The 144179-nt window shown below is 41.4% G+C and overlaps 1 protein-coding gene across 2 annotated transcripts; it reads right to left on the reverse strand.

Moving 5' to 3' along the window:
- Positions 1-301: 301 nt before the first annotated feature.
- On the reverse strand, positions 302-52124 carry LRP12 (LDL receptor related protein 12). 2 transcript variants are annotated; one of them, XM_054708413.1, is made up of 8 exons: positions 51871-52124; positions 26720-26776; positions 12476-12611; positions 8226-8428; positions 5645-6749; positions 4172-4304; positions 1721-2587; positions 302-1000 (listed from the first exon to the last, which is right to left on the reverse strand). In XM_054708413.1, exons 1-7 carry the CDS (start codon positions 51947-51949, stop codon positions 1721-1723), a joined length of 2580 nt encoding a protein of 859 aa, XP_054564388.1. In that variant the 5' UTR covers positions 51950-52124; the 3' UTR covers positions 302-1000. The 2 variants fall into 2 exon arrangements, with proteins under 2 accessions (XP_054564388.1, XP_008146689.2); XM_008148467.3 differs by lacking the exon at positions 26720-26776 and having other exon boundaries at positions 302-2587.
- Positions 52125-144179: the final 92055 nt, after the last annotated feature.

Raw genomic sequence — 144179 nt, forward strand, 5'->3', positions numbered from 1 at the left:
CTGAAATGCATCCAAACGTAATATAAAAAGAGAACTGATTGGGTTACTGCAACTTTGAAGATACATCAACCAGAGGTAGTTTTTCAAAGGCAAATAACATTCAGGTCCGTAGGGAGTCTTATCCTCCAGTGTTGGTATAAGCAACTACTTTACTGTGAAGTAGTTAAGGAAGAACTCCCCAACCCCCTATGTTGTTTCTTCTTGATAGACATGCTACATATTTTAAGGCCTGAGTTTGTATATGCATCAAAGTGAAACAAAAATGAAGAGCAAATTTGATTTAAAAAGTACCCCAAAGCAATACAAAAAAAAGTCATTTTAATTTTGATACATATTAAAACATTTCAGTCAGTTTCTCCTGACAGCATAACACGACAAATACACAAGACCTCAAACATGCTTTAAAATGACATTCAGCAAAGTATTTAAAACTTAATAAATAGCAATAATCACACACAAATACATATTTCATAATCATTAAGCTACAAAAACAGACAACTAAAGAATAAATAAACAGGAATTGACAATAAAAATAATATGTGAGGTTTGCAAATCACTCTACTTAAAATAGGGGCTGATCTAAATGATTTCTTAATTTGTTTTTCAACATGTAGCATGATCCCCCTCAAGAATAAAATATATTGAAAAAGTCACTTTCTTATAATAATGCAGTCTTTAAATACAACAAATAAATATAAAACCAGCAAAGAAATTTCAAGTTGTAATAAAAATGCCCCCTTCACCCCACCCAAAGCTATGGAAATATATAGTTATTGTGGTAGCAAATAATAGAATTTAAAGTGATAGTGCTTATGCACTAAACTCATCTGAGATTTTTTATATGATTTTAGTGCAAATCCCTAGGGTCCAATACAAGCATAACCCTATACCAGGGAAAGACATTACCAGCTGGAACTTATCTTGTACAATTTTTGTACATATTTTATAAAGTTCAAGATTTACTGCATAGTAGAGTATCTTCATCTGCTCAATCCTGTCCCTAAATAGAGATGAAAAAGAAATGACTTGTAATTTTACCATTTGGTTTAATACCATATTAAGAGTATTAAAGTCAAGATTAGAAAACCTATAAAAGAGTTTCGTTTTTGCCATTAGTTTACCTAACTCTATCTAAATTTCACATCACTGCATGTTCAACATAAAAGAAAAAAATTTTAGGTTAAGTTTTTTTCCTTTAAACAAGTTCTTATTATGATGAAATCCAATAATACTTAGACAAATGATATATAAATAAAAACACATGTGAGTATAAGAATCCCCACCCTGCCTTGGGAGTACATTAACAACCTTGACTTCTAGTATATTAAGTTACAAGATGTATTGGCAAAAGCTGAAAGGGTTCAATTAAAATAATATATTTTGTACAAATAATAGTTTTAACATAGGATAAACTGACATCAAATGAGTTTCAGCAGCCATATTTCTAACATGAACTACAGTACCAGGATAAAAACAATGAGAAACAAATGGAAGAACATCCATGAACAATATGAATACATAATGCATGTTTCGCTGCTAAAATAGCAAACTCTAAAGTTACAAATCGTTTCATTTAACCATGCAGGCTAACAGACAATAATAAGAAATCACCCTGCATCTTTTTTTCTTTTTAAATTAATACTAGTTTAATTGTAAAGTTACAAAACAATGACTGGATATTGCTCCAACTTGTACGTAATTTCCTTTACGCGATTCGTACCTAACAAAGTAACAAAGCCTCATCATCACTCGTTTCGCCTTTCAGTGTTGCTTCTAAGCACGTGTCCGGTATCTGGGCCGTGTGCACAATTCCACAGCGCTCACAGGGGCCGTCTCGGCTGCCTGGCCTCACGCCAGGGTTTGGTGCAGTATATGGTTGCCTGAAGCCTGGGCCTTGATCTGAGGCAAGATCAAGAAGAGGCCTAGAGCAGTCGTTCACATCCAAGTCTGAAGCTCCATCAGAAACGGGAATTAGCATTTCAACATCATCATCTTCTTCTCTCCCACTGACCCCGTTGTCAAGTTGTCTTAAAGGACTCTGGTTCTGATTTACGGGGCTGGATCGACCTAATGTAAACCGTACCCAACGTAGCCCCTGAGTCATCCGACTTAGTGCGCTTGTGAGCTGCTGACGAGCTGGACTCACACTTGGGGGTTCCACACTGGTCACATCCCTTCCGTTATCCGAGTGCCCACCTCGGGTACTCTGAGCGGAGGAACTTCCACCTGCTCCCACGGTGGCCTCTACTGCTGTGGTGGGAGGGACTTTCTGGGGCAAAGGAGCTGCAACCCCACCAGACGCTCCAGCTGTCTCTCTCCTCTCACTTTCTGTGTCTGTGTCGTCTGACTCCACGGAAAACAAACTTCTGTGAGTATGATTCCTTTCAGGTTCTCTGCTGGTACCCTGACTAGGGACCACCTCGTCACCATCTGCTGAGACCAAAGCCAATGACCCTGAATGACGCGATCTTGCAAAATTGAAGATGCGGTTCCAGATGTTGCTGGATCTGCCTGCCATAGGAAGCCTGATGGAAGTAAATCCAAGCTGGGATCGGACGGCGAGCCTCAGGTTTTCCAGAACAGAAGCCTACAAAAAGAAGAGATCTTTAAGATAGCAAACACGGAAGTACAAAGGTTGAAAACACCCTTCTATTAAGAATGTGCTGTGGCTGGAAATTCTATTACTCACTGCTAGGGTCAATGAAGGAAGAATAAAGTTTTCTTGACTACACAGGCTCAACTCACTATGGAATCTAATTTACAACTTGAACCATTGCTCACTGTGTAAGATTCTCTTAACACTTCATGTTTTATATGTAACTTTAAGGTGATATTTAATATCAACCATAACAGCTACTTATTTAAGAACTTCACATAGTAATCCAATCCTAAAAGTATACCAAAGTCAAAAGATAAAATTTGATACTTCTTTAGCTGGGAAGATGGAAGAATCCCCACCATAATTCACTAAATGAATTATGTAAAGCAGTGTGGAAACTAGGCTCATATCTGTTCTTCGTTTTGTTGTTGTTTGATTTTTAACACAGGACAATTGAGTCTTGCTTTACAAGGTTGAGACTTTCCAAAACGTGAAAATTGTATTTCACAGTTAGTTCTCAAGGATTTGTTGTGTGACTGGACACTGAGGACTTGTAAATAAAGGAACTAATATATTTATTATACAGCACAGGAATAAATAAATAAATAAATAAATAAATAAATAAATAAATATTTGTAATATGGCACAGGAAACAAAAAGCTAAAGAAATTAATTTGTTAATAGCACTACACAAAGGTATGAGACATCTGAATTCCTTCTTTATCTTTAAAGATGAAGTTTTATTTCCCAGTTTAGTATTCAGTATTAAATTATGACCTTATTCTTTGCAATTGGTGATTTTTAATTAGTACATATGGGAGTGATTTAATTAGTACATATTGTCCAACTGAAAAGGAAACTCTACTTTTTTTCTAGATGAAGAGTTTACAGATTATGGAAAAAAAAAACAAAACAAAAAACAAGCCTACCGCGTTATATAAGACAGTCTTTAAGCTCCATCTAGTGGTTATTAAAAAGGAATATTCCAATGTGGGACAAACATGGCTTTATCAATCTGGCATTTAGTACTGGAATTTCGGCATTTCCAGGAAACAACGGTGAACTGGCACACTCCTTCCAAATGATGATCGGTTTTCCTCTGCCCGTCCCCTCGCAGGGGACACCAGGAAGAAGTGACAGCACACGTCCTCTGTCACCCTTTGTGATGGATTAACATGCTAGTAATATATTAGTAACATGCTGGAATAGCTTAATATATTTAGTATTCCAGCATGTTACTAATATATTACTAGCATGTTAATTTTAGTATTCATTCTTAAGTTGAAGTAGAAAACGATTTGAGAAATTTTACTTTGGGTTTTAATGTATTAAATTAACCAAAAGAGTAACATGCCTAAGAACCACAGATCCAAGTCAGAAGAATGGAAAGTATACTTTCGTATGTTGTGGTATTTGTTATGATACAATGAAACAATTATGCTTTCAAATTCTCCATATACAATCCTTGCCTTCACTGCAAAAATGTTGAGAGTCACGGGTCCGTCATCACACATACAAGTAGAGGTTTCATTGTCAGAGGCACGGAAACAGAAATCATGAGTTGCCATATACCTGGTTAGGTGAACACACAGGAAAATCTTCGACCGGTGGGATTAAGCCCTGAGCAATCAACTGCCCATATGAGGGAGGAGCTTCTCTTCTTAGCAATTCCGCTTCCACTCTTGACAGCTGTGTTTCAAATGATCTTTGAGAAGAATCAAGGGAATTACGAGGGTTAAAGAAAAAGGCAAGGCAAATTTTTTTTAATCGTCACTAATTAAACTATGAATCTTAATATATTTGATAATCTTAAAAGCTTAGTCAGCCAACATTTACTGATACCTATGCTACTCCTACGCTGAGAACAGAGATGAAGCAGAGCGTCCTCAGGGCTTTATGCTGGCAGCCTGGATCATTTTTTTTTTTTTTTTTTTTAATCCTCACCCAAGGATATTTTTCCATTGATTTTCAGAGAGAGTAGAAGAGAGAGGGAAAGACAGAGAGAAATACCGATGTGAGAGAAACACATCCATTGGTTGTCTCCTACACAAGCCTGACCAGGGTCCAGGCTGGGGAGGAGCCTGCAACTGAGGTACGTGCCCTTGGTCGGAATGGAACCTGGTACCCTTCAGTCCACAGGCCGATGCTCTATCCACTGAGCCAAACCGGCTAGGGCCATTGAGTTTTCATACATTAAAAATCCCTGTAAAAGGAAAAGGTACTAGATGCCTGCTGCGATACTCAGCCACTGAGCCACGCCGGCAGACTCCTCTTAGTTCTTATATGTAGCTTAGCTCCGGACAAATGGAACTATGCGTATTCTCTGAGCACTGCTGGCATTCCTATTTCTGTGTGTTTTCCCAGGCTGTTTTTTCAACCACACCTTTCCCTATCTACATTCTAGTCATAGATTTCAAATGGCACTTGTTCAATGAAGGCCTCCCCCATCCTTCTTATCAGACCAGGCATCTTTGCACTTTTGTACCAGTTTGTTTTATAGCTCTTTACAACACTTAACATCTTATTCTATCCACTTATTCCTTCCTCCTAATTGTAAACTACCTGTGAGATTGTCTTATTCATTTTTCTATTCTTCTGTATAGTGCTTTGAACATAGTAGGTTCTCAAATATCTGAAATTGTTGAATATTTATAAAAATACAGGTTATAAAACACAACTCTGTATTGCAGCTTTTAAAATTCCTACAAAACAGACTACCGTATTTTCTGGCATATAAGACGACTGGGCATATAAGATTTTCCTGGGTTAAAAAGTCATCTTAGACGCCGGAAAATACGGTACCTGACATAATATGAAAAAAAGGAACCAGTAAATACAGATCAACTATTTTCACTTTTTTAAATGTTTAGCCTTCTGAGTCTTCAGCTTTTCACACTAATTTCTTAAATCATTAACAATATTTATTTCTAAAATAATATGAAACAAAGCCATATTGCTAACCACAGTAAGGTACTGGTTATAAATATTTGGGCCACATTTTTATTGTAGAGGGCTTTACCACTCTAGCTTTGTCTTGATACTGACCTCCGCTCAAACATCCTCAGAGAATAGAGCTTACAGGTGCATCCCAACGCAATGACGAGCAGCAGGCCACAGATGAGGCTCCCGATGACGGCCGCGGTTATGACTCTGGTGGGCACAATCACCGGGCAGTTCTCCTCATCGCTGCCGTCGCCGCAGTCGTCCTGAGAATCACACACCCAGCTTTCAAACACACAACGGTTGTTTTTACAATGAAAATTCCCAGGCTGGCAGAAAAAGCAGTTCTTCTCGTCCGAGCCATTGGGGCAATGATTCTGGTAGTTGCAGCGGTCCGAACGCGGGTAACAGACGCCGTTCCGGGAGCACGGGAACTCCTCCTTCTGGCACACGGTACAGTTGACCTCATCCCTCCCGTTTGGGCAATGCCAATACCCGTCACAGCGCTGCTGCTCAGTGTAGCACCCCCAGTTACCCCCGCAGGGGATCTCCCAGGGCAAACAGAAGCCGTCTACCTGGTAAGTGGCATTAAATCCCCTGGCAGCGTTCACTTTATCCGCACAGAAATGGACCCGTATCTGCCCAGAGGAAGAAACCACTGTCAGGGGCGCGTGAGAATCAAAGGCAGTCAGCACCCGCAAGAGCTTGTGTGGGTTCTCCTCCAGCCCGTCGTATATTTTGACGTAATCACCATAGCCGGTACCGTCGAGTTTGAAGTCTGTGAAGCGTAAAATGACTTTGCGATGATCACCCGTGTCTATTAACCAGGTGCAATTGCTGCCCGGAGGATAAAAGTCTGGGTAATTGGGAGAATTGAAAGTACCATAAAAGTATTTTAGCCACTGCCCACAAGTGGGCACGTCACAGTCTATCTCATCTCCGAGGTCGAGGCAGTCAATGTTGCCGTCGCATTTTAAAGACTCGGGGAGGCAGGTGTAAACTTTGGTGAACCGAGACAGACACTGGAACTGGTTGTAAGCACAGGGCTGAAAAGCAGCGGGCGTGGGAGCATTAGCTTCCTTAGCGCAGATCTCCTCATCGGAGCCATCTCCACATTCATCCATGCTGTTGCATTTCCAGGCTTCTGGAATACACTTCCCACTTCCGCAGCGGAACTGATCACAAGCGCAGTTTGGTTCCTCAGATTTCCCTGGGAGAACATGGGGAGGGACGGAGGGAGCGGAGAGGTAAGGAGAAAAGAACATCCTCTTTAAAATAAAAAATATGTAACAGCGAGTGATATATTTATAATAAATGTTGATTAAGCCCAAGTGAAAGGGTTTCAAAAATCTTGTTTTAAAAAGTAGGTTAAGCTCTAATGGCAAATTAATATTAGCTCTCTAATTATTCAACAATTTATTAAAAACTTAGGATTTGTTCCATGAAGATCTTTGCAGTTTGATCTTAAAGAGAAGAAACCAATTCTGTTTTTATAGAAAGCTATTTTACTGCAGAACATCCAGTAAAATGATGTAAGACACATACGCCAACAGGATATACTGCCTGAAAAATTTTAAATAACCTACTGCATAAACATCAAAATGATAGACATTTTGAAATAAAGAGAAACTCATTCACAGGAATCACCTTTTCAAATCCATGTTCCCATATCCTTTTTTAGTTGTTTATATAGATAACACAATGTTTTACTATGTGTATTATGTTTTGTAGGCCCATTATTAACTTAAATTTTTGCTAAGATTATACGATCAACTTGATGATGTTTATAGCATTTCATGTAATCATCACACAGCACTTGCATTATGTAATTTCTATTGTTTTAACCTAACTGCGAAATACTGCATGACTCTGCGCTAAAGGTATACATTTAATCATCACAATGCGGGGAGGAGACAGAAAAAAATGGGAATTGCTCATTTAATTCTAACCACCTTAGCGTACCGCCCTGAACGTAACACAGCGAGGTAGAGAGAGAAAACCAAACGCCAGGTCCCTGCATCCCCAGACCGACAAAGCTGGGCCAGTGCCACCATCTCCACTAACAACTTGGCTATCGGTGAACAGGTGACAGAAAATGTGCTTCAGAACTGAACGGTACAAAGACAACGTTTTTAAGAAAAAAAAAAAAAAATGAACATATGTTTGCTAAAAAAGGCCATGTGCTTTCAGAAGATGTAAAATTATTTTCAGCAAAACATAGACATTGCTCCAATGCTGAGTTATTCACATTTGTATGATCTGGTCACTCTTTCTGGATACAGTTTAAAAACCGCCAATACACTAGAAACCATGAGGGTGAACCTGAGCGTGTCTTTATTTGTAAAGACAATGGTAATTCACAAACAAAACTGTATTCTGAAGCAACTTTCAGGGTATGGGGAAGTACCGGAAGGAGAAAAAGTCCTTTTAAACGAAATGTATTTAAAATAGTTAAAAGAAAATTGGCCTTTGTTGATAAAATTATCATTTAATTAGGATGATACGAAGCACCTCTTACAGACCCAGTTCTGGGGCACCTGGACCGTTAGCTGCCAACTCCTCACCCGCAGCCGCCTGGAGAACGGTCTCAAGGACGCGAACACTGCCGAGGGACTGGCTCCCGAGTGACTGAGCAGTGACTGCTGTCGAATTGTGTGCAGCAGCTTTCTCCTTATTAAAAACACACCTGAAAAGTACGCCAGTCTGAAACCCTTCCGAGAGACACTGTCATCGGAGTGGAACCGGATCCAGACGTGGTCTTGAGAAGAAATGTAGGGAGGTGGGATTGTGGAGCCACAGGCTCGGTAGCTCTCAATATTCTTATATGTTTCTATTGTCAACCAGTCCAAACTGCATCTTCTGGACCCCTGAATGTCAAAATCCTGGAAACTACAAAACACACAAAAACGTCAGAAAAGGCTATTAGACAGGGTAATTATAATACAATGTATAATCGCCTTGGTTTTCCAGACATAGAACCATATCATCAGCAAATAATAATGCTGTCCACTGTTCCTATATTCACCTCTCTCTCAGATTCCAGAGTAAGACCTCTTTATAAGTAATGTCAGATTCCAAAAACAAGTGACAGCTGGTACCTTTTCCATCTTCTTCTCTCTGTGTGTATGTGTTTAGGAAAGACTACTGCTAATCCAGAATATCCTAAATTGTTCTGTGTTTGAACCCAAAACACCACTCTGTAATCTAACGCACACAGAGAAAGCCAGCTGTCTCTTAGATTAGACTGGTTCATCTGCTTGCTTAGTGAAAAGTTTATAGTTTACTTTTCAGGAGAGCAAATAGCACACATCTGAGCAAAGTATAAAGAATTAAAAAAAAAAAAGTTTCAGTGAAAAGTCCCAGAGTTTGAAAATACCTTTTTTTTTTACGTAAGTTACTGTATAGTTAAATATTATCCTGTAGTTCACAAAATGTGGGCATGAGTAAAGAGCAAAAAGTCAAGTAAATAAAAGCACGTACATAATTAGCCACTGCTATGAAAAAAAAACCCAAATATCATTTTCTAATAACATATCTCACCAAAAGGTGAAGATCTGACTTTATCTCCTTGCCTCTGCCTTCAACTAAGTTATAATAAAGTTAATTATCCAAGATTATCATACCAGGATATTTTCTCTCTACATATTCTGAATAACTATAACGAAGGCTGGCAGACAATTCGATTATTTCCACTTTTCACTATTATGAACAATGTTTTAAAGAATCCTTATATATGCACCTCTCTCTACACACATGAACAAGTATTTCTCTAGAACATACTTTTCTGGAAGTAGAACTACTAAGTCAAAAGCCAAAATTCCACTTTCAATGACATAGACACTGAGAGAAATGTTTATACCAACTCACAATCCCATGGAGTGTGTAGGAAAGTACCTTATACCCCTTAACTCTGGCAAAAGGAGATGTTCTGTTTTTTAAAAACATGTGTTGCCAATTAGGTGGACAAAAGATTATCACTGCTCTATTTTGCATTTCCTTATTTACTGAGATTGAAACTCTTCTTCTTATGTTCACTGGCTATTTATCTCCCCGTGATTTGCCTTCTTATAGCCATTAAATTTTGCTTATTTTTTAAAGAGCTCTTTATACATGTCCTATTTAGGGTATGCCTGTAATGGAAGATATATGTACATCCACACACACATTCTCTCTTAACAGTTGGTATTGTCAGTCTTCTTAATTTCCGTCATCAGTGGGTCAGAAAGTGGCGTCTCTCCCTGTAGTTTTATATACACTTCCCTAAAGACTAAATGACGTTGAACATCGTTTCATCTGCTTACTGGCAATTCTCATTCTTCTGCAAAGTGTTCAAGACTTTTGCCCATTTTAGAAAATTGGGTCTTCTTCTTCAATTATAAAAATTGCTTCTTATATTCAGGCATTAAGTCCTTTGATAGATGTGTGCATTGCTAATGTTTTCTTCTAGCCTGTATGGGTTGCCTTTCCATTTTCTTAATGGTATCTTTTAATGAGTTTTTAATTTCAGTTTTGATCAAGCCTAATTTATTATTTTTCCCCTTTATGTTTAGTGCTTTTACTGTCCCCTTTAAGATACCTTTGCCTACCCCAAGGGCCCAAAGATATTCAACAATGTCCTCTTGTAACATTTTAGAGTTTTAGCTTTCACATTCATACTGAGGACAGACGTTAAATTAATTTTTTGTGAGTTCTCAGGGATGGGCTGAGATTCTTATACTATTTTTGTTCAATCATGCAATTAAACCACTGTCTGGTCACCCTGAGCTTGTGGAGGTTTGGTTTTGCATTTTGTTAACTGAGTTTATTCAACTTTGTCCTTAGTCTTAGGTAAGTGGCCGGCAAACTGTGGCTCGCGAGCCACATGCGGCTCTTTGGCCCCTTGAGTTTTTAGCAAAGGCCAGCTTAGGAGTACCCTAATTAAGTTAATAACAATGTACCTACCTATATAGTTTAAGTTTAAAAAATCTGGCTCTCAAAAGAAATTTCCATCGTTGTACTGTTGATATTTGGCTCTGTTGACTAATGAGTTTGCCGACCACTGTCTTAGGTGAAGTCTTAATTTTAGGACACTTTTTTTTACTTATAAAGTATTTACCAAGCCCCTTGAACTCAGCAGGTTTCAAACTCTAATCTTTTGAACAATTTAAGATTTTACTTCACTATTCACAAGTGACACTTGATTATATATATATATGTGCATGGGAAGTTTGGTATTACCATGATAATAATTTCAGTAAGAACTAGGATGAAAATCACTGTCTGATTCATTAGGCTGTGTAAATCCATTCAATAACTCCTTCCAGAATTTAGGAAATCTCCCTTTAGATATGGAGTTCACCTCTAATTTTATTCTGCATTTCAGTATTATGCTTGTTTTTAGGGTAGCTTACTTGTGAAATCTCAAGGATCCAACACATGATCACAACCAGATGGCAGTATTCCATGCAGCCTCCTCCGTGCTGGCAAGAACTTCCAGATTTTACATAACCAATCTGGGAGGCTGCGAATTTCATTTTGGGGCTGGGTTTTTTAGGTTAAAAGATAAAAATCTCTAAAAATTCTACTTTTATGTTGAAAAAGATCCAACACTTGGAACCCCCATGGTAAAAATGCTCTTTTATACACACATTTATACTTGGTCATATTACAAGTAACAGAAAAATAGGCCTATTGCTCAGATTCCAACCTGGGTACGTTTGCAGAAAGATAACCTCCGTGGCACATCCCACCAAAGCATGGAGCGAATCACACTGCTCCCAGGCGTGGAAGATGTGGCCTGGGGCTGAGGGGACCAAAGGAAACAAACCATATGGTCCCTGTTGTATGGCTTCCACAGAAGAAAGGGAACAGACCGCAGTTGTGTGTCTCCAAGAGAGAATGGATCTCTCACTAATAAAAGGACATAGAAAAGAGGGGGAAAGATACGAAAGGCTACATTTACAATCTCCTTTTAATCAACGTTAAGTGAAGGGGTTTAAGTCTATGATCTGCCAAGTTTCTTCTAATTCTAAAATTCCGTGCTTCTTACCTACAGAAATGAGATAATGGAGGAATGTCAAGGCCCTGGGTGCTGCTGCAGACGCTGTCTCTGCTCTGTGGCAGGAATGGCATCCTTATCTGTGTGTCAGTGCCAGCTGCGGTTCTTTGTTGAGGCACACTATTTTTTTTTCCTTCTCCTTCAGGCAAGCCCCCCCACCCCCACCCCCACCAGAGAGCCTTGATATAATTTCCATAAGCAAGCAATATCTAGTTCCACTAAATATTTTCTCCTGAATATCTTATCCCCACAGTGTTTCTCTGCAATTTTAAATGTTTTTAAAACGAACCTTAATTTTTCCTTACTTATATTTATTCTCAGAATCTTAAACTGCTAGCTATTTTCCCTAGGAATATCTTTTCAACCTTGTCCTCTTAACCACTGTTCTTTCGTTTCAAAGTGAAAACAGGTTTGTTTTTCTAAACACGACATTTATCCATTATCAGCTTGTTTCAAGTTTCGTACGTGTGTATATATACACACACAGACATCCCTATTATTGTTTTAACTCATTAAGGTAGAGGACTCTACTAATGAGGCTGACGTTATGGGCTAGATCTCCAAGTGGATGAGTGAGTTTTGTGTATTTGTCCCAGGGCCAAAAATTACACTCTTGAACCTAATAAGCTATTTTGCAAATGTGTACCTTTTGTTAAAAAGTGGCCTAGAAAAATATGAATGACTCAGTGCAAATCCACTCCCACCAGCAGGAGTTCACAACACATGTCCTAAAAGCAGGGAAAGGAGGGGCTATTATTCTGACCCTTAAGATGATACTGATAACGATCATTGATTACATTTCCTGAAAATCATCTTTTTGTATGTTGAGTGTTGATACTTGGAAACGGAATTATTTTGTAATAAAAGTGTGCAATAATACAGCAAGATGCCAGAACTACCTTATCGTAATAATTTCCCCTGGGTTTGCCCTGATGAGCCAGCTGCAGTTGATCTTGGCGGGATACTCGGAAGGCCAGCCTGGACTGGTGATTATACCGCTCGGGGCTCGAATCTGTTCGGGAGTTTCTCCACAAGCTGGAAGACAGCCAAAGCAATCTTAGCTAATTATCATACTTTAAGACAAAACATTAAGGAAATCAGTGCTCATTTTTAAAACACAAACAACACTTCAGACATAAAATCATATACAGTAAAATATGGTATTAACTTTAAAAAGCTTTTATTATTCTAATGAGATACTTTCCTTCCTTTTAGTCAAAGCATCTTATCCTAATTAAGTACACATTTTGAGGGGGCATGGAGGTTTTCAAAGTGGGCCTTTGAATAACAGTTTAATAGTCAGAATTGTTAGCTTTAGTCATGGAGATCAATCAATTGGGTCCTCCACCCACCACCCACCCATCCATCTTTTTTCAAAACTCACCTTTTACATTTATTTTCTTTATTATTAACTACCTAAAATTCAATGTTTACTAAACTACTGTGCGTAGATCCTTAGGAGTACTATTTTACTTTTTGGGCACGTTAAATAAAAGACTCTGATATAAGTGGTCTTAGGAGTAAAATAATTAAGGGAAAGCATATATAAACATAATAATAAGCTGGATTGTTAAAAAGTTAGTGAATGATTGGATAAAGACAGCCAACATCATTTCAAAATTACTGCAAAGTAGTGAACTTATTCATAATACTTCCAATTGTATTACAGGGTCAAGAATAATTCCTAAATTATTTTTAAAATAAAGGCTTGAAATAGTGATTAAAATATCATTATGTGATTAGATATCTGAATATCATAGAAAAATATAGAATAAGTTCAAACTACTACTAACACTTTCCTGGATCATTCTCCTTGACTATCTTGAGCTCCCACAGTAATACACTTAACATTTTACCTATTCATAACTCAGCTCATAATCTGACAACTTATTCTCTTTCAATTTAAAAAAGTCACTGGGCTACAAATATATATAATAAATGTTTAAGCCTTCAGTAAAATTTAATATGCTAGAACCTCTTAGTTGATATAACTTAGACAAATTGCATTATCTGATTTTTAAAGTAACAGATTAGAAGCAGCAAATTAGAAGAGTAGCGGCCAGGGGTACACAGAGTCATCGGAAGTGATGGGTGCAATGCTCAGAAAAATAGAAAGTATGTGCTGAACTCAAAAACCATGAGTGCTCAGAGCCTGTTCAATACCGCCTGTCTTCCCAAAGGTAAGAGAACACTCTCCTTATATCATAACTAGAGGCCCGATGCATGAAATTCATCGGGCCTCTAGTTATGATATAAGGAGAGTGTTCTCTTGGCCTGGCCGGTGATCAGGACTGATCTGTGGGGCGACCGGTGGGGCGATCAGGGGGCCCCTGCTGGCACCCGCCTTGGCTGGCCTGGCGCCACCTGCTTGCTGGCCCTGCCCCCTGCCGCTGCTGCCAGAGGGAGGTGACACTCGGGGTGATCAGGGGGCCCCCGCTGGCACCTGCCTTGACTGGCCTGGGGCCTGTGGGCTGGGGATAGCTCCTGTGTTGAGCATCTGCCCCTTGGTGGTCAGTGCGCATAATAGCAACCGGTTGTTCCTCCGGTGGTTCCACTGTTCGGTCGATTTGCATATGAGGCTTTTATTATATAGGATTAGTCATACTTAGCTAAAGGAGTTGAGTGAATAAATGAATCACTGCAAGTAAAGGGCCTGATACAATATGTGGGTTGAAATGTCATGCTTTTTGGGTTCTGCTGCTAGTTTAAAATTTAGGTAACCCAATTTGTAGAAAGGCAAGTATCCCTATACAATAATAATTTGAAATAATGACTCTCTCTCTCTCTCTCCTCTCTCTCTCTCTCTCTCTCTCTCTCTCTCTCTCTCTCTCTCTCTCTCTCTCTCTCTCTCTCTCGTAATAGAGGTTATAATCTGTTCCATTTAGGCTAGAATGCTAGGAAGTATACTATGAAGTTTTTATCCACAATGATCAAAATAAAGAAAGCTATACTGCTCAATTTAGTAATCCTTATTTCTATAGAATAACCCATTCCCTGAAAAACTCTCACACACACACACACACACACACACACACACACATGCAATTAAGGTTTTAAAAGGTCATTTTGCTGCAGAAAAAATGTTCATGCCTAAAATGAAATGGGTCTATTCCTGGAGTTAGGGTACCTTGCCAAAGGGATCTTGTTTTCAATCACTTTCAGAACAGAGAGTGTCCTGGCACAGAACAAAAGGACATATCAAGAACCTAGCACAATCTGATTGCCTACCCACAGTCAAAGCTTAGAATGATTTTGTGGTAGTTAGATTTCATTGATGAAAATTTCCCTTATAAAAATTTAATTTTAATATGACCCTTTAGAAAAAGACTAATTTTAAACAAATGTGATTCTATTTTAAGAGCTTAACCACAATGGAATGCTAGAGTTTTGCTTCTAACTATGCTCTAATGCAGCGATTTTCAACTTTTTTCATCTCATGGCACATATTAACTACTTATTAAAATTCTGCGGCACACCAAAAGTACAAAATTTTTCTGACAAAAGAAATAGGTATAATTTTGATTCATTCACACCAGACAGCGATTGTGTTGGCTGTTGTCATTTTTTAATTTGACAATCTAAGGGAAGAGAGGTCAATCTAAGGGATTAAATAGTCAGCTAGTGCATGTTTTAAAAATTCTTGCAGCACCCCGGTTGAAAATTGCTGCTCTAATGAGTTACCATTACAATAATTAATGAAAAGATATCCTAAGTCATTTCAGAAGACTTTTTTCTTTATATCTCTTGCCAAAGCATTCTGGAATTATATATTAAAGAATTCTTAAGTTCATGAAGATACAAACAAGCATACAAATAAACAAGAAAAAATAATCATCACTCCTCCCCAAGAATGTAGAAAATTGCTCATATTCATTAAAAGATTCATCTACGTTAAAGATAATAATTCTGGATTCAATTATATTTAACTTAAAATCATAATACGGCACTGAGATATAAGTACATAAATACTTATTTGCTGATTTAACAGCAATGAGATAGATACATCTAAAAACTAGGAGAATAATTTATGACAAAGCAGACAATTGTTAACTTTTAAATAAATGAATAGACTAGTTATAGGGAAAATGAGAAAAAGTTTTATTAGCTTTTTATTTTATTAGGTTTTGTTTAAAAAACTTCCCCCCCAAATACCTGAGAAACCCATAGGTGGTGCTCTTATACCAAAAACTAAAGAATTTATGTTCTGATATGAATGCTCAAAAATACTGTTATGAATATTTTCACACAATTGCCCAAGGATAGTAGTAAGAACCATCTCCCATAAATAAGAATGGTTATCTTAAAATGTAGTATTTTACATTTCTAATTCAAAAAGTACTTTAAAAACAAAACTATAATATCATAATGTTTCTCCCATACCTGGTTATTCATATAGATTTTGATATGTTAATTTTGCATATTTGCAACATGACTGAATTTGGCATTTGGTTTCAGATCCAGCCAGTGGCTTTTTATCAACACATTTCTGCACGTACAATACATTGGGGGCACGTAGATATTCTCTAGTACAATCACAACTTACTCCCTTTTCTACCCAAGAAAGAATAAATTCAAATGTGAAAACAGTAAGATTAACATTAGAAACCATTAAAAATACTTTTTCCTCCTTTTTGGGTTAATAGTTTGCACCAATATACAGGTAGATTTGGAATCAGAAAACCTAAATTTAGTGGCTTTGTCATAATGTAAACTACTAAATCTTTTTGGGTCTTGGTTTCCTCATGTATCAAATTAAGGAATTGCTACTTGCATATCTCCAAGGTCTATTTCAGCCCTAAATCTTGCCCTCATTCCCGATCATATTGATATATTTCTACTATATTTCTGCTAGTTCATCAGGAGGCATTGATACATTTTTCCTTATTTCCTTGCTTTGCATTTTCCCTTTGACCCAATGAAACTGAACTCCAATGATTAACTCCATAAAAGTCTTGCTAGCAGGCAAAGACCATTGCTGACCTCACTGCCAAATCCATTGGACCCTCAGTCCTCATGGTACTTGATCTCGCTGGAGCACTTGACAGTGATAATTTTTTCTTTGATACTTTGCTACCTTGACTTTGCTGACATCACCTCTGTTGGTTCTTCTCCTAACTCTTGACCGTGTTAGTTCTCTAGCACTAGATCTGCCTTCCTTAGTCAGCTCCTCATACGCTGGTGTTCATGGCTCATTCCCGACTCCTGCTCTTCTTCTTTTCTATGGAAGATCTCATTCACTCCTATACTTACTGCTATACTTAAGGTTCATGGGTTTAAAATCTCTAGCCCAGAGATTTTGCATAGTCAAATGCCCGCTGGATATTCCAACCTCAATTCAACATGACCAGAACTGGGTGTTTCTCTAATCCTTCTCTTTATATCCTATATACAGCAGTTCCTCTCTTAACTGAGGCTTCGCTTTCCATTGTTCAGCTATTCATGGTCAACCAGGATCCATAGTTATTAATTGGGAAAATACAGAAATAAACAATTTATAAGTTTTAAATGTTGCGCCATTCTGAATAGCGTGATGAAATCTCATGCCACTCTGCTCTGTCCCATGTGGAATATGAATCATCCCTTTGTCCCTGTTTATGCTATCCTCTTGTTAGACATTCAGTAGTTGTTTCTGTTATCAGATAGATTATTAGAGAGAGAGAGAGAGAGAGAGCGAGCAAGTCTCATAACTTTTATGACAGTATCCTATATAATAAAAGCCTAATATGCTACGTGTCCGTTCGGCCATTCAGCCGTTCAACCAATCAAAGCATAACATGCTAATGATATGCTAAGGCCACTTAACCGCTCGCTTTGATGTGCACTGACCACCAGGGGGCAGATAGTCAACTGGTTGACCAGTTGCCATCACATGCACTCACCACCAGGGGGCAGACACTCTAACCGGTAGGTTGGCTTGCTGCTGGGGTCTGGCCGATCAGGACTGAGTGAGACGGGCTGGACATGCCCTGGAGCCCTCCTGTGGTCCCTCCCCGGATGGCCAACCTCCCCCGTCCCTCCCTGACCCCAATCGTGCACTGGTGTGGTCCCTCGGCCTGGCCTGCGCCCTCTCACAATCCGGGACCCCTTGGGGGATGTCAGAGAGCCAGTTTCAGCCCGATGGCAGAACGACTAGTTGCTATGATGTGCACTGACCACCAGGGGCAGATGCTCAATGCAGGAGCTGCCCCTTGGTGGTCAGTGCACTCCCACAGGGGGAGCGCCGCTCAGCCAGAAGACCGGCTCACTACTGGCGAGCATAGCGGTGGTGGCAGGAGCCTCTCCTGCCTCCGCCGCAGTGCTAAGGATGTCAGACTGATGGCGTGGGGAGCGGGCCTAAGCTGTCAGTCAGACATCCCCCAAGGGCTCCCGGATTGCAAGAGAGCACAGGCCGGGCTGAGCGCCCCCTCCTGAGAGCACAAATTTCATGCACCGGGCCTCTACTATTGTTATAATTGTCCTATTTTATTATTAGTCATTGTTGTTAATCTCTTACATGCCTAACTTATAAATTAAACTTTATCACAGTTGTGTATGTATAGATAAAACAGTATATATAGTGTTTAGTACCATCTACTGTTTCAGGCATTCACTGGGGGTCTTGGAATGTACCACCCACAAATAAGGGGATTCTTAATCCTTACTGTCTTAGGCATCATTTAGTTAAATAGTCACTTCATCTAATTCAAATAAAAAGGAAGTCTACTTTAAGAATACCACAGGCAATCTCAAAGATTTTTAAGCACAGGAAATAAAGTAAAGCCAGGCCCTACAATGACTAAAACTCAAAATTTCAAAGTCGGAAATTGAGACTGCCTTCACCACTCCTTAGGCCTGTTTTATCTTTTACACATTTGCCCCAATCTTCCAATTGGCTTCCTCTTGAGTCCTCTATTTTTTCATTATTTCAGTTTCTTATAAGAATTTTCCATTCCCAATTCATCATAACACTTTAGCTCCAGCACCTACCATCAACTGTAATTTCATTTTTCTTAGTGTATTACATTTAACGTTATTAATTTATATTACACCTTTTCACATAAAAGATTTTTGGTTACGTGTTGTAGTCAATTTGCTAATACTTAAGACTCCACTGTCTCACTTGTAAATGGGGATTAAGACACTACCTACTGCATAGAGTGCTACAAGGATTAACTAGGGTTATTTTGGTAAAGGACTTAGCACACGGCTTGAATTACGGTAAACTGTCAATGAGTAACACCATCTAATATGCCAAGTCAGACTGGTCGGTTGGCAGTAACAGCAGGAGTGCGGTACTGAGACGGCTACGAAGGCTGTGTGGGAAAGAACGCAGTGCCTCTTCATCCAGCATGTAACTGGGCACCACTCTGCTCTGGGGAGAATGAGAAAGGATGCCATGATTAACTGGTTATCTGACATGGGGAGAAGCCAGGGGAAGAATGGGGTTGAGACACATACAAAACCTTGCTTTAGAAAAGGAATCTCTTCTGTTCTAAACCACAGTGTTGATCTGGTTCTGCTAGTTTTGTGAGAGTTTCACTATGGAATAAATCTCACCCTGTTCATAAATAAAGGGTAGCATTTATAGTCAATGGTGGCCCCTATCATTTGGCCATCTTATTTTTCACAATAATGAGTGTCTTAGAAATATTAACTCAATTTTGCTTGATAAATACAAAAACAATTAAAAATGCTGAGAATACGAATAAGGGCTTGATCTGATCCCAATAGAAATAAAGGTACTTTAAAATATCTCCAAAATAAAAAACAGTAAGCAAATGGTAACTGTTGAATAGCCATATGAGATGAGAACAAGAATGATCCTGAAGGTTAACAAGTAAATCATAAAGCAGAATACTGAAAGATGAGTGGGCAAAAGTAGGTTTACATAATACAAATAAATAAAAATAACACAAAAATAAATTTACATACTCACAACTGTAAGTTTACTTTTGCCCACAATGTACTGTGCCTATGCAAGCAATAAAAGGCACTTTGACTGAGAAAAACCAGAATATGTAGTTAGGTGATCAGTATCAAAACCAGATACCTACTGTCTGACTGTTAATTTAGGAGAAGGGTAGCAGTTTGAAAACTGGAAGGCCAAGAATGGTGCACAGTATTAAAAATGAGATTTCTGCTGCAGGTCAGAAATTTATGGCTCAGAGGTTCAAGGCCTGTGACTTAATGTGAGGCAATGTGTGGTCAGATCTGTGGATCCCAAGCTGCTGCTGCTGTTACAAAGTGTTAGGTACTTCCTTTTCTCATTTAATTCTTAGTATTATTATCCCTATTTAACAGACGAGGAAAAAAGTGGAGGCACCAAAAATTAAGTAATTTTCCCAAGATCACAAAAAGGTAGTAAGTGTCACAACTGGGACTGGGACCCAGGCAACAGGCTGCAGAGGCTGTGTGTGCTCTTAACCCCGAGGACACACAACTGCCTCGTAGGGAGCTCCCTCTGACAGCTGGAACAATACCGGGGGCGGGAGTACCTTGACTGAAATTCAGGAAAGATAAAAGTGGCCTATTTTAGAAAAAAGATCTACTGTTCCTATACTAACATGGAGAGAAAAGACATAAGCTAAATAAGCCGGTCAGAGAAAGCTAAGTATCACATGATGTCACTCATATGTGGCATCTAATGAACCACATAAACTGATGATCAAAAACAGACCCAGAGACATAGACGCATGAACAGACTGTTGAACCTCAGAGGGAAGGCAGGGGAGGGTGGGGGGGAAGAGATCAACCAATGAACTTGTATGCATATATGCATGACCTGTGGACACAGACAATGGGTGGTGAGGGTCTGGAGGCAGGAGTGGACTAGAAGACGTTAATGGGGGGAAAAGGAGGGCCTATGTAATACTTTCAACAATAAAGATTAAAAAAATAACATAGAGAAAGAGGGTATACTTAGATTTAAAACTTCTACAGAATGATTCCTATAGCTACAAATATATGCAGGAATTGTAGGCAGGACTGAAATGCTTCTTAGTCTCTCTGGAATAAAAAACAATCTTTATAAACATCATTCTAGAGCCTACCTTTAATAAAACATGTAAATATCCACATTAATTATATGCAAGATCATCAGAGCATTGGGTAGAAGAGTAGCAATAGGGAATATAGTGAAGGCTGAGGGAGATATTTCAAAGGAAAAAGCGAAAAGGGAAAAGAGAAGGCTGAGTGACTGAAAGATGGTTAACGTACAGAAAGAGTTTAGAAAGCAAGCATGTTGGTATGAAGTCTCTGGGCCACTGAGAACACTGGGCAAGTGATCAGTGAGTGTCAGGATCTGCAAGATGAAGATGAAATACAAGAATATTTGTCAGACTGTCACATACGACATAGCTCAGCCCTGCAACCTCAACAGCAAACACAAGAGGCTCATGCTAGGAAGAAGCCACTTCTGTCTGAAAGTCCTCTTCCTGCGGCTTGGCTGGGTTTGCTGTCCACACCTAGGGTCTTGATTTCTTTGACCCTTTGCTGTCCAGATTCCTCGAATAGGTTTTCTGATCACCTGGTACCTGAGCTGAGCTTGTCACTGAGGATGGACAGAGTTGGGAGGAGACAGAGATTGAACATGCCTACTTCCCTTAGAATTCCTCCAAATTTCATTCTCATTTTCTCAAGAATTGATAAAACGAACTTCTCCAGGAAATAATTACGAGCACTCTAACAGCAATATTTACTACTCTAAGATGGGAAAGATTTAAATGATCATTTAAAAGGTATAATTCAGCCTGACCGATGTGGCTCAGTGGTTGAGCGTCAACCTACAAACCAGGAGGTCACGGTTGGATTCCCAACCTGTCAGGGCATAAGCCTGGGTTGCGGGCTTGATCCCCAGGAGGGGGCATGCAGGAGGCAGCTGATCAATGATTCTCTCTCATCATTGATGCTTCTGTCTCTCCCTCTCCCTTCCTCTCTGAGATCAATAAAATATATATAAAGAATAAAAAATAAAAGGTATGAATCAGTGCAAGTATATAAACTTACATGAATCTATCACTCATACTTAGGATTCTCTCTCATTACTCTCAGACCTGTTAGCAAAAACCACACATTTGTACTGCAAGCAGGAAATCCTATATCCCGCTGCTTATAATTAAATGCAGATTTAATTATAATAAATTCTACATTAGCACAGTTACTTAAGAATAAATGCAGTAATATTTATTCCTACTTTTATTTCTATTATTCTAAGCAATGTTTTTTTAAGGACCAAAATATTGCACTTGATCATTAGCTCTAATCAAGGCAGATATTTCCTTGGTTTCTTGAAGGTCACTAAAGAAATAACAATCAAGGACTATATGGTAGTAAAATATTTTAAAAAGTCAAAAGAGGCAAAAGTATGGAAAAATATAGAAGGGAAAATAGAAAAAAAAACCAACACCTAGTTTTTCTAGTTCCAACAGGGTCACAGCATAATATGAATAAGATAGAAGAATAGTCTTAATGGAACTATCTAACCAGCTTTATTCTAAATTTCCAAGGAGTAAGAATAAATTTGAATTTTGCTAGCAAAGCATATGATAAGAATAATATGAAGATTCAACCTTTTATACCTTTTTTTCAGGGCATAAAAGGACAATGTTTTTCACTGAAAGGGCATAAAAACTATTAATATGATACCTACATTTTCCAATTTTAAGCACTACAAAAGACTAAAATGCTAAACAAGCTACTATTCCTATTTCTGAAATGGTAAAGATTATTAATTTTTGAAGTTTACTGTGATTCTTGCTGGAAACATAGAAGAGGTAAGGCAGAAATCGGCCCCTGAACAGACAGATGGCCTCAGGGCGCACAATGTTTTAAGCCACCTCTATCAGCTTTGACATAATTTTTAGTGTATTTACATCTTCTTCCGAAAGTGTTCCAACCTTAGTGTCTGCCGTCAGGAATAAACACTACTCAGAAATAAACACTACTCAGAATATGTTTAAGGGAGGAGTAAAGAAGAGCTATCATCTACTTTTCTGAATACTATATTTCTATCACTGCAGTGTAAGATCAAATCACCCCTAACTTCTATGGGGCTATTAGGCAACTAAAATCCAAAGTCCAGTTTGCTCACCTGCTAAATGACTGTTTTTTGCACAACAGTTTCACAGTACATCCAATCCAAATTCATGCCTTAACCAAATTACCAGTAATTAAAATGCTACCACACTCAATAAATATTCTTAAAGTGAGAAAGGATTATTCTCAGAGTTACTGAGTGGAAAAGAAAATGTCAAATGTTTAAATAGAACTCGTTTTTTATACCTCCACTGGATCTGGCCCATTCACTCCAGCAGATGGACTTCACTTTGCCAGCTAAGCATCGTATACTCCATCACATTATGACCTGCTCTGTCTATGGTCCCAGGACTCACATTTACTGTTCTAATGTTGAGTTCATTTACTGTTTATTATAATAATCTATACTAATAAAAGCCTAGGTGGCCCTTGCGCGAGGCCCTAACATCATCACAAGATGGCTGCCCCCACGTTGTCACAAGATGTCCACCACAAGATGGCCACCACAAGATTGCTGGCAGGGGAGGGCAGTTGAGGGCAATCAGGCCAGCAGGAGAGGGCATTTGGGGGCGAACAGGCCAGCAGGAGAGGGCATTTGGGGGTGATTGGGCCAGCAGGGGAGGGCAGTTGCGGGTGATTGGGCTGGCAGGGGAGGGTAGTTGGGGGCGACCAGGCCTGCAGGGGAGGGCAATTGGGGGTGACCAGGTCAGCAGGGGAGGGCAGTTAGGGGCGAACAGGCCTGCAGTGGAGGGCAGTTGGGGGCAACCAGGCCGGCAGGGGAGGGCAGTTGGGGGCGACCAGGCTGGCAGGGGAGGGCAGTTGGGGACCATCGGGCCAGCAGGGGAAGGCAGTTGGGGGCCATCGGGCCAGCAGGGGAGGGCAGTTGGGGGCCATCAGGCTGGCAAGGAAGGGAAGTTGGGGGCGATCTGGCTGGCAGGAGAGGGTAGTTGGGGGCCATTGGGCTGGCAGGGGAGGGTAGCTGGAGGCCATTGGGCTGGCAGGGGAGGGTAGTTGGGGGCCATCGGGCTGGCAGGGGAGGGCAGTTGGGGGCCATCGGGCCGGCAAGGAAGGGGAGTTGGGGGCGATCTGGCTGGCAGGAGAGGGCAGTTTGGGGCCATTGGGCTGGCAGGGGAGGGCAGTTGGGGACCATCGGGCTGGCAGGGGAGGGCAGTTGGGGACCATCGGGCCAGCAGGGGAGGGCAGTTGGGGGCCATCAGGCCGGCAGGGGAGCAGTTAGGTGTCAATCAGGCCAGCAGGGGAGTGGTTAGGGGGCAATCAGGCTGGCAGGCAGAAGCGGTCAGGGGCCAATCAGGCAGGCAGGCAGGCGAGTGGTTAAGGGCCAGGAGTCTCAGATTGTGAGAGGGATGTCTGACTGCTGGTCATTGGACATCCCCCAAGGGGGTCCCAGATTGGAGAGGGTAGAGGCTGGGCTGAGGGACACCCCCCTTCCCATGCACGAATTTCGTGCACTGGGCCTCTAGTACAATATAAAATTATAATGCATAATAACTATGCTATAAATATATAATTGTTCAATAAATATTTGATAATACATTAAATATTATCTATAATAATAAAACCGTAATATGCTAATTAGACTGGACAGCCTAATGACCTTCTGGACGTCCTTTCGGACGAAGCCGGGGCTGTGAGGGCTGGGACAGAGACCTCAGCTGTTAGGGCCGAGCTCCATGCACGAATTTCGTGCATTGGGCCTCTAGTAATTATATAATACAGAAATATACTACACAAAACATACTGAATAAAACATAAATAAGATGTAATAACATAGCATATAATATTAAAGTATAATATGTAAAACTTACAATACAACCATTACTTTTCTTTCTGAAACTTAAAGGGAGCACTCTACTTTAAAAGCTTAAGTGTCTCATAAACTTTCTGGAGACAGATAATGCCTTTAAAATCAGTAATATCCTAAACTAATGTGTGTGATCTTTTAAAAAATGTACTGTTTATATTCTCTACTCACTTTCTTCATTTAAAGGATAGTTTCTTGAGTTCATATGTTCTACTTCTATATTCTGATATCCTAAAAACCTTCACGGATTCATTATCACTCAAAATGCAATAAGCTTTCTTTCCCGTCTTCATTGAAACATGGACAAAAGGCATTCTGTATGATATTGGTCCAAAGACCCGATGAGGAAGATGGCACCAAAAGCTGAGAAGGAAGCCCCTGCCCCTTCCAAAGCCGAAGCCAAAGCAAAAGCTTTGAAGGCAAAGAAAGCGGTGCTGAAAGGCGTCCACAGCCACACCAAAAACGAGATCCGCACGTCACCCACCTTCCGACGGTCAAAGACACTGAGGCTCCGAAGGCCGCCTAAAATTCCTCGGAAGAGCGCACCAGGAGAAACAAGCTTGACCACTATGCCATCATCAAATGGCCCCTGACTATGGAGTCAGCCATGGAGAAGATAGAAGACAACAACACACTTGTGTTCTTTGTGGACGTCAAGGCCAACAAGCACCAGATCAAACAGGCGGTGAAGAAGCTCTATGACACTGATGGAGAGAAGGCGGCACATGTTCGACTGGCTCCTGACTATGATGCTTTGTTTTTCTTTTTCTTTTTTAATATATTTTTATTGATTTCAGAGAGGAAGGGAGAGGGAGAGAGAGAGAGAGATAGAAACATCAATGATGAGAGAGAGTCACTGATCAGGGTGTTGACCTTGGCCACATCATTGATTGGCTGCCTCATGCACATCCCCGACTGGGGATCAAGCCCACAACCTGGGCATGTGCCCCTGACCGGAATCAAACTGTGACATCCTGGTTCATAGGTTGATACTCAACCACTGAGCCATGCCGGCTGGGCCAGTCTATGGTATTTTGTAATGGAAGCCCAAATGGACTAATATAGTTCTCAAGATTTTTAAAAGCATAAAAGGGATCCTGAAGCCAAAAATTTTGAAAATCACTGAATTAGACAATAACCATTTAATTGTGTGAATTAAAATGTTGGTAAACAAACTTCTTACTTCACAGGTACAACTTGAAAAAGTAATCACAATTCTCATTAGCTATTTGAAATAGAAAAATTAAAGTCATCTTTAAAATAACCTTATTTTTACTTGACGTATATAATTATATACCATTTGATAGCATATGAAAATGGTGAAACAAACTAAAAGAATTAATACAGGCTACTAAGGCACTTGCTTTGCTTTTCATTACCAGAAAACCAAGCTTGTTGATGTGTTTAGCTAGTGCATACTAACTCTTAGAGTATTTGTTAAATCTATTAACTTTCTGAATAAAAAATCAGACATAAGAAACTTTTAGCTTTGCTTCATACGAGAAAAAACAACCAAACAAGTAACAAGATGACAGGAAGAAATCAGATTGATAAATACACTAAGTGCAATTTTTTAAACTACAAAATTTATTAAAAATATAGGGAAATAATAAAGTAACAGTGAGAAACTATTTTAATATATGCAAAAATAAAAGATTTTGCTCTTCTAGTAATTGCAGTTGATAGCAAAAATGGTAACAAAACTGTGCAAGTCACTAAGAATGAACATTTTAATAGTTATGGGCCTTTAAGAATTATTAAGTTATAAAAGCTTAGATGAGTGGGAAGATGTATTTACTCAATGAATTTCTGAATTTCATGGACACAAATATATTGTAGTTGCTTTTTAATGGCATATAAATTGTGCCTTTTTAATGGCATATAAATTGTGCACTCAAATACAACAGCTTTATGTATAGTAGTCTAATCTAAAAATCAAGCCAAGTGCTTAATTTCTAAGGCCTAATGCTACATTCAAAATTACATTTTAATAAATTTCATTTCATATAACTTTGTATGTAAAGAAAATACTAATTCATTTTGAGCTAACTTCTCTTGGCTCAATGTTTTTATGAAAAATAATTATGCAGTCCATTTGGAAAAATATAATCAACCCATGGGCATGCAGATATCAATTTTTATCTTATGAGAATTTCTCCATGTTCCAGTTACTTCATTCCTTATTACATGCTGCAAAAAGCAGTAATAATTTTTATAGCCAAATATCACTTCATAAGATACCAGGTGGCTTTCAATATTTACCATATAAGTCATGCATGAAATTTAAACATTACAAAAAATGACTTACCAGTTGACACTCCTGAAATATGCACATTTTCAGAATGTTCTGCAAGAGCACCATTTCCTAAAATTAAACATAATGGATAAACTAATTTCCAAGATAAAATTTATAACAATTTTCAGATTCTCCCTTTAAAAGAAACTAACCACATAGAGCTACGTGTAATATTCAGAAACTAAATTAAAGTGTCCTATGTATTCTTCAAAACAACACAAACCCCAACATTTTAATGGTAGTAGGGAAAACACAATATTTTTGAATTCACAAAAACACAGTGTAATATATAAAGGTCAAATATACACTTCTGAGTAAAACCAGAAAGAATTTCCTATCAAGTTAATAGTCAAAAGAGAACCTCATATCACTACTAGGAAAGGGAGAATCATGTACTTTAAAAAACATATATTTTTTATAGAGAGAACAGGAGAGGGAGAGAGATAGAAACATCGATGATGAGAGAGAATCATTGATTGGCTGCCTCCTGCACACCTGATTGAGCCAGCAATCCAGCATGTGCCCTGACCTGGAATTGAACCTTGACCTTCTGGTTCATAGGTTGACATTCAACCACTGAGCCACGCAGGCTGGGCGAGAATCATGTACTTTTAAAAATCATATTCCTCTAAGAGCACGCTCAATCCGTCAACAGTGTGGCTATTGCTAGGGTCACACATGTTGGCACATTTAAAAAAATGCCTACATTGTCTCTTTCAACCTTAAGACCATTAGGGACAAAATTATATCTTATTTTTGGTATCCCCTGATTTTCTATACATCCTATCACAAAGTTTGGGACATGGAACCATTCAAATACACTTCTAGTAATATATGTGACCAGAGAACAGGAAATTTTGAAGGGTAACTATTCCATTGCTAGGAAGATTGTTCAAGTTTATTAGAGGTTCTATTATGGGAGCCAAGGACACAGTAGGCCTACAATCACTCTGGATCCTGGAGTCCTTTTATTAGCCCCTCTCTCTGTTCCCTTCAGACCTTCCCTTTCTTCTGGTTCCTTTGTCTCCTCCTGATGACATATTCAGGTCTTTCCCTTCCATAAAAGAAAACTTCTTTCTAGCCCAGTACACCTACCTGTTTCTGCTTTCCTATCTTGGTCTTTCTCTTCTTAGTTAAACTTTCTGAAAGAATCTATGCTCACTAATGGAGCTTCCTTACATGCCATTTGCTCCTGAACCTGCCTCAGATTTTGAACATCACCTTTTCTCAGCCTGGTACAGGCCAGTGCACTGCTACCAGTTACCTGCTTAACTCCTTCAACTCAGCTCAGGGAATAGATCTCCATCCATCTCAGGATGCATTAGGAGTCATCCTTAATGTTCGCACCATACATCAAATTACCGTATTTTCCAGCGTATAAAACGACTGGGCATATAAGATTTTCCTGGGTTAAAAAGTCGTCTTATATGCTGGAAAATACAGTAGTCCAATATATCTAATCCATTATATCTAATCCCATCAATATAGTCCAATATACCGTATTTTCCAGCGTATAAAATGACTTTTTAACCCAGGAAAATCTTATACATCCAGTCGTCTTATATGCCAGAAAGTACGGTAATACTGAATCATGAGCATACTACCACCATAACTCTATCATCCTGTTTTGGGTTATTAATGTACCCATCGTCTACACCAAATTTTGAGTGTCTTAAGAGCAAAAAAGTCTCCCTCCCTTTGTTTCTTTTCTCTTCTTTTTCACTCTCTATTTCCCAGTTTCTGACTCAGAGTGAGATCTCAGTGAATGTTTGTTGATTTAATGAGTCAAAATGACCAGATCTTGAAATTAAGCACAAAACATCCTTTGTGTAATTAACAATTCGATTTCAGGTTACAGTTTGCTTAGAGGATTAAAAATAAAAAAAGGAAATAAAAGGGTAAAGAAATACAAAGAGGAAGACGGGCATTCTTTCATTAGTGAATTAAGTTAGAAAACTACAAAGGAAAGAGATTTCAGATCCAGTTGTTCGCTTAGATTACAGGTTTAGAGAGCTGCTTCTCTGCACTATCCTTTAAATATAAAATGTTTGCTAAATGACTATTCAGACCTCTGGAGCAACTTCAATTTTTAGACTGAAAGGGACTCAACTCTGCATTAGCTTCAGCTACTTGTTGCGGGGGGGGGGGGGTGAGGGGGGGGGGAGAAGGGAGCGCGCGGGGCGGGGGTGAGGGGAGGGGGAGAAGGGAGCGCGCGGGGGGGGGGGGGGGGGGAGAACCAAGCCAAAGGCATGATACTTTTATGCATCATTTTTGATCTTCAATGACTCCTAGGTTCTTAATGGCTTTAATAAATATATTTAAAGAATTCTTTTTTTTCTATTAGCACCTTTTCTCAGCCTGGTACAGGCCAGTGCACTGCCACTAGCTACCTGCTTAACTCCTTCAACTCAGCTCAGGGAATAGATCTCCATCCACCTCAGGATGAATTAGGAGTCCTTAATGCATCATTTTTTATCTTAACCTCTAATGAAGTTCATCTCATAATTTTTCACTTTCACAGACTCTTTAAAATAGTACCCTGCAGTTTATCCCATCAACTTGACATTTTCCTATTAAAATATCATATATGAGGTTGAGAATTATCCTTTTTCATATAACTTAAAAAAGTACCAATCTATAATAATAAAAGCATAACACGCTAATTAGACCAGACAGCCGAACGATCTTCTGGACGTCATTCCGGATGTCCTTCCAGACAAAGCCAAAGTGGTGGGGGCCGAGGCAGTGCCGGTTAGGGGCAATCAGGCAGGCAGGCAGGCAGGCAGAGTGGTTGAGGGGCGATCAGTCAGGCAGGCAGAGGCGGTTAGGGGTGATCAGGCAGGCAGACGAGTGGTTAGGGGCGATCAGGCAGGTAGTCAGACATCCCTCGTGGAGTCCCGGATTGCAAAAGGGTGCAGGCCAGGCCGAGGGACCCCCCTCCCTCGTGCACGAATTTTGTGCACCAGACCTCTAGTGTAAATATATTTAGCCCTACTATATAGGTGTGCTTCCCCAAGTGAATGAAGAGAAATATAGATAGACATTCTCTTACCTAACTACAATGATATTACTTCAGTGAAATTAATTATAATTTAGCCAAGTCATAGTCAGATTTCCCTGGGTATCTCATAAATGTCTTTTTACAGTTGGTTTATTTGAAGCAGGACCCATAGGAAATCTTAGTATTTCATTTGGTTAGTGTGTTTAAGTCTCTCAACCTATAGTAATACTCCCTTATTTTCCATACTGCAGACTTGTTACAGAAATCAGATCCGTTGTCCTGTAAGAGGCCCATATTTAGTGGTGTCACTAAACTTTGTTCATCTAGCTCTAGAGCAGTGGTTCTCAACCTTCCTAATGCCGCGACCCTTTCATACAGTTCCTCATGTTGTGGTGACCCCCAACCATACAATTATTTTCGTTGCTACTTCATAACTGTAATTTTGCTACTGTTATGAATTGTAATGTAAATATCTGTGTTTTTCGATGGTCTTAAGTGACCCTGCTAGCAATTCTCAACCTGTGGGTCGCGACCCACAGGTTGAGAACCGCTGCTATAGAGCCTAAGACCTATTTTATCTAGGATTTTTACATCTGTATTCACCGGAGATATTGTCTATAGTTTAATTTATTGTGTGTCATCCTTGCCAGGTTTTGGTATCAAGGTTATGTTGGCCTTGTAGAATGTGTTAGGAAGTATTGCCTCTTCTTCAATTTTTTGGAAGAGTTTGAGAAGGATGGGTATCAAGTCTTTTTTGAATGTTTGGTAGAATTCACTAATGAAGCCATCTGGTCCTGGACTTTTATTTTTTGGGAGGTGTTTTCAATTTCCTCACTGTTGATTAGTCTATTGAGATTTTCCAATTCTTCATGATTCAGTCTATAAATGTTAAATATATCTGTAAACTTACCTATTTCTTCTAGGTTATTGAATTTGGTGGCATCTAGTCTTTCAAAGTATTCTAGTGTGATCCTTTCTAAATCTGTGATGCCTTTGGTAACTTTTCGTCTTTCATTATTGATTTTGTTTATATGAGTCTTTTCTCCTTTTCCTTAGTGAGTCTAGCCAAGGGTCTGTCAATTTTATTCATCTTTTCAAAGAACCAGCTCTGTATACTCTTTTTACTCTCTACTTAAATATGCTCTAATTTTTATTATTCCCTTTCTTCTGCTGACTTTGGGTTGCTTTTGTTCTTCTTTTTCTAGTTCTTTTGGTAAGATGTGAAGTTAGTTTGTTTACTTGGAGTTAGCTTATTTTTTGAGATAGGCATGCAATGATATAAACTTCCCTATTACTGCTTCTGCTGCATCCCAGAAGTTTTGATATGTCATATTATTGTTCTCATTTGCCTTTCTATATCTTTTGATCTCACCTTTTATTTCTTATTTGACCCAGTTATTTTTTAGTAGTATGTTGTTTAATCTCCATGTGTTTGTGGGTTTCTTTACTTTCTTTTTGCATTTCATTTCTCATTTCAAAGCATTGTGGTCAGAGAATATGCTTGGTATGATTTCAATCTTCTTGAATTTATTGAGGCTAGTTTCGTAATCAAACATATGGTGTATCCTTGAGAATGTATACTCTGATGTTCTGTGATGAAAGGCTCTGTAAATATAAATTATATCCATTTGGTCTAATGTGTCATTTCAGGCTGATATTTATTTTCTTTTTGGATGATCTATCTAGAGCTGCCAATGGAGTATTAAGGTTCCCAACTATGACTGTTGTTTTTGTCTGTTTCTCCCTTTAGTTCTGTTAGTAGTTGCTCTATGTATTTTGGTGCTCTCTGACTGAGTGCATATATATATTAAGAAGTGTTATGTCCATCTTTGTCTCTCGTTATCTTTGTTACCTTGCAATCTATTTTGTCACATGTAAGTATGGCTACACCTGGTTTTCTGTGGGTGCCATTTGCTTGGAAAATAATTTTCCACCCTTTCACTTTGAGTCCAACTTCGTCTTTGCAGTTTAGATGTGTCTCCTGAAGGTAGACTATGGTTAGGTTTTGTTTTTTGATCCAATCTGCTACCCTGTGCCTCTTAATTGGCGAATTCAGTCCATATTCATTTAGGGCAGTGGCCGGCAAACTCATTAGTCAACAGCGCCAAATATCAACAGTACAATGATTGAAATTTCTTTTGAGAGCCAAATTTTTTAAACTTAAACTTCTTGTAACGCCATTTCTTCAAAATAGACTCGCCCAGGCCGTGGTATTTTGTGGAAGAGCCACACTCAAGGGGCCAAAGAGCCGCATGTGGCTCGCGAGCTGCAGTTTGCCGACCACGGATTTAGGGTAATTATTGATGTATGAGGATTTCCTATAGCCATTTGATCTTTTGTTTTCTGGTAGTTCTGTGCCTCCATTGGTTATTTTCCTTTGTGTTTTTGTCTGTTGTTTTTGTTTGGTGGTATTCCATACTCGCTTCCTGTTTAGTCTTCTTTTAAACCATGTGTCTGTTTTGGTTTATCTATCTATCTATCTATTTATTTATTTTGTGTGTGTGGTTACCATTAGGTTTATGAAAAATCAAGTTCCATATGTACTAGTACAGTAATCCTTTTTCTTTTTAATGTATCTGATCCCATCCTCCTTTGCAAATTCAGACCTTTATCTCCTCCCCTTTCATGCTTTAAAAAATCTATATCTATATCTATATCTATATATTTTATTGATTTTTTACAGAAAGGAAGGCAGAGGGATAGAGAGTTAGAAATATCGATGAGAAAGAAACATCGATCAGCTGCCTCCTGCACACCCACTATTGGGGATGTGCCCGCAACCAAGGTACATGCCATTGACTGGAATCGAACCTAGAACCCTTCAGTCCACAGGCTGATGCTCTATCGACTGAGCCAAACCGGTCAGGGCCCCTTTCATGCTTTTATTGTCACAAATTATCCCTGTTTATTTGTAAGGTTATTGTGGATCTTGTTCATAATTTTGTGACCTTTTGTTTTAGGTAAATAACTCCCTTGAGTATTTCCTGCAGTGGAGACCTTCTGGTGATAAATATCCTTAGCTTCTGTATGTCAGGAAAAATCTTGATTAATCCGTCATATCTAAAGGACAACTTTGCTGGATATATTATTCCTGGCTGGTAATTTCTCTTTCATTAATTTGAATATTTGGTTCCATTCTCTTCTTGCTTGTAGCATTTCTGCTAGGAAATCCGATGATAACTTAATGGACTTCCCTTTATAAGTTACTTTCTTCTGTTTTTTTTTTTTTTTTTGCTGCCTTGAGAATTTTTTTGTCATTAATTTTTGACAGTTTTAATACAATTTGTCTTGGAAAAGGCCCTTTTGGATTGACGTGATTAGGTGTTTGGTTTCTTGGATCTAATTCTTTCCATAGGTTTGGAAAGATTTCATCAATTATTTGTTTGAATAGCCTCTCCATTCCCTCTCCCTCTTTTCTTCTTCTGGTATGCCTATTATATTTATATTGCTCTTTTTGATGGAATCAGATAGTTCTAGTAGAATTCTTTTTTTTTTTTTTAATGCTCAAATCTCTCTTCTTCCCTCTGTATCATTTCTATCTTTGATATCACTAATTCTGTCCTCCATCTGGTTGGCTCTATTTCCTATACTTTTATTCATCCTTAATTATTTTTATTGAATTCTATATCTCTGGAATTTGTTTGGTTCTTTTTAAAAGTTTCAATCTCTTTGGTAAAGTACTTGTTTTATTTGTTGATGTGTTTTCTGAGATCATTAAATTGCCTGGCTGTATTCTCTTGCATCTTGTTAATTTTTTTCATAACTGTAATCTTGAATTCTCTGTCATTTATGTCACATAATTCCATATCTTTAAGTTTGATCTCTGGAGAGTTTTCATTTTCTATTTGAGCTGCCTCACTATCTTGGTTATTCATGGTTATTTGATGGATTCCTTCTCTGTCTAGGCATCTATGAGTGGTACCTCTCTAGCAGATTACTATGCAGAAGCCTTTCTATTATTTTCCAGTAGGTGGCACTAAATCTTAAGTTTTTAGCTGTCTTGCACTTCTCTGGCTTTTCAGAACTCTGTGGGGTAGTACTGCCTGGGTAGATGGTTTCCTCTACTGTGCTCTGGTCCCCCCTGCTGTCTCGGGGAGCCATCTCACAGGGGAATTAGGTGTGCATTGGACTCCAAATTGTGGAATCCCAGTGCTGTCCTCCACAGCCAGGCACTGCTGTCATTACAACAATGCGTGTGTGTGTGGGGAGCCCGGCCAGCTTCTTTGCTGTTTTGCCCGTCAAGTTATGGTGACCTTGGACTTCTGCGGGGTCTTCCCAGTGCTCAGAAATAGCCGCAGAGTGCACCCTTTGCTCAGGGAAAAAATGATTCTGTGGTACTAGTTCTCGAGCTTGCAGATCATGTGCTACACAACAGGACACCAAAGGCAAAGCACGCCTCCACGACTTAGCTTCTGAGTCAGGAATGCTGACTGCCAGGCAACTACAGCAGCATCTCTGACCTGTGTCCCTGCCCAGGTCACCAGGCTCACCCACAGCTCATACTGCTCACTCCTGCGGGAATGCCCACTGAATCTCTCTCCTGGCGGAAGTGAGTGCCAGCCACAACCTGATTCCTCCCCTCTCTGGGGTGAGCCCTCCTGTGAACGCCCAGCTGTAGGGCTGCATCTCTGGCTCATCTCAGCTTTTCTCCCTTCTTACCTCCCCAGTTCGCTCCTACTTGCCCGCCTTAAGATGTTTCAATGTGCAGATCTTCCAGGAATATTGTGCATTGAGCAGGGAATTCTTTGCTGAGTTATAAGTGTTCAAAATGTTGAAACTTCAAGGGGGGAGACCAAAGGAATCTCTCATGCCACCATTCCTCTGACGCCTCTACTTTTATTACTTAATCAAAAGGAAAATGATAAAAATTAAGATAAAAATTAATAAAACATGTTAATTACAGTATTTATAAATGTGAACATAATTAAAAAATCTAATGTTCAATATTAAAGAAACAGTTTATGAAGAGAAAGTGATAGGAAAAAGTGCCAGATATATGTCAAGTAATATCAATAAACCTACCAAAAATTACCATTTCTAGTAGTCAAGTATGAATGCTCACATCATTACCTTCTAAACACATTTTTACTATGTCTTTATTGAAAATTATGAACACTTAATAGAACAGTTTGATTTTTACATATTTACTAAATTAGTATATGGTTTTTATTTGCATTTCTTTAAGTTAATTTTTGTTTCCAATTTTATTAGTCATCCAATTACTGACCCTATAATTACCTTTTGTCCATCTACTAAGGAAGAAAATTAACATTTTATATAGAAAGTATTTGCATAAGTTATTTAATAGCCTCACAAAAAAACCCTGAAGGTAGGTAGCGGAAAACCCAATAATCTAGCATCTTGCTATTTAGAAATCTGATATAGAAAACCAAAATTAATTAAAAAACATCAATGAGCTGGCATCTATGGCTCATCTATCAGTACCACAAGCAGATGTGCTCTAGTTATGAATTTAAAAGAGCAAATGTGCCCTAGCCGGTTGGCTCAGTGGATAGAGTGTCAGCCTGAAGACTGAGGGGTCCCAGGTTTGATTCTGGTCAAGGGCACATGTTTGGGTTGTGGGCTCGATCCCCAGTGGGGGGCATGCAGGAGGCAGCCAATCAATGATTCTCTCTCACCACTGATGTTTCAATCTCTCCCTCTCCCTTCCTCTCTGAAATCAATAAAAAAATATATTTTTTAAAAAAGAGCATATGTATCAGGAATTAGTTTGCATGTAAACTACACTGAATTTAGGGAGATCTGAAAATAAAACTACAAAAAAGCAATATACTGTTACGGTTAAGAGAAGAGGCCAGAACCATCCTTTCTGGGTTCAAATCCTAGCTCTTCTGCTTACTAATTATATAGCCTTAGCTAAGCCACTTAACTTCTCTGGTTTCTTATCTGTAAAGTGAACATACTAACAGTATCTATGCTGCCAGGATTGTTATGAGTGTACATAAGCATACAGTGATTAGAACACTGTCTAGCACACAGAAACTACTGCTGTGTTTACTATTGTTACAAATACGTGTTTATAGAAGTCCCTCCTTGCCTCTGCTACTTCATATACACAGCTTGCCATTCAAATACAGTTAAACCTAGTTTCTCGAACATCTCCCATCTTGAACAATTTGATTCTTGACCAAGCTGTTCATAGAAAAAAAAAAATGTTTTGGTTGTTGTTGAAGCCAACTTCGGTTTAAAGGACAACTCTTTCAAGCTGATACCTCAGCAGGACAAAAATTGTCTCTCAGACCACAAACAAAGGAGAGAATGTTTTCCTTGTTGGGGACGTCACCAATTAGCACAATTTTAACGCATAAAGAGGCCATCAAGAGTGCTAATGTTGCTAAGGGTGTGAGAGAAACAATGATCACAGCAACTGAAAAGGTAGCAAAACTGCTGCTGATTGGTATAAAGGAAAAGCAGTTAGCCCACGCAGTAATATGTGAAAAATCAAAGATGCTGCATGCTGACCTGAGAGACACCCCTGGAAGGAGTGCTGAAAGTGATTCCTTTAAGGCCAGTAGGGGGTGGTTAGATAAACTTAAGAAGTGTTTATTTACAGATTAAACAGTCCATTAGACATGTACTGTATATAAGAAGTTTAACTAGGGAATCATTGCTGGGGGTCTGGAATGAATTAACTCAATTTACATTATTTCTAATGGGGAAAAATGACTCAATTTTCGAACAAATTGCTTCTTGAACAGCTTTCCGGAACGAATTAAGTTCGAGAACTGAAGTTCCACTGTACTGTACTGTACTGTACTGTGACTATTTCAAAATATTTGTATTTTAGCCCTAGCCAGGTGGTTCAGTTGGTTGGAGCATCATCCCATATATTAAAAAAAATAATAATAAAAAAATGTATTCCTATACTCTAGCAGTGAAAAATACAAAAAAATTAAGAAAATAATTACATTTACAATAGCACACACAAAAAAGTAAATTTAACAAAGGAAATACTCTGAAACTACAAAACACTGTTGAAAGAAATTAAAGAAGGCCAACATAACTGGAAAGACATCTCATGTTCATGGATCAGAAGGATCTAAATTGGCAAGATAGCAATACTCCTCAAACTGATCAACAGACTCAATTTAATACCTAACAAAATCCAAGCTGCCCCCACCCATCACCCCAAATTGAGAAACTAATCCTAAAATTCACACAGAAATTCAAGGAATCCAGAATAGTAAAACAATCTTCATAAGAAATAATAAATTTGGATTCACATTCCTGATTTCAAAACTTACTATAAAGCTATAGTAACGAAGGCAGTGTGATAACTGGCATAAGGACAGACAGAGAGGCATATAGAACTGTCAATCAAGAAATAAGTTACGGCCTACTGATTTTCAACAAGACTGCCAGGATAATTCAATGGGGAAAGAAAAATATTTTCATCAAATTGGGATGAGGCAACTGGTTACCCACATGCAAAAAAATGATTTTTGATCTCCTACCTCACACTTTATATAACAACTAGAGGCCCAGTGCACGAATTCGTGCACAGGTGGGGTCCAGCTGGCCGACCCCAGTCGGGGTGGATCAGGGCTGGGCCAGTTGGGAAGAGGAGACAGCGGAAGATTGGCTGGCCGGCCTCACCCCCTGATCGGGCTGGTTCGCTGGTCACAGTGGGCATCACAACAACCGGTCGTTCTGGTTGTTATGGCATTCTGGTTGCTGGCTTTTTATATATATAGATTACTCAAAATGGACCAGGCATCTAAATATAAATGCTTAAACTATAAAACTCTTAGAAGAAAACATAAGAATTAATCTTCATGACCTTGGATTAGGAAATGGATATTTAGATATAACACCAAAGCACAAGCAACAAAAGTAAAAACAGGTAAATTGAACTGTCTCAAATCAAGGAAACACTTGTGCTTCAAAGGTCACCAGCAAGAAAGTGAAAAGTCAAACCACAGAATGGGAGAAAATATTTGTGAATCACATATCTGACAAGGGGTTAATATCCACAATACACAAAGAACTCTTACAGCTCAACAACACAAAGACAAATAATCCAACAACTTAGAAATGAGCAAAGACTTTAAATAGACATTTCCAAAAACATAGACAAATGGCCAAAAACACATGAAAAGAAGAGCATATCATAACTCATTAGGGAAATGAAAATCAAAACTGCAATGTGATACCACTTCACCTGTGCTACATGCATGAACCATGATAACACTGTGTTAGGTTAAGGAAGCCAGACACAATAGATCACATATAGTATGATTTCCATTTATATAAAATGTCCAAAATAGAAAAATCCATAATGATATAAAGTTCCTCAGTGGTTGCCAGGGAGTAGGGGAAAGGGAAAAGGGACAGTGATTGTTAATAGGTACAGGGTTTCCTTTGGGATTGAAAGAGTCTGTAATTAGATAGTGGTGATATTTGGAAGGCCCTCTGAGCATATTAAAACAACTGAAATGTATACTTAAAAAGATGGAACTTCATTGTATGAAAGTGTTATTTTTTTAAAAAGCATAATAAATACACTATGACCAAGTGGTTTATCCTCCAAATAAAAGGCTAAATATTAAAAAAATCAATGTAATTCACTATACTAACAATAAAAAGAAAAATCACATAATGACAAAGATAGATGAAGAAAAGCATTTTTCAGAATACATAATCCATTCATGATAAAAACTCTCAGCACATTAGGAATAGAGTGGAAATGTGTTTTAGCCTTATTCACTGACATTAACCCTAGGTAGTGATCCCATTCCAGCAGTGCTAATAGTAGGTTTCCCCTTAATCTCCCACCCTTTTTACCACAGTGAATATTCTTATGTATAAGTAATAATGTTAGTGACAACTCTAAGTCATTATTTAGATAATACTGGGGCTATATTTTGGTTAATTCTGTGGCTACTACCTTTCCAGCAAATAAGTTTGGTCTTAAAGTGTCATCCCTATCAGACTAAAAATACCCAATTGATAGAATACAAGAGTCCTACCCTTGGACTTGAGCCTTGAGTTCCAATCAATGCTCACTTAGCATCTCCATTTCAAACCCCCCCCCCCCCGCCGCCCCCAACACACACACACACACACACACACACACACACACACACACACACACTCCACCTCAGATCCTTCAGATTCCACTTCTCATGGGACCAATCCATCTCCACTAGTTATCTTATTGGCTCATTTTGTTCTAAGGCCCATTCATGAGAAGGGATCTCTTTCTTATAAGCTCATCTCTATTATCTTCCTTAGTGAAAGAGAGTTTAACCACACTAGAACAAAGCTACAGCTGTTAACTTTTGCTTTCCTAACATAGTACCTACACAGTTCATAAACACTCTCCTTCCCTAATCTTAACAGGCAAAATAATCACAACTGGAACACTAAAATCTTTTACACTGTTCCTGACCATTGAAATCAATAACAACAACAAAAAGGTTACAAGGGTATCTAAAAGAATGGATTAACAGATAAAGAAAATAGCAGCAGTAGGGGAGGGGAGGTTAGCTGCCATGAGAGGGAGAGAAAGAAAAGGAATAGAGGGAGGAAGAAATCTAGGACTGAGTAACTGATCTTGTAAATATGAACACAAAGTCTAAGAAGTAATTAGTAAATGTATTCCAGCATATTAAAAGATAACATATCATTACCAGTTTGTTATGGCCTATTCCATAAATGTAAAAGTAGTTCAACATTAGGAGTCACATGACTGTAATTTACTCCTTTCATGGATAAATGGATTCATTTATTCAACTGGTACTGTCTGGCATTATGTTAGGTATGTTTCCCTTATATAACTCTGGCCCTCATAATGACCTTATGCTTGTCTTGGCAATGAAGAAACGTAATGTGACAATTTAAATACCTATTCTCAAAAACCTATTAATACAGGAATTTAAAAAATATCTCCGATTTGATTAATAATACCATAAAGCCAGAGCAAATGTCACTTAAAACTTTAAAAAAAGAGAGAGGAGGGAGGGGCGGTTAGGAAACCATTAAATTAAAACTTAGATATCAACAATTGCAAAGTATGGACCTTATTTGGATCTTAATAGAAACAATTCTAAAATGTCATGTTTTTATGACAACTAGGCTAATATGTATATGGCTGGATATTTGATGATAATTAGGTATTGTTAATTTTTTAAGTGTGATAATGGTACTGGGGTTAAATTTTTTTTAAAGCCCTCACATTTTAGAGATACATACTGAAATATAAATATATTAGATGTCTGGGATTTGCTTCAAAATCATTTGTGATTAGAGAGGGGACAGAAGTGTAGATAAAAAGGCTGGCATATAATAATCATTTTTTGAAGCTGGATGTTGGGTATATAAGGTTAATTACACTAGTTTAATCTACTTTTGAATGTTTGAAAATTTCCAAAGCACGACGTTTTAAAAATGTTTTTAATTATAAATACAAAGAAAAAAAATCAAAGGACAAAAAACAAAAAGCGAAACACTAAAGTCTAAATTATTAGAAAGCCTTCTAAGGATATTATTATTGAACACTGCTCTCACTTAAAAATTTTTTTTTATTACTTAACTTTTAATTGAAATATAAAAATGCACAAATTGCAAGTTTAAAGTTCTATAAGTTATCCTCAAAAAACCTCTGTATCTGTGTAAACTATCACTTAGATCAAGAAATAGAATATAGCCTTAACCAGTTTGGCTCAGTGGATAGAGCATCAGCCTGTGGACTGAAGGGTCTCAGGTTTGATTCTGGACAAGGGCACATGCCTAGGTTATAGTCTAGATCCCTGGCTCTGGTGGGGGTGTGCGGAAGGCAACCAATCAACGTGTCTCTTTCATATAGATGTTTCTCTCTCCTGCTCCATTCCACTCTCTCTAAAAATCAATGGAAAAGTATCCTCAGGTGAGGATTAACAACAACAAAAAGAAATAGAATGTAACCTGCACCCCAAAAGCTACCCTGTACCCCTCTCAATTACTACCCCCCATAGACAATGATTCTTCTGTATTCTAACTTCTTAGATTGTAATCATACATCACCTATAATTTAGTGACTGACTTCATTTGACCAACATGTGAAATTCACCCACACTACATCAGTGTTTTTTGTTGTTGTTTTTTTTCCCCTTCCCATTATTGTGTAGCAAGTTATTCTCAAAGCCTGGTCAGTGGACTCCTGGGAATCCACAAAACCCTTTCAGAGTTGAACAGAATACATTGATACAGTTACAGATTCCATGTTGTAACTAAACTTTTTAAAAAAAGTATTACCAAAAATATATATATATATATTACTTGTCAAGTTCTGGTATAGCATCAAAGAATACTCATTTATCTGAAAAGGCTACTGGAATACTTTTCCCTTTACAATTACATATCTATTTGAAGCCAGACTTTCTTCCAAAACTTCAACCAAAACATGTCACAACAGACTGACTGCAGAAGCAGGGATGAGAAATAGCTGTTCTCTGTTAAGCCAGACATTACAGTAATTTACAAAAACATATAGCAATGCCACTCTTCTTGGTAAATTTTTGTTTTGAAAAATTTATCATCATTTGCCATTTTACATAACTTTATTTAATGTATGTTATTTATGGTCACATGTAATGGGTTTCTTATGTCATTTTAAATGAGTTAAATATTTTCACAATTTTTCAATTTTAATTTCTATTATTTAAAAACATATACATCTCCCATATAAAAAGAGCATTCTTCGGATTCCTCATAATTGTTGAGTCCTGAGACCCAAAAGTTTGAGAACTACTGCTATACACTTATCCTAGTTAATTCATCTATTCTATTGCTGATGGACATATGGGATGTTTCTAGTCTGGAACTGTAACAAGTCAGGATGTTCTGAATCTTCTTGTGGATGTCTTTTGGTGTACATTATGTTCCCACTTCTAGGAGTAGAATTGCTATATCACAGGGCCTGTTTATATTCAGCTGAACTAGACACTGTTGCCCAAAGTGGTTATTAAGCATTTGAAATGTGGTTAGTCTAATTAAGATGGGCTATAAGTACATAGAATTCACACTGGATTTTGAAGACTTGGTATGAAACATTATTTTCTACTGATTACATGTCAAAATGATATATTTTAGATATACCGGGTTAAATATATTATTAACATTAATGTCACCTGTTTCTTTTTCTTTTTAATGTGGCTACTAGAAAATGTATATACATAATTTACATTTGAGGCTCACATTACAGTATTCTTTCCAAGACCCCCAGTGGATGCCTAAAACCGCAAATAGTACCGAAACCTCTATATACTATGTTTTTCCCTATACATGCATACCTTTTCACTTAGAGGAAGAACAGTACAGCTTCTCATTAGCATATTCAAATCGCCAGCACCACTACTCTTGTGCTTGGGGCCATTATTAAGTAAAATAAGGATTACTTGAACAGTTACTCTGATAATCGAGATAGCTACTAAGTGACTAATGGGCGACTAGCATACACAGTGTAGATACGCTGGAGTAAGGGATGACTCTCATGTCCTGGGCAGGATGGAGTGGGACAGCACGAGATTTCATTATGCTACTTAGACTGGCGCACAATTTAAAACTCATGAATTGTTTATTTCTGGAATATTTTACTTAATATTTTCACACCATGGCTAACCATGGGTAACTGAAGCTGCAGAAGCAAAAAACTGTGGAAAAGGAGAGGGGGGGCTACTGTCTATATCTATTGGACAGCACTGCTCCAGGGGGGAGCAGAGAAGTAAAACAGGCCAATGCCAATCCTACCTAATAAAAGAGTAATATGCAAATTAACCATCACTCCACTACACCCACAAGCCACGCCCACCAGCCAATCAGAACAAGTATACAAATAAACCCAACCAAGATGGCTACAGCCACAGAGAGCAGGAGGAAGGCTTGGGTTTCCCAGGCAATGGAGGAAGCCAAGCTTTCCGCCTGCCCTTGCCGGCCTAAGCCTCCACTCAAGGCTACAAAGTTTCAATTATAGAAGGTAAACAAATCCAAACAGAAATGGCAGCAGCCACGGAGCTGGAAAGAGCGGGAGGCTAGAGTTTCCCCCAGCAATGGAAGAAGCAAAGCTTTCCGCACACCCTGGCCAAGCCCAGGCCTCCGCTTAAGGCTACAAAGTTTCAATTATAGAAGGATAATAAACTCCAACAGAAATGGCTGCCGGCCACAGAGCGAGCAGGAGGCTTGGCTCCGCTCCAGGCTACAAAGTTTCAATTGTAGAAGGTAAAAAAATTCCAGATACCAGGGCCTCCGCTTGCGTCGCCAGGGGGCGTGGCTGGCCTGCAAAACACCACAGGCCCCTGGCCCCAGCCACCCCACTCCCCAAGGGAACCCCCACCCTGATCCGGGACACCCTTCAGGGCAAACCAGCTGGCCCCCACCTGTGCACCAGGCCTCTATCCTATCTAATAAAAGAGTAATATGCAGATTGATCATCACTCCAACACACAATATGGCTGCCCCCATGTGGTCAAAGATCCTGCCCCCATGTGGACACAAGATGGCCACCACAAGCTGGCAAGCAGGGGAGGGCAGTTGGGAGGCACCAGGCCTGCAAGGGAGGGCAATTGGAGGCGATCAACCCTGCAGGGGAGGGCAGTTAGGGGTGACCAGGCAAGCAGAGGAGGGAAGTTGGGGGCAAACAGGCTGGCAGGGGAGCAGTTAGGCATCAATCAGGCTGGCAGGCAGAAGCGGTTAGGGGCAATCAGGAAGGCAGGCAGGCGAGCAGTTGGGAGCCAGCAGTCCTGGATTGTGAGAGGGATGTCCGACTGCCCGTTTAGACATCTCTAATGTCTAAACGGGCAGTCGGACATCCCTCGAGGGGTCCCAGATTGGAGAGGGTGCAGGCTGGGCTGAGGGACACACCCCCCTCCGTGCACGAATTTCGTGCACCAGGCCTCTAGTCCTGTATAGAAGCACAGTCTCACATGTTTATGAGAAGGGCACCTCGTTTGGACGAACCAGGAAGACTTCCCAAAGGAGGTGACATCCAGAGAAAAGCCAAAGGACCGGCAGGACTTAGCCTGGTTTAAGGAAGTGTTGGAGGAAGGAAGATAGGGCCTAGTGAGTTATGCTTGTATTTTAAAAATAGGGAACTACTGTTGGGTTTTAAGCAAGAAAATTACATCATATCTGTACTCAGAAAAGTCACTCTGGCTGCTACTATATGTGGTATGATTGAATCAGGATAAAACTAGAGTCAAAAGTAGGTAGGGGCTGTAACAACAATGCAGACAAAAAAATAACAGACCTTTACAAGAAATAAACAGCAGTGGAGGGATGTGAACCTTGGGCAAAATCACGACTCTCAGCTTCCGCTTCCGATAATAATAGCTACCTCACAGAGTTCCGTCAACGGATGGTCATGGACATTGGCATCAAGTCAACACCAATAGGAATCCCCAATGTGGGTGCAATGAAGAAGGGCACTTTATTCAGTTCAACAGCTCAACTGTGATACAGCAGGGTGCAGAGAGGGTCCCGGGCCAGGCCCCTCTCTGGGTAGATGGCTCTGCTCTGCTCTGTGCTGGTCTGCTTTGCCCTGCACTGGTCTGCTCCCCTCTGCTCCGCTCCAGGGAGACATCTTCCGTGTTTCTGCTCCAGCTGGGAAAATACAGTCCTTGGTGGCTCTCAGAGCCAGAGGGGAGCTGGCTTATAGATAGACAGAAGTCCCTGCCTCTGGTCCCGGACTGGTCTGTCTTCATACAAATGAGGACTCCCCATCCTCACAGTTTGATTGATCCAAAAGGGACTGTCATCCTGATCGGTCGGAATGGAGCAGTTCTGACTGGTCGGTGGAGGGGGGATGTAGCTGTGCAGTTCCAACTGGATGGGGAAAGCCTCAGTGCTCTTGGCTGAAACAGGATTCCAGGAACTCCTCTGGAAGGAATGGCTCCGATGGCAGAACCACACTGCACGTGGTGCAGGCTTCTCCCTGAAGGCAGTTAGCAGGAGAGGCCCCTGTGTAGAAGGGCCGCTAGGCTCTGGTTTGTTGCTGTTTTAACTTGAGCCCAGTCAGCCACCAGGAACCCTTTTTAGTAGGTATATTCTTTCTCAGAACCGCAGTTATTTTGAGGATTTAAGTCAGGCATTTCTGTTTGTTTGTTTTGTTAATCCTCACCTGAGGATTCCACCCCCCCGCCCCCCCACCAATTATTTTAGAGAGTGGAAGGTGGGGGGAGAGAAACATCGATGTGAGAGAGACACATCGATTGGTTGCCTCCCACACAGTGTGGGGCTGGGGATTGAACCTGTAACCCAGGTAAGTGCCCTTGACCTGGAATTGAACCCCTGACCCTTCGGTGCTCAGAGCCGACGCTCCAACCACTGAGACACACCAGCCAGGGTAGCCAGGCATTTTTGGTAAAGGAGTTCTGTCTTCTAACTCTTGGTAAAGGTTTTAGTGTTACTAGAACAAGCAATTATAATTTCAAGAAATTGAATTCTATTTCATAATATACCAGATACAAAGATACCAGATACAAAGATTCATCTTTTCTCCAATTCACTAATTTAAACCCTAAATGATGCTTTAACAATCAATGAAATTAAGTCAAATAAGAACTTACCTTTTATTTGAAAGGTAAATTCCAACTACTGAATATATTACTATGCTACATTTAACTTCAATATTGAAAGATTAGCACCACTTTCCCTTTTTCTAAAAACTGAAATGTAAGTGAATTAAAGGTAGGTATCAAGTTACTCTCATTCAATGGTCAGAAACTGAGTGTAAAACAATTTCATTTCTTCACCAAACGAATAGGGCAGTGAATCATCAAATACTTTAGAAAACTGTTCTGTCAACTTCATTTATTTTAAAGTTCCAGGACTTTCTAAAGTTATATATTCTATAAATAAACTATACAATTCAAGAGGAAAAGGGAAAAGGTCACTTTTATTTTTCCAAAATTTCTGAAACTCTCCAATCTACCAATGCATTCTTGACTCTTCTAAGACATAAAGCAATCTTTAATTGATCACTTAGAACCAGGCATTTAACTTGGACAAAACGTCCTTACAATCTCTTTTGTCCCACCCTTTATTCCCTGCCTGAAGCACTCTTGAAATACAGTAGAAGTTATGTTCTGTACTTATTTCACTGACAAAAATGACAGTCCTTAGAACTGAGTTCTCCATGGAAAACTTAAGTCTCTCCCTTTGTAACGTAATCCTCACCCTTCTTGTCACATGCTGTACAACTACGCATCACAGTGCCCTTCTCGCACTGAGTGTTCTTATGCTTCTCCTTGTTAGATTAAACAGAAGCTTAACTCCCGAAGGGTCTGAGCTGTTCTCCCGAAATGTGGCAACAGAAATCACCCTCGATCTCTCATGCCTCCTCTTCACTCTTTCCTGATGATCTCATGTCATGTTACTCAGATCTCATGTCATGCCATCTTCCCACTCCAAAATCTACAGACCTAAATTCACCAATATGAACTCTTTCCCTTTTGTGACAAGAAAGTATCCCTTTCTTCCCTACCAAAGGGGCATTCCATACTCTTCTATCTCTGCTATTACTACCTTGGTCCAAGCTCCTGTGTCTCTCACCTGGATTACAGCCAAAACCGAATCATCCTCTCTCTACTCTTGCCTACTTCAGAATAACCCCCCACACACTGGTGAAAGGGACTGTTTTCAAAACATAAGTCACATTGTGTCACTTAAACGTCTTTAATAATTAATTGCACTTAAACCCAAACTCTTTACCATGGTTTTTCAAGACCCTACTTCCTGCCTAGGACCCCAACGTTACATGTCCCTCTCCCTATGACCACTGTGCCCCCGCTACAATGACTTTATTCATTTACCTGCAACGCGCCAGCTGTTACACATCAACTCTTTCGTGATTCTGGGTCTTTCCCGTGTGCAAAGCTCTCTTATTCCAATCCTAACAGGGTTAGCTATCCTTTAGGTCGTATGTCTCCTTGGCAAATAAGCCTTCCTCTAATTATCCTGTGTCTGTTATTCACTATTGCTGCCCCTTGTTTCTGTTACAGAGCTTATTACAACTTACTCACCAGACTGTGAGTGTATAAGGGCAGAAACCATGCCAATTAGATTGTGCCTTATGCAGTGCCAGACGTAATATGTGCTCAACGAGTATTTGCTAAATGAATGAAGTGAGGGAAGAGACAGACAGGATTAGGTTGCAATTTTGGCTCCACTACTTCCTAGTGATTTGATCTTAGTTAAGTCACAACTTCTCTGAGCCTCAATTTTCTCTTCTATTGAAAAAAAAAAAAATACAACCCCTCCCCCCAAATATCTTATATAGGATTGCTAAGTGAGACCTAATGAAGAATAACTGACAGTGAATGAAGACAAAGCACCGTATCTGAACTTAATGTTATAAACTTAACACACACACACATCTATTTTTGGCATCCACATAAAAAGACTGATGACATGCATCTGAACAGTTTGTATTTGTAACTTGTATTTGCAGGATCTAATCCTATACCTTAGAAAACAGGAATAAGTAGTGTACATCTTATTACTCACCCCTCCCAAAAAGAGGCATGGGGCAGGTGGTAAGGAGAAAGAGGAGGTACAGGAGGAAAAGGTGACCTTAGAAACTGGAGATGATTAACTCAACTTCAATTCGTAAGTTTCGAACAACCTTCATTTACCTATAAAGATCTGCAGCAAGAACAGAATTAATACTCATTCTAAAATTCTGAAATAAAACATTTTCTAATTGTTTAAATTTATATAAATCTCATCTATATTAAATGTTTACCTCCTTTTTTATCTTTTATTCTTTAAACTGTAATAGCATTGATAAAATGTAAGAAAAAACAAAAAAACCCCAACCACAAAAACACCTCAGATCAAAAACACACAGAGGTCTCAGTGTTCCCTTATTTTCTTGATAAGTTTTAAATATTCTAACCACAAAAGTCAATCTTTTCTTTCCAAACATTTTTTTTTAACTGATGTTCACTTTTCAGCCTGACATCACTTTTATGGTTTCTTCTGAGATTTTACTTTCTAGGTACCTTCTAAATCATTTACCATACATCACTCAAATCTCCTCTATACTCTTCCTGGAACATAGTTATCTCTCTGAAAGTGGCCATTTAATAGTTTCTGCCCCTTAACCACCTAGAATTTTGTGGAATGTGCTGCATACTTTCATATTCTCCCTAGGCCATGGATATAACTTAGATTATAAACCCAAGGCAGAATTTATGCTGAGCAATTCAGTTTTATTCAACATATTTTATATAATCAAGCTTGACTTTTTTAGAAGTAATTGGAATCTGGTTTAGGTTTTTCTTTCTCATGTTCCAGTTATTTCTACAATCTTTCTAACTTTGGAACTTTTAGTCTATCCTTAAACTGAAAAATTATAAAATGCTACAGAATGGTCCATAAAATTCACGGGAAAAGATTTACCCATTAGATATAAAACGCAAGAGTAAAAAAAATATTTTATGGTACACGACATCTAGAATAGTACTGTGTACAGCAAAGACTTTTGACGATAATAAGCTGAAATCCAGCTTGAAGACTTGATCACAGGTCAGTCAGTACATGCCAGGAAGCGTTCTTACTGCCACCAAATACTCTGGCAGCAAGTAACCAACACTAACCATCTCCAAGGCTATTGTAAAGGATACACAAGTACAACAAACATTTTAAATTACATTTTAAGGCTTCATCTAGGGCAGTGTTTTTCAAATTGCAATTATGTATTGTCATCTATTAGTGGGCCCCAAATCATTTAGTCAGCCCACACCAGGAAAGGAAGAGTGAGAGAAGGAACAGTAAATAGAATATGAAGTGTCAGGGTGCATCACAACTAGTAAAGGTAAGTGTTACTTCATGAACTTTGTTCCATATCCTGGGGGTAATAGAATAGGTACTTTGGGAAAAAAAAGTGAGAATACACTGATGTGGGAGACCAAAGTGGAAAAGGATAAAGCAATGAAACTGTTAACAATTACCAAATGATTTCTCTACTAAAGAAAAGCTTCTATTGACTACGACAGTGGTCAGCAAACTCATTAGTCAACAGAGCCAAATATCAACAGGACAACGACTGAAATTGCTTTTGAGAGCCCAACTTTTTAAACTTAAACTTCTTCTAACGCCACTTCTTCAAAACAGACTCGCCCAGGCCGTGGTATTTTGTGGAAGAGCCACACTCCAGGGGCCAAAGAGCCGCAGGTGGCTCGCGAGCCGCAGTTTGCCGACCACGGGACTAGGAGACCGTTCTGAAAACCTCCATACATGTATAAAAGCCAGACTTCCCTCTGTGAATTAGGAAGGAGCACATTCTTCTTTTACAGCAGGCCTACGGCGGGCCTAAAACAATGCCCAGCAAAGCTCACGGTTGCCCCCACTGATCTTTCAGCCCTTCAAACTTCCAAATCAACCTTCACTTTCTACTAACTCTCAGGAGCATTCAAAGCAGCAGCTCCTGAGAGATAATTACTGGTCCTTGAACAACTACTTCTAGAGAACATACCACAACTTAGAGTTTCAAACAGACTTTGGTATTCAGAAAAGTAAATTGGAGTATAATGGTCACATTATTCCACTAAAATGGTCACATTTAATAGTCACCTAGTCCATTAAAATGGCCATGGGAAGAGACTAAACACCGAAATAAACAAAGATTAAACACACACGCACACATACAAACTGTTTCAAAGACTCAAGGTGCGATTTGTAGCCATTTAATATTGTAGTTAACAGATAATCACTCTGAAGAGTTAGTATTGAAATTGCCTAACTACTGACCAGTCAACCTGCTTTTCTTTACTGGGTCTATGTTAAGAGTTACTCTGAACACTTGGTTGTTTTAACAGATCTTTCTAACTATTTTTGAAGCCACTTAAAACACACACACAACACTCTTTGATGTATAAGGGACCGTTTTATAAATTACAGCTAATATTTATTTTAAGAGGCTCAAGGTGATGGGTATTTCTCAGGGTGAATCCACTACTCATTACAGCTAGTGCATATTCAAGTTCAACACACCCCACCATTGGTATGCAAGCACCCCCAATACTACGTATAAACTCACATCTGGTGGAAGAGACAGAAGAGGACAAACGCTGCAGTTATAAAGAGGATGTCCCCAGTTGCAGGGTAAAAGGTTCCTTTAATCTCTGCTCACACAGTTTTAATATTCTGCCTGGCTCACGACCTCCTTTTTTTCATTTACTTTGAAACTTGCGGTGTGGCTTGAGACATCAACCCTTGGCATGATCCCTTGCTAGTTTTATAAAAAAAAAAAGGAAGTTTCAATCTTTGCCTCCTAACACTTCCTCACTAAACTCAAATTCCAAAAACATTAAATCTTTGATCAGCACCTAACCAGAAAGCTGTGTTGTGCACAAAAGAATGCACCAAGGCAAATTATGGGTTTCACAGCCTCTTATGCCTAGAGGCATAAAGACTTTTAGTTCAAACACTAACGACATAGGTTTTAATGAGAGGAGAGCAAAAGAGCCTGCTTGTTTATCCATTCGAATCAGACATCACTAAATTTCAAGTCTGATTACAGCAGAGGATAAAGCTGGACACGGCTAATCACCGCAGATTAAAGATCCCTCTCACTTTCTTCTCTCTCCTGGGCCACTACGCCAAACCTAGGGCAGAACTAGACACAACCTTCAGGCCAGAAGAAACAACATAATAGCTTATTGATCTCTGGTGTAGACCCACACCCACAAGTCACCGCGCAAGGAGAGCTCAGAGCCGCTAGTTGCAACTCACAACCAAAAGGCACGCCCTGGGGTTTTTCTGGTCACCCACAGGCATATCATTGGCAACGAACACATCAACTGGGGTCCAAACCTCTCCCCTCCCCAAACAAAAACAAACAACATGTGAATCAAGCCAGGCAGCAATGCCTTCCGCATCACACCGGGGAAACGATTTCTTGGCTGTCAATTTCCATTTAAGTGCATTCAATTCCTCCTGTGCAAGTCCCCGGGTTTTCAAAGTGACCATCCCACAGACCAGCGCTTTCAAAGGAGTTCATTCTTGCTCAGGAATGACATGCTGATGGAACTCCATCCCCACCACCACTGGTGTGACTAGTGTGCGTGTGTGTGTGTGTGTGTGTGTGTGTGTGTGTGGCCAATGGCTTAGACTTGTTACGGTAACATGTAACCGTGGGATGGTAACTTCTAATCATTTCCTTCTGAAGAAATCATGCCCCGCTCCCCCAAAAAAGTCAAGGTTAATGACCTGTGGTCTCTGAAAACACCCCGTGACCAAAACGCTTAACGGAGACACTCCACACGGTGAAGCCAAGTCGTGGAACCCAAGAGTCTCAAAACAATGCAATGTTCTCTCCAATGAATTTTCCTGCGCCCTGGTCCGGACCCCAACGCCATCCACAGCTCAGTTCTCACCCCACGTGGCCTCCAGCCTTCTCTTCTCCTCCAGGGAATACAAACCCCCGCAGCCCATAGATTGGAAAAAAAAAAAAAGCAACAGTGACCACAGGAGCGGACCACGATGCGTAAAAGGGCAGATGCGCCCGGAGTCCGCGCAGACACGCGTTCCCGAGGAGGGGGAAACTGAGGCGGCGCAGGAAACTCTTTTCCTGGCCTTCTCCCCCGCGTGGCTCCCGGGGCAGGGGCAGGACCCCGCGCGCCCGGGGTGGCGGAGGCGCGGCCCCGGTGCAGCGCAGGGAAGAAAGCAAGCGGAGGGCTGCGGGTCCACGGAGGGGGCGGTGGGGGGCCGATGCCGTGGGCACTTCCCGGGGAAGAGAACTTCCTAACCCCGGGGAAGGGTCTGGGGGTGGCAGGAGCGTCCCGGCAGCGGCGGGGCGACTTCCCCTGCCGTCTCACAGTCAGACATCGTGTGTGTGTGTGTGTGTGTGTGTGTGTGTGAGTGATTGTGCAAGGGGCCCTCCAGCCCAGGTCGGGAAGTCCGCCCGCCACCTCCCCCGGCTCCATCGGGACCCCCAAGCCCCTCTCCAACACCCCGAGGGTCTGGGGGGCGAGGGGACGAAAGGCGTCTCCGTGCGGGGCCACCCCCTCCAATGCCTCTGCCCCTCGCCGGGTCTTTGTCCCGCCGGCACCCAGAGACTCTCCCCGGTTCTCCCGGAGAACCCCCTGTCCTGGAGGCCTCGGGGCCCGGGGTCGCCCCCAGCTTTGTTCGGCCAGCGGGGCGCGGGGACGCGGACACTCACCGTACACCCCGGCGAGGAAGAGCAAGACCCACGCAGACCTCCCCCGCGGAGACTCTTTTGTGCTCCAGCGACGGGCCATAACCACGGCAGATGGAGGGAGCGAGGAGATGGAGGAGGAGGAAAAGCAGGAGGAGGAGCTGGGGCCAGACGCCGCCGCCGCCGAGCCCCCGGCTGCTCCCTGCGCTCCCCGCGGCGGCGGGAGGAGGAGGGGAGGGGCCGCCGCCGCCGCGCTCCCTCCCTCCGCCGCGTTCGCTCGCTCCCTCCCTCCCGCCCTCCCTCCGCCGCTTCCCCGCTCCCACCCCGGGCGGCGTGAGAACCCTACGCCGGGCGGCCCTCCCCGGGGCAGAGACGGGCAGCGCGCGCGGGCGCGAGGCGAGGGGGCGGCGGGCGCGCGGCTCCGGCCTCGCGCCTCCCAGGCTGGCACCGCCCCCCGCCAGACGGAACGCGAGCCGCAGCCGCGCTCATCCGTGCGATCGGCAATCCCCTGGCCCGCCTGTCTGGGCGCCCGCCCCGCGCGCCGCCCGACCTCCCCCCCCCCCCCCCCACCGTTCCGGGCGGGTTTCCCCGCGACTGCAGCCGGGAGCCAGGCATTGCCAATCGATGATCGAGCGCGCGAACGCCGGCCGCGGTTCCCCCGGGATCCCGCGTGGGGCCCGCGGCGGAGCGGCGCGGCGCGGCAGTCCCGCCCCCGTGCTGCCCGCGCGGGTGGCAGGAAAGCGAGTTGGGAGGCTGAGGCGGACAGCGTACACGGGGAGAGTTGGGGGGTGGGGATGGGGGGTCGGAGGCTGGGAACTTGGGAGTTCCTCTTTCCTCCCCCTGCGCTGCCTCGCTCGGGGTCGCGCCTCGCTCGGGATGGGGGGCGCGGGGCTCGGGTTGGGGGCGCGGGTGAGTGGGCCGTCCGGCCGCGGGTCGGCGTGGAAGCCCGCGGGGAGCTGGGGCTGCACCCCCCGCTCGCGGTGCCGGGGACGGTCGGGCGAGGGCTGGAGTGCGGAGCCTTTCGGTCTGGCGTGGACCCCCGCGCGGGACGAGGCGGGCGGCGGGTCCGAGCTGGGCGGTGGTGCTCGGCTGGAGGTGAAGCCGTAAGCGTGCGGGGTTCATCGAACATCTCCTAATTTCCCTAAGCAAATGCCCGGGATCCCAACAAGTGTGACCCCTCCTTCCCTGGGACCTCCTGTGCACTTCCTATTTGCATCTGTAGTGGTGACCCTGGCACGTCAGACCTCCCGCCAGGTGTTTTTTTTAAGAGTTTGTCTCCGCTTCTCCTCTCCCTTCCTGGGTTTATCCCGGGCTCTGACACCTCCTCTCCCATCGATGCACCGAAGACCTACAATGCACCATGCTGTCCTAATGACATGCGGTATCTCTTTAATCCCTAACAACTTTTTGAGATAAATACTATTATCCACATCTCTTTAATCCCTAACAACTTTTTGAGATAAATGCTATTATCCACATTTTATAGAGAAAAGAAAATGAGGCTCAGAGAGATTACCCCAAATGATGGGAGCAGCTAAATTATTTGAAACAGTTTTTCTCATTCTAAATTCCAGACTGTTTTCCCGATACACGGCTTGCTTTGTTAGTGCAATGTTTAGTGAATCACAGGTAAATGTTAAATGAAGACACTTTTTGAAGGTACGTTTAGGCCTTCTCTCTGTCCCCTACCCCAGCGATTTTAAACCTTTTCCATCTCGTGGCACACAAACTAATTACTGAAATTCTGCAGCATACCAAGAAATATATTTTTTGCTGAACTGACAAAAAAATGGTATAATTTGATCCATTTGCATCGGATGGCTATTGTTGTGTTGGCTGTTGTCATTTTTTAATTTGACAGTCTAAGGCAGTGGTCAGCAAACTCATTAGTCAACAGAGCCAAATATCAACAGTACAACAATTGAAATTTCTTTTGAGAGCCAAATTTTTTAAAGTTAAACTTCTTCTAACGCCACTTCTTCAAAATAGACTCGCCCAGGCCGTGGTATTTTGTGGAAGAGCCACACTCAAGGGGCCAAAGAGCCGCATGTTGCTCGCGAGCCGCAGTTTGCCGACCACGGGTCTAAGGGAAGAGAGGTCAGTGTCTCTGACTGAATAGATACTGCATGTTTTAAAAATTCTTGTAGCACACCAATATCTTCCTTGCGTGTGCCAGGGCACACTGGTTGAAAATTGCTTCCCTACCAACTTGTCCCAGGAAGTGGTATTCCAAAAGGTTAAAGAGTGTGTTAACAAACAGTACAAAATCCAGTAATCAACAAATCTTGTATCATCTGGGAAAGAACCACCCCCCCCCCACCCCCCAAAACAACAACAAAAACTCAGAACTCCCAAAATATTTCCCACTCTCAGGAGCAATTTCTGTGTTCTTCATTGAACAACCTGCGGCCGTCTTTCTCTAGTTTTAGGATTCTAAAATGCACCTGCTTCTTTCTTGAGATTGTTTCTAGACGCGTGGCTGGCCTAAGGGTTGTTTTTAGGACATGCCACACACAAAATGAGGGGAGACTGTGGACTGCATCTCCTCTCCACTGTGTACGGTTCCGGGACCCCTATCCCCAAGACGAGACACCCAGGGTCCTTATCAGTCCCTTGGCTGATGCATTCATGCCCCTCCCACCCCTACACTTGCTGTCTTCTGGGGCTTACCAAGTTCTCAAGCTTTTTGGTCTCTTGGCCCCTTTAAAAACACAATCTGGGAGGACTCTAAAGAGCCTTTGTTTATGTGGGTCATATCTATTGATATTTGATATTTAGAAATTAAAACAGAATCTTAATACATTTGTAAATTTATTTGAAACAAAAAATGCATTACAAGTTAACTCTGCTTTCCAGAATAAAACAGAAAAAATTAGAAGTGTGGCATTGTTTTCCATCTTTGTAAGTCTCCTGGTGTCTGGCTTAATAGAAGGCAACTGGATTCTCATATGTGTCCTGCATCCAATCTGTTGCAATATGTTGTTTTGGTTGAAGTATGTGGAGAAAGTCCAGGCTTAGACAGATATGTAATTGGCAAAGGGAAGGGGAAGATCTGTACCTCAGCAGGGTCCTCAGACAAAACTTTGAGAACTGTTGATCAAGGTGTCTATCTTTTTTTAAAAAATTTATTGAATTTATGGGGGTGACATTAGTTAGTAAAGTTATATTTGTGTTAAGTGTACAATTCTATAATACATCATCCATATATTGTAGTGTATGCTTACCACCCAAAGTCAAGTCTCCTTCCATCACCATTTATCCCCACTTTACCCTCTTCTAACTCCCCCAACTCCACTTTCCCTCTGGTAATCACCAGACTGTATTTATGAATTTTTTTTCAAGGTGTTTATCTTAATGCCTTCAAAACCTAAGTTTTTTTTTTTTTTCTCGTTGGAAAGAAGCTAATAAATAGCCATTCGAATGTATTAACAGCTGAGCAATTCAGTGTTCACCAGCCAAGGATATTTATGTTTCATGAGGGAACGTTTTTATTTATACAAAATCTGATTCTAATGGAATATCAGACATTGGTAAGCAGCACGGTACAGATTAGGTATTCATTATTGTCCTTTTTCTTACCTCATGTGTCTAGCTGAGTACCTAAATGTCTACTTCTGGGCTGATGTATCATAAAATAACTCATATGAGAAAGCACTTAGAAATCTATAAAAACTATATAAAGTGGTTAGTATTGGTAACAGTGCTATTGCAGTTGGACTGCTGATTTAACGTGACCAGCCCTCTGATCGGCACCCTGTAAAGCATAAAGAATGCTCCTGACCCCGCTGGGCGGGGCTCAGTGGTTGAGCGTCCACCTACGAACCAGGAGGTCACTGTTCTGATTCCCGGTCAGGGCACATGCCTGGGTTGTGGGCTTGATCCCTGATGTGGGATGTACAGGTGGCAGCCGATCAATGATTCTCTGTCGCCATTGATGTTTCTCTCCCTCTCTGAAATCAATAAAAATATATTTTTAAAAAATGCTCTTGAGACTCATGTGGTTCTCAATCTGGGTTCCTGGGTCCATAGATGGTCTTCAAGGGGTCTCTTCAGCCTCCTGAAATTATGTGAAAAATTTGTGCTCATGTATTTTTATAAGCAGAAGGTTCATATTTTCAGCAAATTCCTGAAGGGATGTGTCAACCATTAAAAAAAAAAGTTTATGAAGTCCTAGCCAGTTTGGCTCAGTGTATAGAGCATTGGCCTGCAGACTCAAGGGTCCCGGGTTCGATTCTGGTCAAGGGCACATGCCCGGGTTGCGGGCTTGGTCCCCAGTAGGGGGTGTGCAGGAGGCAGCCAATCAATGATTCCCTCCCATCATTGATGTTTCTATCTCTTCCTCTCCCTTCCTCTCTGAAATCAATAAAAATATATATATTTTTAAAAGTTGATGAAAAATGAGGCAACTATTTGAGTTGTTTCTTAATCTTTTCCCCAAATAGTTCTCAAACTCCTCAAATACATGCATTTGGGAGTGGGAGAACGACAGGGACCATTCCTTTTTTCCTTGACACATTGTGCAAGGGGCCCCAATCCTCCACTCTATGGAGCCATGCCCTTAAATAATCCTTTTGTTTTGGTTTTAAACTTATTTTTTCTCCTTCTTTGGTTATCACCACATATAATGGTTTAATTTTTACCCTTGTCACCAATAAAAAAAATCCCTTCCTGGTGTTGACCCTGCTCCATATGGCATCATGTGAGAATCTCATTAAAACTGAGGTCAGACTGGGAATTTAAGTCGACCAGTCTGAGCATCATTTTTTTCTTGAAGAGAAAATTGATGATAGTGGTTTTACTACTTGGCAAGCTGCCAGGCAAAGCTAAATCTTTTAACTTCCCCTCAAAGGAATACCATGTTTAAACAAGAAAAACAAACTTGAGAAAGACATAGAAATAATTAAGAGATTTTTTTTAAAAGATTGAAGTTAAAAATATCTTTGTAAGCAAATTGTAATTTCCATTGGAATGGAATAATATAGTGTAGCATATGATATTCATCAGTCCAGGGAATTTCTATATCAGTTCCCTAGCACAGTTATTGTGGTTATTATTTATTATGTTCTGTGCTCTGTCAGCGTACCCAGCATTGTACCCAGTAGTCAAAGACATGGTCTTGGCCTACATTAAATGGCCCCAATTCACATAGATTTAGTTTTGACCTCATAAACTCAACTTCTCATTGCAAAACCCAACTGTAGAGCATGTATGAATTTACAGCACTAAAAACATCTCTTGGGGACATGAATTATGTGCACCTACCAAGAAAGAAGGAGAGAGATACTCTCAGTGTCTTTGCTGTTTAATTTCTAGGTTTCAAAATGCACATAACTTTTTTTTTTTATTTCTTCCTATGATTGATTGAGGCTATGAACTGGTAACGCTCACATGGAATCTCAAAAGAGCCCATTAGAAGTGAATTTGGCAACTGTGATGGCAACACAATGGCTCTTTATAGGAAAATATTGCTAATTTCAGGCATATGTGACTTATTTGTTTGTAGTCTGCCCAAGTCCAAAACGGATTTGAGGTTCTCTGGTATATTTGGCAATATAGTAGACAGTAGTTGTTAACAGTATAGGTCTTAAGGTTTTAACAGGGCTGAGTTTGACCTAGGTCATTAACCTTGGTCAAATAACCTAACCTTGGTCATATTCCCACTTACAAAATGGGGGGGAAAAATGCACTCGTTAAATTATTTATGTGCCTTAAAAGAGATAATAATTGCTAATATAGCGTGCTTATAGTATGCTACCCATTTAATCCTCAAACAATCCTATAAAGTCAATACTATTATTACCCCATTTTTCAAATGAACAAACAGGCACAGAGAGGTTTAGTAATTTTTTCACAATCATTTAAACTCAGTCAGTCTGACACCCAATCATGTACTCATAATCATTCTACCATGTTGTATATAACACTTAATACAATGCCAGGCACTTAGTAGGCACACAGTAAATGGAAGCTGCTATTATTAAATCACATAAATGACACAGGTGAAACTGTGCTTATTCTCTAATATACAAAATAAAAAAAATGTATGATTATCTTCTGTCTTCCATTTTCTGGAAGTAACTGATACTACCTTGAGTTTGGTTTAAGTAAGACATAAGCTCCTTTAAATTTCTTCTTAAAAATAAAAGCCGTTTTTTAAGGTTTTATTTTCCTGAATTTTGGAAAACATCAAGTGAGGTTCATTTAGCTGAAGCATGCCACGTCTGGCTTTCTGCTGCTTGTACTGGTTACCTTGCAGTCATTATTTATAGTTTCCTTTGAAGATCAGAGAGCCGTAGGTTTCTGATTGCCCTAATCTTCAGCAAAGATCTATGACAAATTTTTCTGATCCCAAAGAATACATCAAATCATACGACACTGCTCCGTTATCAGCCCATGAACACAGAGGTCATTTCTACTAAAGAATAGATTACTCCAGGTTCATCATGAAAAGAATCTTCTCCTTGGAAATACCCAGGCGGGTTTGCATTTCGAATATATACCGGCTGTGGTGGGAAAGAAGCAGTCTAATCCTTTTGCTTCCTGGAGTCCACTGCTTCACTTGCACAGCAGGGGACGGGAAAGAAACGGTGTCAATATTCTCATATTAAAAAAAAAAAAAGTAATGAAGTAGAACTGTTGGACATTGAAATTGGGTCTCAAAAGAACTGTTGGCCCAGAAAGAAACTCACTACAGACCGATTCATTTGCCTGTCACCATAACCATTATTGCTTGTCTCATTTTCGGTTCTTATAAGTGTATTTCTAATAGCACATGATCTCACTCATCTAGGGGAAATAATGAACAACATAGACTGATGAACAAGAACAGACCCAGAAACAAGGAGGCATGGATCAGACTGTCGGGCCTTGTGGGTGGGGGTAAAGGGGGAGATCAACCAAAGGACTTGTGTGCAAGCATATGAGCCTAACCGGCAGTTAAGGACAACAGGGGGGTGGGGGCATGTGTGGGGAGGGGTGTGGGATGGGAATGGGGGGATGAGGACAAATATGTGATACCTTAATCAATAAAGAAATTTTAAAAAAAAAAGTAATGAAGTAACTGAAAAAAAAAAAAAGGTAAGCACTTCCAAGCACTACGTCAGTTGGTTCTAGTTACCAGGGCACTTAACACTCGTCGCCACTATTTTTTTCACGTTATTACCACCTTTGCTTAAGTAGAGGCTCTCCTGAGATGGAAACCCCAATTTATAAATACTCAAGTATACAAAATGTCATTCAATACTTTTAGCCCTTTCAGTGCATGATGTGAAGACATTGAATGGCAAGTCGCAGGCCGAGACCTAGCCACACGGAGGCTGCCTCAGCGGGCCCGCGGATGAGAAAAAGGGCACAGCTCCTGCATCTGTGCTGACGATGCTCTTTTTGGATTTGATTCCCAACAGCGCTAACCTTCAGGACTGCAGGGACCAGGATAGGTGGGAATGAGGTTCCTCAGGTTTCCATTTCCTCACACAGGCAGAGCAGAGGGTCACGGTGCCTGCCACTCACATTTAATTTTCCCACTTCCTCTTTCCCTGTCCAGGGGATGTTGTCATCCAAGAAGTCTGTTTTCAGTGTTGTCCACCCTTGTCAGGACAGTTGGCCCATTTCCCCAGGTTTCAGATCTCTTCTGGAAATCCACTTCCTGGGCACCCTCCCGTTAACAAAGAAAAAGTAGTTAAGAATTAGACATGCACCCTCCCTTTCTTTATCCATTCCCAGTGAAGATGGGGGAACTCTGAATCCACTAATCGCGTCTGTGGCCTATGGACTGCATTTGCTAGTCTTATGAGTAGAAGAAATGTATTCATATTCTCCCATCTTCGCTGGGAATGGATAAAGAAAGGGAGGAGAGAAATCTCCAGTGAGACAGGGACTTTTGTCTGTTATATTTACTACTAGAGGCCTGGTGCATGAATTCGTGCACCAGTGGGGTCCCTCAGCCTCGCCTGCCAGATTGAGCCAAAACCGGCTCTCCAACATCCCCCAAGGGGTCCCGGATTGCGAGAGGGTGCAGGCCAGGCTGAGGGACCCCACTGGTGCATGATTGGGGCTGGGGAGGGACTCAGGAGGTTGGCCAACCGGGGAAGGACCGTGGGAGGGCTCCAGGGCATGTTCGGCCCTTCTGGCTCAGTCTCGATCGGCCGGACCCCAGCAGCAATCTAACCTCTGGTTGAAGCATCTGCCCCCTAGTGGTCAGTGCACGTCATAGCGACTGGTCGACCAGTCTACTGTCTGCCTCCTGGTGGTCAGTGCACATCATAGCGAGCAGTTGAGCGGCCTTAGCATATCATTAGCATATTACACTTTGATTGGTTGAACCGACGACTGGACAACCAGACACTTAGCATATTAGGCTTTTATTATATAGGATTGTATTCATTAGCCTATCGCCTATTAAATTATCAGTAAAGCCCTGGCCAGTGTTGCTCAGTTGTTGGAGCATCATCTAGTGCACCAAAAATTTGTGGGTTGATTCCCAGTCAGGGCACATACCTAGGTTGTTGGTTTGATCCCTGTCAGGGTGCATGCGGGAGGCAACTGATCCATGTTTCTCTCACATCAATGTTTATCTCTCTGTGTGTCTCTCCCTTCCCCTCTCACTCTGAAAATCAAAGGACATGTCCTCAGGTGAGGATAAAAAGGAAATTCTCAGTAAACATCCATGGAGCGAATAAGGGAGTTCAGGAATAAAACAGGCCCCCGGAGGGAGAGAAGAAGCAAAGCTCTTTGCCAGGGTGACACAGGGAACAGAGGGCCCATGCCTGTCCTGACGTTAGTGCCCAGGTCGCCTGCAGATAAGGCTGCTCGCTTTGGAGTCCAGGCACAAATGGACTTTTTTAGGAAGAGCCCGTGAAACTTCCTACAGGATAAAGCCCATGCAACCTTATGTGCTGATACGCAAGATATTGCTTAATGAGGTTTAACAGAAAAAACTTCTGGTGTTGAAGCTATAGCTTTCTACAACTTTATTGCTAATGTTTAATATTTCTAGTGTAGTATAGATTAGATGGGCTTTTTATGGTCTCAGTTGGCCTTAAATGATCTAAAAGTTGGGCACTACTTGTTTTATTGACTGTTAACATAAACAGGTCCTTTGTTCTCTAACCCAGCAGAAACCCTTAGAAAAGAAAGCTTTCAAAGTGTTCCTCAGAAAGCCGTGAACCAACACCTAGCTTCAGGTGTGCAGAGAGATTTTACCTCTAATTCTGTTGTCTACAAAGTGAAGTTGTTCCTTAACATCAACCTAAGAGGTAATGAAATCAGTGCCCAGTGGGAAAAAAGGAGTGGAGGGCAGAAAGGGTAACCAGGTGGCCAGACCTTTGCAGTCTGAATTCAAGGCTTGTTCAACGTGTTATGACTTTCTGGGTCATCAGTTACTTACACATTAAAAGGTAAATACAAAGAGCACCTTCCTACTTTCAAATTCCAAAGTAAATTATCCTTATTATTTATCATTTGTTATTATCAACACTGTCCTCTCTCCATTAATATGTATTTGCTAACGTTGATTGTTCAGCAAAGTCAAGTCAAATTTCTAAAAAATTATCCATTATATTGTTGAGATTTTAATAGTAATTCACTTCATATTTTTGAATATTTGAAATATGTTGAAGATTTTAAAGTGTAGAAGTTCACATTACCTGGCTCAATCACTTAAAGGTGGAGCTTCCATACTGCCAGGCTAGTCATTGCTGATACAAAGGAGCTGATAATCTAGTGGAGAAACAGATATACCAATAAATATAAGCAATTCTCATCATTCAACAAATATTTATTGAGCATTTACTATGCACCAGTCATTTTTACAGAAGCTGGGATTGCTCAGTGAATGAATGTGGTAATTCCATGGTAGAGGCATATGCACATAAGATACACTTCAGGAGAGAACTGGATATTTTGAGATAGAATGAGAGACCATATTCACACAGCTTTTATTATACTATATTATTATAATTGTTCTATTTTATAATTAATTATTGTTGTTAATCTCTTACTGTGCCTAATTTGTAAATCAAGCTTTATTATATGTATGTATGTATAGAAAAAACATAAAATATGTATGGTTTGGTACCACCCAGATTCCAGGCATCCACTGTGGGTCTTGGCAAGAATCCCCTGGAGCAAATAAGGTGGGACTACTGTAGACAGAGAAAATGATGAGCTTAACTTTGAGCAACACATATAGGCAGTTGAATATACTATATATTCAGAGGAGAAAAATGCTTTCAAGATAGAAAACTACTGGCATTAATAGGATTATCTTTGGAGAGGGTGAATTTTCCCTTAGAGAGTAAGAAAAGCATTGGTATTTCAGGGAGTGAGGTGTTAGAGGGAGAGGAACCAACAATAAGAGTAAAAAGGAATGGCCAGTGGGTAGGAGGAGATGCAGAAAAGCCTGGTATCACAGCAACCAGGCGAAGAGAATTTTAAGAAGGAAGGGCGAGGTAAAGAGTGCCAGAGCCGAAGAGAGCTCAAGTAATTCAAGGTCAGGATGTGAAGAGGAAATAATACAATTGGCTACAAGAAAGTCGAATGTGCTTATCTGAAGGCTTCTGCAGATATCTGTTTGGCCTTTCATTTAGTTCAAAGCTGAATTCTAGCACTCTGTATAGTGTCTCATTTCATCAAGCATTTTACCTTTTTCTTTCTCGACCTATGAGGTCCCAACATTAGCCATTCTGAATGTAAACTTAAGGATTTCTAAATTCAGCATGGCCCCTGGCCATGACATTGGAGTACATAAAGTTTGTCTTCACCCTCCGATATTTCCTTCTCCTCTCCCCAGCCTTGTTCACATTCTCTTCCTTCGACTTCAGACTCTTGACATGGTCCTGCTTTGTCACCCCACCTTCCCGCCGTAGAAATGCTTCTCAGGAAAGAACTTTATAAGTGAATTTATCTTGAAGCCGAATATGGTTTCTCTCCCAGTACAGGGGAGAAAATGTTAAGCATCTTTAGTGGGTTGGATATTTGGGTGTGGAATGTCAGTGGATGCAGAAGCGATTTGGGGCCAGGAAGGTTTTACCAATGCCGATCGATGGTGACCTCTTACCACAAGGCAATCCTTGCCTTAGGGAGGAGGTAAGGCAGTGCAAGAATGCCCATTTTCCCCTCCTAAACCCCACTAAACCTTTGGAAGGCTTAAAGGTCATAAACATTTATTACAGCCGTAATGTTCTTTTTGAAAATTATATTTTTGGCTTATAGTATTTCAATGTACTTAGTTGCTAACATAATAGCCAAGGAACACATATCTTTTGTCTTGTTTAATGCCAGTTACTCTGTCACTGTTTTGCTCGGAGCTATTGGAATAACTTCAAATGTGGTTTGGGACAGACAAGTTCAACTCTACAGAGGCCATATATCCATGTCCATTGAAGCAGCTGTTTCCTATTGAATTTTTTTAAAGCAATATTAATGACTGACTTCTGTACAGCCAAGTAGCTTGATGGTGCCTCTAATTTAATTCAGTTGTTTAGGAAAGGGAAACAATTTCATTAATCATTTTTTAAGAGCCAGTTTATGCATGCAGTATAGACACTGTATTTGCTGAAATAGTCTTTGCTGAAGTTCTTTGGGAAAAAAAAGAGTATCTCCATAAGTGAAAAATTTTATTGTTATGAACTTTGTTTCTAAAAGTAAAGGTAAATGACAAGAGTATTTGCCTATTCTCACATGCAATGAAAAATGATATTAACTTTTACTCAGTATATTATTTCAAGTGTGTTATACTTTCATGCATAGGTTTGTATCTTTTGTAAATTAGTTTTGCTTTTTTTTAAAAAATATATATATATTTATTGATTTCAGAGAGGAAGGGAAAGGGAGAGAGGGATAGGCACATCCATGATGAGAGAGACTCATTGATTGGCTTCCTCCTGCATGCCCCACAGTGGGGATCCATCCCGCAACGTGGGAATCAAACTGTGACCTCCTGGTCATAGGTCGACGCTCAACCCCTGAGCCATGCTGGCTGAGCAATTAGTTTTGCTCTTAATCTTCTATTTTCAAGCCTCATGGAATAAGTGTATTGTGTAAAAATATTCTTCTACCAAAAGAGAGGAGGAAGGGGAGAGACCCTAATATCTCACCAGCAAAAGGCCCCCCAGTATCGAAGGCATGGATGGGTCCTGGCCAGAAAGCTCAGCAACAAGCTTCGGAGGGGCAGGAAGTAGTAGATCACCAATGCCTGCTGTTCATGTTCGATTCGTGTTGTGTAAGAAATGCAGAGGGGAAATCTTTAGCACATCCCTTAACGGCCTGGTTAGAATAGAATCATTGGGTGAACTGATAATAACTATAGTATTTAGAAAAAAGTACTCTCAAAGAAATGGAAGCATTATTCCAAAAGAACGGTGAGAAATAAATCATCAGAAAAGAGAGATAGGCATAGAAATGTAGGTACAGAAATAATCTACTCAGGACCTGGTGCGATTTTATTTCCCCTGAGGTGCTGTCAAGGACCATTAAATAGAAGAGGCATTTGCTAGGATAGAATCATAAGACTGTCAGAGCCGAAAGGGTCATCTCTAGTCCAATCTCCTAATTTTACGGTGAGAAAACCCAGGCCCATTTATACAGGGGCAATAATGCTCTCTGTGAATTCTGCTACAGGACAGGCATTCTGGGAGAAATGGGGACCTTGAACTAGACCTCATGCCCTTGGATGGACATGGGGGAGTTAAGAGGGACTGGTTTGCAGGACGGAAGCCGGATCTCATGGAAAGAGCGTGGTCTATGAAGGGTACAGCAACAGAGGAGAGGTCATATCCTGGAAGAAAAAAAGTAGCCTCGGCTGGAAGGGCTGAGGCAGCAGGAGTATCCTGATAGACAGATGGCACACGGCTATTTTGGGGAGGCCAGCCGTTGGGACTGGGAAATTCAAGGAGGTAGTGGACCCTGAGCAGGTGACTTTCACCTTCATTATTCATCGTCAATCTAGAACATAGGTGAGAACTGATAGATGCAAAGGAGACAAATGGTGTGTTCCAAGAGGCGAGGCTATAACTTCCTAAATTCCTCTTAAAGGAAAGGGCTTTTCTAAGAAACTGTAGGATGTGGAAATCCAGCTGTGAGGAGAAGAGGTTTTTATGTCCCATGAAAATGCATTTATTCTCTTCTAATATTGCAGACCCAGCTCCATTTAGAAGACTTTTGTGCATTATCAGGCTACTTTTCAATTTAATAGATGAACCTAATCTAGGGATTTTGCCCTAGCAATTTTCAAATATGACTTATATTAGCATCACAGGGATAGAGAAATAGAAGAAAATTTGCCCTTTCCTTCCTCATTAATAATACGGATTGTTCTCATGCCTGGATTTAATAATAGAACTTTGAATTGTGGGTCTTGCTTTTGTTTCCAGAAAAAAAAAACCGAAAGTGGAGAATAATGTAATTGGAATATCATGCAAAATTTCAGATGAGTGGGATAATCTTGCTGGTTGAGAATTAATATTATTCAGGTCAGCATTTACTGAGACTTTACCATGTGAAGGAGCTTTGAATTGAAGAATACTATGGTACGACGATTACTGTTGTATGTCAAGTTGGCTAGGTTATGGTGTCAAAATGTTTGGTCAGATACCAGCTTAGCTATTGCTGTGAGGGTATTTTTGTATGTAATTAACACTTAAATCAGTAGACTTTGAGTAAAGCAGATTACCCTTCATATGTGGATGGGTCTTGTTCAATCAGTCGAAGGCCTTAACAGCAAAGATTGAAATTTCCCGAAGAAGGAATTCTCCTCAAAACCGCAACATAGAAACCCTGCCTGAGTTTAATGCAACATCAACCTTTGCATGAATTTTCAGCCTGCAGGCCTGCTCTACAAATTTTATACTTGACAACCCCCACAATCACTCAGACATTTCCTTAAAACATCTATCTATCTATCTATCTATCTATCTATCTATCTATCTATCTATCTTACTGGTTCTGTTTCTCTGGAGAATGCTGACTAAAACATGGTCTCTTTTCACACTGAGAATAAATCAAACAGAAAAATCTTCAATATCTGAGGTAGGTTGGTCTGGTTAGGCCAGCAGCATTTGCATTTTTTAAAAAGTGTTATCAGGAAAACAACACTTCTCAATACATTGTACTTCAGTTTCTCCTTCCAAGACTTAATTAGTTTTGTCTAAATTTGAATCACAATAAATTTTGCATCTGCTGAACGTCTGCCATTTTTCCTATCAGGAGCTCTTCAAGCCAAGTTTTAGCAGGGACACGTGAAAGTCCCTTTGAGGCCATAGCAAATAGGAGAATTTGAGAATTTGAAGGGCACTTTGATGAGCAGTCCAATTCATCATGTGTTGCCAAGCATTTATTTAAAATAGTGTCATGTTAAGCAATTGATTTATTGCTTGTTGTCAATCACAAGACACTGAACTAAACCAGGAATAAAAAAAAAGCCTTTTCTACTCATATTTTTATGATTTCTTAAAAGTTGATTCAACCTAAAAGGATCTCTAATCGAGTGTACTGATTTTGCAAATGAAGGGCAGAAAAATGAAGTGATTTTGAATAGTGATCTATTTTCAACTAGCAGGCAGAGTGAATTTGTAAAACCATATCAGATCATGTTATACCTACTCAAATATGTTCAAGGATGTCCCAACTTACTTTGAGAAAAAGCTAAAGTCCTTTCAAGTTTACAAGCTGCTACTTTATCTGCATCTTCTTTCTATGCCCCTTGCTTACCATTCTGACCTCATCTCCTACCATCATCTTCCTGGCTCGATCTGCACCAGCCAGCCACCCTGGCCACCTTGATGTTCTCTGAGCAGACGGGGAGTTCTCTCACTTCAGGACATGGGTAGGTACTGTTAATAAAATGTTCAGAAGAATCCACTTATGCACCGAAGGGGTACGCAATGGAGTGCTCCAAGAGGCAGGCAATTAAGTAGTTGAAGTGGCAGGAGCATGCTCAGAATTAGGGAAGTCTATCAGCAGATTCTGAAGACCCCAACTTGTAGGAAAACTGAGGAAGGAATCTTCGTTTCCGCATCACAGGGAAACAAAGCTACACACGACCTTTAATTCAGCAAGCATACTGAGCATCTACAATGTGCCAAATGCTTTAGGCTCTGGGCATAAAGCTGGAGACAAAGAGAGCCCCAATCCCTGTTCTAATGGAATGTAGCTTTCAATGGAAGAGGACACACACAGCAAAACAAATAAGTAAGTGTGAGAGCATGCTCAATGTTATAAAGAATACTAATGTAGGAGAGAAGGGAGAGATAAGAATTGTCAGAGCTGGGCAGAGGGGCAGTGGGGAGGGGAAGGTTCAATTTTATATAGTGAAAGCCCTACTGAGAGAAGGAGATATTTAAACCGAGACTGAGAAGAGGTGAGAGAGTTGAGCCATGTGGGTATCTTGGAGAAGCGTGGAGAGGGCTGGAGTTATCAATCTGTGGCTGAATGAAATTGCCAAGAAAGTGAAGATCAACGAGGAAGAGAGGGAGCCTTACCCTCAGGGCCCATCTCATTTTGGAGAAGAGGAGGAACCAGCAAAAGAAAACTGAGAAGGAGCAGCCAATGGAAGTAGACTAAGAGGATGCTGGTGTCCTGAAAACCAAGAGAACGTGTTTCAAGTTGGAGAGAACAATGAACTGTGACATAGGCTTCTAGTAAGTCAGGTTACACGAAGACTGAGTATTAGATCTACAACATGGAGATCTTCGGTAACCTGGACAAAATTAGATTCAATGCAGCAGAGAGAGTAAGAAACAGAAGTGAGCGGATCAAAAAAGGAGAGAAGGAAAGGAATTGGAAATAACAAGTTCAGACAATTCTTTTTTTTTTTTAAAAAGGCACTTTGTTTTATTCATTTGGCATATATTTATCTCATTTACTCCTGAAACAACTTTATAATGTGGGTAGTCTTATACTCTTATTTTGAAATGGAGGCATAGAGAAGTTAAGTCATATGCCCAAATCAAACAACTAGTTACTGGTAGAGGTTGGGTAAGTAAGGGAGATGTCATTTTATGAGTCCCATTTTACAGATGAAGAAACTGAGATTCAGAGAGATTAATGATTCATTCATATTGGCAAAGCTGGTAAGTGGCAAGATTGGGTCTAACAGGTCCAAATTTCATGGCTTTAACAAGACTCGTATAAAAGTTATCTTTAAAAACGTAGAGTTCTTAATGGCCCTTGAAAGCTATGAGAGCTGTGTAATGTGAACGCTAAGCATTTACTGTATATAAAAATTAAATGAAGGGAATGCAAATAAGGGATGCAGAGGACACACATTAAAAACACCGAAGTACCATTTAACACCATGAAGGATAACCGTGGACCACTGAGAAACAGTCATAAAAGACAATCCACCCAAGCATGCAGAAATCAGAAATTGGATTGCTCTTTGGAAGCAAATGTCACTAGCAATTGCAAAGATATTTTTTAATCTATGAAATAGATATAAACTTTTGAGTCTACATCCTTTTTGTTCTCTTTTCTCCATGTTTAATAGCTAATTCACTTTGGTCAGTTTTTTTTCAACATTTTTAAAATATATATTTCATTGATTTTTTTTTTACAGAGAGGAAGGGAGAGGGATAGAGAGTTAGAAACATCAATCAACTGCCTCCTGCACACTCCCCACGGGGGATGTGCCCACAACCAAGGTACATGCCCTTGGCCGGAATCAAACCCGGGACCCTTCAGTCCACAGGCTGACGCTTTATCCACTGAGCCAAACCCGTTAGGGCTTTTTTCAACATTTGAATTACAAGCAATTACAACTTCATCCACATGATGCTGTGAAGTTTGTAACCCCAAATTTAAGAACCTAAAAGAGTCCATTTTTGAACTCCTAATTCTTCCTAGTTCTTTCCTTTTAAGGAATGAGTGTAACTATTTACTACTAAGAATAAGTTTTAGCAATAAAAGAATTATTGTTTAGGCAGGACTTAGATCTTAGTTCTGATAATCCGGGTACTATGCTACTATTTCCAGTAGCCGTGGTTAGTCCAGGCTAGTAGAAGCTCTGTACTCATTCAGGCACATGTCATGTGGAGCAATAACAACAAAATTTGGGACGCATCAAGGAAAAATAATAAAGTTATACTCTAATGGGAATTCAGATTTCAATTTTAAAACTCTCCAAATTGTATAGCTATTTTTTTTTAAAAAAAGGGAATATCAGTCTGGTAAAATATTAATGCAGTTACCCATCTGAAGGATTCTGCGTTGCTAAATTTATGCCGAATATTATTGAGTGACAACATATGTGACATGGAGTATATTTTAAAATCGCTGATCCTTCATTTTCTATGTGGAACCAATTATTTGAAATTCAAAATACAAGAATGACAAAAATGAACAAAGTTCCTCTTGCGGATCTCTTCCAAGCTTCTTCGCACTGTACGTATGTATCTTTTGCGTATGACAACATTTTAAAGGCTGTTTGGTTCCTTTATGCGGTCCTTATGACAGGACATTTATTTTTAGTAAGATTATTTATGCTATAAATATATCTTTTCATTTTATTGGATATTCTAATAAAATATATTTTACGTGAGATTTTGGGGTGTATGTTTGGAGGAAACAAAGCATAGCTACTACTGCATCAGCATGTTCATACAAAAAGTGTTGGGACTGATCCATTCTGAAGCCTCCGACAAGATATCATATTCCAACTCTGTTCAGAGTGTGAGGAGTATCAAGGTTGGGATTCTAAGAGCTAAAGTTAAGTGGAGGAAGATAGGCCCACTGAGGACACTGAGGTGTGTCCAGAGAGAGTACAGTAATTTATCATCAAAACAAAGCAAATAGAGTCACCGTATAATATATTTAAATATATTGGAGAAAGGCCGAGTATACCAGAAAATTTTCTGCACAGAGGAAGATTCACAATGGAATTCTCTAGGAAAAGAGTGACGGCAATCCATTAACGTCTTTAAAAAAAAAAAAATCCCTAAGGGAGATGAGCATGATGAAGTTGCAGTGTTTGAAGAGTTTGCAAAGCTTCTTCAGATAGTGAAATGTTGAGCCAATTAAGATGAATCTCAGGGGCTCGGCTGGTGTGGCTCAGTGGTTGAGCATAGACCTATGAACCAGGAGGTCACTGTTGGATTCCAGTCAGGGCACATGCCTGGGTTTCTGGATCGATCCCCAGTAGGAGGTATGCAGGAGGCAGCCGATCAATGATTCTCTCTCATTATTGATGTTTCTATCTCTCTATCGCTCTCCCTTCCTCTCTGAAATCAATTAAATATATATATTTTAAAAAAGAAGATAAATCTCAAGGGGAAAAGTGGCTGATGACCTTAGGGGTCAAGTGAGATAATAATGATAGAATGAACAATAACCACATCCTACATGCCAGGGGCTGAGCAAGGTGTTTTAAGTTCGTACCTTAGCTTTGATTTTTACCAACACCTTGAGGGCTCAGGGTGCTCACCTAATGAGCACAGTCTTCTGAATCCGACAGTGGTGTTCCTGTTATGACCCCCCTCCCACACCTTATTGGGGATTAGGCCAATTCCTGAAATGTCTTCCTGGCTCTGATTCTGACAGGCCTATTCTCCCCATCTCGACTTCTGAAGCTCTATACGGCGAATTCCCCCGTGGATCAGGTAATCTTTCATCTTAAGGAACCAGCTCTGAGACTTGACTATATCTCCATGTAGTTCCTTATAAATCGTGGCCACTGGGGACCGCATTTCTGGCTCTTCTCTTGTTATTCCTGCCAAATTCCATTGAATTCCCCTTTAACTAGTTGCTTTCTCCCTCTGCTTGTAGGATACAGAACATATCCTCTTGGAATTAACTCATAAAATATCTAAAGGTCAGAGCAAGAAATGGGTCAGATTCAGGTGGTCAACCTAGATTCAGGAAGGAGGAGAAAGTCAAGTAAGGCAAGATTACGAATGCTGGATTACATCTTCAGTAGAATCCTAGTGTGAGCTTGGCTCCAGACCAAGGCGGCTTTCAAAATCACAGTGTCACTGTAAAATAATGCTGCTTCTGCTCTTCGCTCTCTGCACTCTGATGCAGAGCAGTGCATGGCTGGCCAGGGCCCAACCATGTTTCCCTGAAGGAACTCTCAAAGCAGGGGCACACTGCTTCTACAGGGGGCAGGAGCAGGGGTATTGCAATGAATGAAAGGGTCTTACTACATGCACCCAAAGGTTACCAGTTCATTCCTGGTCAGGGCACATGCCCGGGTTTCAGGTTCCATCCCTGGTAGGGGGCATGCAGGAAGCAGCCTATCAATGTTTCGCTCTCACATTGATGTTTCTCTCCCTCTCCCTCTCCATTCTGCTCTCTCTAAAATTCAATAAAAATGTTTTGTTTTTGTTTTTTAAATCTGCAGGCAATCATGAGAACCCACGCTTTCCATTTGCCTTGGAAAATATTATTCAACAGACATTTAATATTTCATTATTATTATAGTTAGAATTGTATTTTAAAGGGAGAACCTCCTTTTTGAGGTAGAGATGAGTGTGGATGTAGTGAATTTTTAATGTGTTAAGTTATTAACATTTTTAGACCCGAGGGACTGTCTTTTGTGATAGTGTTTTTATTCTTCTGACAGCGTAAGGGACAGTCACTCACACAGCAAACTTATGTTGTTGTCAATTATATGCTGCACGCTGTGTTTGTACAGGGAGTAGAAAGATGAATAAGTTCCAGTTCTGACATCAAGGAACCTAAAATAGAGTTAGGAGAACTTAGAATACAGTCGAATTATTTTTAGGTTCAATGAAGTCTTTGAGGTGTCTTAACAGGTGTCAGCATAGAATGCAATGGGGGTGTAAGGTAAGGTGACCAGATCGTCCCGCTTTTGGCGGGACAAAACCGATTTTTAACAATTTGTCCCGCGTCCCACGGCGTTTTAAAAAAGTCCATTCTTTCCAAAAATAGGGACTTTTTTAAAATGCCATGGGACGCGGGACAAATTGTTAAAAATCGGGACTGTCCCGCCAAAAGCGGGACGATCTGGTCACCTTAGTGTAAGGGTGAGTCATCAATTTTATGGGGTTGGAAGGGTTAAGAAATCTCCACAGACTAAGACACTTCAGGCCAAAGAATGTGGGTGAGTAGACACATAAGTATAAAGAAGTGGGGCATATGGAAGGAACTTGCAGTTTTGCGAAAAACAATTTCTGACTGTAACACAGTAGATGGATAAACGAGATGTTAGATTGAAGGCAGAGAGAGCCTTAGGATGGCTTGGATGATGGGATAGATCAGTGGTCGGCAAACTCATTAGTCAACAGAGCCAAATATCAACGGTACAACGATTGAAATTTCTTTTGAGAGCCCAAATTTTTTAAACTTAAACTTCTTCTAACACTACTTCTTCAAAATAGACTCGCCCAGGCCGTGGTATTTTGTGGAAGAGCCACACTCAAGAGGCCAAAGAGCCGCACTTGGCTCGCGAGCTGCAGTTTGCTGACCACGGGGATAGATGATGGGTCATTCACTAAGATGGGGGAAGTTCGGAGAGGAGCTAATATAGAGTACAGAGTAAAGTTTATTTTGAGATGTCTGAGAGTAATCTAAGCAGTAAAAGAAGTATTTCTGGACCACACAAGACAGGTCTGATGCAGAGGCATGGATTTAGACGTTATTTGCATGTATGTGTCAAGCTGTTCAAGCTGCAGGAATTGATAAGATCACATAGGAGAATGTTAATATTGGAAAGCAATAAAACAATCATCTATGGCTATTATCAATATTAGAGGACTAAGGAGGAAGGGAATCTGGAAAATTAACCAAGCAGTGGCAAGATAAATAGCATGGGACCCGAGAGAACTATTTCCGGGTATGGCTCAGTTGGTCGGAGCATCTCCAGTGAACGGAAAGGTTGCAGGTTTGACTCCAGTTCAGGGTACATACCTAGGTTGCAGGGAGGCAAAATCCTTTATCACATCAATGTTTCTATCTCCTCTCTCTCTCTCAAATCAATAAAAACATATCCTCAAGTGAGGATAAAAAAAAAGAGAGAAAACTACTTACTGTTAACCAAAGAAAGAGTTGTTGTTCCATGCAGGGAGATATCAATATCCTAGTAGTCAGGTGAAGCAGGGAGGTCACGATTCAGAATAAAAAGAGACCAATGGGTTAGGAGAGTGGTCGGCAAACTCATTAGTCCACAGAGCCAAATATCAACAGTACAACGATTGAAATTTCTTTGGAGAGCCAAATTTTTTAAACTTAAACTTCTTCTAACGCCACTTCTTCAAAATAGACTCGCTCAGGCTGTGGTATTTTGTGGAAGAGCCACGCTCAAGGGGCCAAAGAGCCGCATGTGGCTCGTGAGCCACAGTTTGCCGACCACTGGGTTAGGATGTCAAACGTGACCTTCACCAGAGCAGTGTGTCAGTGGAGTCATAAGAGCAGAATCTTGACTACAGTTCACTGCAGAGCCATAAGACTACAGTTCACTGCAGAGCCATAAGACTATAGTTCACTTGCTTAAAAGGGACAGAATTGCTACTGGGGAACTAAAAGCCAAAAGTATATATTTTAAAATAGAGGAACTTGAGCTTGTTTGGGCTTCTGAAAGGAGCCTATCGAGAGAGCAAGATGTTGAAATATAGAAGAAAGAAGAAGTAGCCTTTTCAGCAAGTTAGCAGCGGTGGTGGGGGAAATGGATTCAAGAACCCAGGTCGAGGGGTTAGTCCAGAACAAGAAGCATGCTTCTCCCGTAGAGACTGAGGGGAAGGAGTGGGGCTTGGCACAACCACAGTCCTCCCGCGCACCCTCCGAAGCATCCAGCACAGTACCCTCGTGCACATCTCCCTGATTGTTTTGGTAGGATTCCCTGACTCACTGAATCGCTTTCTTTAGGACGTTAGTCTTCTTCTGATATTTAATCAAACATGGGTGCTTGTGTATTAGTTGTTTGCGTGTTTTTTGAAGATGCAGTCTTTCTGGCACACGCATTTGCAAATTAGGGGTTATTAAGCCCACAAGAGCTGAAAAACCCTGATTGCCAGCCTTAATTGCCAGTTTTAGTTCTCCCAGTTGTGTGAGTGTTGCTGTCACAAGCAAATCCCAAATGTCTGCTTACAGGAGTTCTTCTGTTACGTCTTTAAGAACTTCAAAATCTGAAGCTACTCTCCTTATGTAATTTGCTCTGAAGTTTCCCTGAGAAACAAACCATTAGTTTCTGGTCACCTATAGTCTGTCTTCCCTTCCTTCTTTTCCTTTTCCTCCCTCCTTCCTCCCTTCCTCCCTTCCCTCTGTCCTTCCCTCCTTCTCTCCTTTCAGCAGTCTTTTTAATAATATATATATATTATTGATTTTTTACAGAGAGGAAGGGAGAGGGAGAGAGAGTTAGAAACATCGATGAGAGAGAAACATCAATCAGCTGCCTCCTGCACACTCCCTACTGGGGATGTGCCCGCAACCAAGGTACATTCCCTTGACCGGAATCGAACCTGGGACTCTTGAGTCCACAGACCAACGCTCTATCCACTGAGCTAAACCGATCAGAGCCCAGCAGTCTTTTTAAAAAATATATTTTTTATTGACTTCAGAGAGGAAGAGAGAGACAGAAACATCAATGATGAGAGAGAATCATTGATGGGCTGCCTCCTGCATGCCCCCCACTGGGAATCGAGCCCACAACCCGAGCATGTGCCCTTGACTGGAATCAAACCCAGGACCCTTCAGTTCACAGACTGACGCTCTATCCACTGAGCCAAACAAGCTCAGCCCTTCCAGCAGTCTTTTATTGGGAGCCACCAAGTGCCAGGCACTGTTCTTGGTCCTGGAACCCAGCAGTGGACAGTCAGACATGGCTTCTGTCCCTGTGGAGGTTACTTTCTAATGGAGGAAAGGGGGAATAAAAAGTAAACACAACATGAACATTATTTGTGTCATGAAGTGCTGTAAAGGACGTAAAGAAGGTTCTGTGATAGAGAATGAGATGTGTGTAAAGGGAAGGCTTTGTTAGGTATGGTGGCGGGGGAATATCTCTTTAAGAAAGCGACATTTACTATCCAAATAAAAGATGAGGCAGCAACCATGTGAAGACTGAAGGAGAGAGTGTTCCTAGAAGAGGGAACAAGAGAGTCCAGCAGGATCTGGGAATCACAGAAAGGTCAATGTGGCTGCAGTCCAGGGAGTGGGAGGCTGGATGGGCTGAGAGAAGAGGTTGGAGTGAGATTATGTGAGGCCTTGCAGAGTTTCAATTATACTCAAAATGCTCCGGGAGGTAGAGCGCTTGTTTTTAAACAAGGCATTATGTAAATCTACATAGATATTTGGAAAGTACTTTGACAGCTGGATGAACACTAGGCTGGAGAGGGACTCATTAGAAGCAGGGAGATCAGTCAGATGTCGATGGATTAGTCTTGGTGAGAGACGGTGCTGGCTTCGATTAGGGTGGCAGTGGTGGAGATAGAGAGAAATGGAAAGGGTTCAAAATATATTTTGGAGGGAGAACTGACCAGTAGACTGAATGCAGAAGGGATGTGCGGTCAGGAAAGGATCAAGGTTGACCTGGACTAGTACACTTCTGGCTGTACAACTGAGTGTCCCTTACCATGATCAGGAATGGTGTGGAAAGAGCAGTTTTAGGAAGAGAAGATGGGGAGGAAGCAAGTCTGTCTTGGACCCACCACATCCTTATGCTCCATTTTTCCTGAAATGCCTCTCATCTTTTTTCTACATTAGAAAACACCCTACTGATTTCTTATGGCCCCGTTTAAATATCACCTTCTCTGTGCTCCCATAGTCTGTTGTAATTTTCATCCTATTGTGCTGTTGTTATAGAAGGTACCAACTGCTATTTCAAAGAAAATGAAATATGTTAGGAGGAGGGCTATCTGGGTTTCCATCCTGCCTTATTCTCAAGATAAAAACTTTTGCTGACTCCATTTGCAGGAAGCCAGGAATGACCTCAGGGTTTCATTGTGGTTGTTGACTCGTCTGCTTCTCTTGCTATGTCTGAGCAGCTTAACGGCAGGGTCGGTGTGATTTTTTGTATTCCTTGCACTTAGCTCATAGAACACAGAAGTAGCTGTAGAAGAAACAACATTTAACTGCATAAATAGGGGGTCCCTAAGGATTATCTTTGTTCACGCATGGTAAGAGAGAAAAAGGAGGAGCCGAATAGATCAGCTAACTCTAATAAGCAATGTTGTGTAGTTATACTTTGAAAAGCAAGTTACACTAGCTTTTATACTAAAAGCGAGATGTTTAGTAATATGTAGAAGCAAGTGGTTTCTCAACACTAGTCAGAATGCAGCTCTGACCTAATTTTTACTGACGTGCACATATAGTTTTAGGGCTCTCGACTCAAGTTCAGCTCAGCAATTTTGGGAACTGAAGAAGAGTCACATAAAAGACTGCAGGTCTTTGCTTAATCAAAAGGAAAGACTCATGTACACAGACAACTGTATGGTGATTGCCAGAGAGGAGAGGTCTGGGGAGGTAAAAGAAGGGAAAGGGGGCATAAGTGGTGATGGAAGGACACTTGAGTTGAGGTGGTAAACACATAATACAATATACAGATGATGTATTATATAGTTCTATATCTGACACCTGTATTATTTTATTAACCAATACCACTTCAATAAATTCAATTAAAAATATTGTAGTTCTGTTGATCTTATGAATAAGATCCATTCTCTTAATCATACATTTCAAAGTCTTTTAAAACAGATACTGCTTAACATAGCGCGTGGTGTGTTTGTATAGGGGATGCTAGGAATAATTTTGTTCACTAAAAGAAGGTTGGCTACAATGCTTGAACTTGTTTTTTTTTTTTTTTTTAAACTGGCAAAATGAAAAACTACTCTACATAGCAGAGAAACCAAACAGACAAAAAAATGCTTTTTTCTTAAAGTTATTCTTTAGCAGTATTAATAATAGGTACAATTTATAAACACTTATCATGGGTCTGTTAGTATAGCTACTGTTGTGGCAAAAACTATGGAATAATTCTGTTTTACAAGAATATAAAATTAAAAAAATAATTTTTGAAAAGTTACTGAATGATTAAAAATGAAAGGAAAACTTCAAAATAAGAAAATGGATGGGGATGAGACCTACCATATTTGAAAACAAATTTCAAAACGCAGTATTTAAAACTCGGTGACACTGATGTGATAATAGACAGAACAGAGAAGCACAATAATAGAGACCTGAAACACAATCCACTGTGTGTGAGAATTGAATACATGACAAAAGAGGCATCACAGAGCAGTGGAGAGCAAACCGAGTTCAACACGTGGTGTACCACTTAGCACTGTTGTATTGTAAAAGCAATCAATTCAGTTATTCACTCTGCACCATTCACAGAAATACATTTCAAGCAGAGAGAAGGGTTAAATATAAAACTGACCCATAGATAATATAAAAGAAAGTAGAGCTTACTTTTTATCAGGCTGCTAGAAGGGAAGGAGGACTTTCTAAGCTTAGAAATGATAGAAGAAAGCAACAAGAAACAGACATTTTTGGCTTATCATGTAGATACAAGTTTTGCACAGTACCTTAAAAAAAAAAACACACCCAAAACCTCAATCCAACTTAAATAAACTGGAAAATGATAGAGGAAGATAAAATATTTTTAGCAAATTTAAGAAACAGAAGTTTAATGTGTTTACTATAAGAAGAATATAGACAGATTTCTCTAAAAAATAACTTTAAACACATACAAAAGAAATAAAGCTGACAAGCAACTGGAAAAATATTTGTCATCATTAGCATCCAAAGAAGTGCAAATGAGATGTCTGTGAGTAATCTATGCAAGATTCAAAGACTGGTTTTGCATATCAAAATAGCATACATTCAAATTAATGAAAATATTTAGTGATGGAAAGTGTATGGTGAATATATATCCTCTTACATTATTAGTGTTTAGATAAATTGTTTTTTATATCAATTTAGTAATCTTTATTGAGTCTAAAACATGCTCATATATTTTGAACTAAAATTCCACTTCTAGGAATCTACCCAAAGGAATTAGTTTCTAAAAGCAACACCAGAACATTCCTATGAGAAAAGATGTGTACCAGTGTTTGTATTCATATAGGTGGCTGCTGTAAGAAGTTACCGTAAGTTTGGTGGCTTAAAACAACATACATTTATTTTCTCACAGCTCTGGAGGCTGGAAGTCCAAAATCCTTATCACTGGGCTGAAATCAAGATGTCAACAAAACTGTGCTCCCTCCACAATCTCAGTGAAAAATCTATTCCTTACCTCTTCCCGCTTTTGATGGCTACTGGTCTTCCTTGGCTTGTGGCTACATCACTTCAGTTTCTACCTCTGTGGTCACATGGCTGTTTCTCTCTTCTGTCTGTCGTCAAATCTCCCACTGCATCTTTCATATAAGAACACTTGTGATTGCAATTAGGATTCACCTAGATAATCCAGGATAATTCCTGCCCCTCAAGATCCTTACTTGATCCACATCTGCAAAGACCCCCCCCCCTTCCCATAAGGTAACAATGACGGGCTTCAGGGATTAGGACTTGGATAACTTTGGGGGGTGGTTTTCAGGCCGCCACAATGTACATGCATTCACCCCCACAAATACTTGTGCAAGACACTGTACCCGATATGGAAGATGCAACAGTGAGCTAGAACATTGTACCTGCCCTCAAGGAGCTTACAGTTTGGTGGGAAAGACAGATAATAAACCAGCAACTAGTCTGCAATGAGAAGAAGGACGTGGTGCTAAGGGGACCTGGCTGTGAGGGTTCCAGGGGAGGGAGGCAGTAACATGCCATTGGCAACCTACAAGGTAAGTGGGTGTTGGCTAAAGGGTAACATGGGAAGAAGGATGCCCAGCTTACTTTCATACTTCATATGTACTTTCAAATAGAACATAGTTTAGTTCTCCTTATGCACACTGCACTCTTATTTTTGGATTTTTGTCTATCTTTGGGCCTCTACGTGTGCTCTTGCCTCTTCATGGGGCACCTTGCCAACTCCTTTTCAACCTCCAGGTTTTAGCCTGCAGAGAGATGTTACTGTCTGCAGTAAAGTTTCTCCCAAGTATGTTTTGCTTCCATAGCACTTCCTACATCCCCTGCCACAACACGGAAACCCGATTCCAACTGCCCGTTTACTTGTACTAGATATCCCACACTAATTAGTTACTTCTGAGAGAGCCTGGTGTATGTCTGTCTCGGTCACTATGGCAATGCTAGTTTCCTGTTTCCTAGTATAGTACTTGGCACATAGTTGGTGCCCAAAGGTATTTGTTGAGTAAGTGGGTGAGTGAATGAGTGAATGAAGAAACATAATTTGTGGGGAACTTCCAATTAAGCAAGATTCACTTACCAATCCTTTTGGCACTGAATTTCGATTAAATATGTGAATTATCAAGGTAGGCTAAGCACTAGATTTCACGTAAGTCAGATAGAGGCAGGTTCAAAATTTGTATTTCTGGTTTTAGTTGTGTGGCCTAGCATCCACTGGCCTCGTTTTTGTTTTTTGGTCGATAACATCCAGAGCTTGGTTTAAAACAGTATATCTAAGGTCTCTTCCTGTCTTGCATCTCCTTGCCATTTTCCAGTCATACTGTGTCTTTGTTTATGTATCTCTCTCCCATTGGAATGTCTTTTCTCCTCTTCTCTCCCTGGGATAATTCCTAATAACCCCTTCAGGCATAGCTCAGATATCTGCTTCTAAAGATTGCAGGACTCCGCACTTTTCTTTTCAGAACACTTTTTAGAGTATATGCCACATTGCACATAATTTCTCATGTGTTTCCTATTCCACTAGCCTCCCCACCTCTTCACCCACAACCAGGAGCAGGTATGATATTTTCAGATTTTAAATCTCTTTGTATCCCTACTCCTGAGTGCAGTTCTAGCATCAACTAACAGCAAGTGCAATTGAAATCATTCTTTTTCCTCTTCTCCCATGTTACACATGAGCATTTTAGAATATGGAGTAAGAAGAAGGGAGGCGTGATGTTAATATGATAGTAATTCAATAGCAACTGGGTACCAGCAGTGACTGCAGACCTACAGTTTACAGGTCTGCGTTGCTCAGCTCTGTAAGTCGAGTCCAGATGGTTACTCTGTGTAAATGTAATTATCATACTAGTATAAGCAATAGGTGGACTTGGCTGGGGTTGCTCAGTGCAAGGGAAGGCGGCCTAGTTTAGATATTAGGGAAGAGTAGTAGGGATTACCCTTTTTGAGCTACCTGGATCCCATTAGTAATTTATTTGTAAATTGCTTAAATAGAATCTCAGTGGCCCTAGAAAGCTAGCACATATGCCTAGACTAAGCAACTTACTCTTCTCTCAGTTATAGGATGAGTCCTCAATGGCCCCTTTAAATCTTAATGACTTCCTCAGAGTGTGAAATGGTATAGTCTTCTGTGGTATTCCAACTTAAGCATTTCAAATCAAATCACATATTTATTGAGCTCTGTGAAAAGCATGATGCTTAGCTATGGGGCATACAAAGATGAATAAGATATAGTTGCTATCACCTAGGAGGGTACTATCTTATTGGGTACACAAGGCAGATGTGTGATAAATTAAATAATAATACACCATTTAAAGAACAATTTGAGAGACTCGTTGCAAAGATTCCATGAGGCAGTAAATGAGTAATTGGTAGATTAATTATTCAGACTACATCTAGTAGGCGTTCCAGAGAGTGGAGAAAACCCTTTAGGTTATGTAAGGCTAATATTTCCTGAAGAAGGAAATATTTCAGTTAATCCTTCAACAGTTTCTGGGAAAGGGGAAGGAATTTGTACTGTCTGGAGATGTGAACGGGAATGGCCTGTTACCTGGGGGACAGGTAACACTGTCAATCAGGAAGCAGTAGGTAGTGGTTTGTCTTAGTCCATTTGGGCTACTGTAACAAAATACCACAGACGAGGTAGCTTATAAGCAACAGACATTTATTTCTCCCAGTTCTGGAGGCTGGAAATTCTGGGACTGGTGTGCCAGTGTGGTCAGTTGATAACCCTCTTCCGGGTGGCAGATTTTCCATTGTATTCTCAAAAAGTGGAAGGGGTGAGGGTGCTCTCTTGGGTCTCTTTTATAAGGGCATTAATCTCATTCATGAGAGCTCTGCCATCATGATCTAATCACCTCAAAGGCTCCTCCAAATATCATTACCATGGGCATGAACTTTGGTGGGAATCAAACTTTCAGACTATAGTATGGGTCAAGCACTAGGATCAGACAGTGAAATTGCTGAGAGGAAGCGCACTCTGTAATACAGTTTTTAGCGGGAAACTGGTCTTGGCAAGAAGTCAATATACTAGTAAAGAGGTCCAGCATAAAGGAGAAAGATGTCAAGATAAATGATTGTACATAGATAATAGTTCATTATAGCAACAATGGCAATTAAAAAATAACAGTGACAGCAGTAGTAATCAACAATTTTCTGGTGCTTGCTAAGTGCCAGGCACATCCTACCTAATAAAAAGTAATATGCAAATTAACCATCACTCTGCTACACCCACAAGCCATGCCCACCAGCCACGCCCAACAGCCAATCAGAGCAAGTATGCAAATAAACCCAACCAAGATGGCTACGGCCACAGAGAGCAGGAGGGAGGCTTGGGTTTCCCAGGCAATGGAGGAAGCCAAGCTTTCCGCCTGCCCTTGCCGGCCTAAGCCTCCACTCAAGGCTACAAAGTTTCAATTATAGAAGGTAAACAAATCCAAACAGAAATGGCAGCAGCCACGGAGCTGGAAAGAGCGGGAGGCTAGGGTTGCCCCTGGCAATGGAGGAAGCCAAGCTTTCTGCACACCCTGACTGGCCCAGGCCTCCACTCCAGGCTACACAGTTTCAATTATAGAAGATACATAAATTCCAACAGAAATGGCTGCTGGCCATGGAGCAAGCAGGAGGCTTGGCTCCACTCCAGGCTACAAAGTTTCAATTGTAGAAGGTAAATAAATTCCAGATACCAGGGCCTCTGCTTGGGTTGCCACGGGGCGTGGCTGGCCTGCAAACCACCACAGGCCCCTGGCTCAGGCTGCCCCATGCCCCAAGGGAACCCCCACCCTGATCCGGGACACCCTTCAAGGCAAACCAGCTGGCCCCCACCCATGCACCAGGCCTCTATCCTATCTAATAAAAGAGTAATATGCAGATTGACCATCACTCCAACATACAATATGGCTGCCCCATGTGGTCAAAGATCCTGCCCCTTTGTGGACACAAGATGGCCACCACAAGATGGCCAGCAGGGGAGGGCAGTTGGGAGGGACCAAGCCTGCAAGGGAGGGCAGTTGTGGGTGATCAGGCAAGGAGGGGAGGGCAGTTGGGAGGCACCAGGCCTGCAAGGGAGGGCAGTTGGAGGCGATCAACCCTGCAGGGGAGGGCAGTTAGGGGTGACCAGGCCGACAGAGGAGGGAAGTTGGGGGCAAACAGGCCGGCAGGGGAGCAGTTAAACATCAATCATGCTGGCATGGGAGTGGTTAGGGGGTGATCAGGCTGGCAGGCAGAAGCGGTTAGGGGCAATCAGGAAGGCAGGCAGGCGAGCAGTTGGGAGCCAGCAGTCCTGGATTGTGAGAGGGATGTCCAACTGCCCGTTTAGATCCAATCCCACTGGGGGGATCAGGTCTAAACGGGCAGTCAGACATCCCTCAAAGAGTCCCAGATTGGAGAGGGTGCAGGCTGGGCTGAGGGACACCGCCACACCCGCCAGTGCATGAATTTCGTGCACTGGGCCTCTAGTATATATATATTATCTCATTCCATGTATTCATCCTTCTAATCCTCACTAATTTATAGAGTAGGTGCTATTATAATTCCCATTTTACAGAGGAGGATATTGAGTCATCAACCCACAAAGTAGATGATACTTCCCAGTCAAATGGCATAAGGGAATCCTGTCCACAAATAGTACCTGGGCAAAGGCTATCTTAGGAAACGTCCAGACCTATAAGGATCTGAGAATGAGGCACGTTGTTGGGAAATGGTTTATTACACAAGGGTCTTTAAATTGGCCTGAGCCACCCATTCACCATGTACCCACCAGCCTATGAATTTAAGCCACAACTACCCGGTGGTGTTTCTGCCATTTGGCCTGGGGTTGCTAGGACTTGCTTACTTGGGCTCTATTTCTGCCTATTCTGTCCTAGCTCTGAGACCTCTGCCCTGATTCCTGCCCCCAGCTTCTGCATTGGTCTTCAAACTTGGTATTCACCAGTGGCCTTTGACGTGGCACTGGCCTTGATTTTTGTCCTGGTGGACTGTCTCTAGCAGGAAGTCCTGGTTTCCATTCCAACCCCCAAACTCAGTCTTGTGGGATCCAACACTGTCCTCACCCAATAGTCCTCATAGGCCAACTCTAGGGCTCCGTTTTCACCATTCCCCGAAGTGAGGATAGGGTGGGATATGGGTAGGCTCAGGCATGAAAAATATTTGATCTGTGTTTGGAAGTCGATGAGTTTGGCTGGAGCAGAGTTTTTCGAGGAAACATTGGAAGACAAGCCTGGTACAGTCTGTTGAGATCAGGATGGGACGGGCCTTTAATCTTTAAATACTTGAAATGTAGCATCTCTAACAATCAGATTTAATGTGAAAATAATAATACTGCAATGTGTCTTCGATGCTCCAACTCTGGGCTATATTTGCAAAATTAAAGTCACACATGGGCTCTATATTACACATATTTTTCTTTCTAGTTTCAAGGAATATATACAACCCCAGGATGCCTTAAATTAACGTTTCTTCAGGGGTGGTTCATCAAGCTCAGATATATAAAATGAAAATTTCTAGGTGATGTCCTGGATCTACTAGATCAGAAACTCTTTGAGTTCGGAGTTAGTAGATTTTTAATTCACATCTCAGGTGATTGTGGTGCACACCACGTTTTTAATAAAAGGAAGACCAATAAACAGTACAGCCACACAATCAGACTTCAAAGAAAACTGTAAGAACTTCTGTGAAATAGTATGATTCTAGTGATAGCTTTGTATCCTTAGCAATATTGTTACTTATCTTAGTATCTCACCATTATGACTCTGCTTTTTTATTCCCAGTCCCAACCTCTTTAGCTCTTACCACTGGCATTCTCTACTCTCCTACTTCTCTGCTTTTTTGCTTACTTATGGATTCTACTATCTGATGGCTTATGCTTCCTGCTCTTTCTCTGGATTTTTGTCGGCTCTGCCTTTCCTCTCAACTGGTGATGTTGTCATTGTCCAAGCAGAATTTGATGGACAAGGTCTTAAATCAGAGATTAGTAGATCTCTGAAGGAGATAGGGCTCATAGTTTTTATTTTCTATCCTCATGAATAATTTAATACCTGCGGGATTATAATATAGAAGAAATAAAACTATGATTTATATTTCCCAAGTTATGTAATTAAAATCACATATTCTATCATGTTCCCCCATCTCCCTGTAATGCTACACATGCCCTGCATGCAAACTCTCCACGAGAGACAACATGAATTATTTAGTTTCTTACTTTCCCAAGTAGCGTGGCCCTGCTGGCAGAGGTGCCATGTCATTTCACAGGTCCCTGGCCAGCCTTGAGTCAGGCACCCATCCCTGGTGTGAGAGTAGTAAGGTCACACGGTCAACTTTTCTTAAAATCATCAGCCCCAAACTATGGACTAGTGAAGAACCTAAAATATAAACATATCTCTCAAATATGTGGCCACATTCATATTTGGTGATTTAGAGCTTTTGGGATAGACTAGTGTGTTGGGTTTTCTTTAAGGGTATTGTGAAAATATAGTCTAATACATCATCACTTGCTTCAAGTATTTGGATTCACTTGGGCATGACTCTGGACACAGAAGTTGCTCACAGTTGGCTACCTCAGTGAGTATTGGTCACTACAGACTTGCAGTAACAATGTTAAGATAGGGATGAGCATATTCCAAGAATCACACACTATTACTTGTGTATTTCAGAGAGACCGGATGCGCAATAAAGATTCATGAAACTATATTTCAAGCGTTAACTAAAAACAAGACAATGAAGTTGGTTGAGGGATTCCATCCTACCTAATAAAAAGGTAATATGTAAATTACCATCACTCCGCTATGCCCATGATTGGGCCAGCGGGAGGTGCAGGGGGCAGGATTCGGGGTGGCCAGGGTAGTCGATTGGGCCAGTGGGACACTGAGCTCCCGTCGCCAGCAGCGGCGCGAGCTCAGCGTCTGCACCATGGCTGTGCTGTGGAACAGAAGGGGCCTCTGGTGCAGTGAGCTCACATCCCACCGTGGACCATCAAAAGCGGGGGAACTGGGTGCCTGTCTGCTCCGGCACCAGGCCTTTCAGAAGCCTCCGCCGCGCCAGAGGCTTCCAAAAGGCCTGGTGCACCAGCAGACAGGCACCCAGCTCCACCGCGATCAAAGCGAAAGCGTGTAGGGGACCCTACACGTGCATGATTCAATCATGCACTGGGCCTCTAGTAGATATATATATATAAAAAAACCACAGGCCTATAGCTTCTTCAGACCAGAGAATCAATTACTTGTCAGGTTCCTTGAGAAACCATGCATTATTATCTATCGCAGGCATATCAATTGATTATTATGGGCTGTACTTAAAAAAGTAAAGAAGCCTTGATGGGTAGGCATCTGTTTTCTCACAGTAGCTATGAAATGCTGGTGCCCCCACACGGGAAAATGTGGGAAAAATGATTCAACACATGCCATGATGGTCATATTACAGGGAAATGTAAATGGATAATCATTTTCCTGAATACTAGCTATTAAACATATTACATGGAGCATGAAACTCCTATCCAAAAAGTATTGCTCCTTGCAGAGAGGAGATTCAAAGTTTATATTCTGTAACGTCTGTTCTACTGACATAATTGTGAATATTTACGATGTATAGGAAGTTCCCAACTATCCACTCAAATATTTATCAAGACTCTATTATGTTCTAGCCATTATGTGCCAGCCACGGACAAGATAAAGTCCCTCTCCCATGGAGCTTACTTCCCAGTGGAGGACAGCAGAGACAAACCTGATGATTTCAGATAGTGGCAAGTGGCTCGAAGCAAATAAATTAGAGTAATGGACTAAAGAGTAAGCGGATGGGTAGCAGTGAAGTACTTTTACTAGAATGGCCAGGAAACGATGCTCAAAGGAGATAAAAATTGAACTGAGATCTGGATGAAGAGCAGCAGACGCATCTATTTAATGCTGGTGAAAGTGCATATTAACAATACTTTAGCATAACCTATAGAAAGTTGAAGGCACACGTGTCCTATGACTCGGGATTTTCTCACCTAGATACATACACGCAACAGAACTGCCAGCATGTCTGGGCCAAGAGTTACGTGGAATACTTACTTGTCTACTTATCTACTTAGTAATGATGCTCACATCTGTGCCAGCTGCACCGTGCTCGATGCTGAGAGGGTGGAGTTGGTATGTGTTGCATAACATTTCTGACTGCTATTAATTTGCTAAAAAAAATGTATTGCTCCAAACACCTACAGTGTTTCACAGTTTCATAATCTCAAACTGAAAACAAACCAAATGTCCATACACAATAGAATGATTAAATAAACTGTATTACTTCTACAATGGAATAGTTTCCGGCAATGGAAATGAATTACATGTACAAACTCATTATGAATGAATCTCCCAGACGCAATATTAAATGAAAGAGGCCAGACACAAAATATGGTATGTAATTCCATTTATATGAAGCTCAAAAAGGAGGCAAAGCGAAAGGCTAAGGTTTAGGGGATGTGAGCCCAGGTGGTAAATCTGAAAACAGGCAAGGAGGTGATTACTGTGTAGGTGAGGATAGTAGATCTCTATGGGGGGTGGTTAGTGCTCAGGAAGTGGCCAGGTGGGAGGCTTTTAGGGTACTGACAGTGTCTATTGCAGATTATATTTAGATGGATTTTCCCTTTGTGCTACTTTATTGAACTCTAAATTGTTATTTTGTGCGTATAACTATTTGTTATATTTCACAGAAGAAAAACGTTAATAAAAGCACAACCCATACATAATTTGAGTACTACTTGTACAATAGAATGAGAACCAAGTCAAAGCTTGCTTTTTAAAACATAAAAAGTAAAGAAAAACATATATGAAGATAAAAATTATTAATATTTTGTTGTGTTTATAATGATTAAATTATTAAACATGAATTGTCTCTGCAATAGAAACATTTTATTAATTTTTATTTGCTACCTCATTGCTGTTTATCTATGAAAGATGCTAATGAGTGATTTATTCTTACCTTAAACCATACCAGAAGGTATTCTAGCTATTAGATTGCAATAGGAATGGAAAAAATATTTTAAATTTTATGTAATACCCTTTATGCTGAGAATGCCTTATGGCATTTTACAGAGTAAACATGAGTAATGAATAACAAATAACAAGTTTTGCCATTGTTATGCATTTAAAACTCTATACATATCAAATACGGAAATGTTGGCCAGAATGCAAGAATTTTGCTATTATTAATATTTATTTCCGAGCCTACTAGGAGGGCATATATAATGAAATACCATCTATAATAATAAAAGCATATCATGCAAATCGGCTGAACGGCTAAACAGAACAACCATCTGGACGACCACGCTATGACACGCACTGGCGCCAGGCCAGCCAAGGCGAGTGCGATGCGATTGGTTGGGGGGCCCGCCATTACCCCATGATCGCCCCACAGAAGAAGGCTCAGGCCACTGGCTAGCAGGGCAATCAATTGGGGCATTCCACAATCGCCCCAAAGAAGGAGGCCCAGGCCACCCACTGCGGGGAGATCAATGTGGGGAGTAGGAGGGGGAGCTTCGTCGGAATCAGGGAACGAGGGGGGGGGAGAGGGAGCAGGGAGGGGGGTGTTTGTGGTGGCGAATGTGGGCAGCGCCAGGCCAAGGTGGGTGCGGGCAGGGGCGGGGCCATGAGGCAGCTGGGGCAGCAAGGGCCCTGAGAGCCGGGGCCGGGACTGCGAAGGCCTACCCTTGCACAAATTTCATGCATCGGGCCTCTCTAGTGTTGAAATAATGAAGGTCAACAATCATAAAAAAGGTTTACCTGCCTACTTATCTACTTTGTGGATGCTCACATTTGTGCTTACCACTGTGATGCTTACTACTACTGTTAGGAGTTGGGCTGTGTTATATACAATGTTACAGACAACTGCTGATTCCTGGATAACTTAATGCTCAATCCGCCATGTGGCATGGCACTGACAGGGTGTGTAGCAGTGTCGCCAGAAAGGAAAACCTTGCATGCTTTTTCTTTGCTGTAATTTCTTTATTCCTGTGTGTGTGTGTGTGTGTGTGTGTGTGTGTGTATGCACACGCACACACTTGACTATGTCTTCACACACTAAAAAAGTACCGTATCTATTCACTACAGATTATCACCCAAAGTGATAACATCTATTGCTAGCTCTTAGTCACACTTGGTGTATTTCAGGCACCTTAAACTTGGAGCTTGAAGGTTGCTAAGACAGGAGCGAAGTACATAGCAATAGGAACCCAGGGACCCTCAGGCAGAAGAGAGGAAGATGACACAAAAGTCAATGCTAGAAAAAACCTATGGAGGCCGCCTTCCTGGTCCTGTGTAAGGCCAGTGGCAGAGTAGGCATGAAAACTTCACAAGGAAAAGATCTTGAAATGAAATTACTACAAAAGGTAGAAAGACTTAAAACCACAGGATTTGCTTGGGCAACAAGATAGGTGGTTAAAGAACAGTGATTTTGCTGGGCTCTGTGAGGCACTAGATACCAGAACCTACCCATCCCTATCTGCAGGTGGCAGGCTTGGTGACTGGTTGTACCAGCTGCAATGCAAGGAAGCCAGGCCAGAGAAGGACCGTCCTCTCTCCAAGAAGAACCAGTGCAGCTCGGCCAGGAGTCTCCACCGTGGAGGTGGCTCAGCCCGGCACTATTTCTCTGGGATGGGCCAGCAAAGATCCACGTCCTTAGAGAATAGCAGCAGGCACACATGGAGAATTTCTTCAGACTGTCTTGGGCAGGGCCTGCTCCAAGGCGGCTACACCCAGGAAATGGGATCCCTGGAACAGCAGCATGAGCATCGCCTGGAAACTTGCTAGAAACGCATGTCCTTAGGTCCTACTCTGGACCTATTTCATCCAAGTTTCCGAGAGCGGGGACCACCTGCCTTTTGCGTGTTAACCAGTCCTCCGGGTCCTGCTGATACCCGGTAAAGGTTGAGAACCACCATCCCAGAGCAACCCGCTTCCTGTAGAGACGGCAGGATCCTCCAACGTCAAGGCTCTCACAACGGGGGGTAGAATCACCAGGAGTGGCCCTGGCAGTCACTACAGGGGGTGACCCTGAGTTCTAGTTCCAGCGACAGTATTCGCAGTTAGTGACAGCGCCGGCGGCCGAGGTGCGATGGTGGCAAAAGCAGCGTTGTGTGGACTCTGGGGAAACCCGACCTTCTTTCCTGCGGGGTTTCTCCCAGCCTCCAGGGAGTCTCTGCACCTTCCCTGTGATCGGAGAGCAGGTCAGCGGGCTCGCTGGACTCCGGAAAGCAGTCTGGGGCATTTAGGACCACTCAAAGGAGGGGGGCCAGGAGGAGGAGACACCCAACACTTGGTCTGTGATGGGGGCTCCAGGGTCACGTGGTGCAGCTCTGAGGGCTGCCTTTTACATCCACAAGGAGGATCTTCATCTATTAATTTACATTGTCAGTCAGTTTGTTTAAAATGTTAGAAGTTGAAAGGTTCTTACTGACGGATCAAGGATCAGCCTCCTGATTTAGGGCACTCCTGACTCCACACTGGCATCGAGAAGGTGGCCTTCGGTCTAGGACAGTGGTCGGCAAACTGCAGCTCGCGAGCCACATGCGGCTCTTTGGCCCCTTGAGTGTGGCTCTTCCACAAAATACCACGGCCTGGGCGAGTCTATTTTGAAGAAGTGGCGTTAGAAGAAGTTTAAGTTTTGAAAATTTGGCTCTCAAAAGAAATTTCAATCGTTGTACTGTTGATATTTGGCTCTGTTGACTAATGAGTTTGCCGACCACGGGGCTAGGAGATGTTAGCAAGGAAGGAGTTGCTGCTCCCGCGTGGAAGCAGCCGCTGAAGGTTATGACAAAGCAAGCGCTCAGCGGGAATGTGCTGCCTTCCTTCTCTCGGGGAAAATGGAACTAAAGTCCATCTCGTCCTCAGGAAGAAACACTGGACTCGCCACAAGAAAGATCACAGGACCTCTGTCTCATCTATGGCTTATGTTATAAGATTTAACATTTTATCTGTGTTTTTAAAAAATATATTTTTATTGATTTCAGAGAGGAAAGGGAGAGAGAGAGAGAAACATCAGTGATGGGAATCATTGATCAGCTGCCTCCTGCACGCCCCCTTCTGGGGATGGAGCCTGCAACCCGGGCATGTGCCCTGACCTGAAATCGAATTGTGACCTCCCGGTTCATAGATTGATGCTCAACCACTGGCCCACACTGGCCAAAATAAGATTTAACATTTTTAAAAATGTGCAACAGTGTGAGGACATTGTTAAGATCTAGCATAAAACAGTGAAAAGTTGAGACGGGAGAAGATTGAGGAAACTAAATATATTTATGGAAAGGCTCCTCGGCCTTGCGATTTCTTTCTCCTTTAAGGAAGATTGAAAAAAAAATTAATTCTCGTACCTTAATTATAAAGCCACATCTGATGTTAACGAAAATGTTGTTATGGCTAAGCTTAAATATTCCCCCCCCTACCCCGACTGAAGAATACATCACATCATTTCCATATGAAAGGGCTGCAGCCATCTACAGACTTTTCTGCAAAGTTTTTGAAACGGTGGAAACAGCCATATTCATAAATCCATGGTGCTTAAATGGCCATGAGCTGTAGAAATCTTACTTTAATGGTTTTTAGCATATAAATGAGTGCAGAATTTGTTGGAAGCAAGTTATTGCTATACTGGCACTTCCTCGTGGGATTCTCTGACTACATATTACTGGCTATATTTATGGTGTGGAATACCTTAATAGTATATTTCTTTATCAAGTCAAAATCTTGATAGTCTCACAAGTAGTAATATTAACTTTTTAATTTTTTTTACAGAATCATCAACACACAGCAGATCACTATGAATAATTGAGATTTGAAATGTGATGGGCCCCAAACCTAGCTACCTTCAGAATAATGTGAGAAGCTGTCATACATGCATGCAAGGGTATTTAGGTGTTATAAATTACACGACTGTAACCTACTTGTAAGCTGTGCAGATTTCAAATATTCCCCAGCTTATCAAGTAGATGTGCAAAGTATATCACACCTGGGCAGAAATAAACGTTGTTAGGAGAAATTTCTGTTAGGGAAGCTTCTTATCTAGTTATATTCACTCTGGGGGCCAAGCATCTATACACATAGTAGCTAGTGGTGTTGTTTCTCACCTTTGTGAAGGTGATAAAAGGAATTTTTGGAGATTTATTCAACCCGTAATCTATAGTGGCAACTATTTGCAACTTGCTAAACATAGGGATGTATCTCAACTGCAAAAAGATTCTGCTTTTAGTCTTCAGATTCTTCTCACTTTGCAAGTTGAATTGGCCCGTCTCCCGTAGTGCGGAGGGAACAGCTTGGTTCTGTGCTCACTGCCCCTAAGATGTTTGCTTCTTGAGAGGGTCCCTTCTGACCTGGTCTCAGCTTTTGCTTTCAGTCAAATCTCTGGAGACCTGAATCTCTAGCAGAGGGCAAACATGGGAAGTTTTGCTCCCTTTCCATGTAGTCTCAAAATTGTGGTCATGGTTATATTTTGCCACTTCCTGCTTGGTGCGCCAAAATGAAAATGTGTGTCTCCTGCACTGGTCAAAACCACGAAAATGATTGTGATGGTTTTCAAGCACGGCTGCAAGTCCTTGGACACCTCTCCCATCGAGAGGTAGACTCTACTAGTAATTCTCCGCTCCTGGTATATGAGAGGCCACCGTGACTCCTTCCACAGAATAGAATGCGGCAGGGTGACGCGATGTGAAAAACAAGGCCAGGTTAGAAAGAGCCTTGACCCCTTCCTTTCCTCTCGCTTTGAAATCCAGCATCATGTTCTGAGGAAACCAAGGCCACAGAGAGACCTCGCTGACAGCTCCTACTGAGGTTCCCACCAGCAGTCAGCAGCAACCACAGACACATGAGTGAGGAGGCCTTGGCTTCCAGCCGCTGTTTGACTGCGTGAGAGGCTGGAGCTGCAGGTGACTGGCCGGGTCTGGTCAGCCTTCAGGATCCTGAGAGAGAACAATGATCGCTGGAGTCTGTGAGGGGTTGTGATCTAGCAATAGACAACCAGAACAGCTCTGATGGCCCCTTGGTAAAACCGAAGTTTGTGCGAGGCATCTGACCCTTTAACTTTTTGAAGCCTGTGCCTTTTTCCTCTCCGAAGTCTATAAAGCAAAGTGCTGACTCACAATGTTTTTAGAGGAAGTGGGCCTGAAAGAGAATTAGGGACATAAGAAAGCAACAATATAAAAAGAAGTGACGGCCCTAGCTGGTTTGGCTCAATGGATAGTGTTGGCCTGTGGACCAAAGGGTTCTGAGTTCGATTCCAGTCAAGGGCATGTGTCTTGGTTGCAGGCTCCTCCCCGGCATGGGCTGAGGGCATGCGCAGGAGGCAACCAATCGATGTTTCTCTCACATCAATGTTTCTCTCTGTCTTTCCCTCTCTCTTCCATTCTCTCTAAAAAAAATCAATGGAAAAATATCTTCAAGTGAGGATTAACAAAAAGAAAGAAAGAAAGAAAGAGAAAGAAGCGATGGAGCCTTTTATCACCCAGGGAAAATGAGTCTCAGAGTGAGGCACACTTGCCCAAGGCCCCAACAGCTGGACCAGGTGAGTCTGAGATTCACACCCAGATCTGAAAACCCGAAGACCTTCCCTCAGCCTCTCAGCCTCCAGGACTGTCATTGCTTAGGTTTCTGGCATCTCAGACAAGGCGTGCCAAGCCCCTGCCTTGGAGCCCTCTCTGAAAGGGAGCCTCGGAGACTGACCCAACTGCAGGAGGGAAGGGACTAGGGCCCCATCCCCTCACCCAACTTACAGCCCCATCAGAGAGAAAACCCCAAAGCTTGGCCTCACAGGCCACTGCTGATTCCTAGACCGAGAAGTCCCTCAGTACCCCGCCCACATCCCTGACTCCCAGCATTTCTGAAGGAGGAACTTCCCTCCTGCATCCAGGCTGCGCTGGGCCCTGGCCTCTGAGGAAAGGTGGTCTGTGCCATCGCATTGTATGGCTTTGGGAGGAAGAGCAAGACTGGACTCCCAGACACCACAAGGCTTCCCAGGCCAGGCAGTGAGTGCTGGCCACTCCAGGAGTCTTAGTCAGACCTCTGGTTGCTCTGAGGCTGGACTGGCCCAGAGCACTAAAAAGTGTCCTAGTGTACCCAGCGTGCTGAAGGTCACGCCCAGAAAGGCAGAGCCTACCGCAGTGGGGCAGGAGGCCTGGGAACTGATACTGTCAGAATCATCTCGTTATTAAATAGCAGGAAAGGAATAAAGAGAAGTCTAGATAATATAGGCATGCCATTTATACAGCTTTTCCAGAAAGCTACAGTTTAACTGGTAGGTCTGATCAAATAATCGAATCAGTATCTCCCACCTCCCTAATCTATCACCAATGGATTTCATGCAATCCACTTACGTCTCCCTCTTTGATGGAAATTTATAAAACAAAGTGAAAAGCCGCCATTTTTTTAGAGCATTGTCTTAATTCGTTGAGATTCTGCTTCCCGACAATTGTGGACAGTTTGGCTCAAATACACTCACAAAACTTCTTGACAGGTTTGACTGCTTCCTTACGTTAACATCATAAAGGCCCAGATCATCTTTTTCAGAACTGGGGTAAGGGGCATGGGACTTTACAACTCGAGGAATATAACTCCACAAAAATAAAGTCTTTTCCAATAAACAAACAAACAAACAAACAAATAAATAAATGTGACGTGGGAGCTGCAGGGAACTCAGAGGAAATGGTGATGGAAGGAGAATTGATTCCTGGGCTGTGGGCATGGCCCCAATAGGTAGTCATTCACCTTCTTCTTTAACCACTCCAATCCAGCATCTTCACTATGGCCGGGATAATCTTTCTAAGGCATTCATCTCATCACTCACCCACTTAAAAGCCTTCAGTACTCCCTGATGCATTGTCTTCAGAATAAAAGCCAAGTTCCTTCGGTGACACACCAGGATCTCTATGAACCCTGCCTCCTACACTCTGTTCCAATTACGTCCATCAAGACTGCACCTTCCCCACACACAATCTGCACTTCCTCGTCCTTCTCCTTGCAGTGATTTCCCCTTTCTCTCCATAGTCTATTCCTATCCACTCTTTAAGCCAACACCTTCAGGGTTGGCGTCTGCAGTGTTGGTGGTATTACATACACATGCTGGGTCTTCTCCAGGCCCCGGTGGTTATCTCCAACCTAGGACTTTCTGCCAGGAATTGTCCCAGTCCATCTCCTTACTAGGCTGTGAACTCCTTGAAGCCAGGGCTTGTGTCTGCTGAATCGTCAGAGCTCATCTGTCCAGTAGGCAGCCCATGGACAGCACTCATGTATTCTCCTGAATGAATGAATTACAGTGGGGGTGGGGTGGCAGAGAATGGCAAACTATTGTCAGTCCTAACAACGAGGAGGAAAGTATTATTGCGATATTTAACACTTGCAGTCTAACTACTTAAAGGTTTTGGATAAAGTGGAACGCATGGGGTCTAAGCTGTGAAATTGCCTTTGGGTGGACTCTAGATGGAAATAGAACGAGGAAATCAAACAATTACAAAATAAATTTGATCCCAGTAAATGACAAATACATTCGTTGTACCGACAAGTTATTTTTCTTCTTTCCTCTTCCATGTTACCTGGCACAGAACATATCTTTTGAAAGTGATATCAACTAACTTATTTTGTATCCTATACAGTTTTGTGTTTGTGGGAAGAGTGTGTGTGGGTGTATGGGTATATGTAAAAAAATATGGGTAATTTTGTGGAATGATACAACCAGTGGTGTGCAAGAAATGCTCATATGGGCTTGTATGAGCCAATTGGTAATTTCCAGGAGTCCTGCAAGTCACTTATTAAACACAGTTAGCTTGAAATTGACCAGGGTGGGAGTATTTGCCTCACAGAAACCAGCAGGTGCTGCAGGTCGTAGCTCTGCTCCCCCTGTACCCAGCTGGTTGTTAACATTTACTAGTTCATCACTAGATACACTCCTGTTTTACTCAGTAGTATTTTTATGCTCAAAGTCTGCGCAGATTATGTTCTTTATAACCTCATGAGCAATGAAAGATGCCCTAACTAGTGGAACCTATCAGATATGTAGGCAGATGACTGAGGAACTAGACCATCTCCTTAGGCTATGTCCAAAACTTGAAACATTCAAGCATAATAGAAATATCACCCTGGTTTTGTGGCACAAATGCATGTTCTATATATTGTCAATTTGGGGGGAGTGGGTATATTCTACTCAGATCACTGAAGAGGCGATAAATAGTCATCGAGTGCCTATGATCCGTACAAGGCTATGGTGGTAAACGTGACAAACTCGGGCCCATCTTCATGGAGCTCACAGTCAGACAGGGAAGACCATCAGCAAAAACCATCTAAATTGTGTTGTGTTGTGAAGAAATTCAGAGGGAAGAGGAGGAAGGCAGTGTGAAGCTCATAAAGCTTCAGGGTACAGGCTCCATTCCCCATGTACGTGTCAGGACCCTCAGACGAAGTGGCTTTTGTCATGTTTCAAAAACTAGAAGGAGGCCAAGGTGCTTAGACCAGTGAGTGAGAAGAAATGGGCACAATACGGGGCTGCAGAGTTAGGCAGGAACAAGCCCATGGAGGACCTTTCAGAAGGGGTTAAAGATTTGAGACTTTCTCCTATGTATAATTGGAGGCACATAAAGGGTGCTACGCTGAGAAAGGCCATGTTTGAAAAGATTGCTCTGAAGTGTTGTGTAGTGAACGGACTGGAGTGGGGGCAGGCACATAAAGCAGAATAAAAGATGGCCCTGTTGTGAATTGGAAGAGCAAGGTGTTTCTGGGAGAATGCCCGTGGCTTTATTATTATGAGGCCACTTACACTGAATGTCCTTTTTAATGACCCGGAAGAAGGGATCAAAATAGTTTGTGGTAGGGAATTACCCATAAAAGTGGAAAAAAGATACGTTTTCAAAGCTTTAGAAAAATTATAACTAGTGTTAGAAATAAAACCTTATTAATTCTGAACATCTGTGGACACACACATAAAACATCCAAGAGTCTGCCAGGTGTCAGGGAAGAGAGCATTGTCAACAAGAGCACATCTTGTCCAGTGTTGTTTGGATCTGAGAGCTCTGTGTTGGTTGTTTGGTTCAGCAAAGCCGCTGCCTCCAGTTAGCTACTAGTGCTTTTCAGTTCTACTTCTGATAGAATAATGACTGACAATCTATTTAAAGGACTTGCAGGAGGATGGCCATTCATGGTTAAAAATTGGGAACAGCCTGATTCCTGCCATGAAAGAATCAAGGAATCTGCTAATGCCATAACCAACGGGAGGCCCTATAAATGAGATGCCATCACGAGTCTACACAGGATGGAAAGTAAAAATAACTGTTGACTAACCTAATTGGCCTCGAAAGCTTTATATTATGTTTGCTGCTTCTTATCGCAGATAAGGCATGGACAAGTCGTAAAATGCAACAATTCAACGTTCAGGGCACAAAAGTGTGAATACTCAGCTTTCCCTTATGTCAATTTTAAGACAAAACTATCCAAATGAAAAATGCAACTTGAATTGCTATGAAAAGGCATTAATTTAAGTTATATCCTTGGAGAATCACTTAAATGAAAGATCATTTGCCTTCTGTTACGTAAGTTTAAGTTGTACTGACTATAAACTGGCTTCTTCTTGTCTTAATCCCACTTACCAAATTACACAGAGCAGATGGTCGTCTTAATGCAGCCCGCTTCACTCCGCATCAACAACAAATAATCAACACCGCTAGTTTGGCATGTGGGGAAATTAATGTGTTGATGACTCATCTTTAGGTTTGCAACTGCAGTTTATTAGTTTTAATTTGTATGATTATTACACATGTTACCAGGGGAGTAGGGTAATTGCCTTCATGAAACAGTGTCCGTCCCGTTCTCACCCAAACGAAAACGTTATTAGTGCTGCCACATTTTCTTTTCCCCAAGTAGAGAGACGTAAAATATTGGAATTTAAAAAAATAGGTCATGTCTGCAGATAAATAATGTAAACAGTGTGTGACGCTGATGGTTTGCATGTGATACGATGAGATGAGATGCTTGCTTAGAGATGTGTCTAATCTTGCACAGTCATGTCATCTATAAACGAACTGAGCTGGATGAAAGATTTTTCAAATGTAGTGAATTAGCCTCTTTGAAAAACAGTTCCATTCAGGCTTTATGGATGGGAAACTACTAAGTAGTGTTCGTCCACGGGTTGGTTGGTTGGTCACGACATAGGCTGGTGACTAAGAGTGTAACCCAGCAACTGAGGTTCTGCCATAGCTCTGGGACGGTGGGGGTACTTCTCAGGTAGTGCTCAGCCTGGGTAAGGGGTGGGAAGGAACGAGGGAGGGAGAAATGCAGAGAGAGGGAGGAGAGAGGAGGCAGGGGAGAGAATTCCTAGATAACAGGCTTGCAGCAGCAGCAACTTTGGAGAACAAACGTGGGAGGAGAGAGAAGCCAGTTTAAATTCCACACTGTCTAGACCTGCGTAGTAGCAGACAGAAAGAGATATAGACAAAGCTATGAAAATAACATCAGAGCTAATAAACCGCCATGCATACAGGAGCCAGACAAACAACATAAATGTAAACAGGGACCAGGAGGGCCCAATAAAAGTGTAAAGAAGGCGGCAAGTGAGATATTCATGTCTTTATTGCCACCAAGAACAACACCCATCAAGTTATGGTGCCTTTTAAGATGCTATTTGAGCTAAAAGAAAAATGACCCTATAAAAACACCGAGGTTGATTTGTGACTCCTAAGGTATTGTGCTTAGAGTTTGAACTTGAGCAATTTCATGCAGTGAGAGAATTTTCTACAATGACCGTAAAAGCCCCGAAACCAGAAATTGTCCCTTCTAGTGGAGGCAAGAAAGATAAAAGAAGAATATTTCAGAATCATACTTTAAAAGCACGCGTGACTAAGGTGTTTTGTTTTTTTCAATGATTTCCCAAGTGTGGAGGGATTAGAGTTAATACCAAAAGTTCATTTTATGCTATTTATTCTATGTGTGCCTGTAGTATATATTTGCCTAAGTTAGCACTTCAGTAAACTTTTCACAATTCATTTCTTAGCAGAGAATTAGTCATTGTCAACTCAACTCTTTTGTTGTGTGATGTTATATTTCTCAGTTTAGTTTATTCACCATTGTCGCTGGTCTGGATTCTTATAATTTTGCTCTCACCAGTTTTTCTGTTTGTTTTGCCTCCAGTTTCCACCTCTCATTATTTGCAGCCACTTCCTTAGAGAGGGCCTGGCACCGGCCCAGGTGTGATTTCCATTAAAGGGACAACCAGCACAGACTCTCCTGACAAAAGTGGTCTAGAAGCGGGGGAAGTAAATCGCATGTTGAACGATGAGTCCATTGTGGGAATATGGAGAGTTAAATGTTAGAGAGTCTGAATACCAAGGCCAAGGGGCCAAAGATAGGTTCAAAGTTGGGGGATAGGCAAAGAATTTGAGGTTGGGTAGTTAGGTCAGGGTGAGATTAGGTGAGGAGCATCCAAGGGCGGGCCATGGTCATGCCTATTGGTCAATGGGTGTATGCGTGGTGGCTCCTGTGTCAGGCTGCGACAGGGACAGGATATACACTGAGTGGCCAGATTATTATGATCTCTGAATGCATAATAATCTGGCCACTCAGTGTGTATCCTATATAATAAAAGGCTAATATGCAAATTGTCCCCTCGATCAGGAGTTCGACCAGCAGGCAGGCCGGCCAACCACCCATGTCCCCTCCCCCTGGCCTGGCTGGCCGGACCCCACCCATGCACAAATTCATGCACTGGGCCTCTAAAATATATATATTATATTTAGGAATATATATATATATATATATATATGTATATATATGTATGTATACACATATATATATACACACACACATATATATATGTATATATATGTGTGTATATATATATATTTTTTTTTTAGAAATATATATATATTTTAGAAATATATATACTGAGTGGCCAGATTATTATGCGTTCAGAGACCATAATAATCTGGCCACTCAGTGTATATTGTTCTATCCACTGTTGTTCAAGGGGACTTTCTAAAACGTGAACTGCATCATGTAACTCCTTTTCTGACAGACATGTTTAGGATTCTGCTCAGAGCCCCGCTACTTGCCCTAATGAATGCTCCCTCATGTGGAGTCACAACATCCCTGTGTGTTGCAATCAACGAGGTGTGTGCAGTCACATTTAGGTGTGTCGCATGCAATCTGTTGCTTGTAATAAAGTGCTGGAGTTTGTGAAGCATTTTTTTCCAGTATAAATTAGAGCAGATTAATTCTCCAATTCATATTTTGTCAGTCTCTCCTACATCTGCGTTTTTTTTTTCTTAGTGGAAATGAAAGGCCCAGTGTTACAAGTGGCACTTGGGGGATTGCCTATAACCTGAGGCCCATCTTAGGAATGACGAAAATTTGCTAACTACTACCTTTCCTAATGTGCTGAGAGTTCTTACCAAAAGGCAAGTTTAAATTATGGTAATCCTGGGCTTCATCCAACTGCGGTGTGGCCATAGGCATGTGTTGTGAATGAGAATGTTATCTGTCATGTCTTTTTTGGAGAAAAACATATAGAGAACTACTATCAAAATCCAAGCTTAGGCCTGGCTGGTGTGGCTCAGTGGTTGAGCATTGACCTATGAACCAGGAGGTCAGAGTTTGATTCCTGGTCAGGGCACATGCCCTGGTTATAGGCTTGATCCCTTGTAGGGAATAGGCAGGAGACAGCCCATCTATGATTTTTCTCTCTTCATTTATGTTTCTACCTCTCTCTCTCCCTCTCCCTTCCTCTCTGAAATCCATAAAAATATATATATTTTTAAAATCCAAGTTGGTTGTTTGTGCTGTCCAATCAAGCGTACCTGAGTTATGACACAAGGCAGAGCAGAGGCAAGACCAAAACCAGACTATGATGTTGAATCTCAGAGTGTTGAATGTGTACTCCTAGAAACCCTTTTGCCTAATGATCTTGCTTGGTCCTCAGATAAGAAGTGACTGAGCCTATACTTACGAGGCCATAGATATTGGGTGCCATTCAGAGCTTGGCAATGTCAATGTTATAACTGGGCATTTATTGCCTGAAGGGTATGTTATATACCAAGTACTTCTTTGTTGTTGTTGTTGTCTAAAGATTAAATTTTTATTTATTTTTTCAATTACAGTTGACATTTAATGTTATTTTATATTAGTTCTAGGTATATAGTGTAATGGTTATGTAATTATATAATTTACAAAGTGATCTTCTGATAATTCTAGTACCCAGTTGGTACCATACATAGTTATTACAATATTATTGATGATATTCCCTATGTTGTAACTTTCCATCCCCATGACAATTTTGTAACTACCTATTTTTACTTCTTAACCCCTTCACTTTTCACCCATTCTCACATCCCTCCTGCCATCTGGCAACCCTCAGTTTGTTCTCAGTATCTATGAGTCTGTTTCTGTTTTGTTTGTTCATTTATTTAGTTCTTCAGAGTCCACATACAAGTGAAACCTTTTATTTCTGTCTGACTTATTTCACTTGACATAATACCCTCATGGTCCATCTCTGTTGTTGCAAATGGTAAGATTTCATTCTTTTTTATGGCCAAGTAATATTCCATTGTATGTATGTATCACTTCTTCTTTATCCACTCATCTATTGATGGCACTTGGGTTGCTTTAATATCTTGGCTATTGTAAATAATGCTGCAATGAACATGGGGGGCACATATCTTTTTTAATTAGTATTTTGGATTTCTTTGGATATATATCTGGAAGTGGAATTGCTGGGTCATAAGGTAGTTCTAGTTTCAATTTATTGAGGAAACTGCATACGTTTTCCATAGTGGCTGCACCAATCTGCATTCCCACCAACAGCGCATAAGGGTTACCTTTTCTCCACATCCTTGCCAATACTTGTTTGTTAATTTATTGATTATAGCCACTCTGACTGGAGTGAGGTGATACATCATTGTAGTTTTAATTTACACTTCTCGGATGATTAGTGATATTGAGCATATCACTAATGGGCCATCTTTATGTCCATGTTTTCATATCTCTATGGGCCATCTTTGTGTCCTCTTAGGAGAAGTGTCTATTCAGGTCCTTTGCCCATTTTTAAATTGGATTGTTCGTGGGGTGTTTTTTTTTGTGTTTTTTTGGTGTTGAGTTGTATGACTTATACATTTTTAATATTAACTCCTTATCAAATGTATCTTTGCCAAATATCTTCTTCCATTCAGCAGGCTGTCTTTTCGTTCTGTGGATAGTTTTCTTTGCTGTGCAAAACCTTTTTAGTTTGATGTAGTCCCATTTATTTATTTATTTCTCCTGTTTCCATTGCCTGAGGAGGAGACATATCAGAAAAAAAAACACATTGCTAAGAGAAATGCCCAAGATTTTACTCTCTCTGTTTTCTTCTGGGAGTTTCATGGCCATGAATCTTACATTTAAGTCTTCAATCCACTTAGAGTTAATTCTCGTATATGGTGTAAGGAGGTGTATAACCAAGTACTTCTTGAACTGGTTAGACTGAATTGATTCCAATGTTTGGAGAACAAGAAGGTATTTCGCAGGAAAGTATTTTATGAATGTCTATGATTCGTTATGTTAGCAGCAAACAAAAAAATCAATACAATAAGAAGTGCACACACCTGCTATTGCTGTCTGCTCAGAATACATTTTCTGTTCTCCAGGCAACTGTATCTCAATGTTTCTTTGAAACTCTCCGCTTTCCTCTACCTCTAAGTCCATGACATAAACAGATAACTTAACGGTAGCCAATCAATGTATTTCAGTTGCTTGTTATGGCATTAGCTCAACAGTGAACTGATCCCATGAGGTTCAATCCCACAACTTTCACTGGCACTATTAGGAAAGAGACTCTCCTTTCGCTATGGTATTTAAGCTGGTAGGACACCAGCCTGAAGGTACTGTTGGTCCTCTTGCCGAGATATGGGAGGAGTCTCCTTCCCTAAGCTGTGCCTAAAGCCACATTGCCTCTGGACTGCTTAGTTACACGAGCCATCCAATTCATTGCTTCACATAAGACAATTTCTGCTGTATTCCTGTTTCTTGCAATCAAAAGGTTCCTGATTTTTCGATGGGCTCCTGATGTTTTTGAAATCCAAAGCTAAAGTTAATGCTATTGAAACTGAAGGCTCTTCGAAATCGTCATAAATACAAATAATAAACCTGAGGGATGAATGTGGTTCCTGCCCATCATTGAGAACAAAAGAATTCTGAACCAAAAACGTAACACCTCTTCCAGCATCAAAAGTTAACATTACTATGTAGCAAAAAGAATCTGCCAGATTGTAAATTTCAGTGGTATTACTAGCACCTTGGAGCATTGCAAGGAAATGCTATAAATGCCTCTGAGATCAGGTGTTTAGTCAGATATTTCTAGAGTCCCTTCCAATTCTTTATTTGTACACAGACCAGGTAGACAGCAGGGTGCGATTTGGTTTGTGCCGGTGCGGTCACATGGGGAAGGCTGAAAGGGAGCCCCGGACAATCTGGGTAACCTGATATTGTTCACCTACATAGCTTTGGGGACCAGGCAGACATGGATTTGAATTCTGGCTACATGACTTAGGAAATTTACTTAACCTCAGCGTTTCGGTTTTGTCGTTTGTAAAATGGGGATAGCAAACCTACTTCTCTGTTAAAGACCAAGTAAAATACCTTGTGCTAAATCTCCTTTGATGTGTAGAATTTTGGTGCTTGTTTTAAAGTTCTATGAAAAATGACTTAGTTATACATAAAGGTTCTTGAATGACCTGATAGGCTTCTGTGTAAATGACTCTCTCATTCAAACCCAGAATGAATCTTTTTGTTACATGTTTTTGCACACAAGACTTCCTTTCTCTCCAAACTGGTATATTTTTGAATGTTTTGCGTTTAGATCTATTTAAGGAAAATAAGTGGCAATGATGGCAAATTGAGGTTTACCAAAGACTAATTTGGAAAAAAAAATGCATAACTTTGGCTCGGGTTTGAGAAAACACCCATTTAAAATACAGACACTAAGACCACTGGAAAGAAAGCTGAGGTATTTCTAATGCATAATGTTGAAATGCTCTATGTATGCTATATCGATTTCACTACTGAGGGGATGTTTTGCTCTGTGATATGCTCTGTGTTTTTTAAAGGTTTTGTACTATGAATTATAGATGATACCAAAGTATTTGCTAAGCCCCAGACAGTGTTTCTTTTTCCCCATTTGATTTTTTATTTTTGTTGGAAATGCGTGTTTTGATGATGCTGTAGCCACAAATCTTCCTTCACGGTGCCCTGTTGGTTTTACTAAGTAGGAGCCAGAGCTGGCCTCCACTGACCATTCCTGAATGTTAAACAGCACTGAGAAATGTTAAGTTGTCCGATAACTGTCTAGTTTTCCCAAAGCTCCTCTGGGAGGCCGAGAATGAACCAGGCTTTCCCTCTTTTTCACACTCCGAAGGGAATATGCTAATGAACTATTAACTTTACAGCAATGGCTTAACATTCCGTTTCTTCTCACTCACAAGTCACTCAGGAACCTGTGCACAAGCCCTGTGTAAACTGATTCCATTCCATCAAGAATGCTCACCCAGGAGCACGGCCCTGACATGGTGAGGGTGAGGGAAGAGGGGCTCCCGATCCTCCCCGACGTCAGGTACCGGGCGCATCAGAGGGCCTGAAGGGATGATTGTGGAATCAATGAGAAATAACCACCCCAATTCTCCGCCGTAATGTGTCTGCTCACGATACATCCACATTGATTTACACCGAGAGAGATGGAAAGTAACGTTGTGTCTGGGAAAACGTGAATCAGGGCCTGTTGGTTTTTCTAGGAAAGCCCCGGGCTGTATCTTTCAGGGATAAGTCCCAGGAGGCTATGAGTCAGGAACATGGTGCTTTTCCTGGATGGCAAGACAGCACCAAGTTCCTTCTGGGACTTGCATTACCCCCTTCCCCCCCCCCCCCCCCCCCGGGAGCTTGATGTCACTATTTTTTACTCTTCCCACTTATTCCTGACCCTCTAATGCTCATCTGTTGTTTTTTAAAAATATATATTTTTATGATTTCTGAGAGGAATGGAGAGAGAGAGAGAGAGAGAGAGAAACATCAGTGATGAGAGAGAGAGTCATGAATCGGCTGTCTCCTGCACACCCCATACTAGGGATTAAGCCCACAGCCCAGGCATGTGCCCTGACTGGGAATCGAACTGTGACCTCCTAGGTCATAGGTCAATGCTCAACCGCTGAGCCACGCCGGCTGGGCTGTTCCTCTGTTGTTGTGTTTTAAATTTGGTCTTATGGTCTTTATATTTATGCTAACATAAATATTTCAGGTATTTGATGTTTTATTTTTAATAAATCCTGCTCAGATACATTAAAAACATCACTGTAAGCTTGTCCCATGTCTATGCAGAGCCACACAAATTTGTCCTTTTTTTCAGGTGGATTGGAAGCATATGTTCTGTAGATGGCTGCTGTTGTTGACCAGCTTTCTCGGGGATGGGCATTTTGTGTACATTTTCTGTTTTAGTCCTTCTCACAAGCCCATGGAACAACTCTGAGACTTCATTTTCATTTTGTAGATGAGAATACGAGGCTTTGGATGTAAAAGGTCTTTTCAGTTGAGAACAGGATTTTGGTCTTTAACAGAGATGAAAGGAAATCGAAGCAGATAGAGTAATATGTCTGGACAACACAGAACTAATCATATCTTATGGTTAATTTTTTTGTTAATCCTCACCCAAGGGTATTTTTCCATTGATTTTTAGAGAGAGTGGGAGGGAGGGGGAGAGAAACATCCATGCAAGAGAGACACATCGATTGGTTGCCTCCTGCAGGGCCCCGACCGGGGATGGATCCTGCAACCAAGGTATATACCCTTGACTGGGATCAAACCCAGGACCCTTCAGTCCATGTGCCAATGCTCTATCCTCTGAGCCAAACTGACAAGAGCTATGGTTAATTTTTTATTTGTGATTAAGATGTTTCATTATGAGTGTATTTAAATGCATTTTTTTTTTTTTTTACAATCCTATAAATTTCTCTGAGCCACCCCAGGGTCTTTGGTAGTGGTGTTTATGTCATTTGATGTTGTAATGCCCTTCTCCCCCTTTCTTCCTATGTTACCACTTACTTTCTAAAATATTTAGGTCTCAGCTCAGATGTCACCCTTCAGACATACCTTCTAAGATTATTGTAAACCCTACCATGGCTCTCTGTTCCAATGTCCTATTTCATTCCCTTCATAACTTTTATTGCTATTCCAATTCATACTTTTTATTTGTTTATATCCCTAATGAGAATAGGAGCTGCTTAGGAAAACAGTCCTTACTTGTCTTAATTCAACTCCGCATCCCCAGGCCCTAGAACAGTGCCTGGATGAAGTAAGGTATGTTCTGCAAGACGCAGACTGAGGTAAATGGCATGACTCTGACCTTGACATAGAGAGGGATTGGATTGGCAAGGGCAAGGCGCAGTCACGATAGATGGAAGGTGGATGGCAGCACTCCCTTTTTGCCAGCTGCTGCGTTGTTCTTCCAGCTCAGCCCACTGACGTGGGTATAATTAGCTTTTATGGTCTGTCTTAAACCAGTGCCCAAGACTCAACACGAAGCGATCTTTATCTAGGTCCCCACAGGCATTGCTGGTTTGTATGAAACCAGAGCAGCCATGGTAGGCTCTCCTCACTCCTGCGACATTAAATCAACCTGAACTGATCCTGGGGATTTCTGTTTCCATCTAGGCCTGTAGATTGCTTAGAAATGACCTAACTCCCTGCAAATGGCTGTATGTCCTTAACCAGATTAAACCCTGCTATTCACCGGGCACTACACTAATTGTTTTAATATCATGTAAGTTCATCTTCAAACACATCTAGAACTAGATGCTATTATTATTATCATTTTTCAGATGACGAAGTTGAAGACGAGAGAAACCATGAATGAGTGCTGACAGTCTGAGGATGAGCTTAACGGACATTGGCAGGGCCTTGGTTTAGAAATTAAGAAAGAAGTCAAGTTGAATAATATTTAAGTTGTGATAAATGGAAGTTTGATGCAAATCAATTTTTGGAAAGAGTTCATCTTTATTGAGTTGAATTATGTATGTACTTTGGAGACAGACAGATGTGGATTCAAAGCCCAGCAGATACTTAATAGCTATGTAACTGTCAGTGGTTTTTTATGTTTTTAAGAGTTAATGTAGATTTTAATACCTATCGCACACAACTTTGCAAGGAGAACAGATAATTCAGTGGCTGGCACGTAGGATGGAGGGCAAAACGTGATTCCCTTTTCTTTATATATTATGGTTGAGAATTTCTTTGGTCATGAAGCTTCCCCTCCCTTCTCCCTATATTTTATGTTCTCCCAGTAGTTATGTTAAAATTATTTCTCTTCTTTTTATTTCTGGCCTCAGGTAGAATTCATTTCCTAAGATTTGTGCACCACTGCTCTGGAAAAATCTCTTAGCCATCAAAGTAGCGGTTCAAGTTCGCTTTTGCCCTCCACTGAATCTCCCCAGACCTCATTTCTGACTGTAGTCTTTGTGGCATGGCTTACATTTCCCCACTGTTAGCTTTTCGCGAGTCTGTGTGATAGCTTCCTTTGACGTTACCCTACAAGAGTTTCTCTCAAACCATATTTTTGAAAAGTTGGGGCATAAGAGTTTGAGAGAATGTTTTTATTACTTTAGGAAGTTTGGATTGCTTTCGAATCATTTTGATAGTCATTGTGTAGAAACATTTGTGGCAAGAAGTAAAAATGCAAACATGAAGTGACTTAGTTATGGCCTATATCAATAACGAACATGAGGGCCATTAACTTGGTTGGAACATTTGAATCTGAGAGTGAAACTATTCAGATAAAAATAGCTAGCTCCATGAGCACAACAAGGACAAGAAGCTACCTCAAATATGAGAGAGACAAGGTAAAGGCAATAACATGTGAATTGTCTATAACATTTCTCCTGGAATAAGATCGCTTTCTTTACACTTGACAGGCTACAGCTAATGAAATTACCCACAATTTGTATTGTTTGAAAGGCAAAACAAGCTGGATAGCTTGCATATTTGTCACAGATATTTCAGGACATAGCTGCAAAATCATAATTAGCTTACTCCTCTTTTTGCAAACTTTGTCTTTCCCTTATTTTTGAAAGCGTGGCTTCCAGGCCATTTCTGTATGGCCCGAATCACCTCTGACTGATGAGGGGTGCAAAAGGCTGCCACGGGCACTAGAACCCAAGTCCTCTTATCCTTCTGACTCCATACCACCTAAAGCTGCACTCCTCAATCAGGGCCCTGCATTCTGCCCTTGGGTGATATTGTGACTAGAATTGGCTCTGAGGCAAACCCTTGCATCTGTGCAGGAAGAGAACTGCTAAAAAGTACTAATGATCTCCTTTCATTGGTGGTGGGTAAGCACTATTATTCCCATTTTACAGATGAGAAAACTGAAGCACATAGGTGTTGAGTAAATCACTCTGAGATGTTAAAAAAAAAAAAAAAGGTCACACTGTTGGTAAGCTGCAAGCTAACGGCTCAAACTCAGGGTGACCAACTGTCCCAGTTTGCTCAGAACTGGGGGGCTTTCTGGGATGCAGGCATTTCTGGGCTAAAACAGGCAGTCCTAGGCCAACCAGAATGGTTGGTCACTCTGGTCTCTGAATTTAGAAAGTCTGTACTCTTCATCTTTTTGCTTAAGACTCTAAAATATTTAGCTCCCCCTAAAATACATAGCTTGCCACATTCCCCCGTAACCCCCGCTCACCCACCACCCTACTTCTTCCAGTAGCTGAATGGGAAGACTGTGCTCACTGTTGCATTTGCTTGTGAGACCATTTACCCTCTTTCCTTGGCCCCAGGCAATTGGAAGCCGTACAGCTCAGTGTCTCTGTGGTTTCCTGGGCCTCTAACCTTATTGAATTTCCAAGCAGAAAATAGTTATCCTCATCCTTGGCGAGCATTGTTGAGAAACTCAACCATTGCCCTGATTTCAAAGATGACAAGGTCTATGAAGGTCGCTGAGAATTCAAATCCCTCCATCCAGATTCTCTGAAGCTTTAATGATGGTTTCTGTTGACCTCAAATCAGGCTGCCTTAGCTGCTCTTGGCGATTTCTCTCATCAGAGGAGCATCCTGATGGTAAAGGCTCCTGGCACTTGCTGTTACTGGCCACACTCTTCTTACCAAGGACTTCTCCCTTTTGTTGATCTTATTATCTATCTGTGGCAGCTTGAGAGAGAGAGAGAGAGCAATTGCTTTTAGCGGCTTCTTTGGCTGATAGTAACAATCTTCCTAACATCAGCTTTTCTAAGGGTTTGCTGGAGTCTTTTGCTTCTTTCGAAAGTTCCATGCTTCTGTTATAGCTGATAACTGAGTTTGATCCTTAGTAGGTGCCGGAGTTCTTGTTAGATTCTCTAGTGAAAACCATGGTGCTTTACCATGGTCCCAGGCAGTGTTATTCACCGCCGGTCATTACTCATTACTCATTACTGGGTCATAAATAATGTAGTGTGTTAAGACCAGTCATTTTGAAAAAGAGAAATGTAAAAAAGCTAGAGAAGAAAAATAGGAAATACATTGTATGTGGTAAGAATTACTATAGTTTTGTAAAATTTTACATCATTATTCTATATTTATTTGTGTGTGCCTACACACATACACACACATATGTGAAAATAAATACTTGCTATAAAAAGTATATTCCTTAATGACTTAGATTATAATCAGTAAAAAGCTTCTAGAAAGATTTTTTGTAGAAAAACATCACACTGTTTCTTATTGTACAACACTGCAAACAAACAAAATGTTCAGCTAGAGGAGATTATAAACTCCCTGCATATCATATCTACAACATTGATTGTTGTATCCTCCAGAGCTTGGCATTGAAGCCTCATACAGAGTCAATAACTATTGTTGGCTATTATCCTGGCTGTGAGATTAAATTCCTTCTGAAGCATCCACATGGTAGAATTTACTGCAGTTCTTCAAATGGTTTCCAATAATTTTGTAAACATATGAGAAATGTTCATAATATAATGTTGAGAAAATATGTTATATAAGCTTAAATATAGTTGTGTGTATACATATATGTAAAAGATGGCAAGGAAAAACTCCAAAATGTTAATTTGGCTATCTCTGATTAGTAAGATTATTAGTGGTTTAAAAATTCTTCATTATTCTTAATTTTTCTACAATGAACAAGTCTTACTTTTTATAATTAAAACAAGTTTTGATTCCTTTGATATTGCAAATTTACTCAAAACCACATGGTAACCTAGATTTAACTGCCCCACATGTTCTTTCTTGAGGCCTATGGGGAAGAAAAATTCCACTGACTCACTCTTGTTGGAGAATTTGAAATACACAGTCTAGAAAGGGACCTCTTAAGGGCATGTTCACTCAGCCAGTAAAAATGTATTAAACTCCATCTTTGTGGGAACCATTTAGCCAGGCTCAAGGGATTCAGAGATTAATGGAACATGGTCTCTATTCCAGGCTTTCACAGCCTAATGGGGAAGAAAACTAGGAAGTAACTAATTCTTGTACTCTTCTAAGTGTTAAGATACAGATATGACTCTGTGCTATGGGCAATGAATTCTGAGCTCATCACTCTCTCTTTGTAAGATCCTAAACCCCACTAATGTAGGGACTTGAAAAGCATTCTAAGTTTCTCTTCCCATGTTTCTCCCTGTATGCCTAAGCCACAGGGTAAGCCTTGCAAATCAAGTCCCAGTAGCAAAGGCGGTTGGTCATCTCATAGTCCCTCAAGTGGAGCTACACACAGTATAATGGAGTGGTTAAAACATCAGTTTGGGATTTAGCATACGGCGATGTAGCTTATAATTTCACTGCTCTATGACTCAGGCAAGCCACTCACTTTATCTAAGTCTCATTTTTTTTTATACCTGTATAATGGAACAAGGATATCAACCTCTTAGTGCTATTGGGATGAAAACACTCAGCATGGTCCCTGGCACACAGTAGGGCTCATTATATGATAACAATTGTAATTCTGGGTTCTGATGTTTCCAAACAAAGCTAAGCTGACGTTTCTCTTCTGAGCATTTCCTGGATCATACAGGCACCAAAAAAGTTCAGGTTTCTTATAAATTACTTTTTAATACAGTGTATGAATTTTGCCTAAGAGGTTGTATAGATTAATAGATGGAGAATTAGAAATATCTTGAGAAACTGACAACTGGGAAAGTCTCATGTGTATTTTAATTAAGTTCCAGGTAAGATTTTGGTCGAAGTTGACTACCCATGAGTATTTGCTGGGCGAAAGCTACTGAGAAGCAATCATTTCGGGAAAGGAGGGGCCGTTATGGTAGACCAGCCTATTTCTGGACTTCCTGTTTAACAGGAAGTTAACATGCTGCTGATTCCACTGTTCCCTTACAAGAGCCCACCTTCTGTCACTTTGCCACAATTCTGAACACTTGTGTTTATATCTCTGGTCTGAAAAGATGAATGCTTACACACCTTAAGCAAACAAACAAGTAAAACATAGAAAGTTGGCCATTTCGAACAAAGAAAAGTTTCATTCTTTAAACAGCTCTAAATCTATGCTAGAATGTTCATTTTCCTCCTTGTCTGATGCTGACTCATTTCCACAAGGATTTGTATTAATCAGGATCCTTTCAGTTGCGAGTGAAAGGTCTAGGTATTTCAGCTTTAGCAAGGACTTGACGTGAGAGACCAAATGATGCCATCAGGAAGCGCTCTCTCTGCCTAAGCTCTTTCCTTTGTGTTAGCGTCATGCCACGGGCCAGCTTTCTCCAAGGGCTGGAGAAAATAAGACTGAACAACAGCTTCGGACTTAGTCTTCCAGTTCAGCAGCTGCTACGAAAAGTGGGTGATCTCTCCTGATAGCAAGTCTTTGGACTGACTTTGGCACAGATTGGAGTTGGCAGGTGTGCTTAACCAGAAAAGGGGAGGTGTTATCCTATCCGATCCTCAGATGAGAATGGATGCTGTGCAGGCAAAAACAAAAACTCACAAAACACATCTCCCACCAACAAGAAGAAGAGCGAGTGCTCACAATATTATTAATTAAATGCCTTTATTTAAAATAAAGATAACATTTAGACTAATGGCACTCACACAGGTACCTTTCTCTTTTGTTTATGACTTTACTCGCTGACGTCTTCCATTGCGCATTCTATCTGGATGACTCCCATCGTACTCCACACTAAGCCTCTCTCCCTGACTCCAGAGCCAAATATCTCACCACTGGTTTGATACGTCTCGCTGAATGTCACACCCTCATCTCACTCAGAAAGAAACCTCTCTTTTGCTCCCACACATACATACACAGACACACAGGCATTCCAATATGTATGTGTGCATGTGTGAAAGAGAGAGCTGATTTGTGTGAATGCTTAGTATTCCTTCAAGTACACTGTTGGCATGTAGCTGTTTAAATGAAGCAACATTTCGATATCAACTGATTCACTGGTAAGAATTAACAAGCCAACCGATGGGCTGATCAATGTGACCTTTGCTCTAAAAAAAAAAAAAGAATTTAAGGCAATCGTTATGGTTTGGTGCTAACAAGCAATGAGAAACGACATACTTTTCTGCTGGGTCTTCAATAAGAAAACCTGCCCACCTGTTTCTGGATTTCTGTTTAACCTGGGCATGCTGCTGAGTCCACGGGCAGGAAGGGCCCATGGTGTCACCCTGGCCCAGGCACTGGCAGGCGAACCTGCTGGGACCACAGATGAGTCAGCTGGGGTGGAAATGCCAATGAGACAGATGTTCACTCCTGGTCTTAGCCTCTCCTCAAGGAGCCGTTGTGATTACAACAGGGTACACCAGTGGTTCTCAACCTTTCTAATGCCGCGACCCTTCAATACAGCTCCTCATGCTGTGGTGACCCCCAACCATAAAATTATTTTCGTTGCTACTTCATAACTGTAATTTTGCTACTGTTATGAATCATCATGTAAATATCTGTGTTTTCCAATGGTTTTAGGCGACCCTACTAAAAATGCCCCATGAAAATAGTAGCAATGAAAATAATTTTATGGTTGGGGTCACCACAACATGAGGAACTGTATTAAAGGGTTGTGGCATTAGAAAGGTTGAGAACCGCTGGTGTACATACTTAGGTTGGCGAGTTTTCAATATGAAACTGTTCTTGTCTCCTGTGAATCTTCTTCAGGTATGGTCCTGAGAAGGAAGATGCCAAGCTGAAGAGCTTAAGAACAAGGATTGAAATGGAAACGTTTTGTCAGGAAGGTTCTCTATAAAAATAGCAATTTTTGCCCTACCCGGTTTGGCTCAGTGAATAGAGCATCGGTCTGCGGACTAAAGGATCCCAGGTTCAATTGCAGTCAAGGGCACATGCCCTGGTTGTGGGCTCAGTCCCTGGTAGGGGGCGTGCAGAAGGTAGCCAATAAATGATTCTCTCTCATCATTGATGTTTCTATCTCTCTCTCCCTCTGAAATCAATAAAAAATGTATATATATATATATATATATATGCACACACACACACATATAGCAATTTTGAAGGGGATTATTTTGTAGTGCTCTTGTTTTCTAATTTCTTAAAATGAAAGCTAAAATCACATTTTTAAAGGTCTTAAGCATTTTGACTTTTAATCTGTATTTTGTTTAAACTCTGATCTAACACTGAATAGAGAATGAGGAAAGACAATTACCAAGATAAGGGTATTTTCCTTCCTTTAGAAATAGTGTTGCCCAAGGCCAAGCTCATCATCTCTAAGCAAGACCAACTCTTTTCTCTTGGTTTCTTGTTTTTGTTCAAAGCCTGATGATTTTCCAAATGTCGTTTGCCTCAGTCTCAGCATAGTGGTCTAATATTGATCGTACTTTTGTTTATGAGTATGTGATAAGGGAATTAATCATGTTTGTGCTTCAAATGGTAAGACATTTACTTCTTAGTGTTTGATCTTTTCCCACTCATAATTTTCACACTTAGGAAAAATTGTCACTGGCAAGATATCTGGTAATAGTATAACTTCGAGGCCCTTTGAGTTTCTAAGGACACTGAGGGGCTGAGGGAATGAGAAAAAATGGTTGCTTATACTCCTGATGATTTGAGTTCAGGGAGGGAAAAAGTTTTCATTATGAACAATTTAAGTCCACGGGAAGAACTCTCAAGACTGAAAATAGCAATACTTAAAACAAAAGTTTCCACTGCTTTTGTTTCAAGAGGGGCTTCCAAGAATCAGGTAAAAAGCAATTTTTATCCATCTTTATACATATTGTGTTAATAGTATTACAGTAAGAGGGTAATTAATGGTTTTTAATACTGGTCTATTACACTCTCTAAGAACTTTCCTTGTGATGGTTTCATTTATGCCTTAGCTCTTTGGGCCATCAAAGGTTTTTGCTCTGGCTGTAGAGCATGGCACTTAAACATGCACCGCGGCCTCCCTATAGTTTCTCATCTACATTCTCCATGTCAACTCTCAGCCTCTCTCTTAGTTTTAAGCCTTTTGGCCTAGTATTGCTATTGCCACTCCTGCAACAGAAGTTTGTCAATGTTGGAAGTGACCATTGCTAACTCAGGAAAAGACATTGTTAGGATTTCTGACAGTTCAGATAGACTTCATGCCACAGCAATGTGCTTATACCTAAAGTGTGTGATGAAAACTGTAGGTGAAACAAGGGACACAGTTGTAAGTTCAAGAAAGACCTGTTTGCCTCACTTACTTGTTCGGAACTTGACAGCATCAGCCCCAAACAAGGTTATGGGCATTCGAGGGGTTGGTGGCAGAACAGGTAGGTGTCCGCCCCTTCATAAGCTGGGCAACTGGCACAATAGTATTCCAGGCCTGAAGACCTTCTTTACGTCAATCAGTAGAGTAGCTGGTGGCCCATTTCACTTCATTGCATTTTGGTTCTTGTTGTCATGTTTTGCCTGGTCTCTCATTATGTCTTAGCTGCACAAATACAGGTTTTCCAAATGGTCTCCTTGCCTTCCAACTGACCCTAATCAAATCTATAGTTTGCATGGCTGACCAAGTTATCTTTTCAATAATATCAAATCGGTCACCCAATCATTCAAGGTTTACTTAAATTTATAGAGCACCTATGAAGGCCCTTGTGACAAGTCTAGAGGGGGGGGAGACAGATTTGTACACAGAAAACTACAAGACGATGTGATATGTGTTCTGTTAAAGCTTTTTCATGCTTCTCCATTGTTAATAAGAACAAAAGTTTAAGTTCTTCCCCTAAAATAAAAGATTCTTCACATTAGAATCCACATTACTGGCATAGCCTCATCTCAGACCCTTTCCCCATGTGAACCCTATGTGTCAACCACATAAAATGTGCTGATGCCCCTGGGACCTCCACCATTCCCACAACTGGTGAATTCCTGCACATTCTGGCTTGTGTCATTATCTCCTTTTTGACTGTGACCTCATAACTCCAAAGCAGTTAGTCATTCACTCCTTTGGGCTCTTGTGGACATTTTTATATGTCTCTTTTTTCTCATGGCTCATGAAATACCTTATTTTATTATGGTATCCACTCAATTGTGAGATTCTTGAAGGCAGAAAGTATGCTTATGCCTTTTATTTTCCCAGGGTTTAGTTCAATGCCTGGCACACACATGATGCACAATACATTTTTTTTTGAATGAGTAAATGAATGAATGAGTGAATGAACTATGAAGCCGCATTTGGAGTTACCATTGGATTTGTTTTACAGTGAACACTGTTGAGATACTCTGTACTGTTAAGCAATTATCTTCTGGTAGAACACCTGGTAAAAATCTATAACTATGTTGGCCAACAACTCAAAGTGATTAGTGCAACCAATTTACTGCAATTAGAAGGAGGACCACACTCCATAGAATTTAAAAGGTACATTGATTGCACACCTGTACAACATAAAAAAGATTATGACTATTGCAATAATCATGAAAGCATATCTCTTTCACTAATTAGTTAAGTAGGTTACTGACATTGGTATTTTATAAAAATAGAGTCAGATAAAGGCAAAAGGTTAAAAGCAGGCTATAGGAAGAACATTTGAGAAGAATCACCAAGACAAACAATTTTTTAAAGAAGATAATATGATTCCACATCCACATCCACTCACACTAACATAATCACGTCCATGTCTCGTAGGGCATTTTTAGAGTTAACAGAGGGAGCCAGGTTAGAGATCCAATTTCATGAAAAGCAATGTGCATACACTTGTATAGAAAAAGGGTAGATCGTTATAGCCCTCTGGATGTGTTCAACTCCTGTTCCTAAGGAAATAATTAGGTGGAACCCATAGAAGGGGCTGACATGTGTCCCAGCTTTCACAAAGTGGGACTACTTTCTTAGAATTCTGACAAGGCACTTATAGCATGGCTACTGATACAGAGGCCCTTACACAGACTATATCACATATTGAATGCTACAAGTATAAGTTTATGAATCATTTATTATCCTTAGAAATAAAGCACGGGCAGCTGCCATTCTTTATGCCCAGTTTTTAGGTATATGTTCAATGACAAAATTCACAAATATTGATTGAAATTCACAAATATTGATTGATACAAATAGGGATACTTAATATTTATAAGTATTAATGTAAATTAGATAAAGATAAAGCCTAATAAACTTGGAGCTGAGAATACTAAAAAAGAAAGAAAGAAAGAAAGAAAGAAAGAAAGAAAAGCAATGTACATACCGCTTTGTTTTGGAGTGGAGTATTCATCAGTTTAGGGTAGTGGTTGAGAGCCTCAGTCTAGATGGAGTCTTATTGGGTGTGAGTCCAGCTCTACCTGCCATATAATTTTAGAAAAGTTATATAACCTCTCTGTTTCTCAATTACCTTATCTATAAAATAAGGATAATAACATCTATCTCATAGGATTGTTGAGAGAATGTAAACTAGTAAGCTTTCAAAAACACCAGCTTTTATTACTGTTTATCAACTTCCTCTTTGGGCTGTTATTATATCCCATCTTTACCATTTTTAGCATGTGTTCTCACTAGCACTTCATACTATTTTTTCTATAATTGTATTTTTTTTCACATGTTCCTATAAAGTTTCTAATATCTGTATTTTCATGTGTTCCATAAAATTGCTACATCCAAGCTATTGGCATTTTGTCTTATCTGGAAAATGGTAATGATCAAGAGTAGCTGCAAGAGAAACATCAAATCCATTAGTAACCGAGGTCAGAAGAAGATTGCAACCTTTTATTTTTATTGTTTGCTATATATTGCTCAGAAATCATTTATGTTGCCTACAAAGGCTGTGGATTAGCTATTATCATTGAATTTAGGGCTAAAATAAGCAAATTTAATTGTGACTGAGTTAACAAAAGCTAAATAGTTAGGAACATTATTCAAAGTTTCTCTGTAATGATGATTATATTCCTGGGCCTCATAATTAGGATGGGATACAATAATTATTGTATCGATTAGAGCTCTACCCTGCTTTGGTTTGACAATCAGAGCCAAAGACATAGCAATCTTCTTTCAAATGTATGAGAGGTCTGTTCTACTGAATGACTCACTACAACATTTTTAAAAATTTCTTTTATGATCAAACTTGAAAAATAAATGACTATTAAGATGGTAAAGAGTTGATAAAAATAAATTTATGAATGCCAACAAAACAAGGACATACATATTAGGAAATATAAATTAAGATTTTTGGATCTTAGTACTTACTATTTTGATTTGAAACATTGAACTGTGGACTATGTACTGCTAGTATATTAGACAGCTTTAGTCCATTTTTGATGGGCTATTTATACCCAATTTTAAATGAGTTATTTATGCAAAATTAGCAAAAGAAAAAAAAACTAGCAGGATAACTTATTTTAATTATTTTATTTTAATTGTTGTTAATGAGCCACACTTCAAAATTATTTTCTATATTAACTTGTGACTAAAGATACTAAAGGACTTTCTATTTGAGAATACCATGAGAGAATATGAGGAGGGTAAGATAAGGAAAGACACATAGTGTCTAATATTTGTGGAATCAGGAATAAAAATGTGCTTTGAATGAAATATTAAGTATCATTATGGTGTTTGCAAACAACCGGGATCATCATAAACAAAAAGTTGTGTCAGCTATGTCTTGGATAAAGTTATTGTCTTATAAAAATCAAGTGAATAAATGAAAAAATAAATGGATACATTTTAAAGTCTAAGTTTCAATGTGATATCTATGCATAGCTCTATTGAACAGGTCTTATATTGAGAAATCAGTCAATCAAAACTGAGTTTTAGGAAAAGATGGAGGATTGAACATATGCATCAACATTTAGTCTCTAAATTCCTACTCCTTAATAATAACAACTACATGTTAAAGACTATATGAGTTAGCTTTTGCTGCATAACAAAAATACCACAAAATGTACTGGCTTAAAACAACAACCATTTATTTAGCTTGTAATTCTGCGGATCAGCAGTGTGAGCTGGGCTCAAATAGCTGATGTATCCGGTGTCAGCAGGACTCCTTCATGTATCTTCAGGCAGCACCAGGTCAAGTTCAGCTTTGCTGATCTTGGCGGGGCTCTCTCATCTCTGGGGCCTCTACTGGGACCATTGGGCTGACTCAGGCTACCATCCTCCATCAGGCCAGACTGGGCTTGTTCATATAGAAAAGGAGGGTTTCTCAAGAAAGTAGCAAAGCCAATCCAAATGGGAAGCCGCAGTCTAATCACAAAGAAAACATTTACATACCGATACTCATACCCATGTGCATACACATACATATACAACCTATTGTACATATACATAATACATGCATATATACATAATGCATGTGTATGTACATATAGTAATTTGTATTTAAATATATAAATCTCAGCTTCTAACTGGTATTTGACATTCTTTATTTTTCTGGTGGAGGGATAGAAGATGATCATCATCTCTTTGCAGTTGAACACGGGTAGGAAGGAGAGGCTACAGGAATTATTGGTTCCTTTGTGTAAAAATGAAGCAAAGAGAATACAGGCCTTCCGGGGAGATAGTGGCAGAATTTATGAATGAAATGTGGTTGGACTAACAGTTCTGTTTACTGTTCCTTAGGCCCTACCTCTGTCAGACGTGTGATATGTCTATTGAATATTGAATCGTCTCTCTTAATGTCAGAGCTTGTGTCATACCTATTTATTCCCAGGATGACTAAGAAGCAAAGATTCAATCTCATAGCATTTCTGGAGCTGGATGACCTGGGAAGTTTAGGCTTCCTGGCTGGATTGGCTTTGCTACTTTTTCCCTGAGATTTTTTTTCAACACTAGGAGCATCCTATCTGGAGAGAAGGAAGGACTCACTCTTTGGCAATGCATCTGACACTGAGTTTAAAAAAATAACACTTATTTTATTATTGAAAAAAGAACCTTTAAGCATACAAAAAAGGAGTAGCATAAGGAAAAATTAAAACTAGATGATGCTGTTAACTGTCCAAATGTGCAATTAAGCACATTGGAGTTTTAAGTGGTCTGCAAATGGTTCTGACTAATCTGGTTAATAGACGGCAATGGCTCTGCATTAATTGTGACTCTTCAGATGGAGTAGCTCTCCATGCTCTTCTCTGGAGAACACACGGGAGGGAAAAATTGGCCCTCTGACTCACTCTGCTTGTTCTTAAAATAGCAACGAGAGCAGCAGCAAAATGCTGGGTTTAGCCTGTTGAGTTTCTGGAGGCTGAAGGGGGCTGAGATCTGCAGCCAGCCTGAATCTGTCAGCTGCATCCCCCACAACTTGAGTGCAAACAGCGGTTAAACTTGAGCTTGTCTATTTTGTATTTCTGTAGAAGTCTAAACTTCCTTAGTGAGCATCCATCTTTTTGTAGCGCTAACTTTATTGAACTTACTGTGTGAGTGCCCAGCACGATTAGTTGTCCAGAGTAGGCCACTTAATAAACAATGGTTGCAGTGAACTGAATAAGATGTAAAAAAAGTAACTGGAAGGGTGGATTAGCAAAAGCTTACTTGTAGAATTTAAAGCCTCCTTTACTTGTAGGCATTGTTACTATGTCCAAGTATTTTATGATTATATGTTAATTAAATGTAACAAATATATACTGAGCCCCACTAGCCACACTTCACCAAGGGCCTGGGAAGGGAGGAGAGCTGGTGGTACAAGACTATATCAAACAGATTGTCATTCACGGAGCTTGTAACCCAGCAGGACAGATGCACTAGAGTGGTGGCCTGCTTCCGAAAAGTTGGGTCAGACCTTGTATGCATGTATGTATAACCCGTGGTGAAGGCCTGGGGCAGGGGGGCAGGAGCTGGCTGGAGGAGGTCAATGGGGAAAAAAGGGGGACATCTGTAATACTTTCAACAATGAAGATTTATTTAAAAAAATAAAATAAAAGTTGGGTCATAGAGACTGTTGACATGTGTCCTTGAAGCAAAATCGTACTTCACTTACCAAAGATTCCTAGATAAATGAAAGGAAAACAAGATGCCTAGCCAGAGGTTAAGAAAACACACATACACACTCAACAACAGGTTGGGGTGCAAAGTGTTTTCTGAGGGCAAGTGAATGCTTCTGGAGCCATCCCACCGGAAGCCGGGGCTTCTTGTTCCAGATAAGACCTGATTTACAGGCTTCCTTTTCTCTCTAATGTCATGCTGACTCACTACCCATCCCCTCATTTCTTTCTTTTTTTATTGTCTAAAGTTTTACATATGTCTCCTTTTTTCCCACTTGACACCCCCCCACACACAGCTATTCCCACCCCCTGGCAAGCCCCCACCGCCCCAGTGTCTGTGTCCATTGGTTATGCTAATATGCATGCATACAATCTAACCCCAGCCCCCACCTCCTCTGCCATTTGTCTCTGGATCTATTCTTGTTCATCAAATTATGTTGATCATTATATGCCACATATGAGTGAGATCATGTGATATTTATCTTTCTCTGACTGGCTTATTTCGCTTAGCATAATGCTCTCCAGTTCCATCCATGCTGTTGCAAATGGTCAAAGTTCCTTCTTTTTTTTATGGTGGTGTAGTATTCCACTGTGTAGATGTACCACTGTTTTTTAATCCACTCATCTGCTGATGGGCACTTAGGCTGTTTCCAAAATCTTAGCTATGGTAAATTGTGCTGCTATGAACATAGGGGTGCATATATCCTTTCTGATAGGTGTTTCTGGTTTCTTGGGATATAGTCCTAGAAGTGGGATCACTGGGTCAAATGGGAGTTCCATTTTTAGTTTTTTGGAGGAAACTCCATACTGTTCTCCACAGTGGCTGCACCAGTCTGCATTCCCACCAGCACTGCACGAGGGTTCCTTTTTCTCCACATCCTCTCCAGCACTTGTCGTTTGTTGATGATAGCCATTCTGACAGGTGTGAGATGGTATCTCATTGTTGTTTTGATTTGCATCTTTCAGATGATTAGTGACTTTGAGCATGTTTTCACATGTCGCTCGGCCTCTGTCCCCTCATTTCTTCAGGAGTAACTCCCTTGGGTTTTGACATAAACTGCTCAACACAAGGGAGTTCCCACACAACAATGGTGCTACCCTTTCCCAAAACTCCATGCCTCACAACTGCCCTCTATTAGTCTGGCTTGCTCATGAACTGTGATATTTGGGGATCAGTTTCAAAGTTTGATATTTGTAAAAGACTCTTGAATAAGAAAATAAATTGGCTTTGGAGGAATCTGGGCACTCAATGTTTCTTGACACACCATACCAGGGGGTGTGGGGATTCCTTGTAGGAATTGAATGAACCCCCCTCCCCTCCCCTGCCCCGCCAAACCAAACAGACACTGGTGGGGTGACCCATGGGGAAGCCTGCCTGTTTTCTGCTTTCTAGGGAAACAGGAAGCTACAATGATCTGCTGTTACCTCTCAAACTTCTTCCAAATGGTTTGAAACCATGCTGCTTTGAGAACAGTCGTGAGAATATCTAGTTTGTCTGTCTGGCGCCTTCTGGAAAGAATACCACAATCTTTCTCCTTCCACTCTAACCCTGTGATACGAGAGGGGAGCTCTATGTTCTCACTTGACACCGCCTATCTTCTGATCGCCTAAATCAGTCTCACAGGGGATTGGTTCAGAGGTGTACAGATTATCCAAAGTCAGCCACGAAGAGTAATCCCTGGGATTTTCCTAACTGGCACTCAGGCAGGTCGTTCCCTCTCAGGCTGTGGGAGGCTTGGGGTAGGAAGCTTGTGAGCTCTTGGCAGTCATGTTTTCTATCACATGGTGTCAGGTGGTCTGCAGCGGCATGTGATGATATACATTGTACAAGAGAAAAGCAAAGGCAAGAGATACACTAAAAGAATCCTACTGGTGTTTGAGTCCCTGGTTTCTTTTGTCCGGGAGACACAGCTTAACTCTGCAAGGATTTGGTTGTTTAATCTTCCCTTTGGTTATTAGAAATACACCAGTATGGTCACAAATAATAGCCCCCTTTTTGTGTGTTCTGGTTCATATTGAGTTTTTAGGACTTGTAACCTTTACAAAGTCCTGGTTAATAAAAGGATCTGCTCTTAGCTGGTCACTTATCTTCCCATCTTCTGTATTTTCCCTTTGCTTTTATAAACACCAGATTTCCATTCTTCTGTATATCATTTTCTCAGTTTATTTCCTTTATACTTCTCCCTTGTTTTTTAAATCTTTACTTTTCCCTTCCTTCTGTCCTTCTTTCCTTCCTTTCTTTCTAAGAAAACACTGTCCAGATGCCCACTGTTCTTTCTTCCTAGTAGGTAATTATCATTCCTTTTATGTAAAAAAACAATTTTAAAGATGTTTTCAATTGCATCCTGAAGGTCCTTTTGAAAGTGATTCTTTGGCAGTTATTATATTACATTCTGAAGTTAGATTCAGAAAATAGAAATAAGTGTGTTACTCCTGTTGATTACCTCTAGGTTATATCTTTACAGATGATTTTCTTTTATATCTGAGGAAATGTTTTGCTTTTATTAAAAAAACATTAAAATATTTTGTCCTTGATCACCTAAACTTGTGAAGTAAATGCCTACTCACTTCTCATTTGTCCTTGTTGGTAAACTACTTAATACTACAAGTTGTACCTCAGGATGATCCTATCAGAAAAACTCTCCTAGGGATTTATAGTTCATCTTTATAGCAAGAGAATTGTAGCTTAATTCTTGTAAAATACGGATGGATAGATGAACAAATAAATAAATGGATAGTTGAATGAATAAGAAAAAGAACAAATCATTATGGCAAAGCCTGATCCAGTATAAGGCCCTCTGGTAAATTACCAGACTCTGCCAGTTTCTTTCAGCACTGCTTGACCAAAGATGAATATTCAGTAGGCTCTCTGGGTTAAACCAGGTAATGCTAATTTCACAGCTTCAAGTAGAGAAGGAGCGCTACACTCTGGATTCAACCCAGCTGGTAAAGAAAAGGCAGATCTCAATAGAAATATATTAGCAAGTTACAAAGGCAGTGAGGAGGAAAAGGTCCAACTGCACCTGATGCTCTCTCCAATGAAGCATCTGGCCATGGAGAGTCACAGATGCACTGTCTTTGGTCTAAAGCAGTGGTCGGCAAACTGCGGCTCTTTGGCCCCTTGAGTGTGGCTCTTCCACAAAATACCACGTGCGGGCGCGCACGTACAGTGCGATTGAAACTTCGTGGCCCATGCGCAGAGGTCAGTTTTCGGCTCTCAAAAGAAATTTCAATCGTTGTACTGTTGACATTTGGCTCTGTTGACTAATGAGTTTGCCGACCACTGGTCTAAAGGGAGCTAAAACCCATACAACTTTAGATGAAGTTGCCACAGGAACAGCAAGTTAGGTGAAAAATAAGCCAGTGAAGAAGAAGCTGAGGTAGTTTAAAGAGAATGATAGTTCCCAAGTAAACTTCTGCTCCCAGTTCCAATGTGTGTGGGGTTTCCCCACATCACCAAGCAATTCTCTGACACCAATGGAGTGTCCTACAATTTAACTCAATTCGGACACTGCTTACCTGGAGGTAGAGTCTAATCCCACAGGACTGAGGTGTCCTATAAGACTGCCCTACAAATGCCAATCACTAGTCCAGGTTACTCCCCATGCTTCTGGCTGTAGATCAGAGGTTCCAATAGCCCCTCCTTAATGTGATTAATTTGCTAGCGCAGCTCACAGAACTCAGAGAAACTTTTTACTTAATAGAATACCAGCTTATTATAAAAGAATAAGCACAGGAAGAGCCAGTTGGAAGAGACACATAAGGTGAGGTATGAGGGAAAGGGTGTGGAACTTCTATGTTCTCTCTCCCAATGTAGCCCTCTCCCAAATCTCAAATCTCCATGGATTCACCAACAGGAAGCTCTCTGAGCCCTGTCCTCTGGGTGTTTATGGAGGCTTCATTACATAGATGTGATTGAGTTAATCATTGCCTATTGGTGATTAAACTCAATCTCTGGCCTCTCTCCCCTTTCAGAGGGAGTGTGTGTGTGGGGGGTGAATGGGTGGAACCAAAAGTTCCATTCTCTAATCAGGATTGGCTCCTCAGGTGCACTACAAAAGTCATCTCATTAACATAACAAAAGACACCTTTATCACTCACATCATGGTCAGTTCCAAGGGCTTTAGGAACTCAATGCCAAGAATGGGAATAAAACCAAATATAGATATAGTACTTGTGGGAATGTATAGCAGAACCACATTTGTGCAAAATGCCTTGGTCATGTATCACATGCCTTCTCACCAAGATTAAATATTAGTGTGTTTATAAATACACGTGTATTTTAAAAATTCTGAAAGGTTGTGCCAAAATGTTTGCAGTAGTTTAATTTGGGTGGTGAGATTACAAGCATTTAAAAATGTGTGTGCTTATCCTTATTTTCTGTTTTGATGTAAGGAATACAAGGTGTTAGTATAATGATATAAAATAAATTTTAAATGGGAGGTGGGGGCATTGATAAGTCAATTACTTCCTCCTCCCTTCTCACATTCCATTCTTAGATTTTAGAGACCTCACTCTCCCACCACCTCTCCCTACTCTCAGTTTCTGAGAAAGGCAGGTCTATTTTATGTCACAGGACCCCATCTGTCCTGGAAATCACCCCTATCCAAACCCCAGGTGCCAGAAGCCAATTCCAGCATGTCATAATTGCAACAGTTTCATCAAGGTTGATGGAACTTGGGGACTCAACAAGGGCTGAGTCACATATGTTATCGCCTGCTGGAATGGCTAAAGGCACTTCCCCAAACCTGAAAAGGATGATTGCTTGCTGCCAGACAGCTCAGGCATCTTAATCTACATGTTATTGCCTCATGTTGGCCAAATACCTGAACAGCCAAAGGCAATTCCCCAATCTGACAATGGACTCTGTAGACTAACCCTGGCCTTTGATGTGTATATCTCCACTTTGCCTTAGGACAAATTGTGTTAATAAAAAGCAAGGGGTCCTGAGACAAGGAGAACTTGATTTCTTCAGCCAAGTTCCTCTGCCTCCCCCGCCACCTCAAATGCCTTTCAAAATTATGTTTCATCTCTGGACTCTTTATTAATCTTTGCACAGCCCCTTCTTCAGATTCCTGAACTCTTCTAGATGCTGGATCAAGACCACTGGTGTTAAATGGTGCCCAACGTTCGGCATTACCCAGGGGTCTGGAATTGAGACACTGAAAGACACTGAAGCCAGATGATGGGTGCTGAAGCTGAAAAGTCATCTAGAATAGGATCCAGAGTTGGCACTGTGACAAGCTGAACTATGGGAGAGCAGGGAGGCCTGAAAGCCAGGCTGCACGGGAACACGGTGGACAGATGCCAGGGGGAAGCAGAGCAGAGGGACCTAAGGGCCAGCTGAGGAATGGAAGGTGTAGCCTCACGAAGGAACCCCCCAGTTCTTGTTCCTACGTGGCCTGGCTCTATTTCATTTCTGGCTTTTAGAACACCTTTGAGATTGTTTTGTTTTTAAAATAAAAATCTCTTTCTACCCCTCCCCCCCCAGCGGACTGGAGTGAGTCCTTGATAAGGACAGAAAGGTGAGCTCTGAACCCGCAGCGGGGTGGGGCATCACCTCCCAGCATCTTCAGCCCCTGAAAGAGGCTCCCCAGCATGGCCAACACCAAACTGGATTTTCACTTTTTCATTTTGGCCATGAAGACTGGGAAACTGGTTGTGGCCATTCTCTTCCAAGTAACCAGTTTAAAAAAAAGTGAGAAGTAAAACCTTGATAGACGTTTCTGCTGAGGTTGCTGTAATTCCCAAGTCATATCTACCCAAGAATGTGTGTTTTTGTGGATTTCCTTAAAGATTTTTGAAGGTGAGGAATTTTACAGTTCAGCCCTCCTATTCAATATTCTGAATTTTGTTGTGCAGAAGAACTCAGCCTAATGCGCTTAACAGCGTTGGCAAAAACAAGCACTACATAAATGCATCATCAATATAATAACATAAATTGGATTAGAATGTTCATTTTGTTCTGCTATTCTTTCCTGAGCTGATTATGTCTGAAAGGCTCTTGTTAGAAGTTTTCTTATTATGAGGAACTCACTGTTCTATTTCAGCCCTCTGTCAAATAGTACTTCTTTGGCACTTTTTACTGTAATTTTTTTTTTTTTTTTAGTCAAGTAGCCCATCATGTGAAGACTTGAAGGTCAGAGTCATGCATTAGAATTGCATTGTGCTGCTCCTCCTGGTTAAGATTTACTGTTAGCAAGTTAAGGTTGCATTTTGAAGAGAAAAAGGTGACAGTTTGGATTCTTGATTATTTACAAGGTGAAATGGTGGCCCAACAAATGATGATTGTAACATGTTCTCTAATAATCTTCTCCTAGTTGCATAATTCATCTTTTATCCGTATTCAGAGTATGGCTTATCTGCAGTGTCCTAAATCACTTGCCATGCCAGTGGACTGGATAAGTGTCTAAATTATGTATTGTTAGGGTGGATCATTTTTTAAAAAATTATTATAGACTTTATTTTTGGAACAGTTTTGGAATTACAGAAAAACTGAGCAGCTAGTATAGGCAATTCCCACATGCCTCTCCCCACCACCTCAGACTAAGTTCTAGATGCTTTCTTCCTACTCATTCCTAGCTTCTAGTTTGAGACACTTGCTGCAGAGGGTACACTGAGCTTCAGAATGCCTGACAAGCCTATGGCCTTTGTATCGAGGTCACCTTTCTTCCTGGCTGAAGAAAGGTTCCAAGCAGTTCTCTAAGCAAATGCATTCCTGTTGGCACCATTGGGGCCTTGGCTTCTTAGCTATGGCTCATTAGACTAGATGTAGACAGACCAAGGACAAGCTGTAAGTTCTAAGATCATAGAGCAAGAGCTTTGTTCAACCAGAACAATTGGGATTAAATTGGACAAATCACAATTTCTGTTAAAAACAACAACAACAACAAAAACCTTAGAGAATAAAGGCAGCAAAACCATAGGTAGCCGGGCCATGAAAGGGCCATGAATTTTATGAATAACAGAAATTGTGAGCCAGCAGAAATAATGAGTAAACCAAAGTGATAAGTAAAAGCAAACCAGAAGACATAGGAATTTGTTTGTAGCAGTAGGAGAGGTATAAGGGGAGACAGTAAAACGCTGACTCATACAAGTGGGACTCTATGAACTCCTGGGGTGGAGGGGATGACAGGTAACTGGGATCTAGAATTGCCTTGGATCCCAAGCCATGAGCTTCATTTCTTCCCCAGGAGCCCTAATCTTTCAGGTATTCCCAGGTTCCACAGTTATTTGTATTGCCCTCATTTGCATGTGTACCCTGCCCTTATACCGGTATTATTCAAGGTAACATAAGGGGGTTTAAACAGCACACATGTCTTGTCTCCATTCAGGCTGACAGGAGTTGTGATTAACACTGCAAATGATCTAACCTTCTTCAGTTCAACATCTGTGCCTTGCACATCTGAGATGTTCCATATTGTCTCACAGAGGTTTGCCCTTCATCTCCAACACAGTGACGGAGCCTCATAAAGCCAAATTAATGCAGTTAGAAACAGTTTGTATCACGGACAAAAAAAGGTTGTGCCTCCCCAAATTTCCTTTGCCAACTCCCACCCACTGCACTGGGTCCTTTTGTTACCTGACTTAACCACAGTCGAGTTTGTTATTCATTGTTTGACATCAGAATGGTAAAGGCCTTCTCTTCACCTGCTTCTCATAATGAATCACTAGTATTTATACATGCAAGGTACGATTCTAAGAAATGTACATATGTGAATTCCTTTAGTGCTTACATTAACCCTTTAAGAAGGTATAATCATCACTCTCTTTTTATATGTAAGGACAGTGAGGCTTAGAGAAGTTGAAAACTACACCAGAGTTTATACAGCCAGTACGTGGGATTTGTAGTATAATCTGGCTGATAGTAGAACCTTAGTTCTTAACCTGGGGTTGTGCTCTCTGATGCCCACCAGCCTGGGTACCAACGCCTTCCGACCTTCTGATAGTTGGCTAACATCCAGTCAACTGTTTGCCTGGGTCTCCCTGAGGTCTAGGTTCCCTATTACTGTGCTCAGCCTGCCTGCAGACAAATCCCTAAAGGGTGTGTACTTGGGAAATAAACTAGAATAATGTTTTACTCTGAAGCCACAGGAATCCAACCCCAATGTCTGTTTCCTCAAAATAACCTGTCTGAACCAGACTGTCTTAATATCCAGTCATTTCCACGGCAACATCTTCTCCTAGAGATTGACGTATTTCTGCTGTTTCTTCAATGGCTGGTACTGACCCTTTTCTCCATTGTCAGGGCTTACCAGCAACGGGGCGGGGAAGGCAGTGACGTCAGCCTCTCCTCACTAGGGATTCCTGTGGCTGCTGGATGCTGACCATTCCCGTCTTCCATTGGCAGCGACACCCTGCTGAATCCCTCTTCCCAGCATCCGGCTGACAGCCCGGCTGCATGGCTGTCCCTGTGACAGGCAGGCGCAGTGCTGTAAGGGGGTTGACAATGGAAACCTCTGTTATACAAGTTTCTATTTCCCAAGGAGGCCTGTTCCTCATAGGATGCTGATCTCTTGCTAGGGCAGTGGGTGATACCTCTTATTCAGGCTCCTAAAGCCTTTTCCTAACACAGGCAGAAGAGAGAAGACTGGCTCCAAAGTATAGAGCTTCTTATTCCCATCCCAAGTTGTCCAATAGCATCTCTTTCTTTCCTAGGAATCTCCTACCTCCAGAGGGAGAAGACCAGCTCCCCACCCTTCGGAGCAGTGTCCATGGGAAGAACTAGCCTACTATTATGAGTGGCTGACACTATTATTTGCCTTTCCAGGAGCTACTCTGTCTCTTTTCTTACTGGACGAGCCCGCGTCCTACCACAGAAAATGCCAGTCGCTCCTTTCCTGGCCTCTCTCACAACTAGTGAATAGGCACGTATTGCTCCATGAAACCCAGAAAGATGTGCGCCAAAGGGTTTGAAGAAAGGCTTCTCATCCTAGGAAAGAGGAAGCATCCCTTTCTGCTTTTCTGAATATAATTGGTCTTCATGTGACCTGGGAACCACTGCAGTCTTTTAGGGGTCACCAGCGGAGGCATCAGTGTCATATTGTGAATGTCAGTGCACCTATAATAAAGGCCCTTGGGTCCCTGCGCTTCTGCACCGAACCCAGAACCTCCTTGCCTTGACTTTCTTGTCATCATGACAGTGATAACAGTAATAGTTATTATTACCAGTAATGATAGCACCTAGCACTTCTATCGAGCCTGTTATGTATGAGACACAGTTAATTATTACGTGAGACTATATTCGTATTGTTTCAACCACATCTTATAGTTGGGTGTTCTGTCACTTGTGTCATCCTAGGCAAGTCCGACATTCCCTGCGGGGTCTCAGATTGCAAGAGGGCACAGGCCAGGCCAAGGGACCCCTCCTAACTGACATGCTTGCAGTTCTGGTTCTTATTCTCTGGAAGCCTTAGTGGTCCCTAAGAGGCTTCTTCAGGATGCAGGCTCGAACCTGTGTCCTCTAAAATACATGATCCTGCCACCATGGGATGACTGTTCTCCCCCAGGGCCCTTCAATGAAACCCCTTATCCTGCGCAAGCATCCTAAAGTGCAGAGGTAGAGAATCCTGGAAAACCAGGTATGAACGTGACATGCCTTTGTTTCAAGCCTGGTGGTTTCTGAATTATATACACAGCAAGAATTAGCACACACAGAGCTCCTGAAGGACCCCTCTCTTACAAACACATTTGAAAACCAGGGTTTGGAGTGAGGGTGGGGAACTATTTCTGAGATTCTCCATTACTCTCGTTCTCTCACTGTAATATTTCAAGAAGTCAGGTTCCTCTAAGGGCTCAGGCTCAAGGACCTGGAATTAGGCCACTGCAGTGACTGTTTTTATCTGGACATGTCTGCCTATAGCAATCATTTTCCTGGCTCGCACACTCCACTGACAACACCCTGTGTGTATTACATAACTTTATATAATAAAATAAACACCACCGCCAAGGAACTCTAGAAACTCTAAAATATTATAAAGATATAATTTATGATGATCACAAGATTTATTCATTACTTGCTTCCAATATCAATGGCTTTGGACTCTAGAAATATATTTATATCTTTGTCTGTTTTATTGCTTTATTCAATTGTCAACATAATCAAGTTTTCCACCAAATAGATTGACTGTGTCAGAACTGGTAGTGTTTTCTTTCTTTCCTATTGAATACATCTCACATTTTATTAATAACTAGAGGCCCAGTGTACGGATTCGTGTACCGGTTGGGTCCCTCGGCCTGGCCTGTGGGGATCTGGCTGAAACTGACTCTCTGACATTCCCTGCGGGGTCTCAGATTGCAAGAGGGCACAGGCCAGGCCAAGGGACCCCACCAGTGCACGATCAGGGCCAGAGAGAGAACGCAGGAGTAACTTAGCAGTTCGAGTGTCTGCCCCCTGGTGGTCATCATAGCGACTTTGATGAACTGTTGAATGGATGGTCAGACACGTAGCATATTAGGCTTCTATTACATAGGATTAATGTTGGTCAACATTTTACAATTTGCTTTTCACATATGTTATCTCCTATGAGCTTCATGACAATCCCCACTGAAAATGAGAACATGGAGGGTCAGACTTGCCTAGGATGACTCAAGCAAACGTGGTGAAATCAGGAAAGGTGCAGGGTCGTCTGAAGCCAAGGAAAGTGGTTTCAGCTCTAGTGTGCTGACTTCCCTTTAGATCACGCAAGGCTTTAAGATGAAAGAGGGAGCCCAGGTGTGAGATCCTGAAATTCGGCAAGACCAGGGAAGAATACCAAAGATGAGCTGGGCAGAGTCTTTCAGGACTAGAAGTGCTGTTGGGGAGAGATTTGATAAAAAGGTGATATACCCTCCATGACCACATGGTGGACTTTGGTGGCTCTCTGGCAAGTTATATGGCAACATATTTGCCTGAATTTCTTCATCTGTAAAATAGAGATGCCAACAGCACCCACCTTATAATGTTGTTGGTTTATGTGAGTTAGAACAGGGCTTACCACATAAAAAGTGCATCTATTTTGCTTTTTTTTAATCCAGTATGATCACAGTGTGGTTGAGGAGAGAGGTAGGGCAACTCAGATATTTCTCTCTCCCTTCAGATCCTTCCGTTTTCTCTATCTTTGGGAAAGATCAGGAAAACAGGTAGATTACAGAGCCTGTGTAAATCTCCTCGGGGGATGATCTAAACTTGATGGTAAGCACCCTGGCAGAAAAGCGAGTCTTGAGCTTAAATGAATATTGTGATATTCAGCTCTCTTCACTGCTTAACGAGTTCCTTTAAAGAGCTTAATAAAGAGGATCAGCAGGATTCTTGGGTATTAAACACATCTTCCAATGCAGTATTTTAATGAGGTGAGTATAATATAGCAAGCCCTTGGATTAATCTTCCCTTAAAGTACCCATGAGCTCAGGAGGCCGAGAAAAATATCCTCAGAAAATTGTGGAGACCTTTATTGAACCCATGTGTCCAATGCAAGGAAATCACAGGTGCTTGATTCCGAACCTGTGTCAGGGGCTGGCTCCGTCTCTCCTTAAAATCCCGAGGCAAAAACCACCACCACCCAGGGAACCTGGCAGATGGCTCCTCACCCCTCTCCAGATTCTGAAGGAGCCGCCTCTGGCTGGGTTGGTCTGTGGGCTGGCTGGAGGGCTGGGCCAGTTGTGCCCACTGAGTTTGTTCCCAGTGCTGAGGACGGAGAGCTTCCTGGCTGAAGGCCCCACGGTGTGTCCTCGATGCAAAGGCTGTCTTTTTCTCTGAGAACTCACTGTTTATTTTTAACAGCCGGTACCAAGACCTCGTGTTGTTCGCCCGCCTCGCACCGGAGTGTGGGCAGCTAAGACGCACACATGCAATTTCAGAGCACGGGAGCTGTTTGTCTGGTCTTAGTCATTAGGCAGCGGCTGCCGCCGCCTCCGGCAGCTCTTTATAACTGGGCCATTTTAGGTTGCCTGTCCTTATGGATACAGTTTAATTTTGAGCCCTTACACTTAATTTTGTCCTTTGAATTCCTTTATAAATTGCATCATCTTGTGATGATTATTTTTTACTTTCTCAAAAAGGAAAGGACTAGTAGAGAGAGAGAGAGAGAGAGAGAGAGAGAAGGAGAGAGAAGAGAGAGAGAGAGAGAAGAGAGAGAGAAAGAGAAAGAGAAGGGATGCGAGAGAGAGGCTGAGAGAGAGAGAGAGAGAGAGAGAGAGAGGCTGAGAAGAGAGAGAGAGAGAGAGAAAGAGAAGGGATGCAAGAGAGGCTGAGAAGAGAGAGAGAAAGAGAAGGGATGAGAGAGAGACAAAGAGGCTGAGAAGAGAGAGAGAAAGAGAAGGGATGAGAGAGAGAGAGAGGCTGAGAAGAGAGAGAGAGAGAGAAGGGAGAGAGAGAGAGAGAGAGAGAGAGAGAGAGAGAGAGAGAGAGAGAGAGAGAGAGAGAGAACACTGAGGAGAGGAAAGAGAGAAGCAGCTCTTTCCTTCTTTCCTCCTTGACCATGGACATTGTGAGACAGGCACAAGTGATCTTGGTGGACTTAAAAGGGCAGATGGAGGAGATGATTTCTGTGGATTGATTTGATAACTTGGACATTTATCATCCCATTTCCTTAGATATCCTCCCACTTTTTGCTTTAACTTATTCCTTGGGGTTAAGCATTGCCTTTCTCTAGGAGGCTGTTTAAAAGGCAAATCCTTTGAGAAGGCTAACCATGAAGTTTTAAACCAGGCGTCCTCAAACTACGGCCCGCGGGCCACATGAGGGTGTTTTTGCCATTTTGTTTTTTTACTTCAAAATAAGATATGTGCAGTGTGCATAGGAATTTGTTCATAGTTTTTTTTTAAACTATAGTCCGGCCCTCCAACGGTCTGAGGGACAGTGAACTGGCCCCCTGTTTAAAAAGTTTGAGGACCCCTGTTTTAAACAGTTGATAAGAGTGAAATTCTCAGATTGGTAGTTCCCAAAACCAGCAGATCATCCCAAGCCCTGGGGTGCTTGATAAGCATACAGACTCCGGAGCCTCACCCCAGACCCGGGGAGGAATCAGAATCTCTAATGAGGTGAACCTGCACCTGTGTTTATAGAAATGCTTCTTAGGTATTTGAATAATTTGAGAATTTCTTACAGACTCCCAGATGGGCTTCCATGTCTGATTTGTTCTCCTAGGAAGAAAGGAAGGGCAGGTAGCAGAACTGTACTGGGTCCTTTGGGAGGATGAAGAGTCTAGAAGGAGGGAATAAAGGGGGTAGTGGAGGGTTTCATCAACAGTTTGCCTACCTCACTGTGTTGCGGTAAGTTAGCTGTGCCATGGGGGATGTGCCTTCATCTTTATTAAATAACTAGAGGCCTGGTACACAAAATTCGTGCATGGGTAGAGTCCCTAGGCCTGGCTGCCGGCCGGGGCCTTCCTTCTGGCTGCCAGCTGGGGCCTCCCTTCCCCAGCTGCTAGCCGGGGCCTTCCTTCACCCCGCACTGCCCCCTGGTGGTCAGCACATGTCATAGCGCGCGATCGAACTCCCAGTCTCCCAGTCGAACTCCTGAGGGGACAATTTGCATATTAGGCTTTTATATATATAGATGTCATAAAACCATTAGGCAGTCCTTGTTTTCCTTTAGGCACTTCAAATGTTGTTTCCAGTCAACAAGCTGATACTGATTCTCGGGTCTTGATATTTTTCTGGTTTGAATAAAGAGCCAGTTTATGTCAAAGAAGAGAGAGCTTAATGAATGAATTAAAAAGAACGCACACATGTTTGTTTAAGTCAGCAGGATTTTTCAGTTTACCTGTAGGTGTGATAATCATGGATGGAAGTCCTGTTGATGAAACATCATCATTTTGGCTTTCATTCCTTTCTTTGTTTCTTTATCCTATCTAATAAAGAGGGAGTATGCTAATTGACCGCCATGCCCTCACAAAGATGGCAGCGCCCACAGCCAATAAGAAGGGAATATGCTACTTGACTGCCATGCCCTCAAAGATGGCGGTGCCCACAGCCACAATATGGCGGTGCCCAGTCCCCTCAGCCCCACCTGCCTCCAGAGTACCTCAGTCCCCTCAGCCCCCCAGCCACCCAGGGCGTGCCCAAGGCGCAGGCAAGCCTCAATGGCAGCTGCCTAGCCGATGCCTAAGGCGCAGGCAAGCCTTGGATGGCGGCTGCTCAGCTGCCCACGGCGGGCCTGAGGTGCAGGCAAGCCTTGGATGGCGGCTGCTCAGCTGCCCACGGCAGGCCTGAGGTGCAGGCAAGCCTTGGATGGCAGCTGCCCAGCCACACAGGGCCGCCCAAGGCTCAGGTAACCAGGACCAGCTGAGGCTTGCGCTGCCAGCAGTGGCAGCAGCAGAGCTGTGATGGGAGTGTCACCTTCACCTGATCGCCGGGCCGCCTCCTGCCCCTGAGGGTGCCTGGACTGTGAGAGGGGGCAAGCTGGGCTGAGGAACCCCCCTCCAGTGCATGAATTTTCATGCACCTAGCCTCTAGTTTCTAAAATAAATGAGGGGAAAATTAGAGTAGATTCGTGGGACATATGAAGGCAATAATGGGATTCTATATGCTATTTTCAGTATCTGCAAAAGAAACCAGGATTAAACATTATTTATTGACTTTGCAATAAAAGTGCATAAGCTAACAAAAAAATCAAGTTTCTTTGTTTTTTGATGATAAGTATGTCAGCTCATTTTAGAACATTGGTTCACTCATGCTGAATTAAAGTTATGATTTGATATTATATTGTTGACAAATAAAAAAGAAACAAAGTCAAAAGCTCATGGATATCTTATTGGTAATAAGACTTTGGTCATGAATGGAAGGGTAGGAAAGGGAAGAGAAGCTAAGAGTTACATGTACTTACCATATGTCAGGTCCTGTGCTAGACTCTAGAGCTGAAACATGAATTAGACACAGTAGGAATGCAGAGACTTCAGAATGGTAATTACAACAAAGTTATAAAGTATAATTAGAATTCAATGGGGACATAAAACAGAGTATAATGAGTTTACTATGAGGAGTATTCAGAAAAAGCTTTCTGTGAAATAAGAAATTTAGAATGAATCTTGGAAGATGATGAATTGTTGGCCAGGGAGAGGTGTAAGAAAAGATGTTTTAGATGGAAGAAGCAGGTCAGGCAAAGGTCTGAAGGTCTGGACTTGCTTGGGAAACAATAATGATGGTGACATTGTTGATGCTTAGATTTGGGGCAATGTCATACTCTGTGGCAAAGCTTGAGAAGTAGGAAGATTATAGAGGTTTTGATATCTTGCCAAGTGATTTGATTGTATCTTGAAGGGAAGCTCTGAAAGGCGTGTGTGTGTGTGTGTGTGTGTGTGTGTGTGTGTGTGTTTCCTCCTTAAAGAGAGAAGTGACATGATCGGATGTATACTTTTGAGAACTGAGAATTAGGCTAAGACACATTGTGAACACTTTGAGGGGCAGGCTCTTTAGTCTTCATCCTATCTAATAATAGACAAATATGCAAATTGACCATACCTCTGACACACCCACAAGCCACGCCCACCATCCAATCAGAGTGAGTATGCAAATTAACCCAAACCAAGATGGCTACAGCCACAGAGAGCAAGGTTTCCTAGGTAACAGAGGAAGCCAAGCTTTCCCATAGCCGTTGCAGGCCTAAGCCTCCACTCAAGCTACAAAGTTTCAATTACAGAAGGTAAACAAATTCAAACAAATGGCGGCAGAATGGAGCTTGAGAGAGCAGGCCAGGGTTGCCGCCGGCAACAGGGGAAGCAAAGCTTTCCACACACCCTGGCCGGGCCCACCCACTTAAGGCAACAAAGTTTCAATTATAACCACAACACAAATGGCTGCGGGCCTCGGAGGGAGCCCCAGGCTTGGCTCTGCTCTAGGCTACAAAGTTTCAATTGTAGAAGGAAAATAAATTCCAGATACCAGGGCCTCCGCTTGCGTTGCCAGGGGGCGTGGCCCGCCTGCAAACCACCACAGGCCCTCGCTCAGGCCGCCCCACGCCCCAAGGGAACCCCACCCTGATCAGGGACACCCTTCAGGGCAAACCAGCTGGCCCCCACCCCTGTACCAGGCCTCTATCCTATCTAATAAAAGAGTACTATGCAGATTGATCATCACTGCAACACACAATATAGCTGCCCCCATGTGGTCAAAGATCCTGCCCCCATGTGGACACAAGATGGCCACCACAAGATGGCCAGCAGGAGAGGGCAGTTGGGAGGCACCTAGCCTGCAAGGGAGGGCAGTTGAGAAGGACCAGGCCTGCAAGGGAGGGCAGTTGGAGGTGATCAACCCTGCAGGAGAAGGCAGTTAGGGGTAACCAGGCTGGCAGAGGAGGGAAGTTGGGGGCAAACAGGCTGGCAGCAGAGTGGTTAGGGGGTGATCAGGCTGGCAGGCAGAAGCGGTTAGGGGCAATCAGGAAGGCAAGCAGGCGAGCAGTTGGGAGCCAGCAGTCCTGGATTGTGAGAGGGATGTCCGACTGCCCATTTAGGCCCTATCCCATGGGATCGGGCCTAAATGGGCAGTCGGACATCCCTTGAGGGGTCCAAGATTGGAGAGGGTACAGGCTGGGCTGAGGGACAACCCCCCTCCGTGCATGAATTTTGTGCACGGGGCCTCTAGTTTTATATAAATGCCATGGTCCGGAAATAAAAGCTAAGAATGATGGTGCTTAAGATAGGAGAACTTTGCTTCATATTTGCTTTTGTCTATTAAATAAACATAAGTGTGAGGACTCATATTTATCATCCCTATCCAACATTGTAGTCTTCATTAAAACCAAACAAATCACTTAATCTCTGCCAGGCCACTTTAGAAATTCATGTTAGAGCTTTTTGTCTATCCAGAAACAATCTAACACAATTTAGACAGAGAATTTTCTTGTAACTTATTTGGCAAAGGAAGAAATATTCTTAGAAATATTGAAAATGTAGAGCAAAGATGCATTTATATATCCATCCATCCATCCATCCATCCATCCATCCATCCAATCTATCCTGGCCCCCTCCAACACTCTAAGACACCAGGGCTGCAAAGGTGAATAATCTCAGCCTCTGTTCAAAGAGCTTAGAATGTAAGTTCAGAGATAAATGTATAAATAGATGGCGGCAATATTATATGACCATGTAATATTATTAAAAATACACTTTCAAATAAAATAGATATATAATTCATATTGGAAAGATTAAGCACTTGGAATTAGAATATCAAGTTTGACGTTCCAGATATAGAATTGATTATCTAGATATTCTTGATCATATTATTTGACCATACTGATGTATATGCTTTAAAAGAATTGTACAAAGAAAATGATTGCACCTATTCAAAAGAATCTGTTGAAAAGCTATTAAAATTAAGAGTTTAATGAAGTTGCTGCATATAAGACAAGTACATAAACCCCAAGAACATCCATATATGTTCATATCTTGTGAGAGGCAATCCACTATTAGCCCTTAGTGTCCATGTGCATGCTTGCTAGTTATGCAAAGAGTGCAAGGCCCTAGCCTGACCATTCTTTATCCAGGTCATCTCTCAGGGTTATGCTTGCAGCAAGCTTCTTGGAGGGATGAGATAACTTCTCCACCCAAGCAAAGAACAGACTTACTTCTGCTCACTATGTAAGTGGAGAGTACCACAATCTCAGTGGTCTTCTGTAAATGCTGCCCACTGTGTGTGCAGGCATCCATGATGAGTCCTTTATTTCATCCTTATAGGGAGATGCAGAAGCTACATGAGCATCATGCTGACATTCTGGCTATTGCTTTGACTGTGAATAGTAAAGTTCTTTTCCTTACCCAGGAGTCTTGTGTCTTCTGCCAGCATTCATGAAACAGTAACAGGTTGGCATATTAGCTTGTAATGAGTATAAAACCTCAGACCCTGAGCAGTTTTTGACAATAACTGCAGTGATGATTTTATTAATCTATACTAATAATAGAGGAATATTCAAATTGTCCCAGAAGCCATCACAGTAACAGTAACGACTGAACAGCAGGCTGTGTGGGGCGACCAGGCCGGCAAGGGGGGGGGGGGGGCAGTAAGAAGTGATAAGGCAGGCAGGCAGGTGAGCAGTTAGGAGCCAACAGTCCCGGATTGTGAGAGGGATGTCCGACTGCCGGTTTAGGCCCTATCCCAGGAACAGGCCTAAACTGGCAGTCGGACATCCCCTGAGGGGTCCTGGATTGGAGAGGGTGCAGGCTAGGCTGAGGGGGACCCCCCCGTGCACAAATTTCATGCACCGGGCCTCTTCTATCATAATAAAAGAGATATCATTACCAGTAGCAATAAAAATATGGTATGTAGGGGGAACTTATAGAAAAAGTACTTCTGAACTATCTGAAGAAAAATGCAATATTTTATTGATTAAAAAAGAAGACAAGCAAGTAGAAAACAATGATATATTATTGCATGGGAAGGTTGAATACTTACGAAAATCAATTCTAAAGTATTTTTATAGGCTAAATGCAACCTTAATCAAAATCCAAATAGAATGCTTGGAGATATTACTACTTAACTCTAAAGTTAATATGGCAGAACACTCCAAGGAGTTTATCAAGAAAATTCTAGAAAAGAGAAGAGAGATGAGTAGCACAGAGGTTAAAATTGGGAAGGTGGCATTGCAGCAGAGTGAATGACAATGTGGCTTTGTCATTAGAATAATCTGAGTGTGAGCTTTGGCTCTGTCACTTATAACTGTGGGACTTGGCTCAGGCACTTGACTTCCCTAAGTCTCAGCTTTCTCATGAGTGTAATGGGGCTTGTAATAGCAAGTACTTTGTAAGGTTGTTGTACAGGTTAAAGCACTTAGCAACATGTTTATAACTTAGCACTAATAAATGTTGGTGACTATTAGTTTTAACTGATATTTAAATGCATCACAAAGCTATTTGGAAGTGGCACAACAATTCAGAGAAATGCATCAGAATCTATCATCTTCGATTTATCTATCTACCCACTTACAGAATGTAATTTATAACCAAGGAAATATCAGAGATAACTAGAGAGAACACCCACACACAAATGTATGTCTATGAATGCTGAATGCAGCACTGACTTCCAACCTTGTGAAGTTGTCACCCTGTCATATGTTTGTGTATCGACATACTACATATAAAATATTTTTATTCCTCTTTCCTATTCACCTATGATATATCCTTTATTATAAATGTTTGCATTTATACCCTACATATGTATATTGTAGTATATATAGTATATAAACATTTACCTATATACATACGATATACGGTAGATCCACCAAGTTTTATATATATACTGAGTGGCCAGATTATGATGATCTCTGAACGCATAATAATCTGGCCACCATATATATATATATTAGAGGCCCAGTGCATGAATTTGTGCATGGTGGGGTCCGGCCAGCCTGGCCAGGGACAGGGAACATGGGCAGTTGGCCGGCCGGCCTGCCTTCTGGTCAAGGGGGTAATTTGCATATTAGCCTTTTGTTATATAGAATATACACTGAGTGGCCAGATTATTATGCATTCAGAGATCATAATAATCTGGCCACTCAGTGTGTGAGTGAGTGAGTGAGTGTGTGTGTGTGCGTGTGTGTGTGTGTGTGTGTGTATGTATGCCTAAACGACTGAATGACTGAATGACCTGTTGCTATGATGTGTACTGACAACCAGGGGGCAGGGGGCAGACACTCAGTCCAGGAGCTGCCCCTTGGTAGTCAGTGTGCTCCCATAGCCAACCTTCCACAGCCCCTCCCCCTGGCCGGCCAAGCTCCCAGAGGCCCTTCCCTTGCAGCCCCAATTGGCCCCCACTGCTGGCCAGGCCGAGGGACCCCACCCATGCACGAATTCATGTACCAGGCCTCTAGTATATGATATATAGGCACAAAATATACACATACAATATAAATACATGTAGTATATACACACAAACACTTATAATAAAGGGAATCTCAAAGGTGAATAGAGATGAGAAAGATATACATGTTAGATACATGCTTATACATATACACACATACATAAAATGTGTCTACTTCAAAAGATTGGGAATCAGTGCTGCATTCGATGGAAAAAATAGCCCCTCAACAGACTAATAATGCAAAAGAAAATCCATTAAAGCACACTAACCTTATCTGAGATGTAATTCTACCCACTAGGAAATAGTTTATGAAAAATTTTCATCAAACAAGCACTTCCTTCCTGTGTCTTTGGGCTGCCCAAATCAAATGCAGGCTCTGGTGCAAAGGTTAACGCATCCCTTTAAGGGGAAAACCCACTAAAATCTGATTGCCAAGCATTAGGGGAAAGTGGTAAATATGTAGTAAGTTCTGAATTAAATTTAAGGCTATTTTAATTATAAAAGCATTAATGACAGCAGGAATTTAATGAAATAGTGGACCATGAAAATCAGTGTTATCATTTTAATACATAACAGAATATGACAAACTCTATAAGATTCCTGTTCTCTTTCATGTCTATTACAATTTCCTTCTATTAGTTTCTACAAATAGAAAATTACATGTAAAATTGAGTTTAACCAAATCTCTGTGAAAATCAGACAATCTGATTTGGTGTTATATAACCACACTGAAATTCCATTTACTTTCAAAAGGGCTTCTCCTGGTGCCTTGAATACTAACTACTTTTCTAACAACACGTAGGTAGCTCTGGCTTTGACAGCGGAATAATCCTTGTGCCGAACAATAGATCAAGATTTTTTAACAGGAAGAATGAAGACGGATAGAAACGAAGAGCTTGACCCAACCTCCTATAGGAGAGATTTCAAAAGCATTTTTTTAAAAAAATGGTCTGAAAATATTTACTCTTGCTTATCATCTGACAAAAGAATTCTTTCTGAGAAAAAGTTGAAGATTCAGATGTCAGGCCTGACAGTCTCCAAATATGGCCTGTCTGTATCCATCTCCCCTGCGGTCTCTCTGAAGAATAAAAAGCCTTAGGAAATCGGTCTTATGTGCTTCAACTCCGCTGAGTGGAATGTTATTATAGCGATCTATTGTAAACTGGTAATTATTGGAGGGCTTTCTAATCGCTCACGCAGATGAAAAGGGCCTTAAAATGAAATATTTTAACAGGAGGTTAATTGGTTTATTTCAGAGGAAAGGACCAAATGTAGAAGTTAAGAGAGAGGTGACCCTTGGGGAAGAATACTGATTTAAAGAAAAGATGAGAGGGACTCTGGGGTGCTGATAATGTCTTGTCACGATGCTGGTGATAGAGTGTGCGGTTTGTGAAAATTGTCATATAATTATAATAAGTGTACTTTTCTGCATGCGTATTCTACTTTACAAAGATTTTTTTTTATTAGCAAATGATTGCCTTAACATTCTCTGTTAAAAATACAATTGCCTGCAACAGTGTAAAAATCTCAAGCAGTGGACATTTCTAGGTTAGCATTCAGGGGACATTTCTAGATTTGGCTTTATCTTGGACACCATAAAGATAAGATTAGAAGCAAATAATAGGATACCTATCTCCCTTAAATCTGAATAGTCCAATCCTCTCCCCTAAGACCCACCCAATGAAAGTATCCTTAACCACGCAATCCTATAGAATCCTAAAATGTATGTCCTCAAGTGAATGCATGAGCCATTGATCTTATTTTGATTGGTCTTCAAATTTACAACTCTGTGTCAGCACCTGATCTGCATTCAATCCCAGCACCTAACAGACAGTGAATCATTCATTTAGGCAAATTGTCCTTCTGAGCATCTAGAAATAAATCTTGCTCCAGCCCCTAAGGCTTTTCACATCCAGTAGATTCTCTTCTCCCTTTTGGTGAACTCTGACCTCAGAGGTATAGCAGATGGTTTTATCCCCTGAGTCTGGATTTCTTAAAAAGCTTTCTGCAAAGTCAGGCTGGGAAGCAATGCAGAGCAATAAAAGCAGCATGAAGCCAAGAATCAGAATGAGAATCCAGTTGTTTCAACCGACCTTTACTTCCCAATAGTTGCATGACCTTGTGCAACCACTTTGTCAAATGGGGGTTGAATTTCTGCCTTCATTTTTTTTTTTATGATTATTAAATACAAGAATGTGTGTGGACTTAATTAGTGCGCCCTACACAGCAGTGCCGGAATTATTACAATAATGTAGGTTATTTGGTGTAGGCTGTGTTTGTTTGTGTTCCAGGGCAAAGAATTACTATCACTTTCAAAATATTTTTAGCTCTCTCCCTGTAGAGACATATTCACAACCACATCCAAGGCATAGGAGGGCAGAATGGTTTCTGTTCCACTTCTGGCCGCTTCATTGGGCGCCTTTCAAAGGCAGTGTGACTAAGCTAGGCTTGAAGTGCAGATGCCAAATGATAGCACCTACCCTGTGGGGTGGGACCGCCCTTTCCTTCCAGACGACCCTCTGAAAGAATTCTGTGTTTTTCCTCAACGTGTAGTGTTGGGAGTCTCCCAGATAACCAGCCCACAGTAGACTGTGACAGCAGCATCTAGATCATTTGAGGCATCTTGGGGCAAATCTGTATAGAAAATATTAAAGGAGCTTAACATTTTAAGCTCCAGTGATAATAGATAATGGGTCAGAGGGGCTCTATTTAGAAGCCAGGGTGGGGGAAAAGTGACTTCCCGGGATTCTCCAATAGACTGAGACCATTACATTTGCGGTAGATTGTTTCTTAGATCAAGAAGACATTTCTTGGTGGAAAATTATTGTATTACCTTGGACTATCTCCAGGGAAATCCCGGGGACCCCATCCCCATTCATTTCAAGCAACGTTTGAAAAAATATTCCATTTCAACCCTGCTGGAAGTCTGAGATTTGTCTCAGAGGGTCTGTAAGGTTACCTGGCCCCGAGGGAGTTGGGAACTAAATTGAATTCTTTAGCTTTACAATTTCTTTACCCAGCTGGAGCTTACATATTACATTATTTACTGCACTTCGAGGGAGAAGCCTCTTTCTTGCTCTTAAGTCCCAGATAAGCCATAACTAATACTTAACGAATTACAAACGCAGAGAATAGGTAGCTTAAAATAAACATAAAGATGTTTGCCATTCTCATGGAAAAAATAACAGCTCTCTTCGAAGGAATACAAGCCGTAAATATGCTCATAGACCAGAGTTCTAAATCTTTTCCAGGGGAAGTCAGGTGACTTAGTAAGTTAATTATATTGCTGTCCTAGGGGCTGGATGGAAGGTCATGCGATGCCTTCCAATGCTTTCCGCAGTTCTATATATTAGAAGAATGGCACTCTCATCAAAGTGGCAATCAAGCCATCCCGTTCAATCAAGGGATCTCACTTTATTACATGCTTTAGAGGCCACAGCTCTCTAGCCAGAAGGTGGTACAATTCGGAGACAGAAAAGTGTGTGTGTGTGGGGGGGGGAGAGGGGAGTTGGGAGGCTGTAGAAGGGGGCCTTGCAGTCAACCTTCTCCACCCCAAGGAGGGCTAGGGCATTTTTCTAGAAGGAAACCTGGTTTGGGGGAAGGGGTCGGTGGGAGGGGGCGGGTAAGTGTAACTGAAGATACAGGAAGAACTGTTGAGTGTCAGGTGCAGGCTTCACTGGGTCCTGGGTAGAGGAGGCAGAATTCCCTGGGCTGTGACGTTCAGCAGTCCATCACCCCGTCCCTGGTCTAATTCTGATGTCTAATGTTTCACATCACATCCTTTGTGTTAAATGTTGCTTAGCTGAGCTGCCTCCTTAAAGGTACCAACCTTCTCAAGAGAGGTAACTCATTAAGCTACTTAGCACCTTAGCATGAATGACACTGAGGAGGTTAAGGCTGCGGAGGCAGGAGTCCAAAGGGATGGTGAAGGAAGCCACAGAGCAAACTAGACATTTTCATAGGGCTTTGCTTAGGGAGGGGGGCTGTGTGTGTGTGTGTGTGTGTGTGTGTGTGTGTGTGTGTGTGTGTATTTGTGGCCTCCTTGCTTTCAGTAGTAGTAGTTATTAGGAGACGAGTCCCTACTTCATTCTGCTCAAGTCTCTTCCTCTTTCTGGCCTCAGCCTTCTCCTTATGGGTTCTTCCCCAATCCCTTCTGTCTTTGGTTCTCCCCCCACCCCTTCTAAAGTTCACCTTGGAGCCATTGCAGCTTTGAGATAGCCCTGGCTCAGGGAGGGAGCTGGTGGGCTCAGGTGCAGCAATCTAAGGGCGGGAACAGAACACCAGGAAGAGAGATGAAAAGGAGTGGGCAATGCTGCCTGGAAGAGACAAAGCTGAGGGGTAACTGGAGGAACATTCTGGAGCATCTGAAGGGCCTTCACCTGGGGTGGGGACCTCTGTCCTCCACCCCCTCTGAGGGTCACCCAGAAGGAGGGGGAAGGGATGGGGGGAGGGATGATGGCTGGAGTTGAGGAAGGATTGTCTTCCCTCTTTAAAAAGCAGAGCAGGAGTGAGGGAGGGGTTTGTCTTCCCTGGGGCTATTCTGCCAGGTAAAGCAGGAGAACAGAAGTAACTTGTTAAATACAAGTTAAAGTTACTGTATAGAAAGCTCAGCTTCTCTGGTTGAACTGGTGGTGGGCAGCCAGCAAGCCATTCAGTGATTGTTCCTCATCTTGCTGAGGCTGCTTGAGGAATCCCAGGCTTTTCTAAAACACAAATCACACATCTCTGGGACAGTGTGCTCAGTGGACACAGCACTTGCCCACACTCGATCCCACCCGATCCTAACAAAAGCCTCTGCAGCATCATAACATTACAGACGAGAAGATCAGGCCAAGAGAGCTGAGGGACGTGGCCGCTCATACTCAACTCAGCTCAACAGGGACCTGCACCAGGTGCTCTGGCCACAAAGAAAAACCCACTCCCCACATATTGCCCTTCCTCCTAGGAGGTGCCTCCAGACCTGTAAGAACCCCAGAGCCTCTGTCTTCTGGAACCTCAAAGATCAAGTCATGCAGACATAACTGTGTTTGAGACTCGTTCAACTTTAAAACACAAAGCTGGAGTCTTGAGCTGTTTGTGACTGAGGA

The sequence above is a fragment of the Eptesicus fuscus genome, chromosome 19, assembly GCF_027574615.1.
Source record: "Eptesicus fuscus isolate TK198812 chromosome 19, DD_ASM_mEF_20220401, whole genome shotgun sequence".
NCBI lineage: Eukaryota > Metazoa > Chordata > Mammalia > Chiroptera > Vespertilionidae > Eptesicus > Eptesicus fuscus.

Excerpts from the sequence above, each read along its gene's own strand:
- LRP12 (XM_054708413.1), bottom strand. The coding sequence starts at position 51,949 with ATGGCCCGTCGCTGGAGCACAAAAGAGTCTCCGCGGGGGAGGTCTGCG. Across the intron at positions 26,777-51,870 it reads CTTCCTCGCCGGGGTGTACG|GAAATGGTGCTCTTGCAGAA; the intron begins GTGAGTGTCCGC and ends GTTTAATTTTAG. Across the intron at positions 6,750-8,225 it reads CAGACTGGCGTACTTTTCAG|GGAAATCTGAGGAACCAAAC; the intron begins GTGTGTTTTTAA and ends ATGTTCTCCCAG.